Source organism: Cavia porcellus, unplaced genomic scaffold (assembly GCF_034190915.1).
Source record: "Cavia porcellus strain 051 isolate PalLab524CR breed Dunkin Hartley unplaced genomic scaffold, mCavPor4.1 scaffold_1, whole genome shotgun sequence".
Classification (NCBI taxonomy): Eukaryota; Metazoa; Chordata; class Mammalia; order Rodentia; family Caviidae; genus Cavia; species Cavia porcellus.
In genome coordinates this window covers 219,981,252-220,125,430 of record NW_026947484.1, presented here as the reverse complement: position 1 = coordinate 220,125,430, position 144,179 = coordinate 219,981,252, and the positions used below count along the sequence as shown (strand labels likewise).

The 144,179-nt window shown below is 38.4% G+C and overlaps 1 protein-coding gene across 6 annotated transcripts; it reads right to left on the bottom strand.

The window, feature by feature from the left end:
- Positions 1-77,903: 77,903 nt before the first annotated feature.
- On the bottom strand, positions 77,904-140,970 carry Atl2 (atlastin GTPase 2). Of its 6 annotated transcripts, XM_063229618.1 has the most exons (15): positions 140,790-140,929; positions 124,140-124,206; positions 107,860-108,104; positions 95,729-95,863; positions 95,417-95,521; positions 91,653-91,703; positions 91,304-91,360; positions 89,835-89,927; positions 87,699-87,837; positions 85,878-86,005; positions 84,545-84,601; positions 83,188-83,259; positions 81,881-82,312; positions 80,460-80,474; positions 77,904-80,365 (listed from the first exon to the last, which is right to left on the bottom strand). In XM_063229618.1, the coding sequence occupies exons 2-15, from the start codon at positions 124,150-124,152 to the stop codon at positions 80,258-80,260; spliced, it is 1,650 nt and encodes a 549-aa protein (XP_063085688.1). In that variant the 5' UTR covers positions 124,153-124,206; positions 140,790-140,929; the 3' UTR covers positions 77,904-80,257. The 6 variants fall into 6 exon arrangements, with proteins under 6 accessions (XP_063085688.1, XP_063085675.1, XP_063085685.1 ...); XM_063229605.1 differs by lacking the exon at positions 124,140-124,206 and having other exon boundaries at positions 140,790-140,970; XM_063229615.1 differs by lacking the exons at positions 124,140-124,206; positions 140,790-140,929 and adding an exon at positions 140,281-140,445.
- Between the last annotated feature and the right edge of the window lie 3,209 nt (positions 140,971-144,179).

The following is a 144,179-nucleotide window of genomic DNA, read 5'->3' as shown; positions in this document are numbered from 1 at the left end:
GTCAATTTAGGAGAACCATCTTATCATGAAGACATGGTAGGACTGAGACTATAGGAGTAATTCCTGCAGCTGCACATCTCTATCTATTTAATTGATATTTGAGCCAAGTGTCCGCAGCTATGGCCTTATTTTGCCCTTTGAGGTATCTCTGGCCTCACACGCTACTACAGGCCTCAGCCAGGACCAGTGATTCATAGAAACTCACTTACTATGAATCAGCTCCCATTATCAGGCAAGGGGCCAAGGCCTAGGACAGACTCACAGACAAACATAGAAAGTGAATTAGTTAATTTTAAATCCTGCTCAGAGCCACTTCGTAGTAGTCTCCAACAGATCAGTGTGAGTAGGGAGAAAGGCATGCAAATATGTCATGACTGCCCTTCACCTAGTAGTTACTGGTCATAATGGTTGGATTTTTTTTTTTTTTTTTTGCAAATTTCCTTGCTGTACAATTCACCTATTGAAACTGTAGACTTCAATGATTTTAGTATATTCACAGAGTTGTGCAACCACCACCACAATCGATCTTAGGATATTTTTATCCTCCTCAAAAGAAAGCCCGTACTCATTAGCATCACTCTCCATCCCTCTTCAGCCCCCACACAGCCCTAAGCAGCCATCTACTTTACATCGGCATAGATTTGCTTATGCTAGATACTGCATACAAATGGAATCACACAATATATAATCTGACTGACTAGTATTTTTCCTTAAGCATAACATCTCAAATCTTATCACTACTTCATATTTTATTGCAGATGGATATTTCATCTTATGGACATATCACTTCTCCATTCATCAGTTCACACATATTTGGATTGCTTCTATCTTTTGGTTGTGATGAGTAATAAAAAGATTTGTGTTGCTATTTTGTTTTGTTTTGGTTTTTAGTTTTCTATTTTTGTTTTTTGGGTATATTTTAAATTTGGAGTATACAACTACAACTGTTGAGCCATATGGTAACTCTCTGCTTAACTTTTTGAGGAACTGCCAAGCTGCTTTCCAAAGTAACTGCTCCATTTTGCATTCCCACCAGCAGTGTCTGAGTGCCCCATTTTCTCCATATTCTTGCCAACATTTATTACCTGTCTCTGATTACAGTCAGCCTAAGAAGTGTAAATTGGACTCTTGTGACTTTTATTTGTATTGTCCTCATAGCTAGTGATGCTGAGCATCCCTTCCTGTGCTTATAAAAACCCTTTGCTTTATAAGATAATGATAGGAAATTTGACAGTAAACAGTGTCATGAAAAATGGAACTCAGCAAACACCGTAGTTTTCTATGTAAGTCAAGTGCATTTCTCAATTGAAAACTTGAAAATATTGTCACTTAAATCATGATAGCTATTCACTTATTCCAACCTCCCTAACCAAACTCCTTCTGTCCCAAACTATATCCTAAATTGAACCAAACTTTCTTGCAGAAAAAAAAATTTTCCATAAAACTCACTGAAAAATAAACAAGCTCCAAGACTCAGTCAGTAACTCACTTTCTCCACATATGGGCTATCTGAACTCCACAAGCTTGCCACTCCACGTAGTGGCATCCATGGGGGTCTCTATGCCACATTCCAAGCACTGCCTCCAGGAAGTGGCCTTCTGAGCTATTGCTCAGTCAGTCATGGGAGTAGATCTCCCCTAACCCAAGGGCACCTGCAAGTTACCAGGTGGAACGGAAGGAGAGAACTGTGACTGTTGAACTGGGTAGAGCTGTTCTGTTCACCTAGGTGCCAATTCAACAGGCTTGCTTAGAGCACAGTCATGCCTACATGTGTGAAATCTCCCTCACAGAAGATCTGTGCACTAGTTTAGAACCACTGCATACCAATCCCTAACAAGTCTTGATCAAAGCTCATCACCACCTGCAAGCTCCAAGAGCTTAGAGGATTCCTTTATCACCCTGTATCTTCATCTCTTCATCTAGAAAATAAGCTAACCGCCAGCATCTCCTGAGATCTGTGCCATGTTGGCACTTAGGATGCTGGGAAACCAAGCAACCAGCTTGTCTCCCTGGTAAGTGGCTGTGGTGTGGCAGGCTGCAGCCCCTCCAGGAGGAGAACCACCAGTGTCTCCTGAAATCCACACCATGTTGGAACTTAGGGTGCTGGGAAACCAAGCAACAAGCCCGCCCCCTGCTAAGCAATAGTGAGCCTACTGGTGCACAGGCTGAGAGTCAAACATCTCACTTCCTCTGCCCCCTTTAGCAAATGGGAACCACAGATCTGAACATTTCTTGGGAGGTTGACCATATGCACTATAGCAAATAAGAGGGATTTCCTTCTACCATCTCTTTGAAGGCAAATATTTTTACTACTGTTTTGCTTTATTCTGATTAATGGTACTGCTCTATTCAATATTCTGTTTTGATAAGTTCTATAGTGTTTTTTGTATTTCATTTTATTTTGCTATATGTGATTGAAAGAACAAATATTATGAAGATAATGAGATATACTGTGACACCTATTACTGTTATTCCAGTAACCTGCTGTGAAGTTCTGTACCAATTTCACTACACTGTCTATGCTGGCTTTATTCTGTCTTGTTCTGTTGTATTTTACTACCTTCAAAATAAAAATTAAAAAATAGAAAATAAGCTAATTAATAATATGCAGTTCAAAAAGTCATGAGAATTAATGAAATAATGTATATAAAGCACTGAGTAGAGCACTCACTAACAGTAGGTCCACAGTCAAAGTTGTTACTATGGTTCTTTGAATTACCAGTAGTCCATGTACACAGGGTTTCTTGTGTCCAATGTGTTTACATTTACTATTTTTCTGTCCTGAGTGCTGTCCGATGCACTTTTCCTAGGTAATTTCTGTTAATCCTCAGACCTAGGATCATAGAGTCCTCCCTTCCCAGACCTCCACTGTAGGTTCCCCTCCCATGAGCTCACATGCCCCCAACCCCATTCTTACTATGGTCCTGTTACCATATCTCTAGTTGCCGTGTGCTCATCTGTATCTTCTACCAGACACTGGGCTCTCACAGTTGGTGGGAAGTCTTAAATATTTTTCCTCATTTCTCCTCCTCCCTCCTTGTCCCTCAAAAGAGAATTTGATGTTCTCTTTGCCATTCTCAAAACCTCCTTGGAAGGAAAAGAAACCAGTATGTACTGAGTACTTACTATGTGCCAGGAATGTCCATATATTGGTTCATATAATCTTAACAAATATTGGATGAGGCAAGTATTTCCTTGAACTGATCTGAGGATGAGGAACTGGATCAAGAAGTTGGTGAACTTCATTAACTATAACCTTACTTGGCTCCCGTAGGCATGGGGCTGAGGTTGGTGCTGAGAGTCAATGTATCGACATCACCTCCGTAGAGCTTCCCCTGCCTTCCTTAAGATCCAGCCTCAAACTATTCACAGCCTCAAACTATTCAGCTCAATCCTTGTTTGGTGAAATGGAGAGCAGCAGCTAGGAAGTATCTTCTCAGCTGGCTGGAAGAATACACTTTCATCTTTTATTACAAAACCACTCAGAACTTAGTCTGTTCCATTTGTTCAGCTGATCTGGGATGTTTAGAAAGAGATGAGCAAATCCTCTCCAGGTGGCTTCCTCCAAAAAAGAGTCAGCCCAGATTAGTATGGGCCTCCGGGACTGAGGTCTGGCTCTGAAGGACAGGTTTGTGGGAAGCCAAATACAGGGGGTGACAGGGCAGAGGAAGGTGAGGGCTTAATGAGACACTGAAGACAGAAGTTCAGACTACACCTCTGGCTGATCCTGAAAGCCCCACATGTGTTTCCTAACAGGCTTTGTAGCTGAACTGATTCTCATCTGATGCAGGCCTGTGTTCCACAGCATCCCCAAAGATTCTCAGCAGGAATCTTCATAAGCAGTCTCACTAGGATGGTAAAATCTTGGGGTCCAGGGGTACCTCTCATCTTTGTCTGGATGTTCTTGCACAGATCTTTTCCTTCCGGAGAAAGCTGGATGTAAATGAAGGCTCATTTTTCTGTCACAGTGAAGAATCCCTAACATGGCACAGGTATTTGGGCAGCACATCTGCTGCTTGCCTACATCAACTTTGTAAAACACAATTGTTAATGAACTGGAAAGAATCCTGCTGCTTTTCTTATTTGAGGATGCAGGAAGCAAAATGCAAAATCCATTTGCTACTCGGTACATTTCCCCAACACAGCTGTTTCAGAGACCTCCTTTGTGCAAAGTGAAGAAAAGAAGAAATAAAATTATAGTCTGTGTCCCCTGGACAAGTGTGGGAAGAAGGTTGCCTTTGTAAACAACTTCTACTCTGAGGCTTCTCACGCACATTGAGTACTCAGCAAGGAAAGGAGCCTTCAGGAAATGTTTCATGGAGTTGATGGCATTTGAGGGACAGGTGACATCTTCACCAACCACATGAATGAAAAAACCCAGGTGAAGGGAAAAGCACTAATCAAGGGAGAGAGGAAAGCAGAACATGGGAGGAGGATGCTAATTGGAGATAAGACTATATGTATAAGGAAAAAAGTTCTGTCATCACAATTTGGAACTGTGAATGCATTACTAAGAAATTTTCTCCACTTGGTAGAGACAGCAAGTCAACAAATATCTTAAGTGATAGAGTGTCCCAATTGGGACTTTATTTCAAAAAGGTAAGTTTGCCAGCAGAATACAAAATGGACAGTGATGAGGGTGCAAGAGAATAGAGCCAATTCAGTCATGTTTGCTATTGACAAGGATGTGTCCCGAGGAATGGGTCATTGGGCAGTTTCATCACTGTGCAACCACCATAGAGTGTCCTTAAACCTAGATAGTGTCTTAGTTACTTTTTACTCATCACTGAGACAAAAATACCTGATGACCAAAGTTGAGAAAGGAAAGGTTTATTTCTTACAGTTTTTGGAAGTTTCAGTCCATACTCAGTTGGCTCCAAGGCAGGGTGGCATGGCAGGGCCGCAGTTTATGGTGGCTGCAAACAGCAAGCCAGAAACCGGCACAAGACAGCAAGACATATTTTCTTCCTGCATTACATTACATCCTGGCTCCACCCCTAGGCCAGTGAAGCCCTCACAACCCCAATCCAAGCACTAGACAATGAACCAATCACAAATGTACAGTGTAAATGCATGAGGCCTGGGGGCCACCAACATAAACCATGACAGATAGCTATGATGTCACCAGGCTAAATGTATAGTCTTTGGGGACCAGCACTATATGAGTGATCTTTTAATGACTAATATATCACTACATGGGGATTGGTGTCCAGATGCTGGAGTATAGCAATGTCAAGGAGAAAAGGAGAGAAGAGAATCCCTGGACCTAGCAAGGGTCTGAAACAACAACTGAAGCTCACTGGAGAGTGAAGAGAGAGATCTCAGTGGAGAAGAAGGAGGTGTAAAGTGGTGTTTTCTCCTTGAGCTCTGACTCACTGTGTAGGAGGGGTGGCTCAACCCTGCAGATGCACAGTGACTATGGGCAACCCTAAAGCCCTCCACAAAGAAATTTGCCAGTGGAACACAGCAGTGGACACAGTGGACTGCAGTGGCTGGTGAGTTATTTGGGTTCAGACATCCCTCAGGAGAGAATGACTGGCAGGGAGTCATCATGGAGAGAGGTCAACTGAGCTCAGAGCACAGAGCAGCTGTGTGCTGGCTCCATTTAGCAGCTTCCCCAGTGTCAGAGTGAGGCAGAGCCATGTTCAAACTGGCAGGAGATTGAGGAGCTGAGATCAAGCCTACAGGAAGCACGTGGAGTATTGCAGGCTGAACAAAATGGATTCTAGCCTCACAGCCAGAAGCCAGCCTGAATTTCAGGGAAAGTAAAGGTGCAGGCTTCCTGGGATTAACCACCTCCCAGTAAGTGAGTCAATGGCTGGCTTGCAGGATTAATCAACATGGATAACCCAGGCTCTGTCTGATCACACAGTCTACCAGTGACAGCAGAGACATGCTCTGAAGTGGATAGGTTGCTTCTTCTGTTCTTCTTTTTGTTTTTCTTTCCTTGATTTACTTTTTTGTTTTTGCATTGTTTTGTTTGTTTTCTTTAGTCTTGATTGTTCTTGTTTTTATATCAGCATGAACATGGTCTCCAGGTTTTGTCATTGTTATTGTTGTTCTGTTCTGCTCTCATTTTTATTTCTTCCTTCTCTCTTTGCCTCTTGTCTTCTTCACTTCAGTTCAGATAACCTTCTTTTGTCCTCCAGCCTTGCTTCCAATTCCTTCTTCTTCTATTTCTCTATTGTTTTCTCTTATTTTCTTTTAAATTTTCTGCCGAAGGATAAAATTTTCATATTAAGGGCATATTTACTGCATACAATTTTCTGTTCTGTTTTAGACTTTATTATATAACCACAAATATAGTTCCCACAGTTAAAGGAGGCAAATTAATAGTTACCACAGCTTATCATTTTCTAGGCTGTTTGATGAGATTGTTATTGTTGATTGTACTACTTTACTCAATGTGACAAAATTATTCTAATCAGTTGTTCTTCCTAGTGTGCCAAGACAGACTGCCGAAAGGTCATAAGTAATACTATAGACTAGTCCCAAAGAACCAGGGGCTAGGCAAAATAGCCAGCGACTTCTCATCCCCAATACGCTGAAGGAGTAAGATCTTGCAACAAACTCAATATCCAAAATCCAGCTACACCTGGAAGACATCTCTGAAAAGCACTATTTCCCAAGAGTTCTAACACTAGTGATAAAGCTGCCTGCTATGAGCATTTACAAGTATCAGCACATGAATTAAACTAAAAAAAATAGAAAATGAGAAGACCAAGAAGCAAGATGCAGCTCCGGACTTCAAGATCACCAAAGGTAAACCTGGGGGCAATGAGATGCAACTTGAAAGTCATCCCCCAGACTCTCTGAGGTGGTAACAGAGAAGTATCAAAGTAGATGAATGAAGTTCTAGAAAAAAATCAAATCAGAAATAATTTCTCAGATAACTACAGAGATGGTGACCATAATGAAAGACATGCTTAGTGACTCTAGAGCAGATACAGGTTTTTTAAAAATAGAAGATCTTAGGAAAATGATGAAAATCGTGAACATTCAACAACGAAAAAAATGGAATTCATGAAACAGATTCAAACAGATATCTAGGAGATTAGAAATTCCATTGAAAGTATATGCAGCAGCTTGCCTCCCTGGTAAGTGGTGGCAGTGTGACAGACTGCGGCCCTTCCAGGGGGAGAACCACCAGTATCTTCTGAGATCCACATCATGTTGGAACTTAGGACGCTGGGAAACCAAGCAACCAGCCTGCCTCCCTGCTTAGCAATAGTGAACCTACTGGTGCATGGCCAGAGTCAAACATCCCACTTTCCCTAGCCCCCTTCTCCTGTCCCCTCATTAGCAAATGGGAACCAGAAATCTGAGCATCTCCTGGGAAGTTGACCATAGCAAATAAGGGGGATTTCCTTCTACCATCTCTTTGAAGGCAAATATTTTTATTACTGTTTTGTTTTATTCTGATTAATGGTACTGCTCTATTCAATATCCTGTTTTGATAAGTTCTATAATGTTCTGTATTTCATCTTATTTTGATATACGTGATTGAAAGAACAACTATTGTAAAGATAAGGAAATATACTGTGATACCTATTACTGTTAAAAAAAAAAAAAGAAAGTATATGCAGCAGAATGACCCAATGTGAAGACAGATTATCAGATATAGAAAATAAGATTGTGGTTAGCAATCATGAAAAGATTTCTTAAAAACAGCAAGGGACCATGAAAAATCAATCCAGCAGCTGCTAGATGATGCAAAGAAGAATAACATAAGATAGATCAGAGTCAGAGAAAAATCAGGAGATAGATAGCACAAATGACATAAAATACCTGATCATAGATGTCATGGAAGAAAGATTTCCTGTGATGTGGGTTTGTTAACCATATAGGAATCCAAACAGCCAAACTGATAAATTTGGAATTTTATTAGCTGAGCTCAGCAATCACCCATAAACCCCTGATTCAGAGTCAAAACAAGTGACACTGAACAAAGTTACAGAGCTTTTAAAACACAAAACCACAAAAAGACATCCTGTTGGAAACAATTTAGCTGGACTCTTACATTAATTTTTGATTGATACCTGTATCATGCTTCTTTGTTGAGCAGGTTAATTTTTCTCTTATGAGTGTGGCTCATTCTGCTTTTCTCATAAGACTTGTACCCTGAGTAATTTTTCACTATTCTGTGTCAAATCCAGGGCACAAGATGGCATTAGTTATGCCAAGCTACGACATCTGACAGGGGAAAAATTTTTTGACATGCAGATAGTTGAGGCATATAAAATTCCAATTAATCATGATCAAAAAAATCTATAGCAGAACGTATAATAGTCAAGATTCCAGAAATTCAACACAAGAATAGAATATTAGAAGCTGTTAAAGAAAAAAATCATCTACAAAGGAAAGCCCATTAGAATCACAGCTGACTAAGGAAGTCACCTGGAAACCAGCCCCATGAGCAGGCCACAGCCTCACCCAAACCTCTCTTCATGAGTCAGCACCATTCTTAGACTGTGTGGGGAGAGAATCAGGCCTCACAAGGAAGTGATCCCCACCTGGAAACCAGCACCATGTGCCAGGTACTGCTAGAGTGGGGACAGCCACACAAGCCTCTCCCCATGAGTCAGTGCCATTCATGGACCGCAGGTGGAGAGTACAAAGCCTCACAAGGAGGTGATCCCCACCTGGAAACCATATCATTTTCATTGTTTTCTTGGTTTAGGTTTTATTCTCTTTTGTTTTATTTGGTATGTTAAATATGATAGAATGAGCAGCTATTTAAAAGATAGCAAGACATATTATGGTAGCAATTTTGGATTTACTATTAGTTTATTTTGAAGTCCTTTATTGTATCCATTATTTTGTTTTTACTATTTCTACTCTATTATCTTCTGTTTGATTTTTATTATGTGTGAAGGTATCTGTAGCTATTTTGAAGACAAAAGGCATTATGGTAACTATTGCTGATTACATAGGGTTTTGAAGTCCTGTATCACTTATACTAGTTTAAGTTTGTCTTTTTCTGTTTTAGTTTCCTTTGTTTTATCCTCTCTAAAGTAAAAAAAGATGTAAAACATTTAAAAAACACACACACAAAAGAATCACAGCTGACTTCGCAACACAACACCTCAAGTTAAGGAGAACTTAGAATGAAGTATTTCAAATCCCAACAGAAAACAAACTCCAATTCATACTCATGTACCCCACAAAATTATCTTTCAAATTTCATGGAGAAATAAGATACTCCAATCTTGGTTACTTTTTTCTCATTGTTGAGACAAAATGACTGACACCCAAAATTGGAGAAGGAAAGGTTCATGTAGCTTACAGGTGTTGTTGTTGTTAAGGTTTTAGTCCATACTTAGCTGGCTCCAAGGCAGGATGGTATGGCTAAGGGGCAATTGTTCATGGTGGCTTCACATAGCAAGAGTGAACTGGCTAAAAAGGGAAAAGCATGCCTCCTTCCCTCCCCTATATTGTATGCCTGCTACCACCCCTGGTGGATGCAGCACTCACACCATCAATCCCAACAGTAGACAACCAATCACAAATGCTACACTCAGAAGCTTCCATGACTGCTTGAGGCTTTGGGGAGACACCTAACCCAAACCATAACATTCCACCCCTGACCCCAAAGACTCACGGACATCTTTTATGCAAAAGACATCCAGGCCATATCCAAGAGTCGCTAAAATCCTAACAGTTTCAGCACTGCTGAAAAGTTCAAGTCCCAAGTCTCTTCCAAGATCTAAGGCAAACTGTAAGTTGTAACTCCCTTGTACAAATGAAAAAGAAAGTTAAACACTTCCAACGTACAATGAGACAAGATAAGCATTACTATTTAAAAAGGCACAAATGGGAATATGAAGGAATGGAACCAAAGAAGGTTCAAAATCCAGAAGGGCAAACATTAAGTCCTGGAGTTCCACATAAAGCATCTGAAACAATCTGGTTGTGAGCTCCAAAAGGCTTGAGTGACTCCACCCCCACAGCATTTCCAGGAGTTTTAGCTGCTAGGGCTTCTCTCTTAGGCCTATTCTACTCAATTCTTGCAGCTTTTCTTAGACAATCCACACTCCTGGCTTTTTTTAAACTCCTGGGTTCTCCACTGCACCTTTGGCTTCACATTCACAACTTCACACACTGCCCTCTTAGAGGCACATTTCCTGACCTCTAAGGCATTCTGAAATCTGGATTGAAACTGCCTTAACCTCAGCACTCATGCATTCTCTATGTGCCTAAACCAGCTCGATGTGGATTCTGTTACTAGCTGGAGTAGTAGCCAGGGTTTCCTCTCTCTTAACTGGGATTGAGTGCCTAGATAGCTGAGCACTCCGAACTTGATTGCAAGGAACCTGGTGCAGCCACTGCCATTTTGGAACTTCATGTGGCCTCTGCCACCATTCTGGAACTGGTGCTCTGTGGCTTTCTCTTCCAAGAAGAAACTTTCATTTTTGCAGTTTTGAGGCTTTAAAGCATGGGAACCTGCTGCTTCCTCCCATGATGCCCCAAGGCCATCTTTTTTATTTTTTTGTTCCCTTTCAGCAATGAAGATCTCAGCTCTATCCTTTTTTTTTTTTTTTTTTTGGTCTTTTTTGTTTTTTATCGATACCCGGGATCGAACTCACGACTGCATGCTTGCAAGGCAGGCGCTTATGCTGCTGAGCTAAATCCCCAGCCCCTCTCAGCTCTATCTTTATAGTCCACAGTTTTCTGGCCAAACTCACAATGTTTTAAATCACCCTGGTGGGCCCTCTGCTCTTGATTCACAGCATAAATTTGGCTAAAATCCCCAGTTTCATGGTTTATGTTGGTGGCCCCCAGGCCTCATGCATTTGCATTGTGCATTTGTGATTGGCTCATTGTCTAAGACAGCATTTGGATTGGGGGTGTGAGTGCTACATGACCTAGGGGTGGAGCCAGGATGTGATGTAATGGCAGGAAGAAGGTGTGTCTTACTCTCTTGTTGGTTTCTGCCTTGCTGTTTGCAGCTGCCATGAACTGCAGGAAAGCCATGCCACCCTGCCTTGGAGCCAACTGAATATGGACTGAAACCTCCAAAAACTGTAAGAAATAAACCTTTCCTTTCCCAACTTTGGGCTTCAGGTATTTTGTCCCAGAAATGAGTAAAAAGTAACTAAGACTGAATTTGGTACCGAGGAGTGGGGTCATTTGCTGTGACTATACCTGAACACGTTTTTGAGAGGTTCTGGAAATGGCTTGTGGGCAGAGTTTGGAAAGGTTTGGACATGTCACCTGGATGAATAGAACTGGAGCAGCTTAGGCTGTTCTGTAGAGGAGATTCTGGTCAGAGCTCAGGAGACCAGAAGGCTAATAGAAAGCCTGATGGTAAAGACCAGGCTTGGGAGGTTTTGGCTGGGAAGAAAGACTGCATTGGTTGTGGGACTCCCCACTGAAAGAGTTTTCAATGCGGTTAGAAGACAGAATATAAAGTAAAGGTCCTTTATTTTAAAGATGTGGAGAGAAGCTCCATAACTGCAGGGGCCTGGGTTTCTCTGCCAGACACGTGGTGTGGGGGGCATACGTATAGCTTTGGTTTGGGGTGGTGCCTAAAGGGCATTACTGATGCACAAGTAGCCCATTGGAATTTATTTCATGCCACAGGTAAATTGCCGAGGGGCAGGGAAGATGACCTCAAGATAGAGCCCCTTGATTCCACTTCCCAGCCTCCCACTCCTACAGCATCAAGGGCAAATCCTTCTACCCACCATGTGTGTTAAGGCTTGGCAGAAAGTTTGTCTGCATTTTGCTCATGCCCAGAGGCTTTGCCTGAGACTAAGACAAGGGGCAATGGACTGATTAATCTGGGAAAGGAAGTTTCAAAGCAATTGAATGTTGAGGCTGTGACATGGCTAATGTTGGGGGCTTTTAGCCAACTTTATGTTGCAAATCAAGAGCAAAGAGCCCAACAGGATAATTTGCCATACTGTGAATTTGGCCAGAAGGAAAATTCTAGGAATGCTGTGGATTATAAAGACAGAGTTGAGACTTTGATTGCTGAGAAGAAACAGAAGATAAAAGAATTTGCTCAGAGGAGAAAGCTGTAGAGCACCGTTCTCCAGAATGACGATGGAGGCCACATGAGGTTCCAGAATGGTGGCAAAATAGAGAAGCTTTTCTTCACAATCAGGTTCACAGAGCCCAACGATCCAGGCAATCGACCCCTACAGCCAAGAGAGAGAAAAGCCTGCCTACTGCTCCAGCTAGCAGCAAACCTTGGTGGCATCTACATGGTGCTGATTTTAAGTGCAAGGAAAATGCACAAATTCTGAGGGCAAGATGGCTTCTACCTCGGTTGCAAAAAGTCTGGAGGCCAAGCAGTGTGCCCCTGAGAGGGCAATTTGTGAAGATGTAAGAGTGAAGCCAAAGGTGCAGTGGAAACCCCAGAAGTTTGGAAAAGCTAGGATCGTGGATCATCCAAGGAAAGCTGCAAAAAGTGAACAGAGAGGATTTAAGAGAAAAGCTGCAAGAGCTGAAATCCCTGAAAGTGCCGTGGGGGTGGAATCACCCAAGCCTTTTGGAGCTTGCAACCAGATTGCTTCAGATGCTGAGCTTGGAACTCTAGGACTTAATGTTCATCCTGCTGGATGTTGGACTTGCTTTGTTTCCAATGCTTTATATCCCCCCCCCATTTGTAACTTTTGGAATGGTAATGTTTATCTTGTGCCTTTGCATTTCAGAATGTTTAAACTTGTTTCACTTGTACAAGGGGTTACAGGTAAGAGTTTACCATAAATCTTGGAGGACACTTGGGACTTGGACTGTTTAGCAATGCTGAAATTATTAAGACTTTGGCAACTCTTGGAGATGGACTAAATGTCTTTTGTATAAAGGATGTACATGAGTCCTGGTGGCCAGAGGTGGAATGTCATAGTTTATGTTGGTGGCCCCCAGGCCTCATGCATTTGCATTGTAATTGGTTCATTGTCTAGCACTTGGATTGGGGATGTGAGTGCTACACTGGCCTAGGGGTGGAGCCAGGATGTAATGTAAAGGCAGGAAGAAGGTATGCCTTGTTGTCTTGTGCTGGTTTCTGGCTTGCAGTTGGCAGCCACCATAAACTGCAGCCCCGCCATGCCAGCCTGCCTGGGAGCCAACTGAGTATGGACTGAAACCTCCAAAAACTGTAAAAAATAAACCTTTCCTTTCTCAACTTTGGGATTTAGGTATTTTGTCTCAGCAATGAGTAAAAAGTAACTAAGACATCCAGCAATAGCCATGCCACTGCCATAACATTTGACTGCCTTGAAATCTCTTCTGCTGGATTAAAAGTCCACTGCCCTTAATCTCAGTCTCAGGCAAAGTCACTGGATAGGAACACAAGGCAGGCAAACTTTTTGTCAAGCCATAACCCACATTGTCTGGAGTCCAACAACCAATGCAGTCCTTCATCCTAGCAAAAATCTCCTGACCCTGGTCTCTATCAGTTTACTGGTCTTTTGGGCTCTGACCAGAGTATCAATTCAGAACAGCCTAAGCTGTTCCAGCTCTGATTCTTCAGGTGACATCTGTGAACTTTTCCAAACTCTTTCCACAAGCCATTCCTAGTGGTTCTTGAACTACATGATCAGGTACAGTCACAGAAATGACCCCACTCCACTGGTACAAAGTTCTGTCTTGATTACTTCTTTCTCATTGTTGAGACAAAATACCTAATGCACAAAATTAGGGAAGAAAAGGTTTATTTAGCTTATAGTTTTTTGAAGGTTTCAATCCATACTCAGCTGACTTCAAGGCAGGGTGGCATGGCTGAGGGGCATCTATTCATGGTGGCCACACACAGCAAGAGTGAACTGGACAAAAAGGGGGGAAAACATGCCTTCTTCCTTCCCCTATATTGTATGTCAGCTACCCACCCCTGGGCAAGTGTGGCACTCATACTTCCAATCCCAGCACTAGACAATGAACCAATCACAAATGCTAGACTCAGCAGCTTCCATGACCACATGAGGCTTTGGGGGGACACCTAACATAACCATAACATTTCTGCCACAAAAATTTATGACCACCAAACCAGCACTCCAAAATGTACTGAAGAACGTTCTAGAAAGAGATAACAAGGACTACAACTCCATGAAACCCAACAGAATGAATCCACCATGCAAGGCAAATAACTAAACCAAGGGACAAAAAAGAGAAAACAATAAGCGGAAAACAACGTGACATATAAATTAATAATATCATTAATAATCATCAATGTAAATGCTCACAATTCACCAATAAAAAGCAACAGACTGGCAGAATGAATTGAGAAGCAAAATCCAACACTATGCTGCATACCAAAAATACATTTCATTCAAAAAGAAATTCAGGGGGCTGGGGATTTAGCTCAGTGGCATGAGCGCCTGCCTTGCAAGCAGGCAGTCGTGAGTTCGATCCCTGGTACCGATAAAAAATGAAAAAGACAAAAAAAAAAAAAAAAAGACATTCATAGACTGAAATCAAAGTTTGGAGAACAATACTCCATGAGATAGGAACCCGGGAAAACAGCAGAGGTAGCTTTTCTTTTTGCAGACAAAGTGGATTTCAAATCAAGACTGATTAAGAGAGACAAAGAAGGTCACTACATCTTTTATTCAAAAGGAAAGAAATTCAAAAGGAAAGAAAATAATTATAAATACATGTGTGCCCAATATCAGCACATACAACTATATAAAACAAATATTAATGGACATGAAAAATAAACACTAATACAATAGTAATAGGGGATCACAACACACAACGTCACAAATAGACAGATCAACTAGATTAAAAATTCAACAAAGAAATATCAGAACTGAACCAAATTTTTGAACAAATGAACTTAGTGGATGTATACAGAGTCTTACACCTCACATCAGAATACACATATTTCTCAATTGCACATGGGACATCCTCCAAGATAGGCCACATGCTAGCTTATAGAAAATGCAAAGGAATTGAAATTATTTCATGCATATTATGAGACCATAGTGCAATGAAATTGGAAATCAATGGTAAAAGAAACCACAAGAACTTCATAAACATATGGAAATTAAATAGCATCCTCCTGGATAATCAATGAGTCACAGACAGTTAAACTAGACAGTTTCTGTGGAGGACCACTTGGCTGACTCCTTGAAAGAAGATCAATTGTGTCCATTTTTAACTAAACCTGATCCTATTTCCATGAGTTGATATGCACAGAGCTGGCTTGGACATTTCCTTATTATCTCAATTGACTTTAAGCAATGCAAATGGGTCTAGCTGAAATGCTGATGTCTAGTCATTAAAGCAATCTGATAAGTCAGTGAAGCCCCACCTACAGCTCCCAAATAGTATGTGTGAACTAGCCTTGTGTAGCCACGCTGTTGTCTGAGACTGCTTCTCAAACTCTTTAATGAAATTGAAAGGGAAGAGTCAGGAAACAAAAAGCAGAGATCAGGTGAAGCCCTCTCTCTGGTTGGGAGAAAAGAACTGCTTGAGAATTGCAGCATGTTTATTTATACACTCAGTGGGTTGATATCATGTGACACCCCTCTGCCTAGCAACTTGTTTGCTCAGATTGCCTCAGGCTGTCCATGTTCTCGAGCTGAAACAGCTTATTCACATGGCTCACCTCTTGTGATCAATCTCTACCTTCAGCTGCTTCCCACAGAGTTTCAAAGTAGTATAAATCACTTCTGTTCAGTTCTCATTATGGTCAGTACTAGTCATGTGACCTCATCCAGCTATAAAAGTGTCAACACCCACTGTCCAAACCTGTGTCTGGAAGGGCTACTGCGCCATATAGTAATGGTTAGGAAGGAGGTGAAAAAGCCAGCACTCTGGTACTGGCAAGAGAAGTAAAAAAATAAGGGATGCAGTAAAAAGGAACTACCAGAGTCAGATAAAACCTTAAATAATAGGATGGCAGACTTGAAGGGCAAACAAGCATGAAAGGATTCCCTGATTTCCCTAGTGGGGAATGGGAGGAAAACAAAGCAAAGTAGGTTGAAAAGAAACAGAGAAGCATATGCAGTGCCCAAGGTCACACCCCCATAACCTACTTTCCTCCTCAAGGACTTCACCTTTCAATAGCCCATTCAGCTGTGAGTACATCAGAGGGTAGCCAATCCAAACACCTATCTAGGAGCCTCTTAATCTTGTAAGAGTAACTACCACACTCAAAGAGGGAATATAGCCAGCTGAAATTCTACATTCCTATTATGGATTAAAAACTAGCGGTCAACATAACACCAGCTGAATTAAATCAGTATCCAGCTGAGTCTGGATGGCCCACCTGAGTAAAGTTGCCAGCATAAAAAAGAGACATGGAGAGGAAGAGCAGAGGTGTTGTGAGTTCTCCTAAGTGTTGTTGTTTGGAGCCATTTGTTTCCCTGGAGGAACTTGTCATGGCTAGCTTCCTCGAAATGAACTCAGCTATTCTCATCAGGGGAGCTCAGGACCTTGTCTCTGAGAATGGCTGTGGTTCACATTAGAGGAGCTCTGGTCCTTACTTTGAGCATTGCTTCCTGGATCTGGAGAAGAAGATGTGTGCTGTTTAATCTCCAGGAGGTTTGGCACACTGGATTCCTGTTATGTACCTGACTATTATCATTATTGGAGGCGCCCAGGACCTCATGGCCACTGAGGATGGCTGTGGCACTTTTTCAGAGGAGCCCTGGTCCTTATTTTGAACTTTGCTCTTTGGCTCCACTGCAGAACCCTCAACCTACTGGCACAGATTCTTCACCCCACTAGCATAAAGTTTCTAGCTTCCGTGGCTGATCTTTGGGCCTTCCCAGCACAGATCCATAAAACAGATTTTCATGAGTCACTGTCATGGACTTAGACCTCCAGCTAAACTTGTGAGAGGCATTGTCATGGTCTCTAGGTCTTTAGATGGACTCATGCAGGACATTACTGTGGGATCCAGGTCCTAGGCTGGATTTTCTAGGTCTTTAGTGTTGACAGATTTCCTGTACTTTTTTGTATTTAACTCTGGGTGACCATCATAAAATAATATTATAAATTCTGTGTCCTGAATGTAATTTTTCTCCTTGTAACCCCTGACTACAACAATTCCCAGCCTCCTTTTCTTTTTTATAAAGAAAATAAAGCAAACAAAATAATAAAACAAGCAAGACAACACAATCAGAATGACCTTGAATTTCAAAAATAAGACAATAGGAAATCAGTAATAGCTACTAGACTGCACGTTGTTATCCTCCAAATAGTTTGCTCAGACTACTAGATACAAGCATGCAAAGCTAATCAAACAATATAAGCCCTTAGTTATTTCTTTACTTCAGTTGTTACCATGTCAGAAATTTCAGTTGTGTGATTTCTAATTCCTTCCATGTCTCCCAGACTTGTTTTGGGTGAGATATAGGCTTGCAAAATTAATCAAACAATGTAAATACCAAGTTGTTTCCCCAACTCAGTTACCACCACTCCAGAAACCTCAGTTGTATAACTTCTAACTTCTTTTGTGTCTATGTCTCCTAACATTACAACAATGTGTCTATGTCTGACTGTCCTGTAAAACATCAGCTATATAAGAAGCATGGCATAATCTTTGGAAAATAGTCATATAAATATCACTTGTTCCCAAACTGATCTAAATATTGGATATCTTTCCAAGAAGAAGACACATAGAATCATTGAGAAGTTTGACCACTAAATCTCAAATATATATGAAAGGCTAAAAGCTAAGAATAAAAAAGGCATTTGTAGAGAAAAATAAAGGCCGTATTGGTTACTTTTCTCTTATTGCTGAGACAAAATACCCAATGCACAAATTTAAAAAGTAATTATTATTTAGCTCACAGTTTGTGGAGGTTTCAGTCCATAATCCGCTGGCCCAAAGGCAGGGTGGCATAGCAAAGGAGCAACCATTTGTTGTGGCAGAAGACAGAAAAAGCAACAAGAGCAAAAGGAGAGAAGCACAAGAGAAGACTCTGTCCTTTGTATTGTATGTAAGCTACACACCCTAGGGCGGTGTAGCTCTCACACTCTCACACTCTCGTCACAAACTCTAGAAGCCTGCCCCCATGACCACATGAGGCTTTAGGGGGACATCCAGACACAAACCATAATAAAGGCATACTACAAAGCTGAAATAACTATGACAGTATTGTGTGGGTGCAGAGACAGATAAATTGCCCAGTAGGTCACACTAAGGGGCCAGAAACAGATACAGAAGAAAAGAATGAAGCTAGATGCCTGAGAATGGCAGAAAAACACTGGCCAGTAACTAAGGAAACAAGAAAGTTATCAACACCACCGCAGGCACTTTGGTTACCTACACAGAAAACAACTATGACTACACTTGTTACATGCCATACAAAAATCAAATCGTCTAGACTTAATGTAATGTCAAATGCAAAACTTTAACACATTTGAAGACCCTAGAGTAGAGCATTTGTACAGTTTCAAAGTGGTAAGGGTTTCTTAAGCAACACACAAAGGTACTAACTACAAAAGAAAATTGGCTAACTTCAAATTAAGAACTTCTTTATTTTCTTTTAGTTTGATAATTTTTTTATTTTAAAGAAAATAAAACAGAACAAAACAAAACAGAACAAAGCAGATCAGAACAAAACAATGCAAGCAACACAGGATTTCAAAACAAGACAATAGGAAATCAACAGTGGCTACCATAATGTCTCTTGTTTTCTTCAAACTAATTGTCCATATCTTCACACACAATGAATTCAAACAAAACAAAATAGTATAAAACCAATCAAAACAAAAGAATGAAAGCATTATAGGCCTTCCAAACCACACAATAGGAAATCAACAATGGCTACCATAATGTCTCTTGTACTTTTCAAAATAGCTGTACATACCTTCACACATATTGAAATCAAGTAATAGGAAACAGACTAAAACCAATTAAAACAAATAATAAAAGCAAATAAATAATAAAGCAAAAAAAAAATCAAAACAAGATGACAGAAAATCATCAATGAGTACTATAATGTCTCATTTTCTTCAGTGTAGTTGTTCATGACATCACACATAATAAAATCAATTCTTGTAAATTCTTTAGGAGTTCTAGGCATGTATAAGCTTATACATGTACATCTGTCCTTCTGTATTAGAGGGAAAAACAAAACAACCTGCAAGAAAAACAAGAAACAAAAGAGACAAAGAACACAAAACAATATCAATATAGGCTTTTGAAACAAGGTGGTAGGAATATACCTAAGGTTGTCATTTTGCAGAGTGATCTTCAAAACAGTTACTCAGATTATCAGATATAGAGATGCAAAATTGATCTATGAATGTTAACTGTTTTATTCCAAGAACTAATAGAATTAGTAGTGCAATCATCTTAGAAGTGCATATATACAAATTTTTACCTCTTTTCCTTTCATTCTTTTCTCCTTTTCTCTATCTGAGTTGTTGGTTGTTGTTTCCCCTTTGACAGTTTCTTATCCTTTCACAATATTTATTGAAGACTTTTTATCTTATTTACTCTTTCAGTTTCTTATACTGAGACAATACAGTACTTACACATGTGGGTTTGACTTATTTCACTTAAGAGTATGGTCTCAAGTTGCATCCATTTACCTATAAAAGCCTCAATGTGGTCCTTCTTTATAGCTGAGTAATACCCCATTATATAAAAATACCACATCTTTTTTATCCATCCCTCAGTTGATGGGCATTTGGATTGTTTTCAAGATTTAGCTACTACAAATTGTACTGCTATAAACATAGGTGCACATATATCACTGTGTTATGATGTTTTCAGCTCTTCTGGGAATAGGCTCAGCTGGGTAAAATAGGACCTCCAATCTCAGCCTTTTGAGGAACTGCCACACTGACCTCCACAGTGGTTGCACCAGTCTACACTCCCACCAACCATGCAGAAGAGTTCCTTTTTCCCAACATCCTCTCCAACATTTGTTATTGGTGTTTTTCTTGATCCTGCCTATTCTTTCTGGGGTGAGATGGAATCTCAGTGTGGTTTTAATTTGCATTTCTCTAATGACCAATGATGTTGAATATTTTTTCATGTATTTATTTCACATCAGTATTGTTTCATCTGAGAACCATGTATTCATTGCATGCCCATTTTTGGATTGGGTCTTTGAATTTCAGGGGCCTGATTTTTTTTTAATTCTTTATGTGCTCTAGATAGAAGTACATTGTCTGAATGACAGTTGACTAAGATTTTTTTCCCAATTCATGGGGTTTTTTTTTCATTCTGTGGGAGATTTCTCTTGACATGCAAAACTTTTTAATAAGACTAGATCCCAGTTGTTGATTCCGGGAAGTATTTCCTGTGCAGTTTGATTTTTGCTCATGAATTCTCTGCTGACCCCTATGTCTTCAAGATTTTTACCTAATTTGTCTTCCAGAAGATTTAGTGTTTCTGTTTTAATATTTAAATCTTTGATTCATTTTGACTTTAGTTTAGTGCATGGTGGCAGACAAGGGTCTAGTTTTAGTTTTCAGCATATGGAGAGCCAGGTTTTCCAGCCTCTTACTAAAAAGGCCATCTGTCTTCCAGTGAATGTGTTTGGTCCATTTGTGAAAGATGAGGTGGCGGAGTGTATTTGTATCTTCCAATCTATTCCATTGATCTTCAGGTCTGTTTTTATTTCAGTACCATGCTGATTTTATCACAGTAGCTTTGTAGTATAACTTCACATTAGGGATTGTGATGCCTCTTGCCTTGCCTTCATTGCCCAGAATTACCTTTGCTATTCTAGGGCTCTACTGGTTCCAGGTGAATTTTAGGAATGATTTCTCTAGATCTGTGCAGTATGCAGATGATATTTTGATCGGAATTGCATTAAATCTGTATAACAATTTTGGGAAAATGACCAAAGATAAGAGCTTCTGTTTAACAATAGAATGATATAAAGAAAGCAATAAGAAAAATCACAAACCAGAAGATATCTGTGATATATGTAACCAAAGAAATCTTCATAAAAGAGTTTTTAAGATCTCTTCAAATCTAATAAATAAAGTAATAAGTATAAGGCCAAACAATCCAGAATGAAAAATGGACCAAAAATAGGAACAGGTTGTTGAGAGCAGAAAACATGAATGTCCTGTAAATACATGGAAGAATATTCTACCTCATTAGCAATTGGAGAGACATTAATTAAGACTCCAATAGAGCTCTAGTTTTCACCAAATGGATTGGTAAAAATTAAAAAGTCTGACACTGTGGAAGACTTACTCAGTGGAATTTTTATATGTGATTGGTAGGAGTCTAAACTGCTACAATCATTTTGGAAGAAAGCTGAGCATTCATATTCATATTCTACCCTAGAAAAATTCTTGCACATATGCACAAGATTTATATGATTCTATTTCTAAGTGCAGTGATACCTCGGTTCACAAACACTTCTCTTCACAATTTGTTTCGTAAACAGAAATGGTACACAAAATTTCTCTTCCACTCATAAACTCCATATGCATGATGAACTGGACCGTGATCATCTGCCCCAGAAGAACATAAACAAAGCTATCTTCCCCAGAACTGTGGATCAAATTAAGTTCATGAACTGAGGTATCACTCTACAAGCTCTGGAGAAAGTCTTGCATAGTAATTATGTATAGGAATGTTCATGGCAACATTGTCATAACAACTGAAAACAACCTAATGTGCCTAGAGAAAGAATATTATAGTTACAATATCAGTATTACAGTTATTTATATCTACTCAGACAATGAAGTGATATATGTATGTGATAATAATAAATTAGATGCTATGTGGATAAATCTCAAAAACAAAATAGCAAGTGAAAAAATGTAAGTGAAGCCAGAGATTTAGCTCAGTGGCATAGGCACCTGTCTGGCAAGTACAAGGTCTTGAGTTCGATATATACATATATACACATATATGTATATATGATTGTGTATAGTGTAACACCATTTAGATAAAGTGAGCACAATTGAATAATACATTACCTGATGTCATATTTATGATTGCTAAATTATTTCTTAAAGCAAGGATTTACAAATGCAAAATTCAGAGTACTGGCAACTCCTAAGGGCACTGAAAGTGACAGGATTAAACAGTGTGTTGACCCTGTGCCTGGAAGAACTCCCAAGTGCCCTTCTTGTAAGCAGGCTTCGTCATTCACCTGTGTGCTTCTCACATCATTTTGTACAAGCACTGCACAGAATTTGTAAAAGGGAAAAGCAGGTACCCAGGTTTTTCTGAGAACCCAAATTTCTTCCAGCTATTCATGAATCTGCCTGCTCTCACAGACTTACCAACACAAAACATCAGAGGTAAGCCAAGCAGGAGGGTCATCTACACCCTCCAGTAGTTACAGCAAGTGAATGAGGAAACTGAGGCTCGGAGATGACTGTGCCACGATCCCTGGCAGAGCCAGGAGCCAAACCCAGTCTTCTTTTTTATGTGACCTGGCACAGGGCCTATCGCTTTCTTAGTCCTTAAAATATGTTTGCTACCGTTTATGGAATTCTTATCGGCTTGGTCATAAAGCGTGTTAGTCATTTTTTTTTTTTGTCCCTATGAGATAAACAACTTAAAGGAGGAAAGTTTTATTTGATTCCTGGCGTCAGCCCATTGTGAATGGATATTTGGTGATAAAGAATATCATGACTGGGAACATGTGATGGAACAAAGGGCCTCCTTTCACAGGAGAGAGAAAAAGATTGGATTATGGGTCCCCCTCTTTTCAAGGGGTGCTCCTAGCGGGCCACTTCCTCCAATTAGACCCCACTTCTAGTTTCCACCACCACCTCCAAAGCACTAAATCTTCAACCTGTGAGCCTTTGGAGGACATTTCAAATCCAAACTATAACACAAAGCATCTCCAAAGTGGTAAGAAGTATTTCTGTTTCCGGGACCTGTGGCTTCAGATAAACAGTTTCCTGGAGACAACACGGAAGACACTACCAGCCATATCATTAGCAGGCAGTGCCAGAACTCGTATGTCTGGGCACATGGGAGGAGACATCTGTGAGAACAGTAGGGAGCCCGGTAGCAGCCAGCTTGTGCTTTCCAGCTGCTCGAGGCAGGGCAGCCTCGCGTGACTGGCTTCTGGAAAGGTGCAGAATACAGGGGCAAGGAGCCAAACCCTGTGACTGTGTCTCTGTTGCCTTCAAGGCAAGGAGTGGTGAGAATCTGTGGTTCGTGACAGAACAAGCAATGCACACCTTTCTCTTCTCTTAGATCTGCATGGTAGGCAGGTGGGATTTGCACCGGGTTAGGAAGTTCCCAGCAAAGCAGTGGTTTCTATCTCACTTCGCTGGCAGCTTCCCTTTACCTCAGGCTTCCCAAGGCCATAATTCTAGCCTTCAGCTATCATTAATCTTCATCCCTCAGTGCTTCTAGATCCTGCCTATCACTGGGAAGTTGAGCCGGAGGCCAGAGTTATGGGGAATTTGCAGCACCCTCTTTCTGCAGCTCTTGTCTGAGGAAATGCACAGTGGTGAACACGGGGCTGTGGGACGGCCCCTGCCCTGTGCTGCAGAGATCAAATTTTCCACTGTGGCCTGCTTTTCCTGCCTGCAGCAGGCAGCAGCCAAGATTTCTGATTCCTTCAACCTCACTGAGACGACAGACTAAGAATTTGAAATCTCTCTATCCAAGGACATGATGTACCTCTTCATTTATACACATCTTCCTTTATGCTCCTCAGTAAAGTTTTTGTTTCTTTCATCAGTGCCTAGATGTGTTCTACTTTGGGTGACTTCAGGCATTAGTGAGGCAAGATAATGAGCTGGTTCTACACTAAGACACCTGCTGGTTGGGAGCTCCAAAGTTGGTGCCCACCAAGATGGCACCATTTGTTTACTGAAAATGGACCACATCTCTTCCATAAGCGGCACTACTCTCCTTCCGTTTGTGTCATGAGGCAGAATTTTATTTGTAATTCCTGGTTTCTACTGATCTTCCTCAAGGGCCCACAGCAAGGTCTGCTCACTGCAGTGGAGGCCTTGGTATGTTCCTCTACAACCCTGTAGCACTATGGGCAGGAGAGAGGCCAGCTGGGCTGGTCACCGCACCTTAGTTACCTTCCTACTTCATGGATAGAAGGGGCTGTGGGAATGTTGGAGGAAACGCCCTCTGAGCAAGGGCTTCTAGGATGCTTGCTCTAGGGAGGCATCAGTTGCAAGCAGCTCTCAGCTGATGTCCTTGTCCCTCCACGTCACACCCCTTTCAAACTTTTTCTCCCTCATCTGGTCCTTTGCATGTACAGGCTCCATGGCCATGAAGCCAGTTAGGCTCGAATGTATAAAGCCCAGTCAAGCTTTGCATATGCTTGTAGTTTTTATTAAATTGAGTTTTTAATTCCCAGAACATGAGGGCTGAAAGTTCTGTGCCTGATCTTCCACATTGCTGATCCTGACAACCCACTTTTAAGACCTGATCTCACAGGAAAGTCTACTCTGACATTCACAGGACACCAGTATGCCCTAACGGAAGTAAGTTGGCGGACCTGGAGGCAACCATGGCAAACTGACGGGTATGTTTTCTAAGGCTGGGGTGCTAACCTCAAGAAACTCATCCAGGGCTTCATCTTGCTCAGATCTTTTTGGCTCCTTCAGGCATCCATATTTTAAAGACCAGGAAACTGCTCCTCCTAAGTGCCTTCATCTATTTCATTTACAGTTCTACAGGGAAATTCCCTCACAGCTTACAAACTATATAACACGGTCTTTGCAGGATTTTATTTTTCAAAAGCACCATATGTCACAGTGGAAAGTAAAAGATCATTGAACATGATGAATTCCAAAGAGCTGCATCCCATTAGACCTACTAAGACCACCTCCAGGAAGTCCACCCTCTCTGCACTCCATCCTACCTAAGATGTGCTAAGGCACAAACGACTACCAAAAGTTCTGCAAAGCTTAAACATTATACTCTAACACTAAAACTACTTGCAAATGAACTAGAAGTGTCTTGTTTCAAGAACAGCTATCTATGTGGTGTTTACCAGCAGAAAGAATGTGAAAGATTCTTATATAACCAGAAAATGAGGGATAAAAAATACAGTATTTAATATTTACAGAGCACTTTCTACATCTCAGCCACCATGGTGTTAAGGCTGTCATGTAAAGTATCTCACTTAATCTTCAAGCAAGTCATATTATTCACTTATTTTTTAACAGGGAAAAGAAATAGCTAAATTTAACCAATTTTAGTCGCCTGCAAGTTAACTTCCGAGTGGCAGAGCTAGGAACTCAAAACATTACACATCTTAAGCCTTGCGCCAAGAAATTGCAAACTGACATGAAAAACTAAAAAAGAAAAAATTAACTGAAAAAGAATACAGTTCACATATTTACAAGTAAAGAACATCACAGAAGGTGTCCCGTGGATAATAGCATTCATCAGTCCAAAGTAAACTAACAGCCAGAGGGAGAGGGAAAAAAATAGGGCTGATGGATAAGTTGGGAGGATGTCATGGAGAAAATGGCATGTTACCTATACCTTGAAGGATGAAGAGTATGTTGCCAAGTGGACGGAAGACAAGGTATCTCAGAGGAAGCTAAGTAAACAGACGCAGAACCGGGGAGTGAGGCACATGCTGGGCAACATATTTTTTGTGATTGAATGTAAGAAAAGCAAGAACTGTCAATTGCCCCCTAGTATGTCCCTCCTCTTCCTTTTAGGAAGAAAATCTCCAATCTGATCTTGGCACACAGGAGCACAGCTAAATATAGTTTTCTGTCTTGGAGCAAGGCCTGTCATGTGGCAGTTCTCAAGGTGCTGGACTCTACCACAGGTCTGGGTTCACAGTACCTGAGCAGAAGTCGTGTGCTACTAATGCCCTAATCCAAAGTTCTAGAGACTAAGCCTTCTGCCCAGGACTTCGCTTCCTCTTTTTAGCCTGGATGGAAGTGGTGATAACTAAAGCAACTGCCTTAGTCTTAGAGGCTGAGTCCACAAGCAGTGGATGACATTTGTGACCTAGCCATCACTCACTCACCACTGGGCACTTGAGAAAGGAGTGTCTATCTTACATAAGGTGTGGTACTTTGGATTCTTGTACAGAACTCTCAACTATAATAGTGCTGCCTCTACCCTAATTAATACAGAGCCCAATTTTATAGGGCCTTGAGTTCCACATTAAATGTTTAGAAAATAGTTTTCAGACTGAGATAGTTAACTGATGGTGTCAATTTGAGTAAGAAATGACCAACTAAATTGGATCTGTATACATCTGATTGTGGCTCAGGGGTTTTACTGAGGAAAGGAGACCCACCCTGGAAAGGCTCATCACCTGAACAATACAAAGAGAAAACAAGAAGCTTCCTTGTGTTTCTTAGGGAAGAGCTGCAGTCTTCACCTTTACCTTAGGCATCGTCTCTTGGCTTCCATCGCAGATTCTTCAGCTTCCAGCAGACTCTGCAGCCTTCCTGCAAAGACCCATCAGCCTCCTGATACTGACTCGCACAGGACACTAGTGATCTCCAGGCCTTCGCGTGCATCTTTCAGATGTCCAGCACCCAGACAGACCTTTTGCATTCCTCCACATTTGACTCTGTGGGCAGCCATTGTAAGCGAATCTTGTAAATTCTTATATATTTGTGTATCTTGTGTTAAATCTGCTTCTCTTCTAAGATCTGATTGCTACATAGGCAATAAGGATTCTTGTTTTAGCTCAAAGAATCTGTTTTCACACAGTGAGCTGGTATCCTGGTTTGCCTTTCTTGAAGAGCATTACTTGTAGGTATTAACAACAGATCTTTTATCCGTTGAAGTCAAATTACTTTAGGTAATCTTGAGATCAGGAAAACATATTTGTCAGGGCCTCATAGTAGAGTATGGTATTGACTTTATTGAGAGCTTTGCTTTCAAAACCATAGAAAGGGAAGAAAAAATATATGGAAAGGTACATGAATGATCAGATGGTAATCCCCCCACCCCCACCCAAGGAACTGTTTTCCCTTAGGATCCAATAAAAAAGTGCTACTTCCAGTTACCTTGGAGTAAGGTTCTTCTAACATGAGCAAAGTTTAAAACCAGTGGTTCTTAAGGACCATCCACTGTCTTCCTCTTCTACATAGAGCAAAGCAAACAATTACACTGAGAACTACACGTAAGATTTATTTTGCCAGTAAGGTGTTTTTATAGAAATGGGATGTTCCAGATAAATTATTTTTCAAATATCTGAAGTCTAAGTTCCCTTCTGTTATTTCATCATTAGCTAATTACAAACCAGTGCTATTGTTCCCAAGTTGATCATAAACAAATCTGTGTACACAACCACTATATTGTGTACTCATAATAACCAGACATCTTACCCTGAATAATCTAGAAAAGTCTTGTTGAAATTCTCCTCCATTGCAGTTATAACAAAAACACAAAATTTCAACATTTTTTAGACATTTGGTATCAATTTTAGATGTCATACTTGAGAAATTTAAGCAGCAAGCATTTTGAGGCATGGGATCTATTAACTAATCATTGGTCTTTCATAAACTTTCCTATGAACATACTCAGGAGATGTTATTCAACATATGCTGTATATCAAGTACTTCCATGTCACAGAGTTGTTCCCTTATGGATCTGTGCTGGGGATAATGGATTTAAATGAAAAAAGCAAGAATTTATAGTTCTCAAATTGCACCTAAATCAAATACGCAAAAAATCAGGATACTATTACTTGAAGATAAAGCCATTGATTTACAAGGTACTTTGTATTTTTGGAAAGCTCTGTGTATTTTATTAGTTTGTTTTTAAAAATGATGTGTTTATACATAAAGTGGAGCTCGCATTTAGACTCATTGAGCAGTGGGAGTTTTACCCACGTGACTTTATGGAGGGACATTGGGAAGGTGTGTGGGATGCAGAATAGCCTTGTGACATGCGGACTGTGTGTGCTGTGCATGGCAGAGTGGCCAGCATCTCCCCATCCCCAGAAGCACCCCTAGTTGTTGAGAAAATACAAATACCCCCCACCCTACTTCTCCATATGCTCCCCCAGGGGCAGCAGCACTGGAGATGAACACCAGTGACAGTGTCTCTCCTGAGGGCCTTCATTTGCTTCCTAGGGCGTGTCCCAAGGACCTGAGCACCCCCATGGGTGCGGGCCTTACCAAGCTGGCACAGGGAGTACATTCAGACAAATGGTGGGGCATGCTGCTGGCTTCAGATCAGACAAGGTGCTGAGCCTGTATCTCTCCCCCTGGCAAGGAAAAGGAGTTTTTGCATCACTAGAGGAACATAAGATAAGAAGGGATTCGTTCCCACGGTTGGGTCCTCTGCAGGAAAGCTTTCGTGCTCAAAGCCCCACAGCTCCAGGTGGAAGAGCCCACAACTGTGAATTTTAGCAGCATTGGTTGTGAAGTGGGAAACACTGGCCCTCAACCCTGGAAGGTCTTTTTTTCACTGTTTAAAAGAGATCACAGCATGTAGTAGGGTGTCGCTGTGGGCAGGTGGAGCTGGGGAAACAGAACCATAAATTCTGACAAGAGTGCACAATTCAGAGTCCCAAAGACAAGAAGGCTAGATGGCCAGGTTTAAGAAAGGTTGACTTGGGCTGGGGATTTAGCTCAGTGGCTTAAGCGCCTGCCTAGCACATGTGAGGTCACAAGTTCAATCCCCAGTACCAAAAAAAAAGAGAGAGAGAGATTGACTGCCATCTTCAGGGGGAAGACATGGGGTGTTTGCTTTGCCCTCCTAGTTTAGTGGCAAATATGAGTGGGCTAGATAGAGGGAGGATCTGTGGACAGGAAGTCAAAGGAAAGCAGGAGACTCCTGCAATTTGAGATCGTCACAAAGAAAGAACTTTCAAGCTAACTGGAAATTCCAGAAAGTCTACATTGACTGAAACCACAGCACACCAAAAGTTGAGATGATCTTCTAAGTTATGAATACAGATCTCCATTATCCTCAGGAAGGTAGGGATAGAGCACTGGAGTCTCGAGGGGCAAAACAGCTGTGCAGTGCCTCTGACTTTAACGTTTTTGCTTCTGGAGTCCACCTAGCAAGGCTCTTTTACCTGGACACAGTGCCCAGCCCAAGTATAGCTTGGTTTGGCTTTCCAAAATTCTCATGTTCCCTCCCTCCTTCCTCCCTCTCCTCCTTCTCCTCCTCCTGCTTCTCCTCCTTCTCCTTCTCTTTCTCTGTCTCTGTCTCTGTCTCTCTCTCTCTCTGTCTCTGCAGTTTTTCAAGCCATGCTTTTGCGATACTAGAGGCATAAAAGCTGCATGATGTCCTGATGTTCTTTCCCCAGTGCATTTCCAAAGATCTGTACATAAATTGGAAACTACAAATTAATGGCTCTAAACTCTCACCTGTAATGAAGTGAGTATTGTGGGACCCCAATGAGCTGTAATTTTCCAATCCTTGCTTTAACCCAGCTGTTGAAAAGCCATAAGAACTTACGTAACTTTTCACCTTCCTTTGCCTTTACTTTTGTTATGCATGGTTTATATCACTGGACAAAATAAAACTTGCATTTTGTTACGACCCTCTAATTCCCATATTTGTGTAGGTCTGGGCCCTATAGCTTCCCTGAATACTTCAGTGTTCACCACTAATATCACAGTGTGCCGGCCATCCTGCACTTGGATTAATTATTTTATATCTAATAGATTTCTTAGCAAGGGTTTATGGTAACTATATTCTCTGAATTTTTATGCTCAAGATGGTAAGTTTCCTTTGTAAATGAATAAAATATCAGTGACTGAATATAAAATCTGTAGATTCCACTTTCTTGAATGTCTCAAAGTTCTTTGCAGCTTTCTAGTGCTGAATGCTGCTGTGGAGAAACCTAAGATCATGTGCTTGGTTCTTTACAAGTGACTCCAGGGCTGGGGATTTAGCTCAGCTGCATAAGTGCCTGCCTTGCAAGCAGGCAGTCCTGAGTTCGATTCCCGATACTGATAAAAAAAAAAAAAAGGAAAAAAGACCAAAAAAAAGTATTTTTATAAGTGACTCCATCTTATTGCCTAAATGATCAAACAGGAAAGAATCCACACTGTGAAATAGCTTTTAGATTGCATCAGAAAATAAAATCTATTTCTGCATATATATTATACAGCAGTGCCTCGGTTCATAAACTGAATTCTCTCCGTGATTCTGGTCACAAACTGAACTGGACAAGAACCAGATCAAACTTCCTCATAAGGTCACCACTGAACCTCATCAGTGAATTTGATTCAGTTCTCACCCAACTAGATTTGCAACCAAAATCATGGAAACAATCAAGTTCACAAACCAAGGTACCACTTATATTCATGTATAAAACCACAACTAATTTATAATTAAGGATGACTGAATGTAAAAGACCAGTAAAATGTTAACAGGACAAATGCAGAAGTAACAGTTATGAACCTCAGATGATGCTCAAAAAGTCTTTCATTATATTTGAAGTGCAACATATTTTTACTAAGACCTATCTCCATGTGGACTCTTCTTCGTCAGTGTTCCCTGGGATTCTTCTTATTTTTTCATTAAATATGTTCAAACCACTTATTTCTGGGAAGTTTGGTTGAATTATGTCAATAAATTTGCATTCTGCTTCATTACTTTCATGATTCTCTCTTAGCTCCTCAATGATTTATTTGCTGGGTGTCCCCTCACTGTCTTTCAATCCCATCATTTTTCTCAACCTTTGCTTTAATTCTCAAACTTAAACATTATCTTTTTGTTTCAAAATCATTTTATTTTTTTACTTTTCAGGAGTATAATCTTTTTCAAATAAGCGTGCTTTATCTTCTGCACTTCATTTGCTTAAGATGAACTATAAATGAGTTATTTTTTTAAATCTGTACATTGATCTGTGAGAGGACAAAACTCACTTTATAGAAAGTAAGAGGGAAGTTTGCTCTAAGGTCAACAGGTTGATCAGGTCTCCAAACCTTGAAATCCTTTATTTCCTTCTTCATTTGCTCAGGTTTTTCATTTATATCTTCCATATTCTGCATGATTTCCTCTGCAATCCTTCCAATATACCTGTAAGTAGCCACGTGAGGTGGCTACTTGGCAGGTTGAGGTAGGAGGATCACTACAAGTTCAAGACGAGCCTGGGCTACAAAGTGAGTTAAAGACCAGCTTGAACTGCCTTGTGTAACCCGGCCTTAAAAAAAAAAATTTTTTTTCTAGGTTCGGTGATAGCACTTTTGTTTATTTGGTTAGTTGATTTTGTTTTGGTTTTATGTGTGTGTGAGCTTCTTGTTGTTGCTGTTGTTTTGTTTTGTGTTTTATTTCTGGTTTTTTGAGCGTCTTGCTCTACAGTTCAGCCTGGCCTTAAACTCACTTTTAGTCCAGGCTGGCCCCAAACCCTCAGTGATCTTCCTGACTCAGCCTCCCACATGCTGGAATTATATTGTTTTAAATAAACTTTTTAAAAATAGATGTTTAATATCCACAGCAAAACTGGACAGAGAGACAGAGGGTTCTCATACACACACAGCACAGTCCTCCCAGTCCAGGCAGCCCACATTAGTGGAACATTTATTGCAACTGATGGAACGATATTACTACCCAAAATCCATCGTGTACATTAGGCTTCCCCTGTGGTGTGATATATTCTGTACATTTGTCCAGATCCACAGTAACGATACATATTCACCATTACAGGACAGTTTTACTTCCCTAAAAATTCTCTTTGCTTTCCCAACTCACCTGCCCTTCTGCACCCTAAGCCAAGCCCTGGCCAACCAGTGACCATGTCACCATCTCCAGTTTTGCCCTTCAGACTGTCATGTAGTCGACATCATACAGTGCACAGCTTCCTCGGATTGGACGTCATACAGTGCACAGCTTCCTCGGATTGGACGTCATACGGTGCACAGCTTCCTCGGATTGGACGTCACACGGTGCACAGCTTCCTCGGATTGGCTTGTTTCACCCAGCAAAACACGCAGAGGATTGCTCCACGCCTTCCCGTGCCTTCACAGTTTGTTTCTTTTTAGCTCGTTTATCCATTCATGTACTGAGAGACACCTTGGTTGCTTCTAAGTTTGGGCAACTATAAAGGCACTGTGAACATCTGTGTGCAGTTTTTGTTTGAGCATAAGGTTCCAGTTATTTGGAGTAAATACCAAGGAGCAGGATGCTGGATCCTCGGGTGGGCTTAGCTGTCTAAGAAGCTACCGAACTCCTCCAAAGTGGCTGCATCGGTCTGCATTCCACCAGCAAGGAACGAGCATTCCTGCTGCTCCACCACCCGCCAGCACTAGCTGTTGTCACTTTGGATTTGGGTCATTCTGTTGGGTATACGATGGTTTACCCCTGTCTTTTTAATGCCATGGTTTTTATCCCGGAGTAGAACATTTCTCTGGGGTCTGCACTTCACATATTTGTTTCTCATGAGTGCTTTTTTTTTTTTTTTTTTTTTTTTTGTTACTGGGAATCGAACTCAGGACCTTGTGTTTGCCAGGCAGGTACTGTGCCGCTAAGCTCCATGCCCAGCCCTTCCTTCCTTCTTATGACTTCTTTGTATAAAGTTTTATTGTTGTTCCTTTTTTACATAAACAGGTGATATTTTCGTAAATAACTTTCTTACTCTTGAAACTTCCCTGTGTTAGTCAATCAATTATGTCGAAAAGGGCAGTCTGGAAGGAAAGTGGGAAACAGCAGTGCATTGCTCCTTTTCCTGCAGTCCTCCGTACTCCTCGGGGAGCCCACGGCAGTGTGGGGGGGGGGGTGTGCCTGTCAAGAACCGAAACAGCTATTAGTTGTGTGTGATTTTTCCTTATTCCACTAAAAGCAAAATACTATATAAATGCACATACAAGGTAAGAAACACAAATTGTAAGCCAGACATTGTGATGCATGCCAGTAATCTCAACCCTCAGGAGGACCCCAAATTTAAGACCAGCCTGGACTACTTTTTCAAGAGCCTGTCTTAAAAAACAAAAGAAAGATTATATAATTTCAGTGATTCTATGTCTAACTTAATGCTTCTATATTTACACTTGACATTGACATTACATAATTATGAATGGCAAAGTTGATTCTAATGTTAAATTTTAATTTTTCTTAGAACATCATTGTGTAACAGAAAAGAGGAAAAAGCCTTATATTTTAGTTTTGTGTATGTATGTTTTGGTTTGGTTTGGGGGAGTGGTCTTTTTGTGTTGGGGGGACTGGGGATTGAACTCAGGCCCTTGTACATGGTAAGCAAGCACTCTACCACTGAGTTATATCCCCAGCCTTTATATAAATCCCTCTGATTTTAGAAAAAAGCCTGTAAGTTACATAGCCAACCTTGCAGAAGCTAGTGAGGAAAAAACACAAACCTTGGAGATTACCTAGTTCATTCCTTTCATCAGACAGGGAGGATAAAACTAGAGCGATGAGAGGACATCTCTGAAAAGAAAGAATTAGAAGGGGGTGGGCATGGTGGCTCACTCCTGTAATCTCAGCACTCAGGAGACTGAGGCAGGAGGATCACTGTGAGTTTGAGGCCCGCCTGGAGCACATAATGAACTGAAGGCCAACCTAAACTACACAGCTAGACCCTGTCAAAAAAAAAAAAAAAGAATGGAAGGACTTCAACTTAATCTTCAATCTTCAGGCTTGTGGAGTGAGCTGCTATTTCATGTAATACACTAAGCCCCACATCTCAGATCTGACCCTATCTAGGGTCTCCAATGCTCACCAATGTCACCCCCATAATGATCGGCGGTTCCCAGAGCCAACCTCCTCCCCAGCATCTGAGGGCCACAGAGACAAGCACCCAGCATCCTTTGCAGTTGATGCACATTTGGGGCCGGTGTCCACCCTGGATTCCACAGTAGCCATCCCTCCCACAGATGCCACGGTCAATTAGGATGCAAAGCCTGACCAACCCTGGTAGCCTAGTGCCTATGGGGACCTTCACAGACACATGTCTTATTCTTGGGAACATTCTGCTTCTAAAAGAGTCCACAAAGTCTTCAAAAATTTGGAAAAGGAATTGTTAGAGGTGGGATTTGGGGAAGAACAGGGAGGTGAGCTACAGTGTACAGAATCTCCCTCCCCCGGCAGCTGTCTTCCAGGGGAAGAAGAGAGAGCGTACTAGAATCAATTAGGAAAGATGTTATTCCTGTGGTTCTGGGAAAAATCTTTGCTGGGAAGCTGAGAAACATTTATATTTTGAAGGATTTTAAGAATATCTCATCAAGGCAGCTGATTTAATAACATGTATAACAGTCTTTTGTTGGATATCATATTATCTGACAGCTCAACCAGCAACACACACACACACACACACACCGAAACACACCGAAACACACCATAATTCATTTGCACTTCTAAGAGACATGCAAAGAAATTAGCTCTCTTTCTCAAGTTACAGTCAGAGAATTTTATCTTCCTCTGTAGCCCAGGGCATTCCCAAAGCACACAAAGCAGCATTTGAAAGGACACCGTGTACCCAAACACGACTTTGAACCCCACCCTGTCTTCCTTCTACCTACCTGAAATTTCTGGAGGACAGCTTCAGCATGGGGAGTTTTCAGAGACTCCTTCATGCGGCCTAGAAAGTATTTCTTTCTAAATCAAAGTGTGCTCGGCACAGGCCATGGCAAATGCAGACTGGGACTGGGTCTGACGGCAAGGGAGAAGACTCTCCTGCCCCAGGGACTGCCACACCCTCCCCAGCAGTCAGGCTGCCCATGGTTTCTTGGGAAACTCCTTTCCACACCAACAGCCGCAGAGGTTTTGCACAAAAAGACCCACCCTCTAGCTTCCGCATGTGGATTCCCTAACACTGGCCCTGCACAGATCCACCCTCCTGTATAGCCCTCCACAAAGACGGTTGGTTTAGTGAGATTCTTCCTTCCCCCTGGCTCTTGTGTGCTGAACTTGGAGTCCTCATCTGCTTCCTGAATCTTCTCCCCAGAACTCAGAATTTGGTCGTCTCATCTAGTTCTCTCCTTGCTTTTGCAAGAACCAGCTCAAAGGCAGCCCCCTTGAGGCCTCCTCTCTCCTTGGCGACCCATTCTAGAACATTCGAACAGTGCCTGGATTCTAGAGTCTCCTTTGATTATTTTTAGTTTTATGTTTTTTTCCAATACTAGGACTAAACTCAGGACCTTCACACTGAGCTACATCCCCCACCCTTTTTTATTCTTTATTTTGAGACAAAGTCTTGCTAAATTGCCTAATTGGGCTGAGTTTACACCTGCTTCCCTTCTGTCTCAGCCTTCTGGAGCGTTGGTCATCGGACTCCTGTGTTTGCCTCCAGCTCAACTGGAACATGAAAAGGATGACATATAATCTAGGCCTCCTTCTCACTCACATGTCTAGAGCAGGACTGGTACACAGCCACACATTAGGTGTTCAGTAAATATTTTCTCTATAAATGGAAAGTTCTCCACTGCCAGTATAGCACATCTCATTCACACACCTGCACAAAAAGCCAGGGAGTAAACTTGGTGGAACTTTGATTTCAGTTGCATGAATATTCTTCAGCTGTGTTTGCAGAACCTTCCTTCAGTACCAGGAAAGACTGAGGAGGTCACCACCAGATCTGAAATGTCACGTGGGCTGCCCTTCCCAGCTCCAAGCCGTGAGAGGATATTTCTGAGCTTTGAACAAATTCTGGGATTATTCATATTTGAAATTCAGTCTCTGAGAGCCTTTAGAGCCATAAAGGAGTTTATTATTCTCCATCCCCATGTGCTTCTGCCCAGGCCAGACACCCTGTCACACTCTCAGCAGCCCTCCAAGTCCCCAGCCCCAGAGCACCTCTGCCCAGCAGGCAGCCATCTTCCTGCTGAACCAGAGCCTTGGATCACCTGCACACCCAGCAACCCAGCTCACTGCAGAGAGCACAGAGTGATCAGGCAAGTTTCCACCATGACTGACTTACTCTCTGAAGGCTTATCTCAGCAGGAGCCTGCAGAAGAAAGAGACAACCCACAGGATGCTTCCTTCCCTGCCCTCTCTTGGCTGAGTGCTACTCCTACAAACATAGCCAGGTAGGAGGCCTCTTGCATCACACATGCCAAGGCCAGGTGACCAAGAAAGTGGAACTGAAAAGATTTGAGCTAGACAGGCCAGCAATGGTGATTAGGGAAACCTATAGCAGACAGGCATACGGACGAGTGTGTTAATCAGAATATTCTTTGTTGCTAGTGATGGAAGCCCAGTACAAACAAGCTTTATGGAAGGGTACTGGAGTAACCATACATGTCTTATCTATCTATTAGGACTGAGAATTGGGTCTTGATGCCATAAGGATTCCTCTTTCTCCTTCTCTCCTCTCTCATTCTCATTAGCAGAAAAAGGTTTTCTCTGTGTGACTGAAAACAGTCTCTGCAAACCTAGATCCCCATCCCTCCAGCCCCACTGAATCAAGATACCCTCACCACTGGATAGGCTTAGAACAATCCTAGGAAATGCCAGACTCTGCCATGTGAGTATCCCTGCACCAATCACCGTAGCAGGGGGGTGTGTACATGTCCATCCCATAGCCATGGGTGCAGAGCTCTGGGGCTGCAGGCCCTAAGAACACAAGAAAGGTCCTAGAAGGAAGCAGTTTCTCAAAGAACCACTTCCGTTGAATTAATGAAGGTGAACACCACAGATTCTTTTTTTTTTTTTTTTTTTTTTTTGTCTTTTTCATTTTTATCAGTACCAGGGATCGAACTCATGACTGCCTGCTTGCAAAGCAGGAACACCACAGATTCTTAACATTTTCACTGAACATTATCTTGGAAACTGTGCCTTGACCAAAGGAATGTTAGAAGTTAAACTTCAAGCATTAAAAATGGGTCAAGGAAAGTCTTAGAGTCCTTGGGCCACCCACAAAGGGGCCCATCTACCCTCCCTCCTTGTACAACCAGAGCAGACAACCAAGCATCAGGTAGGAACATGTATGATGTTTTTCCTTAGACTTAATTCCACTTGAAAGGACTCTTCATCTTATCTTGTACAAGTGACCAAGGGAGAGTATGTTGGTTCAGTCCTGTTGCTCATATCCTCTCATTATGAGTCGTGGGACACCTCACTTCATTGAGCCATTTGATAACCACAATCTGACATTACAGGAGCTTTTTTGTGAAACCAGAGATATTCAAACCACTTCCCTTTTCAAACAACTTCAGCATGGAAATAGCTTTCCATGCTATTAGTGGAACAGGTCCAAACTATCTTTGATTTGTGGTCACTTGATTGAAGAGACACTCTGCCTTGTAAGGAGGAATAATTGCCTGGGAACCTCGCAGAGCGGTAAGATTCCTGTGGCACTGAAAAGAACACAAATTTGGAGAAATCTAACTCTCCCGGAGAGATGAAAATAGATACAAGGCATCCTTGTTTGCATGCTGATCCCTTGTCTTCTGACAGCCCTCTTCAGCCTGCCATGTCTCAGTGGTTTTCCAAGCACTGGGAATGTTTTCTTGAGAAGAAGGGGGTCTTCTTGGATCCAGAGACACAAAGCCACTTGGAAAAGGCTCTAGCCCACGGGCTGGTGGTCAAACCACTGTACTTTTAGGCAAAATATCAATCCTTGGCCTGGATCTAGATGCTGCACATGAATTTCAAAGTCAGTCCTGCCACTGTATGGCACGGAGTGGGCTGCGTTCACTAAGAGGAAGACACCACTTTTCAAGGAGAGTGGCATGACCACCTGCATGCATTGGATTAACCCTCAGACCCACTTTAGGAGTCTTTGGAACCATTTCATCCAAAGAAAATGACCACAGAACTCAACCATATGTACGGATACTTCATAGGTTAGAAGAAAGACAGAGAGACAGCATTTCTTTTGACACTGAAAACTTGTCTTGATTTTCAGACCACAGAAACCAAAGGTTATCTCAGCCTGTGAAAAGGGATTTTTCTTCCTAATAAGCTATTTTACTTTGGAATAATTTGAGTTACAGAAAAGTTGCAAATACAGCACAGAGAGTTCCCACGTGGCCCTAACCCAGTCCCCACGGATGACGCTAACATCCTTTGTTGTGATGCTAACAGTTGTCAAAATGAAGAAATAGACGCCCGCACAGAACCATCAGCCAAACTCCAGACACTCCTCAGACTTCACCTTGTTTTCCACAGATGTTCAAGAATCCATCCTGGATGCCATGCTGCATTTAAACATCACACATCCTTAGCCTCCCCGGATCTATGATGTCTAGTCAGTCTGTCCTCATTCACCATGACCTTCTCAATCATGAATCTGGTTAGATATTTTGCAGGATGTCTTAGAATTGCTGATGCTGTCTTACAGTTCAGCCAAGGCTATGAGTTTCCGGGAAGAAAACGTAGTGGTGAAGGGTCTGGGAGAGATTTTTTTTAAAGAACAGGTAACTCCAAAATTACCAACCAACATGCCTTCAAGCTAAGTTCTGGTTGTTGTTTTGTTTTGTTTTGTTTTTTTCTCATCTTGTTTTTAAGAAAATCTGTGCTAATTCTGTGCTGAGTTTTTCCAATTCAGATTTCTCTCTTATAAGCAGAGCATTCAGAACGCTGGCATTCAGAACTGAGCACTGGGAAGTGCCTGGCAGCCTCAGAGGCAGCACATGCCCCATGGGCCCCGCCTGTGGCCTCCCCAGCACCCAGACCCAGCACCAGCCATCTAGACCATGTCATGGTAGTCTATAAAGAAATCTTTTCTGTATTTCTCCTTTCATAACAGAGGCAGATGACCTCATGATTCAAGAAAACGGAGATGAGAGCAAGAAATGTGATGACTCAAGTCCCCAGACAACTGCATTTTTCCTAATGACAGGAAACGGTGTAAATGTGCCATCTGAACATTGCGTGTGACTGTCTGTGCCTGTGAGCCTCGCCTTTCACTTGGCAATGGAAGGGAAGCCTGTGACTTAAGAAGGAAGCTGCTTGTGAGGGAAGTAGGTGGATGAAGTGAAAAGACCGTGAAAGTCTCCTTTGCCCTGAGTTCCTCCTCCCAGACCCTTCCTAGGTCAAATGCATGCTGTCACCAACTGCAACACAGCCATCCAGGGAAACCTGAACAGCTGGGTTAACTTGGACAGGGACCTCCAGTTCTGCACCTCAGAAGCCTATTAGAGGCACAGATTGTATGATTCTCCTCTTCCTGCACCCATCTGTATCATCTGTCTTTTATTTCATGTGTGTATGTGTGTACATATGTACTTTATTTTTTGGTACCGGGATCCAACTCATGACCACACGCTTGCCAGGCAGGCACTTATGGCACTGAGCTAACTTCCCGGCTTACGTACGTATTTTTGAGATGGTTTCACTACTAACTTGAGCTCCCCAGCTAACTTGAGCCTCTGGGTTTAAGCAGTGCTCCCACTTTGGCCTCCAAAGACTACAGCATGCATCACCATCCCCAGCTACCTCTGCTCCTGTGACTCAGACATCCTCTGTCACAGAACCCAGAATTCTCAGGCCCGACCTCTCCCTCTCAGAAAAAAGAATGCTAGGCTCTTCGATTCTTGCCTCTTGTCCTTGTTCTCCTCCTCTCCCCTTTCCCATTCTGCCCGGACACCTAGCCTTGAAAACTGAATAGGATCAAGGGAACTCTCCACGTGGCCCATGAATGTGATGCTTCCCACCAGCGCCTGACCAGGACAGGCCCTGGGCATTCAGGAAGAAGTGAGCATCGGTCCTGGAGGCAGGAATCTGGCTCTCCAACCTGGTAGCAGGACTGTGTGGACCAGGCAAATCACCTAATCCCTGAGCCTGAATTATCTCACTGATCAAAGCAGGTGTTCTTTTTACCTGCCTCGCCAATTTCCTCCTCTCGGTGTTGTGTAAACTTAACCGGCCACAGAATAAGCAGTCTGACTTTTTCCCATTAGCCACAGTCCTGAGTTACATCCTTTCCTATCTGTCTGTGGCAGCCCAACTTCCTGTTACAGGGCCTACTTTGCATATTTGTTAAACCTGCAGCTCTACTCCTGATAGAGCTGCCGTGAGAACAACACGCTCCAATCTGAACAGGGGCCAAATGCCGTGATTGTGGCTCCAGTACTTGGCACAGGGCATGCTCAGGAGTTCAGTCAACAAAGGAACCCAGCAAGCACGCGAACAAAATAATGTGTGTGAAATGCTTTGTAAACTATCAGGCCAGACTTCTCAGAAATCCGATCTGGCTCACAGCCAGGGCCCACAACCTGACCCTGCCAGCATTAATTGTACCAGACCTTGACATCTGACTCAAATCTGTCAATCAATTGGCTGACAACCTACCAATCAGACTCTTCAGTATTTGAACTGCTCCAAAAACAATGAATCATGACATGCGCGACTGAATAGAAACATTATCCATAGCCACAGCTGGGGCGCTACCATCTTGGCCCATTCCAAGCATCAAAAGCTTGGAACAGCAGGCGGAGAGACAGAACTGAGACCATTCAGCCTTAGAATTGGAGAGGGCAATCTCAGTACCCAGCATCCGAACGGCACTTCCAGGAGGCTAATCGCTGTTAGGTCCTTGGATGTCTGAGGCATGTTACCCTGGACGCTGTGTAATAAATTTTTCTTTGCTTAAAACGGGGGTGGAGTGGGGGTTGGAATGTCTGTTCTTCACACACAAATGATCCTTTCATGGAGACAATGGGAATCAAGACGGGCTTGCCAGGTGTAGAGGTGCATGCCTGTGATCCCAGCACTCTGGGAGGCTGGGACAGGAAGATGGCCAACTCAAGCCCTGCCTTGGCAACGTAGTGATTTACCCTATCTCAGATTAAAAAATGGAAAAACAGCCTGGGGTTGTGACTCAGTATGAAGGCTCTGGGCTAAATCTCCAATCCAAAATAAAAATGAGCTTTTATTCACAAGTACAAACTTACAGGGAGACAGAAAAGCTACCATAGTGAGACCAAGCAGACCACTAGGGTAGGAATTGGAGCCAGGGTGTGCCTCTGGCCAGGGCAGACTCTGACCCCCGGACTCCTGAGGTTATACACATACCTCTCTAGCCAGCACAGAGAAGGCAGAGCCAGGGACCAGAACAAGGTTCCCAGGAAATGAGCCTCGGCCAGGTCCATTGCTGCTGGAGCTGAGGGCCAGCAGCGGCCAGTCCAGGCAGCCTCCGAAGGCCTCCCAGGAGACTGGCTGGCTCTGGGCAGCTGGGAGGCCCACCAAGCCAGGAGAGGGCCAAGCTCACAACCCACCGAAATACAGTGAGAAAGCTAGAAGGGACATGGCCACCTCCAGACCTGGGTAAGGGGATCCTGGTAAGAAAGTCCAGGAACTGTAAGTAACTTGGGAGTGTTTGTCATGAGATTATGAAACACTGGTGAACTTGCGGTTCCTGTAATTTGTCTGTCTCAGAGAACTCTTCTTATTGAGTTCCTTCCATAAGAGGCAGACTCGCCAATTTGGCTTGCCAGTACTGAAAGCTCTTTGGTTTCTGGAAGGAGCTGGAATCCAAAGAATTAAAATAGGCGTCTGTGTTGGTTTTCTTCTTAAGCACAGAGATTGCCTCATGCTATGACCATGGCTTTCACAAACATCTGAAATGTAGTTCTTTTTCAAATCTTCAGAAATTTAAAATGACGGAAGGAAATGAGTATCTACTGAGTATGGAGCATGTGCCAAGCACTAAGCCAGTGCTTTGAGAAGGCAGAATAAGCTGCCTTTAGAGAAACTAACTTGCCAGGGGTCTCACAGTTAATACGAAGTCATGCTGAGATTCTGGTCCATGTCTGCCTGTCTCAGGTCCCTGATTTGGTCATTATTCTGCCTGTCTGTGACTGGTTTCCCCAGGGCCTTAGAAAGTTAAGTCTGTGGAGAGTACTTGGTGTGGTGGCACATACCTGTAATCCCAGCACTTGGGAGGCTAAGGCAGGAGGATCACCTTGAGTTCAAAACCAGACTGAACTACTAAAGAAAAAAAAAGGCTTTGAAGATAAATACTTTGACTAGTTGTGAATGCCCCCTCCTGATGCTGTAGTTTTATGCAAAGGTATTGAGGCAAGAGAAAGGAGAAACATGCAAATGTCAGGCTTTTGTGTATATGATTCTCTTATCTTTACATTCACATTTCTATTCCACCGAGAATTTATTTTTAATAAGGTATGAGTTACAATCCTAGTTTTGTTTTTATATTAATGAGTACCTGTGTATGCTGCTACAACTTATTTTTTATTTAATTTTAAAGGGAATAAAACAGCAATAAAATGAATTGAAACAGTGATAAGACATAGAAATCTACAATAGTTGCTAAATTGCATATTTTTGTCCTCTAAATAGTTGCTTGGCCTTAGGCTTGCAAAGTCAATCAAACAGTACGGTTCCCCCAAATCAGCTGGTCGTTCTCCTCTCCCCAGCCCATGTGCCAGTGCTTAGCTTTCTTTCTGGTTCTCCACGATCCGCACTCCAGCTGGCTCACAGGCAGGGGCTGAGCTGCCTTCCTGGGCCACCCAATCCATGTTCCAACATACGATTAATTTTTTTAAGCAGCCTTTTCCCCCAATATAAGATGTCATTCTACTCCTAGATTCTCTTCTTTCAAATGATTTTTTCTAACACTAATTCCCACCATCTACATCCTATAGCTTTGTTTTAAATTTTAAATGAAGTCACCACTCATAACTCTTTTCAGAGATTTATTCTTCCATATCAGTTTTAATATCGTTTTGTCTATCTCCCTCCTCCCACCAAAAATAATATTTTTTTCCAATAAAATTTACTTTTTTATATTAATAAAGTTTATTAATAAGGATTGACACTGTAAATTAAATGTTATGTTGCAGACTTATAGCATATAGTCCCATTTATTCAGTCTTGTTTATGTCCATTATCACAATTTTATAGTTTTTTATGGTCATCTTTTACCTATCTCATTAGACTCATTGCTAAGCATTTGTGGATTTTGTTTTTATCAAGAAAAGGGTTTACTTTTATTTTTTTTATTTAAGGAGAAAAAGAAAAAAACAGAAAAAGGGAGCCAGTAATACAAAATGTAAAAAATAAACAGTAAGAAATCACTAGTTAATAGATTACATATTCTCATCTTAGAAATAGTTGTTCAAGTTACAAAATTGAAGCATATAAAGTAGACTTTCAAACAGTGAGAGTGCAAATAGTTTTGTTCAGTGATCCAAAAAAACTCAGTAATATGGTTTTGTATCTTATACACTTAAACATATATGCAGTTATAACCTTTAGAGCACTTTCTTTTCTTTTCTTTTGTACAATGACAATTACACATTTTGGGTTTTATTACTCGCACAGTTCTTATTACTTTTTTTGAAGAGAGTAAAACCAAATGTGACATAACAGAACAGAGTCAGTCAAATCAAAAGGATGGACATAATAGATAATGTAAAAACAAAATACAAGGTGATCAACCATGGTTATCATACTACCTCTTGCTATTTTAAGAAGAACTGCCAGTTATAATAAAATTGAACAAAACAGTAAAGAATAAAACCAAAGCATTGGAGACATTACAGGACTTTAAAAGAAGATAATAGTCAACTGGAATGGGTGTCATAATGAATTTTATTGTCTTCACAGTTTTGCCTGTACTTTCAAACTTGGTACTATCAAGCAAAGCAGAATAGGAGAAAATCAGTCCAAACAAGATGGTGAGGGCAATACAGGATTTCAAATCAAGTTAATAGGAAATCAAAATAGGTTACTATAATGTATCATGCTATTTTTTATTTATTTTTCCCTTAATAAAAAAGTAAATAATTTCTTTTAAAAAAGTGAAAGAAGAAAGAAGGCATAACAACAGAACAGCGCAGGTCAAAACATAACCATTTAAGCAAAATGGTGTTTCCCCACAAGATATCCTGACATAAAAATAGTTACCATAGTGTCTCTTTTCTTGAAATCTTTGAGTATAACTTTGTATACTGTAGCACCAAACATATCAAGACACTATAAAACCGCTCAAGAGAATGACATTATTACTGGATATTTAGAACCAATTAACAGAAAATGAACAATGGTTTCTGTATAATCTCCTTGTCCATAAAAGTTTTTACTTATATTATCATATATAATAAAATCCAGTAAGATGCAACGTTTTAAGACTGATGGGGACAGAAGAATACAAGTTTGATGGGACTTCAAAACAAGATGATACTAAATAAGCACTAGCCATTATGATGTCTTGTTTTCTCCAAAATAGCTGATCCAACCATCGATCTTCTCTGCCTCATTTCTGTTGAGCTCTTTTTCTGTTGTTTGTTGTCAGTTTGTCTTCTTCATTTCGCTTTCTGCTCCATTCATTGTGGCCTCTCTGCCACTGTTTCTGGAATCTTGGCATTTTCCTTTTTTAGACTATCCTGCAGTATTCTCTGTAGAGTTGAATTGGTAGTTGCAAATTCCCCTAGTTCCTCTTTATCCTGGAAGCACCTTGTTTTTCCATCAATTTCTAGGGACAGTTGTGCAGGATATATCAATCTTGGCTGGAGGTTATTATCTTTCAAAGCTTGAATTATTTCCCCCTAACACTCTTCGTGATTTGATGGTTTGTGCCGAGAAGTCTGCTGTAATTCTGATGGGTGTTCCCTTGTTTGTGATCTGTTTCTTGTCTCTGCTGGCTTTTAATATTCTGTTCTTATAATGGATTTTTGGAATTTTGATTATTATATGCCTGGGTGTTGCTCTGTTTGGGTTGTAGGTGGCTGGGGTCCTGTATGCCTCATATATCTGAGTATCTTTACCATTTGGGAATTAGGGAAATTCTCTTGGATTATTTCTGTGAATAGCTTTTGTAGTCCATTTGTTTGTGTCCCTACTTCTTCTTTTATGTTCTTAATTCTTAAGTTACAGATCCTCTTATCATCTTCTAGCCTTTGTATTGTTGCTGTTTGGTTTTTTTTTTTTTTTTTTTTCGTTATTTTTAAGAAGTTTTTCATTTCATGCTTCCATATTACAAATCTGCCCTCCAGTTCAGATAATCTATCCTTAGTTTCTTTCAAGCTGTTATGCCAGTTTTCAATAGCGTTTTTAGTTTCCTGGTAATCTCTTTGAACCTGCTTCACGTATTCTATGTTTTCTCTATTTTCTCCATCAAACAATTCTCCCCTTTTTTTCCTGTTCTTCCATTCCACCATCTGTTTTTTCTTGGGCAGTGCTTAGCATTTCTCTAACTATTCTACTTATATCTTGCTTCAGGTCATTAATAACTTCATTCCTGAACCCGTCTATGAGGCTCTGAAGATGGTGCTTTATGTCTATTGGTGCCGTGTCTGATGTTTCTCAGGATTGGGGGCTGAGGACCCTTTCTTGTTGCTCTCTCTTCCCATATTTTTTGTTCCTTTTATACAAGCGTATATAGGAGGCCCAGTTTCTGTCTTCGTTGGTTACAGTTTGAATTGCACTGGCTAGGTGTTCCCACCCACTGCAGTGCACTAGGGAGACACAGACCTGGGCAGCCTATGCTGGGCCCGCCCCTCCAGGTCAACCTACCGAAGGCTTCACTGCTAGGGTGCACCTCTGGGCGCTGGGACCTGGGTTGGGCTAGCCTACTGGGTCTTAGTCAGTGGTGTCATGCAGGCCAGGCACTCCCCACGAATCCCGCTTGAGAGGGGAATATATGACTGAAGTCACTGCAGCATCCTGTCCTGGCCAGCCCGCCTGGTCCCAGTATGTCCTTTGCTGAAGCCTCCTACTCTATGGAAGGGTCCCCGATCCGCTCACTCACCGCATGTCGATGCAGGGCTCCCAGCCAGTCCCGCTCTCAACTCCATTCACCGCTTCCCACTCTCAGAGCTTTCACACCTCTCTCCTTGCCATGCCGATTGGGACACAACAGCGCCTGCAGGAAATTCAAATCGCAGCTTCCAGTGGTGCAGGGTCCAGCTTCCGTGCTGAGACCTTATCTGTTTCTGTTATGTCACCAGGATTGCATTTCCAGTTGGTTTCTCTTAGTTTAGTTCATTCCTGGGTCAGCAAATTAAATCTCCCCTTGCTTAGGATTTCTCGCCTGGCACCGTTCCTGGATTTTAAGTGCGGTTTCTCAGAGAGCCTCCGAAGCTGCTGCTATCTATCTGCCATGTTCTCCCGGCTACTTATATTTTTAACTTTCTCTTGTTTAGAGAAATGTTTCTCATATTCAACCATCTTACCTAATTCTCCTCTTCATCCTAGTTGTTGACTTAAGTCACAAAATTCTAAATAAGCAGTTCTACTTTCTGTAAAAGAACTAATTTACTTCTTGTTTTTCTTCAATATTTTACACATTGTCCTATTATATAGTTTTAAAATTCTAATATAATACTAAATAATGTTAATTTCAAATAATTTTTATTTTGTTCTTAATTTTAAAACTTAATATTCCATAGTTTGATGTAGTCTTTATTATGTTTCATAAATTTTACATGGAATTTGTATGGGTAATTGTTTTGTTTTGTTTGGGGAGTTGGTGGTGATGGGGGTTTTGTTTGATTTTGGAGGGTATGGGTAACTGTTGCTGAATTTTATGGAATTCTTTTTATCACCTACTATTATAGTAATTTTTTTCTTTTAATCCATTAAGATTATAAATTATGTTGACAAGTAACTTCATTTTAAATTTTATGTACACACCTTAAATAAATTAGTTTTCATTCATTTAATAATTTTCTGTCATTTTACCTTCTATCTTTTGTTGAGAATTTTGACTTCTATATCCTTAAATGAAATTGTGTGGTTTTCTTTTTTCCCTCTCCCTTTCTCACATTTTAGTATTAACTTTATTTCTAATAATATTAGGATGAAATGGAAGCTGGTTCCAAGCCTGCTATAATTTAAATAATCACCTCATACAGTTTCATGGATGCTGTTACAAAACTCTTGGATGAGAGATAAAAACTTTTGCTGTGGTTGTTTATTACACACAGCCATCATCGTCCAATGTCAGCATTTTGCCATGGTTTCCTACGCCCTAGCTGCCATGAGCCAATGTGAAAAGGGCCTGCCAGCCCCTGCACATCCAGTAGACTAGTTCTCGGGACTAGAACCTGAGTTTACAAATCTACTTATTCTATACCAGGCATTAGCCATGCCTGCTCTTTTTTTCAATATTGTGAGTAAACCTACCCTTTACTCTGAAGGGTAATCACTACCTACAAAATTATTTACTTTACAAACATTCTTGAAAAGCTAGCCTAGAACAAAAGGGAAGTCAGTATTTCATTTGCAGAAGCACAGAAATGTAAGAAGCCCAGTGAGAATTATTGCCTAACAATGAGTTAGCAAAAAGGACAGAACATTAGTAATCCTTCATTCGTAGGCAGTGGATATACTTTCATTATTTTCTGACTTGCTCTGAGTTGTTAAAATATCTCCATCACTCCCACCAAAAGTAAAAAGGTCCATCTACTAAAGTAGTTGCCTCAAGATTTAAGTATTCCAACAAATTATGGGTAACTTCCTTTTAGAGAAATTCCAAGACTCTTCAGTTGGATAGGAGCAGCAGGGTAGGGCCATTCTACTTCAAAGCATCTATGATACAAGATGGTCAAATATGAAGACATTTCAAGAATTCCTTAGCTATTCCTAAAACCTTCCCTTTTCAACATATTTGTGGAGGATGGTTGGTGCACACACACATATAATTGCCAAATGCACACAACTGCCAAATAAGTCATGCTTGGGACTATCTCCATTTCTTAACCTCTTTAGACTTTTTTTTTAAATGAAGGCAATGGGAAAACTGTTGTTTTTGTTCTTAAAACATCAGAATGTGAAAAACGTGTTGGGCATTAGAAAGCCAATGGTGGGCAACCATTGATGTGATCCTTCCCCACAGAACTTACGCTGGTAAGAATGATAACAGAATCATAAGATATAATTGGCTCTCAGATTTATTAGAAATTGATTTAGTCCCTTCCAGTTCCATACCTACTCATCAGTACCTTCCTAGGGAGCAATGGCCAGAATCTGGTATAATATTCGTATGACTGTCCCAAAGAGAGTAACAGGATATCAAGTCCTGGAAACTCTGAGATTAGCAAAATCCCAACAGGCAACTGCTTGAGAAAAGACATCTGGTTAGGTCCCTTATCTCTCTTTAGCTCAGATTTTGCCTTTTCCAGGATGTTTCGGTTTACGTCTGGATGTCTTTCCCAAAGCCTCATTCTCTTATCATACATAGGAAGAGCTTTTGGGAGGTGCCTGGATCATGGGGATGTGATACTAGATTAGCACACTGATGAGTTTATAGCTTGCTATGATGTTGGAAGGTGAAGCCTGATTGGAAAAGAGGATCGCTGTGGGCGTGGCCTAGAAGGGTCTGTCTTCCTCCTGCTCCCTTGATCACTCTCTGCTTCCTGCCTCCTCCATGCCCCTCTGCCCTGCACTCCTGCCTGAGAGCCAGCTGACTATGGACTGAAGCCTCTCCAAACTGGGAGCCAAAATAAACCCCTCTTCCTTTAACTTGTGGGCGTCGGGTATTTTGTCCCAGCAACTAGAAAGTAAATAAGACAAAGGGAAATACTACTACTTAGTGACTGTTTAGCACCCAGTTACTCTAAAATAGTGTTTAGAAGCCCCAAATGAGAATATTCTATAATGTGTCTGTTCAAATGCACAATTCACGTTCCTAGGATTTTTCCTTTCCTGCCTCTTATGCTGATGCCATACTGATGACCACAATGATATCAAAGCACATACACATACATAGGCATTAGATTTCTCTATGTTTCTAAAAACCTCTTCATACCTACAAAAGCTAAGAAACTGGCTGTGGTGGCACATGCCTGTAATTCTAGCGCTTAAATGACTGAGGCAGAAGAATAACCATTAGTTTGAGGCTATATATAGTTTGGGCTATATAGTGAGTTAAAGTCGAGCGTAAAGTATATAGCAAGAGTCTGTCTCCAACAAAAACAAAACAAAAAAAAGTAGGTATAGCATTAGCTAATGAAATTGATCATTTCTTTTTTTTTTTTTTAATTTAAGAGGAAAAAGAGAAAAACACAAAACAAAACAAAGCAGTGTAAGGTTACACATAATACAGAACTACAAAAAAAAAACATAACAGTAAGAAATCACCTGTTAATAGATTACATAATATCATCTTGGAAATAGTTGCTCAAATCACAGTATCAAAGAATACAAAGTAGACATTCAAACGGAGAGACTGCAAACAGCTGTGTTCAATGATCCAAAAACATTAATATAGTCAGCTATTTAACATCCCTAAACACACTTGTTGTTATATCCGTTAGAGCTCTTTTTTTTTTCCCCTCCCTCTCTTTTTTATAACAAAATTTACACATTTTGGATTTTATTACTCCTCAGTTCTCATTACTCTCTTGGGGGGGAGAGAATAAAGTCAAATATGGCAAAACAAAGCTGTAAGTCCAAACCAAGGATAGACATAGCACATGATGTAGAACAGAGTACAAGGTCATCAACAATGGTTATCAACATTGTCTCTTGTTTCCTTAAAAGGAATTGTCCATCTCATTAGATATTATAAAGCCGGACAAAACAGTGGAGAACAAGACCAATAAAACTTAGGCATTGTGAACATTACAGGACTTCCAAAGGAGACAATAGTCAAACCAGAATGGGCATCTTTGTGAATCTTATTGCCTTCAAATTAGTTGCCTATACCTTCAAACTTGCTTTATCTGTTCTTTCAGCAACAATAAAAATGCAGCTGAAGTGCAATTTAAGTAAATGCCTGAATAAAATCTCAGATTTATAGAAAACACTAAATTAACATTGAAGCCACTTAATAGTCTTTGGTTTTTACAGGAATCAGAGTAGAAAGCCTTCATGCAGCAAGCTCCTCCAGCAATTATTACAGAAAAGTATTTACTATGAAAGACGAAATGCACCTGTAGCTATTTCTCTCTTCTTCCAGATTTGACACCAACAATACCTGAAGTCAAATAAACAACCAGTGTAGAGGCAAAGCCACATTCTGGTTTCCTTCAGAATCTGAACTAAGTAATGATTACAATCTGCTACGTGGGAAATGCTGTACTAGGCTGACGTTTAAAGACAGACTTCATCTGCCCCCTGCTGTACTCTAGGTAAACGACAGGACTTCCAAATTTAGGACCAGGCCATCCATGTTTCGGCATGTGGTACCCTTCCTAGCGAGGGTGTGAAGGCTGAGGCAGAACAAACCAGGATGTGCTTCTCCACCGCTCTGTCCAGCGCATAGCATGGTACTACAGTACCTTGAATACCCAGTAGTAGGTACTCAATAAATGTGTTGAACAAATGAATGACTATACAGGTAAGAAGATGGACTTTCTGACTCTGTATAGATAGGAAACCAAGATTTTACAGATGCAAAAAAAATAGAAACATATTGCAATACTGTGCTCATAAGTGTTTGAAAATAACTTAGTTCCAACTACGCATGCCCTGTCAACAGTCCAAAACCTATTAATTCCATTAGTCTAAACAAATGGATTAAATTATAATATTCAAGCTTAAAAGATATATTTAGATTTTCTAGATGTGGCTTCCAAGAAATAATTCTTTGAGAGTCTGGGATCTAAAAAGCCATGAGGTAAAAATGGAACCATCGAATTTTCTCCAAGATGGCAGAACTTGAGAGATCATACAAAGTTCTCTGTGCCATGTTCACCTCTTGCTGTCAGTTTTCTTCCTGTTACTTGTACACTCACACCTACTTAACTCCTGGGGCCAACTACAAAGTCAAACCCTGGAGGAAATTTCTCAATTTTTGCTAATTTATCCATACAATATTCACGAGAGGACACAGTTACTCTAAATCTAGGGTTACCTCATCCACACACTATGCTTTGTGAATGTATTAAATGCCTCAATCACAACCATGAGATTCCATTCATAGTGGGATGAAAACATTTTACAGCAAAAGCAGTGAAGCAATAAACTGGTCCTCACAGGATATATAATAAGACTGCAGAAGCTTGCTCTGTGCAGCAGATGACCTTGCAGGATGGAGAGATGGCCTTCCAAAACCTCCCATACCGACCAAGAAATGCTTTGTGGGATTGGATATTGTCTAACCAGATTTGGGACCTGCTTTTCACCAATAATAAAATAGTGTTTCTCCAGGAGCCAGAAAGTTGGTCTAGGAATCCATAAATAAAAATGGGTGTGATGATTTTCATTTCAAACCTTTGGGTCCACTTGAAAATATTTCACTTCCATTCCTATGATTTTACACTCTCCCGGTTTAGAGAGAAACATTCCCACCAGGAGAATATTTTTGCCACTTGAGAATGGCCCTTGTCACTTTACACCACAGCCACAAACAAGCACATAAAAGGGGAGAGAGGCGCTTAGCGTTTCAGCTGCTGTCATTGATTCTGGGTATCCAGGGAAAATACTGAGGGCTATCTGGAAACTGGAGGGTGAGGTAGAGTACCTCCTTACAGTGCTTTGGTGACTGGGGAAAGTTAACAGAACTAGAGCAACCAGAAAGACAGAGGACCATCAAGGGCTCAAATCCCGCAGGAGTGAAGGAGGTTTGGGTCATTCCCACAGCTGAAGCCAGATCTGTGATGGAGGACAAATGGACATCAAGTGGGTAAATATCACTCAATGGTGGTCTTGTTTTTCTCTCTCCTTGCTGAGTTACATATATGAATATAAATTTTAATTCTTTTTTGCTACTTTGTTCCCTTCCCAACCAATCTACTTAGTCTTACAAGTCATCCTAGTTCACAGAATATAATAATGGGATTGTGCTTGGAGGAATAAACACCAACCAAAGTCCTTAGAGCTGACTGCAATAACTTGAGATCGGGGCTTCCCTATTTTAGGAGGGAACTGCACTCTTGTAGAAGGGGAGTTGCATGGCGTGGTGCATGTGGGAGGCGGGAGGTGGAAGGCGAGTGCCTGTCAGTGCTGTGAGCCAGAGGACGAGCTCACTGCACTTTGTCACTTGAGCCCACCCTGAATCTTTCAAACTTAGTCTCCTTACTTTGCTAATTCCCCAAGTACCTTCCTCACATCCAACAACTTTTTAGTGGACAATTAAGTGAGGACACCAACATGCGTGTTCATATGTATCAACAAGATCTACAGATGCCAGACTGCTTCAGAGGTGAGTTTCCTATGGAAACAGATGAGACCCATGCAGCACAAGCAGCACGGTGACAGCAGCGGTGACAAAGGGCTCCACAGCAGAGACTATGTTGTGAAGCAGCCCCTGCTCCTCGGGTCTGAGGGACAGTTTGGAGCTGTCCCCAAAATATCTGCGCTTTTCTACAGCCTTTGTGATTCCCTTCCTACTTAAACTGGCTAGAGTGGATTCTGTCAGAATCAAAAGCCTGATTTACACGGGAGAATTTGTAGCTGTGTGCTGACGGGCAATGGGTCTTGCTTCCCTGGGCCTCGGTGCCATCACTGAAAACATCCAAGCACTGTTGCCCAATCTATTCTCAACACAACAGCCAAATGATGGGCAAAATGTGAGTCTGCTGTTATATTCTCCTGCTCAGAATGCCCTAATTTCTCCCAGTTTTCCTCCTAAAAATTCTTTGTAACAGTCAGCAAGGCCTCTATGCCTTGGCCTCCTAAGTAACGCGCTCACCTCCTCTCCTGCTGTTCCCTCCAGGTCCGCTCCATTCCCAGTCATACTGTCCCGTTACAATGACACCCAGAGTCGTTGCTCAGCCCTTAGCGAACCCTGTTCCTTTTCTCTCCGCTGCTTCTCCCCAAGACACCCACAGGGCTCATTCCTCACCCTCACGTCATTGCTCTGACACCACGTTCCTGCTGCAGCTTGGCCTTTCTGCCCCATCTCTCATAGTGAGCCCCCCTCGTTCTATATCCTGCCCTCTTCTATTTCTTTTCTACAGCACTTATGACATTCTAACAACCCACCCAGTTTACTCTGTCACATTTGTTATTACCTAACTTTCCTACTAAGGCTGTGACGCTTTTGTCTTTTGCTTATTGACTTTCCCTCATGTCTTTAACTAGCATCCAATCAATAAGAGTGGGGTGAAAACAAACAACTTTCCTCCTACAATTGCTATCCTCCTCCCCTGCCTCTTCCTCCTCTTCAACAGCTCTCTTCCTTGGCCCTTCCAAACTGGTACCATATAACATAGATAACATAAAAATACTTGATATTTATATATGATATATAACACCTAAATTTTTAGAATGAATAAACTGGCTGAATGAATTAGTGAATAAATACTGCTTCTACAACTGCTTTATTACTACTATTACAGTGGTCTCCGTCCTTGGCCCTTCCAAATTCACTTTAGGTACTCACCTTGAAAACTTCTGCCTGGGTAGCCAGACATGGTGACACACTCCTGTAATCCCAGCACTCAGTAGATCGAAGCAAGAGGATCGCCACAAGTTCAAGGCTAGTCCAGGCTATGTAGTGAGATCCTGTCTCAAAAAAACCAAACAACAAAACAGAGCAAAACAAAACCAAAAACTTCTGCCTGGATGGGAAGTAAGATTCAAAGCAGGAAGTGTCTGAGTCAATAATGTGACGCTTCCTTGGATTTCTGTATCTATAACTTCAACTATCTAAAGAATGAAAAGCTATTAATTTTGAAATGTAATTTTATTTGTTAGGTATGGGGGAAAGTACGGGTAAATTAGGTACTGTTTTTTCATTTAGTCATATTAAAACATATCCTGATCAATGAAACTGAGAATGACTCATTCTAGGTTTCAACTCTTAAAGGATTAAGATAAGGCAAATGGAACTTCCCTAATGTTTTAGGCCGTCAGTGATGTTTAGAGCTTGTGACACACAACAGCAGTGCTCATGAAGAGTCAGCTTGATCTCTTGGAGCAGATGGCCAGAATTTTGGGCTATCTAAACACATTTATGAGACAATCGGGGAAATCTGAATGCTGGCTAGATATCTGATGAAGAAGTGTTTTATTCTTTCAGGAGCACTAAGATTTGTGGTTGTTGAAATGAAAGTTGTGTCAGGCACACCTACTGAAGGATTCCTGTCAAAATGCTGAGATTTCCTTCAGCATCTAAGGTGGGAACACTAGCAGTGCACAGGTGGAACCAGATTGGCTACTGATGATGTTCAGTTGAGCTATGTGAAGGGCACATGAATGTGCAATATACTACTTTCATGTTTGGACGTCTTCACAGCAATATTTTCCGTGATACCTTTGTGGAATTTTTCATTTGACCTTCTACACCTGAAACCACACCTCTTTGCTCAGGAAAAACACAGCTCACAGGCACACAAATATTGACTCCACAGACAACTAGAGATAAAAGCCAGACACTCTCCATAGTATGGCTATGTTGGCAGACACCTTAAAGTTAACTTCTTGGGCAGTACTGTTGCAATTAGCCTAGGGTTCTTTTGCTCGATTCAGAGGGAAAGCTTGAAATGCCAACCTGCAGCTTTGCTAGAAGTCAAAGCTTTGCTACGTAATGCTGGGTACCAACAGTTGACACACCAGCTGTTGGCTTCTGTCACAGCCAGCTGCTGCCTGCCAGTACCAGCTTATGTTGGACACGATAGGTCAACTCTGCTGTGTGCTGGTCTTGGGTGCTGTCAGCCACTGCCTTCCAGTGCCAGCCTGTGTGTAACACTGCAGGTCAGTGCTACCAGATGCTGATTTCTGCCCCTGATCTTCACTGACTGCTGATCTCTGGACCTGTTTGCTGCTAACAACTCTGAGTGTTTATTGCTTTCTTTTGAAATGACTTTTCTGTTCACACTACTCAAGATAAAAATCCAAAGTAGATTTACAGGACTTTTGGAGCCCACTTTACCTGAGAATTAAATCACAAGCAGGTTTACAGGAACACCAAAGCAAGTCTCTGTTTTAACAGGACCTGAGTGGCCACACAGGGTGGGCAGTGCTCAGGAGGAAGCTCTCCTAGTACAAACCCAGATGTGGCTTATAAAACAGCAGCTGCAAAGCAGTGTCAGTGAGGGGTGGCAATCCTGCTGTGAAGGTTGGACATGTACACAAGAGGCCCGGAACTCTCCTTTCCTGATCTTAGCCCTTCCAGGGGAAGGAGCCGTGTCCAGGTGAGTTCATGCTGGAGTGGAGAATGGCCGTTTGATGGACCACTAGACAGCCAGGAAGAACACTGAAGCAAGTTGTCCCACTCCATTTGGGGGAGCAAAGGGAGCAAGAGCTGAGGGGTCACTGGCCACTGCCCATAAGGAAAAATGAGTCTATCTCAATACCACTGGACACAAACCAATGTGAAACTAGCCGGAGTTCTTCCTCCTCCATCTTTTGCTTCTCCTCCATGCCTCTGTTCACTCGTTCTTTGGTACTCTACTGATACTGTCCTTGAAAAACTGGGAAGAGCTTCACTTAACATGTGGATAGTGTCTTTTTAAGCGCTGGAGGGTAACCTACCAGTATTGTATTAGCTTTCCCATATTGGGACAAATACCTAACACACAGAGTTTAAAGAAAGTTTACTCTGGGTTGACAGTTTCAGAGCCATGGCTGTTGGGTCCAAGGCAGAAACATTACGGAACAGTGCTACCGGGTAGCTCTTTCTAAAACTGGCTCACCAATTAAATGTTACCAGGTTCTGGGTGACTAGGCTCTCCCTCTGGAGTTAGATTCCAGGTTTTTCTCATTCCAAAGAATTGAAGAAAACAAGCAAAAAGGAGTGGCCAAGTGCATTTGAAAAATTAAAAGGGAAGAGCGAGGGAGAAACTGGCTCTGCAGAGTGAACTTGGGCCAAGTGAAAGGTGAGGGGCAATGGAAGTCCACTCTGGAGGCAGCAGGGTGGGCGACTGTGTGGAAAACCAGGTGCAAACTCTTCTTGGCATCTGTGTCCTCAAGGAAGTCTGCGAAAACTTGTACATATGGGTCCTGAGTGACAGATGATGCTGGGATCCCCGATGTCAGGTCCGGGCTGTCCTACTGAAAAACCTGCTTGAGTTCTGCAAGAAGACCACAGTCAGGGCTTCAGGAACTGTTCTGCCCATGTGTCCAGGATCTTGTAATTAACAGACCATGTCTTCTTTCCCAGCCAGCTGTACTATGCCCTAATCTCTTATCACAAAATGGTGTGGTGGAAACTGGAAGCTGGATGTGATCCCCACACTTGGGAGACTGAGACAGGAAGATCCCTGAGTTCAAGGCCAGCATGAACCACATAGCGAGACAAAAAAAAAAAGTGTGGTGAAAAAAACCTGTTCAGTTTACAGCATCAGGGAACTAAAATGTAGAAAAAGATCCAGAGAAGGGAAGGGGTTAGGGATGGGCTATAGCCTTCAAAAGCACACCTCCAGTGTCCTACTTCTTCCAACCAGGCCCCACCTCATAACAGCATATTCAGCTATGAGTTAATTCATAGTGAGTGTTAGGGCTTGTGTCTAGATGTCCCCCTCAAACCTTATGCAGTCAAGGTGGTGCGTTGCAGAAGTGGCTGGATCTAAGGTGCATGAAGCTAGGGTTAAGTGATACTAAATTAGTCAACTGTTGGTTTGGTGTAGTTCTGGGTATGGATTCATAGGAGGCACCCTGGGTGTGGTTGGCTCTACCCAAAGGGCAGTCAGCCTGGAAGAGAGGAAAGTGAGAGGCAGGCAGCAGCTGCTGCTGCTTTAATACTTTGCTCCAAGAACCACCTTCTGACTGGAGACCAACAAGGATGAAAGAAACAAAGGTCCAGAATTAATTTGGAAAGCAGGTGCTGGGGGCTCTTTGCCTGAAGTGAACAAAAGAGCCCTAAGTATTTGGTCCAGTTTGCTTTTATTTAGACACAGGAACAAGCAATTAGAATAGCAGAAGATTACTCTGCCTTCTGTTATCTGTAGTATATGCCCAGATAAATAACCATATCTCAGCTGTGTTGACTTTTCCCTAGAATTTGCAATGTGCCAACATGCCTGCATGTTGCCAGAGGAGCACAGCTTGCAGTTTTTCTCCTGTGCTCACAGAGAAGGTCAATTAGGCCTTCATCCTCATCATCTGATCTCCTATACCCACTGCCTTCTACCCAGCATGAACTATTTCTCCCTGGCTGTGCTCTTCTGCCATACCACCCTGCCTTGGAGCCAGCTATGAACTGAAGCCTCTACAAACTGTGAGCTACCATAAATCTTTCCTTCTTTAACTTTGGGTGTCAGGTAGTTTGTCACAGCAATAAGAAAAATAACTAAGACAATGAGTTTATGATTTCATAAACTTTCAAAAACCCTATCTCCAAACACAGGTCTTTTGGAGTATATTTTAGATCAAGCCAAAGCCATAAAAAGTAGAATAGTTATAAAATTCTCATTTTCAATGCTAAGGTTACTCATTTCCTTCCCAAGCTCCCTCCAAGTTTGTGACATTAAGTATTACATAACCATTTGCTGTGACCAAGAGAAAGATGATTATTTATAGCCTAAATCTGTGGTTAGAGGCAGGATTACAAATCCAGGCATGGTGGCATAACCTATATTACAGTGGTTCCAGCAGGAAGATCATAAGCTCAAGGCTAACTGGTGCAACTCTGCAAGACCCTATCTCAAAATAAAAAATAAAAAGGGCCGAGGAGGTACCTCAGTGGTAGAGCACCTCGACCCCCAAGTTACTGGGGTTAGAGTGAGAGAATACATGTCGGAAAACTCGGGTAGTTAACATTTTGTTTTATGTTCTCACCATGCCAGACATTGTTCTAAGAGCTCAAATATGACAGTAATCAACAGAACTCCTTCTTTTTAGAAGCATACTAATACAGGAATACATATAATATGTACATAAACAGCACATGTAAGGCAATATCAGGTACTGAAGCTAATGTGGGATAGTACAGTAGAGCTAGGGGTCAGTGACACAACACCTGCCTGGCATGAGGTGATGAATTTGATTCCCAGTATAAAAAAAAAAAAACCCAGCACTGCTATTGGGTAAGGAGAAGGGAGGATTTAACGAGGGTGTTTAGGAAAGGTTTCTTAGTAGTTAACATCTGGAGAAAGAATGACAGTGAACAGAAAAGTCCCAAGGTAGGTTTGATGTGTTTAAGGGAAGGGTCAGGGGGCGGGGAAATGTAGCTCAGTGGTGACCCGGCCTGCGGGTAAGTCCATGGAGACCCTAGAGGGGGAGTGAGGATGAAGAGGCGACAAGAGACACAAAGAGCGGAGACAAGACGAAGTCCAATCAAGTCTCGTTTATTCATAGAAGGAGTAACAAATATATAGGGTACTGAGGAGGAGGGATTTGGGTTCTGAGACGGCATCAGGTAACTTAGCAACAGTGGCAAGACTGAGGGTTATAGGTCAATTCAAATGTCCCTGTCACAGGCTCATAAGGTGGGCTGATTAACATAATTCCTCAACAGGCCCAACAAGCTAGGTAGGCAAGGTGCTGCTTAACTACCAAACTTAACTCCTAAAGGGAGTTAAGGTGGTGTGGCCTACAGATGTCAAGGTGGTACGGCCTGCAGATATAAGGTGGCAGCCAATTACAGGGCTTCCCACAAGTGGTACAGCACCTGCATGGCAAGCACAAGGCTCTGAGTTCAATTCCAAATATGGTTTGATCACCTTTTTAAGGATGATCTTTGGGAGAACAGACTGGAGGGAGGCAAACATCAATGAAATCTAGTGAGAGAAGATCATGTATGACTAGAGTTATAGCTGTGGAACTTATGAAAAGTCAGATTCTCTTCAGCAGATTCTGTGATTTTCTCCAACAATATGCAGCTGTTAGGATATCAATAGAGATTTTGGTTTATAAATAGAAGTTTTGTAAGGTAGGGGGTGAAGGTTTCATAAGAACATAGTTGTCATGGTAACTGGAGCACTGTAAGCAGAGAAGGGAAGTGAGATAAGATGACATAAAAAATACTAGTAAGGTTTAAGGATAAATTTTTAATCAGATTAAATGAATCAATAGGACCATTGTCAAAATGTACATTTGGGAGGCAGCAGAGTTACACGGTGAGAGGGTATAACTAATGAGTAGAGATGGAGTGGAAGGAGAAATCCTTAAGACTTAAGAAATGAAGGCATGGATTGGGCCATTCTATGTGGAATCATACAAAAAAACAAGAAAGCCATTGGCCAGGTGCTAGTTATTAATGAGAGAGGGTGAGTGGCACTCAAAGTGATGGCGGTATGCTGGGTGGGATCTGGGGAAAGTCTAACACTAAAATAGGTGTAACAAACTTAAGACTTGAAATGGAGAGGTGAAGCACAGGAACAGCTCAGGTTTCATTACAGCTTGGTGCCCCTAGAGTAGTGACTGTCAACCCTTAGAGCTTTCAATGATGGCAAACAGCCTGCAGTAGCACTGGGCTAAGGTTCAGCCACCACTGCCCTAGGGTGTGGGAAAAAGCAGCCTCATGCTATCCAGGGCTGGGGAGAGAAAGTCAGGGTTCAGTTAAGGCAAGAAGAGAAGCACAGAGGGAGACAGCAGCTTACTACAGAGAAGATTGTCGAGGGCACAGAGCAAGGGAAAGGAGGACAGGGAAATGCTGGAGAGAGATGAGCACAGTCCTAGATGCACAAACAGAACCACCTGGGAACTTTTACACCTTCAGTTGCCTGTGCCTCACCGACACATTGGGAATCACCAGGGGGAGGCCAGGGAATGTACAGAAAGGTAACCAAACTTAAATACATGCTTACTTTCACACACTAACACAAAAAACAGACTACGAGGGTAGGAATTGGCATCAGTTTTTATCTCTGACAAATTCAAAATATTACAGGTTAATGTTATACAGGTCACACTTATAAATTTCCTGGCACACATTCTTATGTTAAGGGAAAAAGTTTTTGTTTGCTTGAGGGGGATTTTAAATGAAGGTTCTTGTATAATTCCCATTCCCTCTGTTTACAAATGGAATATTATCTGTCTGATCCAATTTGTCTCTGGCAACAAGAGCATGACACGAGCTTTAAAGTAACAAGAAAACTAGCCAAAATTTGGAAACAAAGCAAAAGACAGGTCAGGATGGCCTTCCAAAGTCATATTGGGATGTTATTTAACACGCCTGCCAAGGATACTTCTTAGTAAAGGGCGATGATTCCCAAGTATAGTTCAAGGACCACTGGAAGTCCCCAAGACTCTTTTGGGATTCTCTAAGGTCTTCCTTTGCCAACTACAGTATCTGTGAGTACATATTTTCTTCATATGCTTCAACCAAAACAACATATTGCAAAAAAATGAATGCAGAAGCTGATATGAGAATCCAGCTGTTTTCTGATAAGCCTATTAAATGCTCTATTTTCAAAACAATGTGTTGGGAAATGTACTATAAAAATGCTATTTTCCCAAAATATTTGAAATTGTCATAGAAATATTAACATGGAATAAAGACAGCTTACACATTGGAAACAATATCTGCAAAACATGTATCTAAAAAGGGATTAATATCCAAAATATATGAGGAAATCATACAACTGAACAGCAAAAAGCAAATAACCCAATGTAAAAACAGCTAAAAGTCCCAAACAGACATCATAAAATAGTGAACAGGTAGGTATATGTAATGGTACTAAACATCACAGATTATCAATGAAATGCAGATCAAAATCACAACTGATAGATCACCTCACATGTATTGTGATTCATTTTATTTTTTTAAAAAAAGAGATAACATGTTGGCTAGAATTCAGAGAAAAGGAAATTATTGTATATTATTAAGGGAATGCATAGTGATACAACCACTGAGGGAGACGGTACATAAATTCCTAAAGAAATTAAAAGGCATTAACCTAGCAGTCCCTCAAGGGAAATGAAATTACCATCTCATAAAAAATCTGCTCTCTCATATTTACTGCAACTATCAGTGGATGAATGAAAAATTTGTGAGGCACACACACACTGGAAAGAGATCTTGCCATTGTGTGACAAGGATGAAACTTGAAGATATTATGCTAAGTGAAATAAATAAAATGGAAAAATACTACACGGTTGCATTCACATATAAAATCTTGCAAATATAAAAAGTGAAAGAGCCTGGCAAGCGTGAGGTCGTGAGTTCAATCCCCAGTACCAAACAAACAAACAAAAAAAAGTGAAGGGAGTCGGAGGGGTCGTGGTTGGGAATGACGGGAAGGTACAGGTTAAAGTATAAATTCACAGTTAAGTAAAATGAGTTAGTCATAGAATACACAGCGGGAGGAATATAGTAATACAGAATTGTATACTGAAAATCTGCTGAGAGTAAATTTTAGGCACTCTTACAACAAAAAAGGGACATGCTAAATTGATTACAATAATCATGTATCAAAACAATGTGCTACATATGTCATACATAAATTAGTTAACATATGTGCTTATTTCAAATAACAACTTTTTTATTTTAAAAAGAATAAAACAAAACAAAGCAAAGTAGAATAAAACAGAGCAGAATAAAACAATGCAAATAACAGGACTTCAAGACAAGACAACAGGAAATCAACAGTAGCTACCATAATGTCTCTTGTTTTCTTTGAAATAGTTGTGCATACCTTCACACACAAAAGTTAATACAAAACAAAATAGTAATAGTAAAATAGTAAGAGCAATCAAAAGAATAAAAGCCTTATGGGTCTTCAAAACCAGACAATAGGCAGTCAATAATGGCTACCATATTGTCTCTTGTTTTCTTCAAAATAGCTGTCCATACCTTCATATACATTGATATTAAATAATTAAAAACAGACTAAAACCAATCAAAACCAAGAATAAAAGCATTATCAGACTTCAGAACAAAATGATAGGAAATCAGCAATGGTTACCTTGATGTCTTGTTTTCATCAATGTAGCTGTTCATATCATCACACATACTAAAATCAATTCTTGTAAATTTTTCAGGTGAGGTTCTACACATATATAAGCCTATACATGTACATCTATCCTTTCTGTATTAGAGGGGAAAACAAAAAAAAACAAACAAACAATAAGAAAAATAAGAAGCAAGAGTCAAACAAATAACTATAACAAAGAGCCCAGAACAATAACAATGTGGGATTTCAAAACAAGGTGGTAGGAATATAACTATTTATGTTGTTTTGCATAGTTATCTTCGAAAGGCTTACTTGAATTATCAGATACAGTCATGCCAAATTGATCTAATCCTATGTATGTTAACTGTTTTGTTCCAAGAAGTGATCAAATTAGTATTACAATCATTTTAGTAATCTAAGTGTACATATACAAATTTATAACTTTTTCCTTTTCTCTTCCTTCTTTTTTTTCTGAGTTATTTTCTCCTCTAAGCAGTTTCTTACCCTTTCACAATATTTTTAGAAAATTTTGTATCTTTATTTACTCTTTCAGTTTCTTATACTAGGGAGACAATACAAAATTTATAAATGTGAGTTTGACTTATTTCACTTATAAGTATGGTCTCAAGTTGCATCCATTTATGTATAAAAGCCTCAATGTAGTCCTTCTTTGTTCCACTGTATAAAAATACCACATGTTTTTTATCCATTCCTTAGTTGATGGGCATTTGGATTGTTTCCAAGATTTAGCTATTACAAATTGTACTGCTATAAACATAGGTACACATATATCACTGATATGATGTTTTCAGTTCTTCTGAGAATATGCCCAGAAGTGGAATAGCTGGGTAAAATGGGACCTCCAATCCCAGCCTTTTGAGGAACCTCCAGACTGATTTCCACAGTGGTTGCACCAGTCTACACTCCCACCAACAGTGCAGAAGAGCTCCTTTTCCCCACAACCTCTCCAGCATTTGTTATTGGTGTTTTTCTTGATCCTGTCTGTTCTTCCTGGGGTGAGATGGAATCTCAGTGTGGTTTTAATTTGCATGTCTCTAACGACCAATGATGTTGAACATTTTTTCATTATTTATTTCGCATTTGTATTGTGTCATCTGAGAACCATGCCTTCATCTCATGCTCATTTTTGAATTGGGTCTTTGAATTTCAGGAGCCTGATTTTTTAAAATTCTTTACATGTTCTAGATAGATGTCCTTCATCTGAATGATAGTTGACTACAATTTTCCCAATTCATGAGGGTTTTTCATTTTGTTGGAGATTTCTTTTGACATGCAAAACTTTTTAATAAGATGAGATCCCAGTAGTTGATACTGGGAAGTATTCCCTGTGCTGTTTGAGTCTTTTTTTCATGAATTCTCTGCCAATCCCCATGTCTTCAAGATTTCTACCTACTTTGTCTTCCAGCAGATTTAGTGTTTCTGTTTTAATATTTAGATCTTTGATTCATTTTGACTTTAATGCATGGCGATGGTCATGGGTCTAGTTTTAGTTTTTGGCATATTAAAGCCAGTTTTTCCAGCACCACTTGTTAAAGAGACTGACTTTCTTCCAGTGAATGTGTTTGGTCCTTTTGTCAAAGATGAAGTGGCTGAATGTGTTTGTAGTTGTGGTTGTATCTTCCAATCTATTCCATTGATCTTCAGGTCTGTTTTTATTCCAGTACCATACTGATTTTATCACAGTAACTTTGTAATATAACTTCAAATCAGCGATTGTGATGCCTCCTGTCTTGTCTTTGTTGCCCAGAATTGCCTTTGCTATTCTAGGTCTCTTGTAGTTGCAGATGAATTTTACAAATGATTTCTCTAGATCTGTGAAGTATGCTAATGACACTTTGGAATTATTCTAAATCTGTATAACAATTTTCAGAGAATAACCCTTTTCACAATATTTGTTCTTCCTATTCATGAATAAGGAATGTCTTTCCATTTTCTGAGATCCTTTTCAATTTCTTTTTTCAGAATACTGTAATTTTCACTGAGTAGATCTTTTACTTCCTTTGTGACATTGATTCCTAAGTATTTCTTTCTTTTTTTATTTATTTTTTTATCTTTTTGTATGCTATTGTGAAGGGGTGATTTCTCTTATTTTTATTTTTCTCTTAGTGAGTTGGTTGTTTCTGTACAGGAATGCTATTGATTTTTGAGTGTTGACTTTGTATCCAGCTACATTACTAGATTTGGTTATTACATCTAGAAGTCTTTCAATGGAGTTTTGGGGGTATTCTATGTAAAGTATCATGTCATCTACAAATAATGATAGTTTAATCTTTTCCTTTCCTATCTTTAGTCCTTTTATTTCTCTATCTTGTATAATTGCTCCAGCTAATATTTCCAGTACTATATTGAATAGGAGTTGTGATAGTGGACAACATTGCCTAGTACCTAATTTTAGAGTGAAAGCTTTCAGTTTTTGATCATTTAATATAATGCTGGCTTTTTTTATTTAAGGAGAAAAAGGAAAAAATAGAAAAAGGGTACAAGTAATATAAAATTTAAAAAGTAAACAGTAAGAAATCACTAATTAATAGATTACATATTCTCATCTTAGAAATAGTTGTTCAAGTTACAAAATTGAAGCATATAAAGTGGACTTTCAAACAGTGAGAGTGCAAACAGTTTTGTTCAATGATCAAAAAAACACTCAGTAATATGGTTATCTATCTTATACACTGAGACATATATGCAGTTATAACCTTTAGAGCACTTTCTTTTCTTTTCTTTTGTACAATGACAATTACACATTTTGGACTTCCGGGAGAACATGGCGGACAGATAGTAGCAGCTATGGAGGCTCTCTGAAAGAACCAGCTTGGAATTCAGGAATGGTGAGGAGTAAGGAGTCATGAGCAGGTGGAGATATGCCCTGCTGACCCAAGAATGAACTGGGCTGAGAGAAACCAACTTGGAGTGCAACCTGGTGCTATAACAGGAACAGAAAAGCCTCAGTGTGGAAGCTGGAGCCCGCACCATTGGAAGCCGTGATTTGGGTTTCCCGCCACGCGGCGGCTGCGTCTACATCAGCTCGGAAAGGAGAGAGACGCGCAGAAGCTCTGAGAATGGGAATCAGCGAACGGAGTTGAAAACAGGACAGGCGGGGAGCTGTGCATTGACTTGCGGTGAGGTGAGTGAGAGAAACTGACACTCTTCCCATGGTTTGGGAGACTCCAACAGAGGACATTCTGGGACTGGGCAGACTTGCGGGAGCAGGGCACTGCGGCAACTTCAGCCACGTATCCCCCTCTCAAGCGGGATTGGTGAGAAGTGCCTAGCCTATGTGACACTGCTGGCTGAGACCCAGTGGGCTAGCACAACCCAGATCCCAGAGCCTGAGGGTGACCTGGAGGGGCGGGCCCCGCATACGCTGCCTGGTCTGCAACTTCCTGGTGTGCCGCGGTGGGCGGGAACACCTAGCCGGCGCAATTCAATCAGACTGTGGCTGACAGGAAAGGAAGCTGGGTCTCCTATATACGCTTGCATATATAAGGAACAAAGAATATGGAAAGAGGGAGCAACAAGAAAGGCCCTTCGGCCCCCAATCCTGAGAAACAGGCAATAGCGGACACCGCACCAATAGACATAAAGCGCCATCTAGAGAGCCTCATAGATCAGTTCAAGAATGAAGTTATTAATGACCTGAAGCTAGAAATAAGCAGAATAGTTAGAGAAATGCTAAGCACCACCCAAGAAAAAACAGATGGTGGAATGGAAGATCAGAAAAAGAGGGGAGAATTGTTTGATGGAGAAAATAGAGAAAACATAGAATACGTGAAGCAGGTTCAAAGGGACTACCAGGAAACTAAAAACTCTATCAAAAACTGGCATAACAGCTTGGAAGAAACTAAGCACAGACTATCTGAACTGGAGGGCAGATTTGTAATATGGGAGAATGAAATGAAAAACTTCTTAAAAGTAACAAAGAAACAAACAGCAATAATACAAAGACTAGAAGATGATAAGAGGATCCATAACTTAAGAATTAAGAACATAAAAGAAGTAGGGACACAAACAAATGAGCTACAAAAGCTACTCACAGAAATAATCCAGGAGAATTTTCCTAATTTAGCAAAAGGTAAAGATACTCAGTTGTATGAAGCATAGAGGATCCCAGCCACCTACAACCCAAACCGAGCAACACCCAGACATATAATAATTAAAATTCCAGAAATTCAATACAAGAACAGAATATTAAAAGCTGTCAGAGACAAGAAACAGACCACTTACAAGGGAACACCCATCAGAATTACAGCAGATTTCTCTGCACAAACCATCAAATCACGAAGAGCGTGGGGGGGAAATAATTCAAGCTTTGAAAGATAATAATCTCCAGCCAAGATTGATATATCCTGCACAACTATCCCTGGAAATTGATGGAAAAACAAGGTGCTTCCAGGATAAAGAGGAACTAGGGGAATATGCAACCACCAATTCAACTCTACAGAGAATACTACAGGATATTCTAAAAAAGAAAAATACCAAGATTCCAGAAATAGTGGCAGAGAGGCCACAATGACTGGAGCAGAAAACAAAATGAAGATAAACTGACAACTAATGACAGAAAAAGAGCTCAACAGAAATGAGGCAGAGAAGATTAGATGATAGGAACAGCTATTTTGGAGAAAATGACATCTTAATAGGTAATACTGATTTAGTATCATCTTGTTTTGAAGTCTCATCAAGCTTTTGTTCTTCTGTCTCCACTGGTCTAAACAGGTTGTATCTTATTGGATTTTATTATGTATGATAGTATAAGCAAAAACTTTTAAAGACAAGATTATACAGAAACCATTGTTCATTTTCTGTTGGTTGATTCTAAATACCCTGTAATGCTGTCATTCTCTTAAATGGTTTTACATTGTTTTGATATATTTGATGCTACAGTATATGAAGTTATACTCAAAGATTTCAAGGAAAGAGACAATATGGTAACTACTTTTATGTCAGGATTATCTTGTGGTGAAACACTATTCTGCTTAAATGGTTATGTTTTGATCTGCGCTGTTTGCTGTTATGCCCTCTTTTATCTCAATCTCCACTTCATTATTTACTTTTTTATTTTTATCCTTTTAATTAAGGGAAAAATAAATAAAAAATAGCAGGATATTTTATAGTAACCCACTTTGACTTTCCATTATCTTGATTTAAAGCCCTGTATTAATCTCACCATCTTGTTTTTGACTGATGTCCCCCTATTCTGTTTTGCTTGATAGTACCACATTCGAAAGTTTAAGCAACAGCTGTAAAGATAGTGAGATTCATTATAACGCCCATTCTCGTTGACTATTATCTACTTTTGAAGACCTATAATGTCTCCAATGTTTTGGTTTTGTCGGTTTTGTTCTTTACTGTTTTGTTCAATTTTATTATAACTGATGATATAGGCAATTCTATTAGAGATAGCGGGAGGCATTATGGTAACCATTGTTGATCACCTTGTATTATGCTTTTACATTATCTATTATGTCCACCCTTTTGATTTAATTGACTCTGTTCTGTTATGTCACATTTGGTTCTACTCCCTTCAAAAAAGTAATAAGAACTGTGGGAGCAACAAAACCCAAAATGGGTAATTGTCATTGTACAAAAGAGAGGAAAACAAAGTGCTCTAAATGATATAACTGCATGTATATATAAATGTATAAGATAGATAATGGTATCACTGAGTTTTGTTGGATCATTGAACAGAACTGTTTGCAGTCTCACTGTTGGAATGTCCACTTTACAAGCTTTAATTTTGTGACTTGAACAATTATTTCTAAGATGACAATATGTAATCCATTAACTAGTGATTTCCTACTGTTTATTTTTTTCTGTAATTCTGTATAACTTGTACCCTTTCTCTGCTTTTTTTTTCCTCCTTAAATAAAATTTTTTTAAAAAATTATACATTTTGGGTTTTATTACTCCCACAGTTCTTATTACTTTTTTTGAAGAGAGTAAAACCAAATGCAACATATCAGAACAGAGTCAGTCAAATCAAAAGGATGGACATAATAGATAATGTAAAAACAAAATATAAGGTGATCAACAATGGTTACCATACTGTCTCTTGCTATTTTAAGAAGAATTTCCAGTTACAATAAATTAAACTAAACAATAAAGGATAAAACCAAAGCATTGGAGACATTACAGGATTTTAAAAGAAAATAATAGTCAACTGGAATGGGCATCCTAATGATTCTTACTGTCTTCACAGTTTTGCCTATACTTTCGAACTTGGTACTATCAAGCAAAGCAGAATAGAGGAAAATCAGTCCAAACAAGATGGTGAGGGCAATACAGGATTTCAAATCAAGTTAATAGGAAATCAAAATAGGTTACTATAATTTATCCTGCTATTTTTTATTTATTTTTCCCTTAATTAAAAAAGTAAAAAGAAAAAAGTAAATAATTTTTAAAAGGGGGGATTGAGATAAAAGAGGGCATAACAACAGAACAGCATAGGTCAAAACATAACCATTTAAGCAAAATAGTGTTTCACCACAAGATATCCTGACATAAAAATAGTTACCATAGTGTCTCTTTCCTTGAAATCATTGAGTATAACTTCATATACTATAGCACCAAACATATCAAGACACTATAAAACCATTCAAGAGAATGACATTATTACTGGGTATTTAGAACCAATTAACAGAAAATGAACAATGGTTTCTGTATAAACTCCTTGTGTATAAAAGTTTTTGCTTATATTATCATATATAATAAAATCCAATAAGATACAACATTTTAAGACCAATGGAGACAGAAGAATACAAGTTTGATGGGACTTCAAGACAAGATGATACTAAATCAGCACTAGCTATTATGATGTCTTGTTTTCTCCAAAATTGCTGTTCTTACCATCGACCTTCTCTGCCTCATTTCTGTTGAGCTCTTTTTCTGTCGTTTGTTGTCAGTTTGTCTTCTTCATTTTGTTTTCTGCTCCATTCATTGTGGCCTCTCTGCCACTATTTCTGGAATCTTAGTATTTTCCTTTTTTAGAATATCCTGCAGTATTCTCTGTAGAGTTGAATTGGTGGTTGCAAATTCCCCTAGTTCCTCTTTATCCTGGAAGCACCTTGTTTTACCATCAATTTCCAGGGACAGTTGTGCAGGATATAGCAATCTTGGCTGGAGGTTATTATCTTTCAAAGCTTGAATTATTCCCCCTCCCTCCCACACTCTTTGTGATTTGATGGTTTGTGCCGAGAAGTCTGCTGTAATTCTGACAGGTGTTCCCTTGTAAGTGATCTGTTTCTTGTCTCTGATGGCTTTTAATATTTTGTTCTTATATTGGATTTCTGGAATTTTGATTATTATATGCCTGGGTGTAGCTCTGTTTGGGTTGTAGGTGGTTGGGGTCCTGTATGCCTCATATATCTGAGTATCTTTACCATTTGCTAAATTAGGGAAATTCTCTTGGATTATTTCTGTGAATAGCTTTTGTAATCCATTTGTTTGTGTCTCCACTTCTTCTTTTATGTTCTTAATTCTTAAGTCATAGATCCTCTTATAATCTTCTAGCTTTTGTGTTGTTGCTGTTTGTTATTTTTAAGAAGTTTTTCATTTCATGCTCCCACCTTACAAATCTGCCTTCCAGTTCAGATAATCTATTCTTAGTTTCTTTCAAGCTGTTATGCCAGTTTTTGATAGAGTTTTTAGTTTCCTGGTAATCTCTTTGAACCTGCTTCACATATTCTATGTTTTCTCTATTTTCTCCATCAAACAATTCTACCCTTTTTCTCTGTTCTTCCATTCCACCATATGTCACAGATGGCTTTTATCAGATTGAGGCAGAGATCATCTATTCTGATTTTCTGTAGGATTTTATTATGAATGAGTGTTGAACTTTATCAAAAGCTTTTTCTGCATCTATTGAAATGATCATGTGATTCTTATCTTTGGCTCTCTTGATATGATGTATTATGCTTTTTGATTTCTGTATATTGAATCATCCCCACATTGCTGGGATGAATCCCACTTGGTTATGGTGTACAATCTTATTGATGATTTGTTGCATTCTATTTACCAGTATTTTATTGAGGATTTTTGTATCTATGTTCATTAGGGAGATTGGCCTGTAGTTATATTTATTGGTTGGGTCTTTCTCTCTAGTTTTGGTATTAGAGTAATTGTTGCTTCCAGGAATGAGTTAGGAAGGACTGCTTCCCTTTCAATTTCACTGAAGAGTTTGAGAAGGGTTGGCATTAAGTCTGCTTGAATTTCTTGTAGAATTCATCTGTGAATCCATCAGGACCTGGGCTTTTCTTTATTGGTAAAGTTTTAATTACATTTCCAATTTCATTAACTGAAATTGGATTATTTAGCAGTTTTACATCTTCTTGATTCAGCTTTGGTAATTCACATGTTTCCAGGAATCTGCCCATTTCTTCTGTGTTATACCTATGAGAGTAAACGTTTTTGAAGTATGTATTGATGATCTTGTGTATTTCCACAGGGCCTGTAGTGATTTCACCTTTTTTGGTCCTTATTGTATGCATTTGAGTTTTTCTCTCCTTTTTAAAATAAGATTGGCTAGTGGCTCATCAATTTTTATTTATTCTTTCAAAAACCAACTCTTTGATTCATTAATTCTTTGCATTATTTTCTTAGTCTCTAGTATATTGATTTCTCCTCTGATCTTTATGATTTCCTTCCTTCTTTTGGCTTTGGGCTTGACTTGTTCTTTTTCTAGATGTTTGAGGCATAGCATCAGGGTGTTTATTTGTGTTTGTTCTGTTTTCCTGGTGTGGGAATTTATCACAATCAATTTTCCTCTAAGGATCACTTTCATTGTATCCCACAGGTTCCAGTAAGTTATATTTGTGTTTTCATTTACTTGTAGATATTGTTTTAATTTCTTCTTTAATTTCTTCTGTGACCCATTGATTGTTCAGGAGTGTATTAGTTAATTTCCATGTGTTTATGGAGTTTTTGCAGTTTCTTTTGTCCTTAATTTCCAGTTTTATAGCACTACAGGCAGATAATATGCATAGGATAATTCCAATTGTTTTGCATTTACTTAAGCACTATGGGCTTAGAACACTACGGACTAGTGTACAGTTAACTTAGGGCTAGAACACTATCGGCTAGTATATAGTCTACTTAGAACATTATGGGATTCTATATAGTCTATTTTAGAGAATGTCCCATGTGAAGCTGAGAAGAATGTATATTCTCTTGTTGTTGAGTGGAACACTCTGTAGACATCTATTAAGTTCACAAGATTGCTCAGAAGTTTGATTCAGTTCCTTTATTTGTTTGCTGATTTTCTCCCTCGTTGATCTCGTCAATGGGCTATAAGATATCCCATTATAATTGTATTGTTGCTTATTTGATTTTTCATTTCTATTAATATTTGTTTTTTATATCTGAGTATATGTGGGTTTTTTATATCTGGGCATGATATTTGGTGCATATATTTTTAAGATTGTTATCTCTTGAAGTTTTCCCCTAACCAGTATGTACTGACCTTCTTTATCTCATTTGATCATTCTTGGTTTGAAGTTCACATTGTCTGCAAACAGCATATCTATCTCTGCTTTCTGGGGGTTGCTGTTGCATGAAGTATTGTTTTCCATCCTTTGACTTTCAGTCTATGAATTTCCTTTTGGATTAGATGGGTTTCTTGTATACAGCCCATGGATGGATGTTGTTGATGTTGTTTCTTGATCCATTCTGCAGTCTGTTTCTTTTAGTGAATTGAGGTCATTTACATTAATGTTTATAAAAGATATATATTGGCTTATTTTTGTCACATTATCTTTCTGCTATTGGTTCTTTACCTTTCTCCTCTGTTTAATTCTTTGTGCTGCTTGGTGGTTTCTTTCTGTTGGCATTCTTGAAGACGTAGTTATTTTTATGTCTTTCTACAATATCTTTCAGTATTGTTTGCAGGGTTGTTAGCAGTCATGAAGTTCTTCAGCTGTTCTTTGTCATGGAAATATCTTATTTCTCCATCGATTTTGTAGATAGTTTTGCAGAGTACATCAATCTGGGTTGGAAGTCCTTTTCTTTTAGGATTTGAAATACTTCACTCCATGCTCTTCTTGACTTCATTGTTTGTGTTGAAAACTCTGCTGTGATTCTGATAGGCTTTCCTTTATAGGTGACTTGTTTCTTTTTCCTAGTAGCTTTTACTATCCTGTTCTTATGTTGAATTTCTGAGAGGTTGATTATTATAGGTCTGGATGTAGATTTATTTTGCTTATGGCTAATTGAAGTTCAATATGATTTACTTATCTATATGTCAGTTTCCTATGTTTGGAAAAATTTCAGCTATTATTTATGTAAATAGTCTTTTGATATCATTTGCATGTCACCTTTTCCCTTTACATCTATTAATTTATATTATTTTTCTTTGCATCATCTTGCAACTGTTGAGTTGCCATTTCCTGATTCTTTATTATTTTTAAAGATGTTTCCTTTCCTGTGCACTAGCTGCAATCTTGTCTTCCAAGTCTGAAAGTCTATCTTCACATTCATTGAGCCAGTTTTGCCAGCTTTCAATGGAATTTTTGATTTCCTGGATTTCTCTTTGAATGTTTCATGCATTCTAGTTCTTTCTTATATTGTTCATTCAAGGTTTCAATCATTTTGCAGTGTTCCTTTATTTTTTAACTCATGGTGAATAACAGAACTCCTATTTCACTAAGGCCCTGAATCAGATTTTCTTATTATTGGTTTGCTAAGGAGTTAAATAAATTTTCATACATGTTCATTATATATGTGTGAGATAGTCATGTTTAATGTTGAAGGTGTACTCTGCTAGGTTTAATCTCTGCTGATCTATGTAATTTAGCTCTGAGGCTTTTTTTGTATTCAAGTGCCAAAGAGAAGACTTAGAAAGTCTTACCTTCTTAAACACATTCCTAATCAATGAAGGCTGCAGCAATCATCTGTGCCTAAAACTAATTTGTTCCCCAACTATTAAAAGGGAAGAACTCGTCCAAATCTTGTGAAGCCAAGGGGCATACTTATGACAACTAAACTTAAGAATTGGTCTGTAATTTGGCAGACAATATTTACTTTAAACCAAGACTGGTGGTGCATGCCTATAATCCTAACACTTGGGAAACTGAGGCAGGAGGATCATCAAGAGTAAGACAGCTTGGGCTACATAGTGAGTTCAAGGCCAGCCTGAACTGCAGTGAGACACTCTCTGAAAAAAAAAAAAGCAAAAAAACAGAAACAAAAAACAAAGAAACAAAAATTTAATACAGATGAGTATCCTTTCAATCTATTATTAACATCTGTCCATCACAGCACAGGTTCTACCTCTTCCAGAGAAATAACATGTTTTTAATCATTGTAAAGCTTTAAACACAGATAGTAATATACCTAACTCAAGATATAAGCTTTGTCTTGGCTACATTCTGAAAAGCACTAAGATCCATCTCCTTTCCCTTGAACTGAAACTTAAGTACTCCTCCAGTTCTAAGTTATCCCAGCCTTAGGTAATCTTCATATTTTATAACTGGCAAATTTAAACTATCCCATTTTAGATCATCTTTCTTGTTCCACAAGTGACCACAGATTCCAGAGAAATAACTTTAGAATAACTATGCTAGCTATTTAAAAATTCTTAAAGAGTTACAGATTTAGCTCACTGCTAAGTTGTTTACCTAGCATCAAAAAGGCCCTTGGTTCAATACTCAGCACTGGGAAAGAAAACAAAACACAAAACAAACCTCAATAGCTCTTAATAATGAATCTTAATAATGATAGAAAGTAAGGTAAGGACAAGCTTGAGGAAATACAGTGAGAAAGAAATACAAAGACCAGTGTTCTGTAGTCAAAATCATGTTCACCAGCTGGGCATGGTGGAATGCAATTGTATTCTGTTACTCAGGAGACTGAAGCAGAGATTCACTTAAGCCCAGGAGTTCAAGACCAGGCTGGGCAACACAGTGAGACCCACAACTCAAATAACCAACCAACCAACCAACCAACTCAACAAAAAGCCCTATTTAAGGAGTTTTAGCTCAGTGGCATAAGCTCCTGGCAAGCACAAGGTCATGAGTTCAATCCCCAGTACAAAAAAAAAAAAAAAAAAAAAGCCCTATTTACCCTAAAAAGAATCAAATCTATGCCACTATATGAGGATTAGTTACTCAATAACCCAGGAAAACATGCAAGTTATATAGAAATTATACAAAATGATTTATTTTTGTGTAAAAATCAAGAATACATCTTATGTACATACAGACAGGTCAATATGCACAGGAAAGATTTCAGCAGACATATCAAAGTAAATAATGGTTACCTCTAAAGTATACAACCAAATGAATAGGGAAATTTTCAGTTCTTGATCATATGATTCATTTTAAAATGGTAATATTATGGGAAATCTGACATTATTTCATTCAATTTTAGCAAAATTTTTCCACTCCACTTTGTAGTGCTTTTCAGAATGTAGCCAAAACAAAGCTTACATTTTGAGGTGCGGACATTGTTTATCTGGTTAAAGCTTCATGATTTTAGAAAAACCTAGGTTTGCAAGCCCGAGACACAGGAGACTTCTTTTTTGATGAAGTGATCTCCTATATAACCTCACAGGACTATAAGAAATACAAATACATGTGTGAAAGTGTTTTACTGAGCTATCCAACAGCTGTGACACCTCCCCTAGACCTTTTTTACACATATCTTTGGGTACTTCTGACCTGGTCAGCTGTTATCTTTGGCTTTGAAAAGCCCCAAAGTCACAAAGTTAAAAAGAACATAAAAGGTATATTTCACGGCAGTCTATGAAAGTAGCTCAATTCCTTGGGCTGAATTCCAGCAAAATGCAAATCTGAAGGTCAAGAGGTCTTAGAATTTAATCTAGGACTTAAAAGAAGAGATGGCAACTCTATACTGCTTGGAAAAGATTTTTCCCCCTCCCCGAAGTCAAGTCCTCTGTTTGGCAGAGGCTCAAGGGAGAGGACAGCTGCCAGCTGTTCAAGCTGATCTTCATCATTGCCCCACAACAGTGACACAAATGGAAAACTATTAGCAAACATACATCAACTCTGATCAGATTCACATGCCATGAACCTTTAGGTTGAAACCTACGCACATGCAAAAAGGACATAAGCAACCCACACTAACACATAAGCATCCAGTTTAAAAAGTCTATGCTTTTTCAAGGATGACTAGCTATCCATTGTCATGAAAAATATATAACACAACTCAGTAGCAGGGTCACAGATGATTGCCTCTTCCCAACAAGTAACTGAACCTGAAATAGGATAAATCATTTGTCATTGAGGAATTTTTTTTAAAGTAGGAAATTAATACTAGCTACTATATTGCTTATTTGTTATCTTAGAATTAGTTGTGCAGGTTACAAGATTTAGGCATGAAAAAATGATCAAACAATGAAAGCACAAACTGTTCTCTTTGATGAATTTACAGAGATTATATATACATACACACATAAATATATGTATACCTATATACAATCTTTTCCCTTCTTTCTTTTCTCCTTTCCCCTATTCCAGTTGTTCTTTCCTTTTGACCACTTTCTCTTTCATTTTCACAGTATTTATTGTAAATTTTGGATCTTTCAGGTTTTTTTTTTACACTAGGGAAACTGACATTTATACATGTGAATTTGATTTCACTTATGAGTATGGTCTCAAGTTGCACCCATTTACCTATAAAAGCCTCATTTATCCTTCTTTATAGCTAATACTCCATTATATAAAAATATCAATCTTTTTCATCCATTTTTCAGTTGATGGGCATTAGGGTTGTTTCCAAGATCAGGCTATTACAAATTGTTCAGTTATACCCATAGGTACACATATAATGCTGTGGCATGATGTTTTCAATTCTTCTGGAAAAATACCCAGAAGGGGAATAGGCTGGCTTAAACGAGACCTCCAATTCTAGTTTTTTGATGAATCTCTGCACTGATTTCCATAGTAGTTGTAGCAGTCTACACACCCACCAACAGAAACATTCTTTTCTCACAGCCCCATCAACATTTGTTATTCGTTGATTTCTTGATGGCAGCCATTCTTTCTAGAGTGGAATCTCAATGTTGTTTTTTAATTTGCATTTCTCAAATGACTAGTGATGTTGAACATTTCTTCATGTATCTGCCATTTATATCTCTTCATCTGAAAAGTGTGTACCCATTTTTGGATTGGGTCTTTGAATTTGGAGGGGCCTAATATTTTCCAATTCTTTGTATGCTCTAGATATGTCTTTTGTCTAAGAGTCAATTGGCTACAATTTTTTGCCATTCTGTGGCTTTTCTTTTCATTCTGTTGATTTCTTTTGAAGTGCAAAAATTTTAATAAGATCGCAGTTGTTTCTTTGAAGTACTTCTCATGCAGTTTCCATTTTGTTCATAAACTCTTTACCTACCTCTATCTACCTTGTCTTCTAGTAGATTTAGTATTTGTTTTTTAATATTTAGATTCTTGATCCACTTTGACTTTAGTGCATGGTGATAAGACATGGGTCTAGTTTTAGTCTTCAGCATGTGGAAAGCCAATTTTTCCTGCATCATTTATTGAATAGGCTATCTTTCTTCCAGTGAACATGCTTGGCCCTTTTGTCAAACACAAGGTGGCTGTGTCTTTGTGTCTGCCTCTTCTGATCTGTTCCACTGATTCTCAGGTCTGTTTGTTATTTTGTTTTTTCCCAGTACCATGCTGAATTTATCACAGTAGCTTTGAACTAGGGATTGCAATGCCTCCTGCATTGCCATTGTTACCCAGGATTGCCTTTGCTATTCTAGGTCTCCTGTTTCTGAATTTTAGGAATGTTTTCTCTAAATTTATGATGTTAATGGTATTTTGATCAGAACTGCATTAAATCTGTGTAAATTTTGGGAGTACAGTCATTTTCACTGTTTGTTCTTCCTATTCAAGAACAAGGGAGATCTTTTCATTTTCTGATATTCTCTTTAATCTTCTTTTTAAAGAGTATTATAGTTTTTAATGTATAAACTTTTACATCCTTTGTTAGACTGATTTGTAAGTATTTCATTTTTTTGGATGCTGTTGTGAAAGGTGTCATTTTCATAATTATACTTGTAAGTTTGTTATGTATAAGAATGCTAGATTTTTGAGTGTTGACTTTGAACCCAGCTACACTGCTGAATTTACTTATGCAGTCTAGACTTTTCAGGGGGTCTTTTATGTACAATATCATGTCATCTACAAGTAACTTTTTCCTCTCCTCTCCTTATTCCTTCTCTCTCTCGTCTAATTGTTTTAACATTTCCAGAACTACACTGAACAGGAGTGGTGATGGTGGACATCTTTATCTTGCTCCTGATTTTAGAGTACAAGCTTTCAGTTTTTGTCCATTTAGTATGATATTGATTTGGTTTGTCATAGATGGCTTTTATCAGATTGAAGTAGAGACCATCTATTCCAATTTTCTGTGGGGCTTTTATCATGAACCACTGTTTATCAGAATCTTTTTCTGCATCTATTGAAATAATCATGTGGTTTTTGGCTTTGGCTCTGTTGATGTGGTGCATTACATTTATTGATTTGCATATGTTGAACCATCCCTGCACTCCAAGAGGGATGAATCCCACTTGGTCATGGTGTATAGTTTTCTTGATAATTTGCTGCATTGTTTGGTAGTACTTTATTGAATCTTTTTGCATGTGTTCATTAGGAAGATTGGCCTATAGTTTTTTTGTTTGTTTGTTTGTTTTAGATCCTTCTCTGGTTTTGGAATCAGAGTAACACTTGCCTCGGGAATGAGTTAGGGAGAACTGCTTCCCTTTCAATTTTTTTTAAAAAAGTTTGGGGAGCCTTGACATTAAATCTCAAAATTTCTTGTAGAATTCAGCCATGCATCCATCAGGACCTAGGCTTTTCTTCATTGGTAAGTTTTTCCTTACATTTCCAATTACAGAAACAGGTATTAGGTTATTGAACATTTTTTATCTTCTTGATTCAGCTATGGTAATTCATGTGTTTCTAGGAATCTGTCCATTTCCTCTGCTTTCCACCCTAAGCAAGGTTTTCAAAGTAGATGTTGATCTTTTGAATTTCCACAGAATTTGTAGTAATTTCACCCTTTTTATTCATTTGCTTGAATGTGAGGGTTTTTTTTTCTTTTCTTGATAAAGTTGATTAGGGGCTTATCAACTTGATTCTTTCAACAAATCAACTCAATCCTTTGCATTGTCTTCTTGGCCTCAATTGTGTAAACTTCTGCTCTGATCTTTGTAATTTCCTCCTATGAGCTTCAGTCTTGACTTGCTCTTTTTCCAGAAGCCTGAGGTGCAGCATTAGATTGTTTATTTGTGCTCATTCTGTTTTTCTGATGTGAGAACTCATTGCTATATGTTTTCCCCTTAGGACCACTTTCATTGCACCCTACGGTTCCAGTATGTTGTATCCGCATTTTCATTGACTTGCAAATAGTTTAATTTCTTCTTTAATTTCATCTGTAACCCTCTGGTTGTTCAGGAGAGTGTTATTTACTTTCCATGTGTTTAATGTAAGTTTTGAAGTTTCTTCTGCCATTGAGGAAATCTCTTTTTAAAAACTTAATTTGTAACACATCACTAAAAAAGGCACCACACAGAAAATATAATGACACTAAGGTTGTTATTTAAGACGTTTTTAATTTGTCTTTAATCCTTTTTATTGTCTGTTGCTTAACAATGTCCAGAGCCTTCTGAGAGTAAAATGCTTTCTTGGAATCATATAGAAAATGATACTTCTTTGGGAAAAACACTCTCACAAGAAATATTTTAAAAAACTAATGATCTTCATAATTTTTAAAAGGTAAGCTATGTAAATCTTTCATTTCAGAACAATTTCTATTATACAACAAACTTTTTATTTTTCATTCATATACAGTCCACAGCATTCATAAAATGGAGATTGTGAAGAGACTTTTTTAGGATTCTTTAAAAAGAACAGATGAGTAGGAACAACTTAACACAAATGGAAACAAATACAATTCATGTAAAATGGGGTTTGATTGGGAGAAAAGATACATCAACCAAAGTAAATGAAAAACTTTCATGCATACAAGACCTGAATTTTCTTCACTTAAGAAACCAAACCAGATGTTTTAATAGATGCTCATAAAGGTTACAAAAATATTGAAAAATGTCAGCCTTACACATAGCTTGCACGCGCGTGCGTGCACACACATACACACACACACCAGTGGGAAAGAAATAACTGCTTAGCTTCTCACAAGTTTTCCCTTTCAGACACAGAAAATAGCTTTCTACACACTCAGCTTCAAAGTACAACACCTTACACTCTCAACTTGAGTGTTTCTTGCTCATGCTCTTTTCAGTATAGACAAATACGACTTATGCAGAATATGAACTTGAATTCCTTTTTAAAAAAATCACAAGTTTCATTTTATATGTACAACAAATTTTTAATTATGTACTGAAAATAAATTACAGGAAATAACTTTAAAATGCAACAGAGAACGAGTCACAATAAACATTCCCATTGAATTCCCTTGGGGAGGTGAGATTGCAGTGCTCAAGGAAGATAAATATCACAAATATATCAAAAACTTCAAATTGTCTATGCATTCACACACTGACATGAGCCACAAACATTCCTTTCACAGGAACTGTACTTATTAGCCTACCACAGAACCAGATTTTGCCATAAACTACAAAACTTTTAATACAAAATCGTATTTATATATTTATAATTCATATACATGCCCTATCTGTGATTTTAGAAAATAAAAGCTACACACTGTACAGACACTCTTAACTCATAGCTGTAGGCAACATTTTTGGATGGAGCTTCTCCCCCAATAAAATTAATGGCATATTTTATGTACAGAAGGCTAAACTGCAAAAAGACAGTTCAGATTTTCCCAGATATGTATCTCCTTTTAGGGCAGGTTTATAAATTTAAAAAGGCAAGACAAATGTACACCTCGGAATTACTTTCTCAGCTATATGAGTTGTCATGTAATTTTTGTGAAGTTTCTGACACATGCATTTATGTAATACTGGTATTGAAGGCAGTAAAGCAATATATACTTTTAATGTAGTGGCTCAATAAAGGCTTCATTGTCATTCCGATCTGATTCTTGATACAGTGATTCATAAATTCTCTAAAAATTAAAATTTCAATGGGACATTGTTAAAGAGACTAAATAGATTTCTTAAAATATTTCCCTGAAATATCCTTTTACATAAGACAAATTTCACTAACATTAGATTAAGTAAAAAGAATTAAACATGGCACAAATGTGCATGATAAACTAATGCTCCTCAGCTAATCTCCAGGACCAAGGAGCCATTAAAAGAATGCTTAAAAACCAACAAACAATTTCACACTCTGTGGCAGCCATCTGTGAAGCCAGTTACACTAAACTACTTCTACAGTTGATTGTAAACTTTGGTTTATTTTTGAGTTCTCATTTTACAGCAAGCATGAAAAAGGGAAAGTGGAGTCCATGAGGAGATGAACTGTCAGTCTGTCTTTAATCTGGCATGATGAGACACTTGGTCAGTCAGGCCTGCTTTGATAGAGTTTGTTACAGACTGCCTTATGTTTTCCTCCATCAAATTATCACCCAGTGGCTTCAATACCTGTGGTATGAGAAATGTGCAAAACAAACAAAAACATGAGGTAAAAAAAGGGTTACATATAAAAATAGATATAAAAATTCAATTCAAAGCAATGACAAAAATAACCAGGAATGTGAGAAATAAAGATGCTTTGCCCAAAAGAAAAAAAATTATGTTACAAATTATGCAATTAGACATATGCAACAAAAATTACTCTCCTTTTACTCAAACCATTTACAAATCCTATGAGATGGATGTGCAATTCCATACCCTATATGCAGCATCAAATCTGGTATGTATACAGCATTTATGCAGACCGGCCCAGACGGTCCTGCTTATTGTCCTACATGTATAAGTGTGAACACTTCAGATAGAGAAAAAAGTGAAAAATACTGTCTAATTTTTCTTCTTGTTATTGTTGGATGACAGTCTCTGTCGCTGTGCTGATGAAAGAGCACGATGAACCATTCGACGTCTAGTAACTTCAAACATTTTGGAAAACACCTAAAACACGGAGTGATTTGTTAGGAGAATGATTCAGAGTGCCTTAAAGCTAGAGTTAAGACTACAAGAATTTCAGACTTTGCAGGTTTCTCACCTTCCTGGGACTCCTCTGAAGCAAAAGAAAAGAGAAATGCAAAGAAATTTAGACAAGGTTTGTTGATGCAGTGCAGATCTCTAAGAATCCCCTTTCTTCAAGTACACTATCATGAAAATAATTTACACTCCTCAGAAGTGTTCTGTAATAATGGCATCTCTGTTATAATAATGGCATCTCTAAAAGCTTAGAAATTGATGCTGAACACATTAGTATATTTCAAAAGACACTACAATTGCTGACATTTATGCTCCAAAAAATTAGTAATGATTCACAACTTTAAAGTACATCATATTTTTTCAAAAAGTTAGGTGGTGATAGCTTAATACATCTTCTATTAGAAATTATCAAAGGATCACAAAATGGTGATCTTTTTAAAAGATAAAAATGTAAACTTAATGAATAGCCAAAAACAAAGTTTCAAATCAGATCTGAGTGGAGCATTTCTCTAAAGACAAAACACAAAAAATCCAATATAGTGGGTCCTCTATAAAGTCATGTATTAGTATGAGAAGTCAATATTCAGTCAACTTGCTTCGAAAAATGTCCAACTTTTTCAGTCTTTGAATTTAAAGCCGAAGCAAATATGAACCTATAAATTCTAAACCTTCAAATAAGGTAAATACCTCACTCTTCCAGAAATGGCATGTGAAAATGCCTATTATATCTATCCTTCATCAGTAACCACAACATTCATTATGACATCATCAATTCCACTTAAGTGAAATTATCTGCTTATAGGCAATTCCAAAACACCGTTGGAAGGTACACAAATGGTTTTCCTTAGTAGATGTTTGCTGTGCAACAGTTCATAGCCTGATTCTGAATTCTGATGTAAGGTAAAGATTATGACTGAAGTTGGTGCTTTGCTCAAGATGCTTTGCTTTGATCATTAGTATTTCCATGGTACACACGTGTACCAAAATTTCTTCAAAAAGCAATCTCTGTAGAATTGCTCCTGGTAGTCATCACTAAATCTCCATCGTCATGGAAGGCATTAAAGACCTATCATTCAATTTCTCCTACAGTGTCTCTTCATGATATTAGTAAGAAACAACTTCTTTTCAAAAGCATTGACTGTACTTCCAAATTTTTCTTACCTTTTAAATTGTTCAGTGATTATATTTTATTTTCTTGAAGAAAAAAAAACTACACACTATGGTCCTACTCACGGAATGGCATTATCAGGCCTGAAGACATTACAGATTTAAGTAAACAAAGTATGTTACAATTATGACTTTAAAGAAAAAGAAATCTTCAAGTAAAGATAGTACAGTACAGATTCTATATCCAAACAAAACAAAGTATTCTTTTGTTATTCCTTTTGTAAAGGAAAGAATGCGTGCAAATACTGTAGTGCGGAGGACATAATCATGGGAAAAATGAGATTATCATTCAAAAGCAAAAAGATAGATACCAACCTGTTCCCATAGTGTCTCAGCAATCTGATCAATCATAGTTCCAATTTCTCTGAACTCCCCAGAGTACTTAACATATGCCCAAGTACAAAGGGCAGTGAGTGCTAACCCCATGACAAGGTTACACAAGACGGCTATAGAGTTCAGGCCAATGAAGCCAGTCAGTCCTGAGATTATATACATTGCAAACATAACCGCAAACAGCGTGGCAGGGGTACGAGCAGCATAAAAAATATTTTTGCCATCATTGTGCTTTATAAAATTTGCATAGGTTTCTTCAATTTCAGCTTCAAGCTGGTCCTGATAACGACGGCAGAACTCATCTCCACCCATTTTTTTCACAGAACAAAACTGTCTAATTGCCACTTCCTTGAGATCCAGGTGTTTTCGCTCCAGGTCTGAAGGTGCAATGTAAGGCTTGTCCCCACCACATACCTGTACAGAAACAATTTACAGATGGAGAGATTCTGTTCGAGACATTAACACTTGAAAAAAGTTTTTTATGATTTTTATAAATTAATTTCAAACTTGCTTACCATACTTCACAGGTAATCATAATTTATTATTTCTTACAATGTTTTAAATGACTCAAGCTAATCATTTTCCAAACATGATTAATATCACTAACATTAAATTCTGTGTTCTATACCTGACTTCAACGGACCCACATATACCCTAATAGCACAAAAGACTGCAGATAAGACAGTAGATAAAAGATTACACACTAATACAGTACTTTAATGACAGAGCACACAATGCAAAAACTGCTATTTGTGGGGCCAGACGTGTAGCTCAGCAGTGCAAACACCTGCCTGGCAAGCATGAGGTCATGGGTTTGGTCGCAGGGGCTCGAATGGGGCTGTTGCTATTTGTTAATTCTATCAGAGGGTACTAAAAATAGCAACACTCAGAATAGTGAGCCAGAAAATATTTCAGCAGTTTATGTAATGACTTACCACCTGAATTCTGCACTCTAGCTATGTGATTTTTATACTTTATTTTTAATAGAAATCATAAAAGGAATTACAGAACAATGTTATGTGATGATACGTAAGAAACACCATTACAGCAGTACCTCAGTTTATGAACTTAATTATTTTTTATGATTTTGGGAAAAATGGCTGGCTGTGTTCATGTGAGGAAAATGGCTGTGGTCATGTCTGTTACCCTAGGAAGTTTAAAAATTTTTGTCAAATGATTTTGTTTACAAACCAAATTGTTTGCAAACAGAAGCAATCTTTAACCAAGATATTACTATACTTTAAATCATCTACCCCATACTAGCATCAAATTTAAGTTTGGTTACAAACCTGTTCCATACTTTTGCAATAGATATCTCGTGCTCCTGCTACTGCAGCAAGATTATTAGCTTCAGCTGTTGCCTAAAAGATAAATATACAATTATTGTGCAAAAAATATCTCATAACTCTAAATGTTAATTAACACAATAAATGAAGAAATCCAAACCACAGAAAATATCAATTTTAGTTTTCCTTTGCAAGAGTATCTATTAATAGGATATGACATAGCTTCTAGAAGGACTTCCTGCCTACTTAATTTTGTTCTATTTAGGTTCATGTTAAAATAGGCTTATGGAACAAGTAGGTGGTGCCCTCCTATATAATCCCACCACTCAGGAGGCTGAGGCAGAAAGATCACTACAAATTCAAAGCCAGCCTGGGCTATGTAGTAAATTTAGGGCCAGCATGAGCTAGATGGTGAGACCCTGTCTCAAAAAAACAAACAAAAATTATTAATAAAATACATTTGTAGAAAATAACTCATATGTTCAGACAACAGACAGACATAAATACACACACCCTAAAACCTACTGAGTCTCCAGATGTAAGGAATCATGAATTCCTTACATTCTCTCTCTCATAACTGGATTCACACAACAATCAAACCTATAAAACTGCGTATACATGAGTTTTATTAGCAAATATTGAATAATCAACTATAAAACTGAGCAATTTGTCATGTGTGATGGTGCAACGCCTGTAATTCTAGCACTCAGGAGGCTGAGGTAGGAGGATCACCTTGAGTTCAAATCTAGCCTGAGCTAACTAGTAAGTTTAAGGCCAACCTAAAGTACACAGAGAGACCCAATCTCCAAAGAAAATCTCAAAACACAAAAACTAAGAATTTGCCCAAAGCAGGATCTTAAAAAGAATTAAATGGATTAAAATATTGTTCCAAAAGGTCATCACTGAAAAAAGAAATATTTATTCAGTAGAAACAACTCTAAATAATTAATATGAAAATAAGCCTTATTTAAATACTTTGTCAAAGATTCAGAACACAGAATCTTAGTTCAGAGAGGTCTACATTAAACCATCTTATGTAACAAAATTTCCTATACTTTGAACATGTGAAGAGAATCAAAGACTCTTATTTCTAGTGACCTAGATATGTTCAACATCTATAATCTGCAGTTATTAAAAACTATACATACACACACTTTAGGACCCTTGATATATATTGCTATAGATAAACAAAATGTATTTGCATACAAAAAGAATACACTTCCCCCTACCCTCCATTTCTAGCATCTCTCTAAAGCAAAGATCTTTGTTCTCTCTTAAATAACTATACAAGTAACACCTCTGCCTCTTCCAGCTCCCACAGACAGACAGACAGACAAATGCTCTCTCGCGCTCTTTCTACCTGAAGCATGGACTTTGGATGTGGAAGTTCTTCTCCTTGATAAATTTTAATGTAAGCCTAAAAGACAGAAGATTCCCAAAGAAAAATCATTAATATAAAAATAATTCAATCACTAAAAGAAAATTCTAAGGTTTAAAAATCACACTCATTTCAACGAAGTTAATCCTGTTCTCAATATTATTAAATACAAATGCTGTTAATATCCTAGAGAAATATTTCTAAACAGTTCTAACTTGTATACAGTGCATTTCATGTTTAAAGTTTTTACATATAATATGCTGTACACTTTGTGAAAAAAATTTAAAATTCTCTCCTGTTTTCAATGTCTCAAAATAAGTAAATTAGAAAACATATTAAGGGGCTGGGGATTTAGCTCAGCGGCATAAGCACCTGCCTTGCAAGCAGGCGGTCTGAGTTCAATCCCCAGTACTGATAAAAATGAAAAAGACAAAAAAAAAGAAAACTTATTAGTCCAATATCTTACTCTAGCTGAAATTATATTTCAGCACAAGAAAAATTACCTAATTTGTAGTTTAAGAGCAAGAAAAAGATGAGTTTTTCAAAGTCCATGAGACTTTGATCTTAACTTTCTACTTACTCAAAATTAACTGTTAAGGACAATATAGAAGTTCTCAACTATCCAATAAGTAAACAAAAATACATTCTTTTTTTTTTTTAATTTTATTTTGAAAGTATACAACAGAACAAGTCAGAATAAAGCCAACTAAGATCGTACAGTGAAATTGGTACAGAACTTCACAGCAGGTTACCAGGATAACAGTAATAGGTATCACAGTATATTTTGTTATCTTTAAAAAAAAAAAATACATTCTTAGTTAAAGGTATTTTCCCTTCCACTTACAATGCTCTATAGTCCTCTTTTTCTGATAGGCAAGCTATAAAGGAAAGCTAAAGAAGAATAGGGAAAAAACTGAATAATTCAATTGATCTCAAAGATCAGTATAAGGTATTTTCAGCTGCTCATATCAAGTTCTCAGAACTCTGAAAACAATGCTTTTGTGAGAGCTCAGAATGCAGAATTGTGCTTCTGACTCCCACTGTCACTCATAAATGACAGAGGGACATTATGATACAATGAATGGCTCTTCCTGATATGGCAGATGGAGAAGCAGGATAATTCTGTGAACAAATAAAATACTCTACCAGTCATCACAAGTAGTCTGCTACTTCCTTAAACGTTGGTACACCCAATTTGAAACAGAAAAAAAGGTTGTTTTTAACATAAAAATCAGATTAAAATTTTTTACATATACCAATTAATTTTAAACTAATACTTCTAGTTTAAACAAAGCCATGTTAAGAGTCTACCTACCTTAAAATATTCTACAAGATCTCTACAAGTGACTTTAGATCCACTTATCTCTTTTTCTACCAAATTTTCAGGGGCAAGCAGCAATGGAACTAGATTTCGAAGCTCTCGTTTAAATTCTTCATCAATATCTGGTGGGCATGAAATTGGCCAACATTTTATTAGTCAAAGAATTTTAATTAAGTACCTAATAATGAGGTTTCATGAACTGTTTTATGAAACGAGTACATACTATTACATAAGTAGAATCATTTTTTAAAAAACACTGACACATGCCATATCGCCTAGGAAAAATATGTACTTTCCATTGCTTTATTAGATTGTTTCATTCCATTCCCACATAATTCTTCCAGTGGACTACCAAATTCCGCATTAAGTGTTAATGAAAACAGCCTCTTCAAAAGAGGCAAACAATTCAAGAGATTAAATTTTAATGCCAGATTTTCTAGCCATATTGTAAGTTTTAGCAATACTTGAGTATTCTGCCACCACACTCAAAATAATTCTAAATAAACATAAAAAATTATGCTATCCACTCTGAAACCAAGATTTAAATCTGACTGCCATCAATACAATAAGTGGTAAAGCTTCTTAGCAGGCTGCAATCATATGAAACATTAAAGAATCTTCTCAGCCTTCAAAATTTAAGACCTCAGTTTTTGTTTTATTTTAAACAGAAAAAAAATAACAGTGAAACAGTTTCAAAACAGGCTAGTAGGGAAGTAACAATAATCAACATACTGCCTATTGTTACGGTCACAGTAGTTGTTCAGGGTACAAGATATAGACGTGAAACATTGTCCAGAAAATTACTAGCACAAAACTTCCCCTTTATGAGCCAAGAGAAACCAGCTGCACAACTAGCTTAACTGTCTTGTGTTTATATATATTTTCCTTTTCTCTTCCTTTCTCCTTTCTCCTATCATAGCTTTTCTTTTCTTTTGAACAGTTTCTTCCTATTCACAGTATCTACTGTACATTTTGGATCTTGTTTATTCTTTCAGTTTCTTACACGAGACAGAAAACTGATGGTTACACACGCAAGTATGATTTATTTCACTTATCATATGGTCTCTAGATTCATCCATTTACCCATAAAACTATCAAGTCTATCTTTTATATAGCTCCATTATATTAAAAACTCACATCTTTTTAATCCATTCCTTGGCTGACAAGTATTTGAGTTGCTTTCAAGATTAAACTATTGCATATTGTTGCTGCTATAAACATAGGTGCACGTGTTTTTAATTCTTATGGGAAGATACCCAGAAGGGGAACATCTGGGTCAAATGGAACCCCCACTCCTAGTTTTTTAAGAAATCTCCACACTGACTTCCACAGTGGCCAAACCAGTCTACACTCCCGCCAACAGTGGAGAAGAGTTCATTTTTCCCCACAGGCCCACCAGCATTTGTTGTTGGTTGTTTTTTTGATAGCGGCCATTCTTTCTGGAGTGAGATGGAACTGCAGTGTGGTTTCAATGTGCATCTCTGGAATGACTAAATATGTTCAACATTTTTCATATATTTCTTTGCTGTTTCTATTTCTTCATCTGAGAAGTGTATATTCATCTCAGATGCCCATTTTTGGATTGGGTAGAACATCAGTTCTGAACCTTATAAAATAAGCTAATAAACATGCTTGACAGCTACAAACAAACCAACAGAAAGCTAGAGACAATACTACTATCATTACAATCATATCACTATCAGTGCATCAAGATGTCCACTAGTACAAAACAGAACATTTAGGAATCATGGATTTTCAAAAAACTTTCAGCATCTAAAAATAAGTTCTGATTTTAGCAAGAATGAGAATTCTAACCTTTCAATCGTCCATCAAAGCTAGGATTAGTTGCAACTTTAAGACCAGGATGTGGCAAAAGGAAGCAACCCAGATTTGAGAAACAATTATGAATGTGCTTCCTTACATTCTGTAGCTCTTCATGTTGATTCTGCTTTACCTAAGGGTAGAAAGAGACAGGGCAATGGCATAAAAAAGGAGAAAGAAAATTGTAACTTTTAAAAAGAAAATACACATAGCCACACGCATGTATACTAGTCTCATGTGGTGCTCTAGAAGAGGATTGGAAAGTAAGAAACATTATGAAAGGTCCACTCTGGTAAGACTCCACATTTTCTTAAACCAAAAAAGATTTTTTTTTTTCCCTAAATAAGCTGCCGGAGATATCAAAAACATAAATAGCTAATCATCTAACTCATATGAATAATAAGAAATGGCTATGGCTTATAAAATGGTAAATAATATGCCCTTAATTATGAGGTCAAAATGAAACAAAAAAGTAAACTACTATTTTGCCTATAAATAAAATAAAAAAATTAGCCCCTACTAAAAATAAGAATTAAAATAAAAAGGTTCCCATGCAGTTCAAAGAACCTTAGAAATTTGTCATTACTTCAGGGCTCTAATGTGATTACCTACAACTTATGCTAATTATTACAGCTTTGAGAAGAGAAATACCTATATATTTTCTGAAAGAAAATCTTAAACTTAGAAATACTTTTGAATAACTGCAAACATCTCAATGTAGTTCATACACTCTTTCAAAGATTCTTCTCAAAGTCACTGTAACAATACAAATGTTATTCTTAATTAAAACGGTGGAAACTACCTAAATCTCTGCCAACAGCAAAATAGAAAAACAATTATTCATTCATTAAGTTACTGTATAGCAATGAGAATAAATCAACTAAACTATAGACAAAAACATGGTTTAATCTCAACCCAAATACTGGACAAAAAATCTAGACACAAAAAAATAGAATAATTTCTCTAAGTGATTTTACCCAAAACACAGCCTGTTAAAATTCAGGATACCAAAGGAGGTTTTAGGGGTGAGTAGTACGGAGGCTGGTGCCTCTGGGTACAGGTTACAATAAGGTTAGGCTTTCAAACAACTTTCTGAAAACATGCACCACATCAAAAACTTTTAAACTCCTTTGAGATGCATTATATAGAGTTTAGCTAGTATGCCTGATGTTAATTTCCCCTCAACAAGAGAAAAACTAGTAACTGAAATTATCTCAAGGTTCTGAAATACATTTCAAACAACAATAAGAAGTTGGTCTTAATCACATTTTACAATTAAAAGAAAACCACACTGTATCTCAAATCTTTGAATACGGTTGAGAAACTAAATGCATCATTGCACAGAAAAAGAAAATCTTATATACAGTGATCTCTGTGTATCTTTTGCATATGTGAACAGATGTCAACCTACAAGTGTCCCAAGTATTTCCACAGGACAATACCTTTAGGATAAAGGATCATGACCTTGTTGTGCTCACTTTCCAGGAATATCTTAGTGTGACATACTGTACAGGAGTGAAGCTATTTGAGGTCTAGTACTAGTTATGAAATAGTTAAGTGACCACAGGCAAATCACTTTTCTGGGTCCTGGTTTCACTGTGTATATTTATTTAATATTTATTTATATATATATATAATTTTTTTTTAAAAAAAGAAGGTTGAAATAGATATTTAAGATCCCTTTTCTAACGCTATATGCAATGCATTCCTTTCAGCAAGGGTATCATGTTGCTTATGTTCAATGCATAGTGCTCAAAGGCTCCGCTGGCTCAGAAAGAAGACATGTGAACAACTGAAGTAAACAGATCAAAAAGTTAGGTGTCCTTCAAAAATGTTGATCCTTTGAACGTCTATTTACTGAGGGCAGTTTGTCCTAGAGAAATATTTTTTCCTACTTTTGATTCAAAGGCATTGTTTTCCTTGTTTTTGGTCCTTGTTTTGTTTTGTTTTCTCGAACTGCAACTAACTTATTTTTTAGCCAATTATGTACCAAGTCACCTCGGCTTATCTGGAATAACTTAATTTATTCCAATGACACTTAGTGATCGGTACTTTAAGCAAAGGCCAGGAAGCCCACCCCCTTGCCCAGCTTGATGTTTATTCTCTCCCTCTCCAGGAAATGGAGCTTACCTGCAACCTCTTTTCAAGAAATTGTTTTCCACCTTCCAAGCCATATGAATGTTCATAAGGATAACTCCAATCTCTAATCAAAAACATTAATGTCTAAAGAAAAAAAAATCATTACTTAGAAAAAAACCTTAAGAAAAATCACAACTATTACTACTACTGAAACTTCTTTCTCTCCCAAACAATGCTTATCAAAAGCCACAGTAACCAAATGGTTAATACTACCTGTGGTTATATCAAGGGCCTATCTAAATCAATACAATTCCCAGTCCCCATGCTAAGTAATCACGTCCATTAGAGAACTTTCACTGCATATAAAGTCACCCATGCATTAATACAGGATTTTTTAAAAGAACAAAAAATATATCAGGGCATTTAGATCACAATTTTAATCAAGTCTGTATAGCTGAAAGATCAATGAATCACAGGTACAATTACAGCTCAGATCACAGGTACTTGTCACCACATCCAGTTAGGCCACACAATCCTACATTATGCATAACTGTGCACAGCAGGAACTAAAGAGAAACTCTGGCCTCTGGGCACTATATGCCAGCAGTATTAACCTTCCCACAAACTATGACAATTTAAAATATCTCCTGCATGGGAAAATTAGTCTAGTTCAAAAAACTTTTTTAAAAAAGCATAACCCAAATACAGTAAATTTCACTCATATACATAATAAAATGAAGACATGACCTGTTCAATTATTTCACAAAGTGATCACTTGAACCCCAGCAGCCACGCAAGGTAGAAGCAAGATCAGTGTACATCCCTTAACAGTAATAATCACTAGCAACGTTGATTTGTAGGAAGGACTTTACACACTCATAAGCAAACATGGTAGTGTCATTCTCCCCCATTCTAACTACAGATAACCTTGTATTAACAATAGCAACCTGCAAATTATACTTGCTCCAAAAACTAAACTACCTGGAACTTTTTCTTGTGAAACTAGATCTTTTCAAATGAGAAGGAGATCAAGAGATAGAGGAAAGGTAAAAGAAGGGGAAGGGGGTGAAAAATGGAATTAAAATGTGTTGTCTATACACACAAATTTACTTCAAAAATGCATACATAAGTAAGGTGTAACTTCAACTTGTAATGTATCACAAAAAATAAATCTTAAAACATTTTGTTATAATTTATCACATATTTTAAAAATGACATGACCATCTTAAAATCCCCACTGACTTAAGTTTTGAAATTAAACAGTAATTAAGAGAAGCATTACCTTCTTAACGTAAGTGAAAGTATTAAAAATACATCTAAATTTGTTTGTTCTGGTCCCAATTCTTTTGACCTCCTACTGGTAGTAAACTGGTGATGGTGTTACCTGTAATTCAACTCTACTGAATTTGTCACTAGAACTGAGTTTGTTGTATTATCCTTGTTTCTCCAAAGTTATAAACTGAGGTGGCTCGACAGCCTCTCATAGGAAAGTGTTTTAAAATGACAAAACACTTACTTACCTGAAATGGTTTCTGATAGATTTCTTCCATGGCAAGTCTTCCATATTCTGTAAATAACTATTAAATTGTATTATTTAAAATAAGCCCCCATGCAGACTCAAAGACATTTGTAAAGCTATTCTATATCAGAGCACCAGATGCCAGAGCCCTTGATATCATTTGAAAGCCGAACATTTAATTTTCTAGCACATTAAGAATATATGAAATTTCCTCTAGTTTAGAAATCATGTATCAACTTGAAATCATATAACATTCACTTTTGCTAAAATTTTATAAGCTTCCAAGTATAAATTAACACTAAAGCAAGAATTAGATTTTATTACTTAGGTATATAATGAGACATTCATACTTGTAAGTGTTGAAGATCATCTTCTTGAATATTCTGAGACAAATTATATACCTGTTAAAACAAAATTTGTTTTGTTTTTATCAGTATTTGTTCTGAATACCCAGCTTACATGTAACTTTATTGTGGAAATGAAGGTTTTTGATAACTCAGCACAAATGTACCATTTAGCCACTATGTTAACCAGTGGCACAGAAAAGTGTTTCTCTTTTTTCCTAACAGTCAAGATAAAACATTAAGGTGGAAGATAAAATGGTGATAAAATATGCAAAAACCATAAATACAGGCACACTGGTGACTTTAAAGGGGTAGAGATAAAAGTATACTATGTAGCTCCTTTTCTTCCTGCTCAAAATGTTCTTTAGTTGGATGTGGTAGCATACAGGAGGATCACTGTGAGTTCAAGGCCAGCCTGGGTTCACACAGCAAGTTCCAAGCCAGCCTGAGCTACATAGAGAGACCCTATTTCCAAAAAGAAGGAAAAAAAGAAAAAAAGTCTCTTTAATGCTATGTCATTTAAAAAGAAAAAAAAAAGTTGTTTCCACAGTCATCTTTCTAAGTTGGTGAATCTGAGAGGCAAAATTTCTACAAAAACAAATTCCTGGGACAGTAAGTATTGCTGACACAGTGGTAAAGTGGTTGCCTAACACAGGAGGCCCTGGGTTCAATTTCCAGCACAAACAAAATGAAACAAAATAAATCCCTGCCCAGTACAAAGTATATAATTATTCAGTGGGTGTCTCAAATACCACTGACTCAAAAAAAAAAAAAAATACCACTGACTCTAATGTGGTTCTCTTTTTCACTTAACTCATCAGCCTAAATAACATGTAAATTTTGCCAACCTGTAGAAATTAATTTTAAAAACAGTAGATGGCACTCTTGCCCTTTCCAGAAAATTTTTTTTTTTTCTTTCTAAGGCACACAGACCAAAGGTGTTAATGGAGGGCCTCTCAGGGAAAAGAAATTAGAAAAAAAAAGATTCTTTAGGTCTATTCCTTAATACAAAGACCTTTATAAAAGACCTTAAACTGCTACAGGAGAAAAGTGGGCACCTACTAGTATCACTTGTGCTGAATGTTTTGTGTTCTAACAGTTACCCCAAATAGAAAACAAGCAAGTGACAAAACGTGGATATCAGAATATAAGTACTTAATATTCACCAGAAAACCTAAAGATGCTATTCTCAGGTACTGATCAATTCCAAAAAAGTAATCAACGACTAGATGGTTAAGCTACGTATTTAATTAAACCTCACACCATAACCAACCTATTTTTATTCATAGACTCTAGCTTTTAGAAAGTAGGTCCAGATTTTTTTACTGTCAGAACCTGTTTGCAAAGTAGTAAAGAAAGACTTCTTTTAGATCATTAGTACTTAGCATACTACCATGTACTTAATAGATACTCAATTTGTCTATGATCTACCAACCAGATCTTGTTTAAGAAAAGAAAATTACCCTCAAAGACAAGGGAAAAAGCAATAACAAATATTTTCATCTTCTTGGCTATGAAGAGTCTACAAAGCACTTTCATATGTATTATCTCATGTATGCCTCATCTCTAACCACACACAACAACCACTTGAGATAAGCAAGATAGATAAAATCCTCATTCTATAGATAAGAACATGGCCGAGTGGTTTAAAGTTACTGTCAAACCAGCATCCAAAAGTTGAATAAACAAGAAAACTCCAAATGACAAGTTTTAGAAAGCTCCCCAGTTACACTTGAAGGCGAGTTTTTAAAAGCTGGCTAACACGAAGGGTTAAAATGTGATGGGTAAATAGAGATGGCTTGTGTGTACCTCAAGGGAATTATGAATACCATTTTGTTCTGTGGCCTTGTGGCCTCCAGACTTACACATCTACTCAAGACAAAACAAGGGCCTGCAGTGGGACCCTCTGCAGCGAATCTGACTGCTGATCACAACTAGGACCCTCTTCAGCTGATAGTAGTCAGGTGGGTCTTCGACCTTTGCACCCTCACAGCAGTCAGGGGTGCTTCTTTATAGGGGAATACTGTAGATAGCTATGTTAGATACAAACAGTGTGGGCAGTCAGAGATCAAGGCAGAAGACAACTGTGGCTGTCAGTATTACCCTAACAACTATGCTTGTTGTATACTTATGGGTTGACCAGTTTTGTCCCACATCACAGATTTGCCACTGAATCCAATTACCTAAGCGATTATACTTGTAATCTTAATGATTAATTTCCGCCATAGCCCATCTTACCTCTTGGCTTTGCTCAATAAGCACCCTTGAGAAGTGTGTTTGACCAGCCAACACACTTTCCGGGCCCCCTTCTCTCCCTTCTCAGTCAGAAGCTTTCCTTCTCTCAATAAATACTTCCTACTCTTCATGTTTTACAAAAATTTTTTTTTGTATGATCAAAGAAAAAAGGTAGGAAATGGCAAGAGTCTAAGGGCCTCTGATAGTATCCCTTAGTAAGCAGTGACAGATACCCCAGCCCTGTGATAAACAGAAGCTAGTCCAAAAAGTACCCCTCTTTTAGCTTAAAATAGTATCCAAATTTCTTTCCACCCTGACACCCAGGTACTTCAAACTGCAGAAGGAAGGAAACGGTTATATGTTCCAGACATTACGGGAAAGCATTACGAAAGCTGCAAGACATTTTGACAGCATTACCTAAGAACTACTACCAAGCCAGGCATGATAGCATGTGCCTATAATCTCAGCACTCTGGAAGACTAAAGTAGAGGGATTGCAAATTTAAGCCCAGCCTGGGCAACTCAGACTTGCTGGGAGGGGCTGGGAATATAGCTAAATGTGAAGATGCCAGCTTCAATCCTCAGTTCTATGGGGAAAGAAAGAACTGGTTTTTTGATTTTAACTTTTTTTTTTTTTTAATCGGTACCGGGGATCGAACTCACGACCGCCTGCTTGCAAGGCAGGTGCTTATGCCACTGAGCTAAATCTCCAGCCCCGAAAGAACTGATGATAAGGAAAATTTTTTATCTTGGGAGAATACAAATAGACTTCAATAATTAATTTTTCAGCTAGAGATGTATCAATCACAGATTATCTCAGGAAAGAAAATACAAAATGACATATATAGGTTTAATTCAGTACAATTAGACTAAAACATACAGAAAAGATACTGCCTTGTTTGAATAAACTAGAACTTGACAGAACACTAAACACAAAGTGAGAAACAAGGAACTTTATCTCTTTTAAAATCAAATAGTTTACATATCACCTAAGTTTCCTAAATCAAATATGAATTAATCCTTATGCGTCCACCTCCTTTATTTTACTAGCTGTCACAGATATCAATGAGAAAACTAGAAACTTGACTTGGTTTGCCAAGAACCAAAACACTGTATCTGGCAGCAACGGGGTCAATTTCAATTTCACAAAGCACTTAACAACGTAACATCTTTTCCTTTAAAACAAAAAACAGGGGCTGTGGATTTAGCTCAGCGGCATAAGCACCTGCCTTGCAAGTATGTGGTCGTGAGATCGATTCCTGGTACTGATAAAAAAGAAAAAGACAAAAAAAAAAAAACCTCACAGATGCTACAATGAAAACTCGAAAACAAATGGCTGTTAAGTTTACTCCTTTGGAACTAATCAAAGTACTGTATGAAATTTCAGAGTAGGAGCTAGAACAGCAAGCATAGAAATGTAAATAACTAATAAGAAACAATAGCTGTCTTAAGTTGTTTTTTCTTCTATTAAAAGACATTTTGAGGAAGGGTAAACAGACTATATGAAGTGATCACACCACGCATCTCAAGTCTCACCTGGACAGAACTAGTCATAGTGCTCAGAGCAAAAACTGTGGCACAGTCTTTGATAGTTGACTGGCTATCAAAGGCACCCTGGGTATCCATTAGCAGCACAGCCACCTAGAAATTCAAAAATTTAAAATACTTAGTAAAAAGTCACCAAAAATGATTATAACAATCAGATATTAAATAATAAATGCAGAAATTAAGTCAACAAACTACTCTTAGCCTACACAGTCTAATATGTTAGTTATCAGATAGCCTGTGTTTTGATTTTCAATACTGCAAAACAGTTCAAAAAATAGAAAAGTATAAATAGGATTTTACTTTTGTTCCATTAGGTCTGTCAATCACAAATACTTCATTCCAAACTTGTATGCCCGTTGTTTCTCTTTCACAACCACCTCTCCACGTAAAGCCAGTCAATGGCTCATTGTTTCCACCAATCCAACTTTGAGAATCCTGTTAAAGTCAAGAATAAAAACACAAAAATTAAAAACTTTTTTTTAAAAAAAATCACTCATTCCGGATCTAGCTGATGAGGAAGCTAATTCCAGGGGGAAAAAATATGCTATATATGATAAGTCCCCAAACCAGTCCCAAGTCCTGTATGGGATTCTATAGAGGTGTCCTCCTGCAAACCTAAACCTTCCCAAAATCACCTCAAACTTCCATTCTCTAGGCTTCGAGATAAAGGGAGTTGAACCCACCCCCAGCTTTTAGAAAGACTTCCTCTAATGGTTTTTAAATCATTTAAAAAAAAAAAAAACAGGTAAAAGTTCTTTTAATAGTTTCTTGTCCAGAAAAGTAATCTAAATTCCAGAAATGACTGTCAAAACAGAAGCTCTCTCCTAGAATAGCTTTTATTAAAATGTTTTCAAACTGCCTTAACTGTCTTTAAAAAATAACCAACTTTAAAAATAATCAAAACTTGTTTGGAACCTGAATGAAACAATCCAACTGTAAAAACACCTTTTGTAAAATGAACAAAAATTCTGAATCCAGACTGTGTATCAGATTGCTAAATTGGAGTAAATATGACTGATTTCAATGATACTGTGCTGTTTTAAGAAAAAACAGTCCTTGTGTATCAAATAGTTGTACTGAAAACATATGCTTCATTTTTGCTTTAAAATATTCAGCACACTGCCAGGCATGCTGGGGTACACCTGTAACCCCAGCACTTAGAGGCTGAGGCAAGAGGATCACTATGAGTTCAGCCTGAACTACATAGCAGAACCCTGTTTTAAAAAAAACTCCACACAGACAGAAGGAAGATAAAACAAGCCCAACAAAGTACTGATAGATACACTGGGGTTGATAATATTGTCTATTTAGGGGTATGTTTCAAATTTTCCATAATAAAATGCTTGAGGCTGGGGATGTAGCTCAGAGGCAGAGCACCTGCCTGGCAAGTACAAGGTCCTAAGTTTGACACCTAGTACCAGGGAAACAAAAGAGAAACAGAAGTTATTTATTTCCCAATTCCTAGATGATTAGCAGACCTGCTGCGTAACATAGTTCGTAACGTAGTTCATCTATTACTTAGTTTTCCTATCTCTGTTTCTAATGCTCCCTGCAGATCCATATACATATACCTTCTACTTTCTACTGCACTGAAAAGATCACCACTCCCCTAAAACATAAGTGGGTTAGCTCCTCTATGCCATTCTCCATTTAAATTCAGGGTTGTTTTTTTTTTTTTTTTTTTTTAACATTGTGAGAGAATGGGATGCCACATGAGGGCCTACTCATTCCCAGAAATGTCAGAGAAATCTGGTACTGAGGCATGCACAGAAGCTCATTACCTGTAATCCAGATTACACAGGGAACTCAGGCAGGTGACTCACAAACTCAAGGCCAGTCTGGCCAATTCAGCAAGACCCTGTCTCAAAATTAAAGTGTTGAAGGGCTGGTACTGTAGCTCAGTGGCATAGTGCTAACCCAGAATGTGTAGACCCCAAGTTCAGTTCCTAGCACAGTAAAAAAAGAAAATGAAAATCTGGTACTCAATTTATTTTTTGAGTTGAGACATAATCTTGCTATACAGTTTAGGCTATCCTTGAACTCACTGTGCAGCCAAGGCTGGCTTCAAACCAGAGGCAATTCTCCTGCCTTAGGCTCCTGTGTGCTAATATTACAGACATGAACTAATTATTTTTAAAAGATTCAACCTATAAAAAAGTAAAAGAATCTATCCTCTTAAGGGTATTTGGCTTTTATTCTACATTTTCGACATCCAGTTTCTCCATTTTTGTGAAAATAGCATGTAAGTTTCATGAAAATAGATGTTTTGCTTCACTCACATGAATATAGTACCTGGCTTACAAGCATGCAGTCCAAATAGTAAATGAATAAAAATTTACCCTAAAAACAAATGTGCTGCATTTTTGAGTATGGCTAATAGGTATGAAACCTGATCTTTTAAAATATTCCTAACAATACAATTACATGGACAAGTAAATAAAAATAATTTTTAAATGTATAGATGACTAAAATCATAGCTAAAAAAATCAAATAAAATTACAGGCTAACATACTGGTCTTCAAAAGAAATCCCAGCACTCAGTCTGGACTACAAAGTGAGCTCAAGGCCAGCCTCAAGTACATAGCAAAACCTTGCCTCAAAAAAGACAAAGTAAAATAAAACAGATCTCAATTGTAAAAAGCAATCTTAAGTAGTCAAATAGTAAATATAGCCCTTATCAAAAAGACTAACTTTGTATTTAAATACAATTGTATTAAATTGTATTTAATTATAAATTGTAATTGACTAAACTGTATTTAATACAATTATCAGCAATAAAGAAACTCTACCTACTCTAAATAGTAAGAAACAAATTTACATTTCACCAAAACATAGGTAATACTTCCCATCACAAAGTGAAACTGCTAGGTAAACTCCTGGCAGTTTAGTAGTCCTGCTGGGCTTACAAATATCTCAGCACACCAGCTTCCAGTTTGTAGGCAAGCTGACTCCTTGCACAATACTGCAAGAATCAAGGGTCACCCAGAAGCTCATAAAAACCCATAAAAGTTCATAAAAACTCATCATGGCTAAAAGTAAAACAGACCAAAAAAAAAAAAAAAGCTGAAATCAGAACTCTAGTAGTAATAAAAAAGATCTTCCTACTTACAAAGCATTTCTCATAAAAATAACCACAAATGAAAAGTATAATCTGTAGTCTTTTCAGCTGACTATGACAAAACATTTTAAGTCCTAGAACAAATTATGAAACATTTCACTCTAGAGTTAAAAATTGTCTAATATCCACATCCAACCCTATCCCATGCCTAAACTCTTCCATTCTAAGACTCAAAAATACGGTGTCATGACTGACCTAAGTCACAGGAGCCTCCAGAGTTTATTGAGACCCGCACCATGCAGGGACGTGAAGCGCCTCGGGAAACCAAGCAACCCCTCCCCGCTGCCAGTTTTGTTTTTAACTTCAATATACAGAGTGTGGACAGCCATTTGAAGAGAATGAGAGACTCTAAGACAGCCATTAGTGCCTTCCCCATTTGTCTGGTTTTGAAGACCTAAAACGCCTACTTCATTCTGTTTAGATCAGTTTTGTACTATGTTGTTTTGTATGTTGTTATGTCTCTGTGTGTGAAGACATGGACAACTATTTGGAAGAAAACAAGAGACAATATGATACATAGTGAAGATCTCAGGTCTAGCTTTGAAATCTGTATCTCTTACACTGCTTTCTTATGTCCTATTTTGTTCAGTTTTGTTGTGTTCAATTTTACCCCCTTTAACATAAAATTTAAAAAAAATGATTGACCTAAGTCACAAACTCAAGACAAAAGACAATTCTTAACAATGTAGTTACATACAAAAGAGGAATTTAGCAATAATTTTCTGAAAAAATTCTACTGAAGTATTTTCTACCTTAAGGACACTATGTTAAGTGAAATAAAGCAATACAAAAAGAAAACATTGTACAATTCCCTCCTATGAGGTACTTAGTCAAAACCATAAACAGAAAGTGGAGTGGTGATTGCCACCACCGGCAGGGAGGGAGAAACAGACTTAGGAACATGGCGCTTCAGTTAGGAAAGATGAAAAAGTTCTGGAGATGAAAAGTGATAAATGCACAAACTGTAAATTAATGCCACTGAACTGTACATTAAAAAATGGTTAATATGGTTAATTTTACTATACATATCTTATAGCAACTGGCGGGGGGGGGTCATCTAATCAAAATAAGAGGAAACACCCCTGGTTATTAAACTGATGTCTGCCATACAGGATTTGACTTGAGTCTGGGCTTCCAAGTTTCAGCTCACATGAAGCCAACAAACCGGTCCTTAGAAAAAAGCTTGAAAAAAAAAAATCAGTGATTTTTCCTTCTAAGATAAAACAAATGAGATCACAGGACAAATCAGTACTCCAAAATGTGGAGAGACAAAGAACCACAAGTGAGGTCCACTTACTAAGAACAAAGATGCAGGAATGACTGGTAGTAACATTTAAATGGCAATTTGAGGAACTGCTGAGCACCCACCAGGCTGGGCAGATCCCACACTTCCCTAGACTTCACCTCAAAGAGCTCCAAAGGGTTCTCAAGCTGAGAATTTCCCTCATGATTCTGGAAGAATGAAAGGAAAAGTAACTATTTTGAAATGCAGCCAGGGGAAGGTAATCACTGTGAATTACACACAGCCAGAAGAGCCGGCCCATGGAAACCTTACCATAGACAGAGTTAACCCTGGGGAGGAGCGCCTGAGAGGAGCGATCAGCCAATTCTAGCCCCACGTTAGCTTTCCAGTTTAGCATAAGAAAAAAAAAGGTCATAGACAAGAGACTCGAGCTAACTAAAATTTGAAATGTAACTTTGATATATGATACATTTTACTATCACATTGAAAGGGCTTAATATGACAGCAAATGATGACTGAGAATAAAACTGTAACACAGAGATTCTGTTTAAGAAGGAATTCTTCAGAAAACCCAAACCTATGAAGCAAAAGGCAGAACACTGAACCTGGGACCAACAGATTAACATTAAAGCTTCACATTAGCCAGGCGTGGTGGCATAAGCCTATAATCCCAATTTGAGAATCTACAAATGACAACATTTTCAGGCAAGACTCAAGATTTGCACCCAAAAAAGTCCATCCTAACACTACAATAAGAACCTGAAACAATGATTTTGTAGACTCTTCTCTTTCATCCATTTCTAACTCCTCCAGCTTTAACAACTTAATAAAAAGTTTTTCTAAATGACATCATTCATAGTAATTTCAACCTTGCACATGGAAATATGTGGAAAAAAAATTAGTTTCAATTTTAATGTCAAAATCTCAGAAGCAGACAGGAACAGACTGACCTCAGAGTACTAAAAGGAAAGAAAGTAGTCCACTGTTCACTTAGCCTCCATGGTGAGCTCCTTAGCTTCATATGCAGGGAGAAAAAAATAAGCCTACTATTTTAATTTCCCTTAGTGATCTGTCAAATTGTAATTCTGCTTGCTTCTAACATTACTAAACATAGAAATTTTAATTTTAATAGCTTGTCATATAAAAAAGTTCAAAAGTAAATTCAATTAAAATAAATGAATAAGCTATATAATTGGCCAACAGTTAGTAAGTAAATAAATATAATCAAGTAAAATGACAGTTTCCTATCAATGAAATGTGTACCTATCAGAATGGCTAAAATTAAGAAGACTGAAATCACTCAGAAAAAAAGTCTGACAGTTCCTTGTACAGCTACAAAGATGTTTTTACCCTATCCCCACCGCTTCCCACATCTGGATATAAATTTAACAGAATTGTCTATACCACCAAAACTGGTACAAGGAACTCCACTACTGAGACACAAAAACTGAAAACAACTCATATATCTATCAATAAAAGACTGGGTAAATAAATTGTGACATATTCATCTCATAAAATATTCAGCAATAAAATGTTGTAAGTTTTGGATACATACAACAACATGGGTAAATCTCTTAGGCTTAAATGAAAGAAACCAGAAAGAAAGTATCTGTTTATAATAACATTTATGTGAAATTTCACAATAGGCAAAATTAACATATCTGACAGAATAGCAAACCTTTAGAGCTAAAAACAGTAATAGCTGAAGGGGGAATGAATGAGTCTTCTAAAATTCAGGATGTGTGAGCCGGGCGTGGTGGCTCACGCCTGTACCAGCTCTCGGGAGGCTGAGGCAGGAGGACCACTGTGAGTTCGAAACCAGCCTGAACTGCATAGAGACCCTGCCTCAAAAACAGAAAAAATAAAATAAAATAAAATTCAGAATGTTTCATCTTTATCAGAGGCAAGGATTACAAAAATACAAGGATATAAAAATTCACTGGCTATACTAAGGTTTATGCAGCAACTGCATGAATGTCAGATTAAAATAATAAATAAAATGGCCCTAAGAAGAGCATTTCTTTCTTGAAAAAGAACATGAAAATACTGATTTCTCTGAGTTTGCTGAAGAGAAAGATTTGTACTGGTATCGTTCAGACAACTAAAGGCAGATATCTTGGGTTCTGGCTAAATAAATGATTTGGGGATGACGATGCGCAACGTATGTACCATTGATACCTCCTGATTGATGTGCTTTGAAATTTTATTGTAGTTTCTTTCTTTTCTTCCTGTTTGAATAAAATGAATTTGAAAAAAATAAAATTAAATAGAAAAAAACGGGGTTTGTTTTGTTTTGTTTTGAGACAGGGACTCACTATGCAGTTCAGGCTGGACACACTTACTTTGTAAGCCCATGTTGGCTTTAAACTCGCAGTGATCCTCCTGTCTCAGCCTTCTGAGTGCTAGGATTACAGGTATGCACCACCACATCCAGCTCTAAATTTTTCTTTGTATATGCACATATTTCCTCTGAGTCATGCACTGTTGGCTTTGGAGAGAAAAGTGAAATCAAGTGCAAAATCCAGAGCTAATTCATGTTTTTTGGGAAGTTACGATCCTTAGGCACATATGATCCTTAGACTAGATTCTTCTGGCAGGAGTTCTAGAAGTAGTTCTAAACTATATAAGAAGTTTCTTTTAAAATGCCTTTAGAAAATGTTATAGAACAGTCAAAACCTGTGTATCAAACAAAGACCCTTTAAGACACTAGTACGCAGCAAGTAAGTTACCATGTTTGCATTTGCACATGTTCTGTCAGTCTATTTCAACTTCTGAATAGTGGAAAACAAATACTGACAAAGAAAAAAATCCAGTATAGCAAAGAACACAAATTTACATACTAGAAATACCGTATATAGAAATATGACTGTTATCTAAAATATCCCCCAAAGCCTCTGAATCATAGGTGTATGATAATGAAAGAAGGGAGGAACAAACAACTTTATTAGTCCACTGGCTGATTTAGCATAGCTCTGGGAGTGAATAACGGCTCACTCTGATTGTAGGTGGGCGCATCCAATAGGCCGGCAGCCTGGGTGTGTTAAAAGGGAAAGGAAGTCTCACTGCTCACTGCCTTCCACCTGCCATGCCATGAACTGTTTCTCCTCTGCCATGTTGCCTTGCCTTGGAGCCACCTGATTATGAGTGGAACTCTCTACAAATTATAAACTAAAATAAACCTGTAACTTGCGATTGTTGGGTATTTTGTCCCAGCAACGAGAAAGGAAACTAAGACAATGATAAAACACAAGTTTATATAATTTTTATACTAATGTCTTTTTGTATCAAGTTGCCCCATCTCAGTCTTGCCAATTATTCTGGGCCTCATTTCTTAAACTGCAAAGTTAATATACTAATATTATTGCAGAGGATTATTGTGAATTCTGAGTAAAAACCAAATCGAAGTATTTAAAACTCAATACAGATTCAAAATCTATTATAAATATGTGAATGACAAAACATTATCATCTATGAAGTACTGTTGCCAAAAACAGTAATGAATTACTGCCTATAAGTAACTGCCTGACCAAGTCTCTAGATTCCACTATGTCACTTTTTGGAAAATTCACAAGAAATAAGTAAAACTATGCCAGTGGGATAAACTAATTCACAGAGGGAAACTCTGTAAACTCATCAATCAATCTCTTCAACAAATAAATTGCCAGTGGAATACTAACAAAGACAGAGATGGAGGATTTTTTTAAAAATATTTTAAAGATAGCCAACCTTAATGTAGATGTTATCTGATTGGTTTCAAACTATTGAAAAAAAAGAATTTACAGCAATCAGAACACTGAAGAGCGTAACACACTCCATAATAGGAATTATTTCTTTATGTAAGTCAATATTATTGTAATGTCCAAAAAAATCCAGATAATTAAGAGACACCAAAATATTTACAAATGAAACCACACAACGTTTGAGATTTACTTCAAAACAAAACAGAAGGTACAGAATGAATTGGCACACAGATGAAACAAGACTGTTAAGAAGAGTTCAAGATTATTAAAAATACATGGCCGCCCAGTATACTGCCACCTCTTTTACCTGTTTGAAATTCTTCATAATAAACTTAAAAAGAACGAAGGATAATATAAAATAAAGACAACTCTACAGAATTAAGTATTATCTCTGAGAGTCTATCACTTTACTTACAGCCAATATCTTGAGCACTGAGTTACCTTTTTTATAAATTATGTAATTTAATTCTAATTTTTGAACTTTGAAAACCGATTCCTATAATTGAAACTATTTTTATAGTAGCCAGATACGAAAGATTGATAAGTATCTTACAACTCCTTTTGATACTATATTAATCTACTTCAAGAGAATGTGATTAACAAAAATCAGACTAAATGTACGCTAAAAACTGTATGATCAAAGTAAATATTCATTAATTGACTAATAAGTTAATAAAATGTGGAATACTAACAAAAACAATCACTTATCACTCTGTGAAAATATAGGTATGTCTCACAGTTATAATGTTAATATGAATATTTGCAATACAATTTCTTTCACGTGAAATTCAAAACTGGGAAACACGTTTGTGATGAAAGGTTCAGAATAGTTCCCTCTAGGGGATGGATACTGAGAGAGGAGAACAAAGCAGACGTTCTACAGTCATCTGACTGGTGAATTCATGTTGAATACATGTAGAATTTCAGCAAACCACATATGAAGATACAAAGATTTGTGTATCTTTCAGTATGTAAAATTGTGTGTATACATATCAACACCCCACAATGAATATATTCATTCTGTATCACAAACATACTTACAGATTACAATTAAAAATGTTTTTTTTTGTCATTGTCATTTTTAACGGTACCAGGGATCGAACTCACGACCACCTGCTTACAAGGCAGGTGCTTATGCCGCTGAGCTAAATCCCCAGCCCCCTAAAAATGTTTTTAAGGAAATAAGAAAATAGTTCATTTTGAACCATCTAAGAGTGACCATAGCTTAAGAACATGCAAGTTACACTGAATTACATACTCCTTCTTTAAAATAATTCTTTTGCACATGAAATAAAATGTTTTAAAATAGACATAATGGACCTAATCATTCCCAAATTTTTATAATTATGTAATTTGAAAACTTTTCAAGAATGACTTTTACAACCAACAAATGTCTGCTTCCAAACTACTAAGTATGTCAACAATACTTTCATTTTGTGGTGTATTTCAAATATGGCATTCATGATAAGGTCAGAAGACCTTCCTAAGTTCAATGCATCTCCTGAGATACGAATAGACTAGCAATTCTACTTACACTCTCATGTCTTATATTTCACAGTAAAACCTTACTCTAAGTAATAATTTCACATGATATGAGGGAATTTTATTCTAGACAAACCTTTAGTTCCTATCATGTGTTTACTTTAAAAAAACAACTTTCTTCTCACATCAAGTGAAAAACAGCCTATCTGTTAAATACGGTAGCAATTCAAAAAACAATCTGTACAAGAAGCTACTTACTTCACAAAATAAGACTTTAAAAATAAGAATTTCCCCTATAATTTAGAGATTTAAGGTAGAAAAAAATCAGAATATTCTTAAGAGTTTAAAACTTTGCTATTGAAGTTTTTAATTCTTACTGAACAGAAAAAGCTTCACATTCAGCTTTACATTATTATTCCTTTACCAACAACTCAAAATGAAAATACATTTTCTAAACAGTAAAGTGAAACATTCATGTTTGATTCCTTGAGTGCACTGTACACGTACATATATTAGCTCAGGTGAATTCAATAGAGAAGATACACAAAAACAGTATAAGCCATTGCTCTTCTAATTTTTCACCTACCAGATCACCTTGGCAGGTATATGGAGTTAATGAAATGAATTCACAACTATTTCATTGTTATTTTCCTTCTTTCATTACATCCTATAGGAAAAGAATGATCGACACCACTAAATCAGGACACTCCACCCAAAGCAAACAGTGTTCCATGCAATTTTTGATGAATAGAGTAAGGGCCTTATAAAAGGAATTTTATATGGCAACTGTCATGGTTTATGTCTGTGTCCTCCAGGCCTCATGAGTTTGCATTGTGCATTTGTGATCGTTCATTGTCTAGTGCTTGGATTGATGGTGTCAGTGCTCCACCCACATAGGGGTGGAGCCAGGATGTGATGTAATGACAGGAAGAAGGTGTGTCTTGCTCTTTGCTGGTTCCTGCTTGCTGTTGGCGGCCTCCATGAACTGCGGCACAGCCGTGCCCGCCTGCCTTGGAGCCAACTGAGTGTGGACTGAAACCTCCAAAAACTGTAAGAAATAAACCTTTCCTTTCCCAACTTTGGGCTTCAGGTATTTTGTCTCAGTGACGAGTAAAAAGTAACTAACACAGCAACCCTATAAAAAAATTAATAAAGATATTTCAAAAGTGTATGACCGTACTCAGGCCACTATAACCTTTCTGTGGCTTCTGTACCTCCTTTGGAAAAGGTGGAGTTCTATGATTAACAAGATTATGAATACATGACAAAGGTGAGCTACTACTTCCCCTTCAAAACAATCCCTATTGACCAGAACTAGAATCTAAAATGGCATCTAAGGTGAAATTTATCTGCCTTTTCTCGACAACTGATCTAAGTTTCATTCCCCTTCTAACATTCTATCATTTACTATCTGTGACCTAGTTGGAATCAAATACATATGCAGTGGACAGTTCAGATACAAAGATATACAATATATACAAGTTAATTTAGAGTAAAAAGATCTCAAAATACAGAAATTCTTTTATAATCTTTAAATGTACAGAGTTTTAAAAGAGAATGTGCCATTATTTACACATTTATCTATTTCAGATATAAACTCAGAAATATTTCTAAATGGAAAAACTTTAAAACAACCTATGTTTAATTTCCAAACACTGTTATTAATGTGAGCTACATTCTTGATACTCAGGCATACTTGCAAATGCCTAAAGACATGCTGATTATCCTGTCATCAGAGTTCAGTATTCAGAATTTACTTAAAAAGCTTCCTGGAAAAACAATTGGGAAAGTTTCCTTCATTTCTTATTGTGAGATAGATGAATGCTCAGATTTATGCAGGTGTTTAGCAAATCACAGAATTCTGTTCAAGTGTTATTTTTAGTGTCTTCATAATGTCAAAAGTCCCTCTAACACTACTCCTGCTAATTGCTCCACTCCAAAGTTTCCAATTCCTCCTTTATCCATCAAACTTCCACTCTATAAGCCTAACTTCTGAATGTTCAAAATACATTTTAATTCAAGTAAATTTTGTTTGGCTTTTCTTCAGGACAGAAGTGGGGAAATAACAACTATCCGGTACCATATAAGTCAAAGGGTATAAAGGAGGAAGATCTATTCATCAAAAGAGACATAAGTGATAAGCACTGGCGATAGGATAATCAAAATAATGCCTACCAATAACAGTAAACTAGCCAGAAAAAATAAGGAAATAGAGTAGTATCTCTAAAATATATAATCCATGCCGTAAGATGGAAAGAGGATATAACCAACTCAGAAGTAAGAGAATGCCTCCTAAGAAAAGATTAGCCAAGATTACCACAGGATTTGAGAAATAACATGACAGTGCTCTATGAAAAGCAAAAACTGTAACATACTTAATATATGCGGCTCAGATATCTTACAAGGCCATTCTCTAAGGAACTGAACTTTATCTCCTTAAAAAAAAGTAACTTAAAAAGAAGTAACTTATTGAAAATTCTTTTACAAAGCTCTCTATCAGCCTACTTCTCTCACTGTGAAGGTAGCTATTATCAAGGGGGAAATGTATGGAAACAACAAAAAAAAGGAAAGATAAACAGTACTTCAGGGACTTTCAGGGTAATTCAGACATCTTACATCTACAATGCATTGCACAAAGAGCTCAATCACATACATCAATATATCTCAAAAGAAATTACAGATTTAAAAAATCAAATGCTCAAACAAACTTACATTACTGTTCCAAGGGAAGAATTCTAATAAAGAACTACTTTTGTATCTGTAAAATTAAAGGCACTTTGTTTTTGTCTTTTAAAAAAGCTGGTAGATAGTTTTTGTTTAACTGCACTCAATTTAAAACACTATTCACCTTGTTATACATATATCTAAGCATGAAGTCCAGTAGAAAGGATTTTCCTTTACGAAAAGCTCCTGCCACGGACACCACAACTATGTTAAGGTCTCGTATGTGCTCCTGTAGCAAAATCTGCTCCAAGGCTTCTTCATCAAGCTCAAAGTTATGATCATCTTCATGAGCAAGAACAATTTGTACTGGACATGGTTTCTTCATAACCTCATCAGAATTTACCAGGTCATCATCTTCATAATCCTCACCTAGAATTTAAAAGAGAAACAAGTTACTTTAATAACTGCATTATAAACTTTTCCTTTAGAAGCATGACTCAAACAAATTTCTAATATTCATAGATCATTTGAGAATACTTAATAAAGAATGATGTTCAATACCTTTGAATTTCTAACCCCCTCAGCAACAGGACAAAGAATACTCAGATCTTACACTATATGTCAGAGGAACAATACTAAGGATGGCCTCTACCTCTGCTAAATCCTACCAGCTAAACATGAGTAACAGCTATTCTTAAGCACTACATTTTTCTGTAATCACATTTTGCTACTGTCTGCACATAGAATCTAGATGCAGAAGGGGAAAAACATCAACTTCACCTGAGAGTTGAGATTTCAAATTTCTCTGCAGGTACCGCCTGGAATATCTCGTATCTCTACATTACACAGCTGAAAACATGTATGTGAGTTTTAAATATTCTTCAATCTCAAATTTAAAGGGGAAAGTCAGAGTCCTAAGTACTTTCCAAAAGACATGCTAAAGCTAATGAATCGCTTATTTTATACAAGTAACCTAGAATTTGCTTTCTTATCAAAGCAAAGCACAGAACCAATGTTTTAGTGGAGAATAGTCTGTGAGTTGCTAGAGCTTTATCTACTGGGGCTCCTTCTTACCTAACAATATAACCACTACTTCACTATCATACAGTTTGTAAAAACCACCACATAAATCCTTCCTTCGTTTACCATAACACACAAAAATAAAAGGACCTTTGCAGAAAGATCTTTACTAAACAGTGATGGAAGAAATAATCGTAGAAAGTGTAAACAACACAGACACACATCCAAAGTTTAGGCTTCTGTTCTTTTAACACACACACACACACACACACACACAGTTTCCTAGGATATGTATCTGATTCTGCTTTCTCTTTACCAATCATTTGGTCCCATGGAGCAACAAAGTACGACTAGGGGGTCCTATTCCCTCACATCAAGATTTCTAAGAGACTCTCTCATTCAACCAGTCTATTAAATGTCATTAAGGACACTTATAGGCATGGTGGCCCATACATGCAATCCTGGCACTTCAGAAGGCTAACACAGGCAAGTTTAAGGCCAGCCTACACTACACTGGAAAACTCCTTCTCAAAAAGGTAACAACAAAAACAATCTAAGTAGAACTAGTATATCCACTGTGGTCAGTGCAGTGACTCTCCCTTCACTCTCAGGACAGAAGCAGTCTACCGAATTAGTAAGTAGGTCAACAGTAGAACAATACATTACTCACATAACTTGTTCACACAGCAAAAATTATATACCTACATGAATAGATTTTTAATCCTTTTATATGTGAAGAAACTTCTAGCTTATCTGATTTGCAAAGCTATTAGAACCTTTTCCACCACATTACAAAGGCACCTTTATACGCATGTAACAAAGTCAACACTGTTTTCCAAATGCACTACAGTGACCAAGAAACTGTAAAGGTGAATTTTGAGTAAAAAGCAATCAATATTTAATTAAAGAAGATATTATCATTGTCTACTCTAATGGCATACAGTCATAGCCAGGTGTTTTAGTTACTTTTCTCTCATTGCTGAGACAAAATACCCAACATCCAAAGTCAAAGGAGGAAAGGTGTATTTAGCTCACACTTTATAGAAGTTTCAAACCATAATCAGGTGGCATGGCAGAGGGTCATTACAGAGGATAAGGGTTCATGGTGCCCACAAGATAGCAAAAGCAATGAGGGGGCAAGCCTCTTTCTGTCCCTTACAGCATATGCAGGCCCTGGAGCAGGTGTAGCACTCACACCCTTAATCCCCGCCACAGCTATGTCAAATCAATCACTGAACTAATTTACTAACCACACACCTTGATTCCAGCACCGCACAACACTAGATATAGTCACCTTTGAAGACCTTGCCCCACAACTGCAAGAGGTTTGGGGGGCACATCTAGACACAGACCATAACACCAGGTACAAAAAGTAAACTCTCCAGGAAAAGTACAACACAGGTAAGATCCAAGTAAACATGCCATTAGGGAAGGCAAGATAAATGGTTACAAATTATGTGACTAAAAGTTTTGAAGTCTAATGGTTAAGACCATAAGTTGGAAGGCAAAATTGCCTAGATGATGTCACAAGTTCCTAGCACCTGTTTTCTCATTCAAAAAACTGTGATCAAATAGCATCTACCTGTTTTCAGGATTAAGTGAGTGAAATATGCATGGTACATAGTAAGCATGAAAGGTGTTTGTTATTAAAGTAACAGTAAAGTGGTCCAATGGGAGGTTTTTATACCTTGAAATGCCAAACTACCATAGTACACAATTTACTACAGTAGCTCTAACATTACCACATATCCCATGCTTAGGCACAAAACTAGAAATGACTGTTTCAGCAGACAAATGTTTTATAAGATCCTGTATTCACTGCCAATTTCTCTGGCTGTATTTGATGCTACTCTTCTTCCTTTAAACCAACCTAGCTTTCCTTCAGGTTTTTATGCTATTCTTTCTAGACTCAGACTTTACTCATGATACTCTTCTGTCTAGAACATACATTCCCATTCTGTAGCTCTAATTCATTTTCTTTAAATTTCATCTTAAACATCAATGCCCAAGAACAACGACCTTCCCTAAGGTTTCTAACCAAGTTCAGTTCTCAGATACTCCCTTAATTTTATCACTTGAAAATTATTTATTATATGGCTTCCCTCCTAGAGTACAAAACCACTACTTAAAACTCTCCATTAGCTTCCCACTGTAACCACAGAACAAACAAAACAAACAGTAAAAAATGTAAGTTTCTTGCCATGATCTGACCCCTACATCCCCTCTAGTTTCATTTATAAAACGTTTCAGTTCAATTCTAAAACCCCAAACCATCTGGTCATTTTGCTGTTCCCTCAACAGTTTAAATTTATTTCCCCTTAGAATGCCAAAACCAGTGTTCTTCCCTCTGCCTAGGATGCTCTGATCTCTGGAAATTCACATGCCATCACATCTCCATCATTCGGGTCCAAACTCAAACGCTCTCCTCTTGGTGTAGTCTTCCCTGACCACTCAATCTAACTCACCTATCATTTTAAAACTTTTTTTCAGTCTCTTTCATTTATTTACACGTGTACCACCTATCTTTCTCTATAAAATGTGTGCAAAACTAACCATCCAGTTGACAGTTCTATCTCCCAGAGCTAAACACCTACCCTACTAGGTACTTAATAAATACTTCTTGAATGTATAAAATCAAAACAAATTACCCAAAAGTTTTACATCAACCCTTTAAAAATCTTATGTAATCTCACCTATTTCATAATCCATTAGTTTGGGGAAACATCTCTCACAAATCAAGCGTAGTTAAGTATATTTATCTCGGGGCTGGAGATTTAGCTTAGCGGCATAAGCGCCTGCCTTGCAAGCAGGCAATCGTGAGTTCGATCCCCAGTACCAATAAAAATGAAAAAGACAAAAAAATAGTACAATAGCCACATTTGCAGATTGGTTAAAAAAAAAAAATACTGAGGAAGACACTATGCAGAGATTTTTTTTTTTTTTTTTTTTTTTTTTTTTAAAGATTGAGTCTCACTGTGCAGTTCATGTGAGCCTTGAACTATGTAGCCTAGGCTGGCCTCAGTCCTCTTGCCTCGACCTCTCAAGTCCTGGGATTACAGGCTTATGCCAGCACACCCATAGGAAATCTTTAATTTGAAATGTCAGTTATGATTATTTGATGGCAGAAGCATGGATAAAGATAGAAAGATAAACAGGAACAACCTGTAAATATACTCTATAGACTTTTCTTTTTGAGACAGGGTTTCACTGCACAGTTCAGGCTGACCTTGAACTCACTTGGTAAGCCAGGCAGCACAGCAATGTTTCTGAGTGCTGGGATTACAGGCATGTGCCACCATGCCTAGCATCTACAGACTCCTAAAGGCATATGTGATTCACAATTATAACAAACGCTATGATCTGGGTCACCAACCTTAACTCCTCATGCCAATTTCTCTATCAAACTTAGACTAAATACAGATAAAATACTTCATCAAGACAGCTAAATAAGAGAATTTGATATAAATTTTATTAGAAAGCCTGTGAATATTAGCATTTGGTGAATACTGACAGTTGGAAGTCTTTTTCAATTTAGCATTATCCTAAGATTTTAAGCAGAAATTAAAGCCTGTATATGAAATAATAAGTATATTCCCATTCTTCTGTGCACAAATACTGGAGTAAGTAGATTTCCTTCAATGTCTTCCTGCTTTAAAAGTTCCAAGTCAGTCAGTTTTCCCTACTCCAGCCCACAACTGAGTATGAGAACTGTACTTTCTGCTCAATTTTGCTATGAACCTAAAATTACTTTAAGAAATAAAATCTTTTTTTTTAAGAAGACACCTGTCTCTTTTTACTGTTTAATCATACTTTATCTTAAAACTGTGAAAGTCAAGCATCCAGCATGGATTTCAACAGCAAAATTTACACTTCAGAGCTGACCTAGAACTGTTGGCAAACTTCAAGCTTAATTATAAAAGACAATAAAAAGGTGCTACAAATCTGCATTATAATAAAATGTTACTAATGTTAGTAAGATTACAAGAATCCCAAACTAATAGAGAACAAAGAGTAATTCAGTTTTCAGAGGCTATGAAGGTATATTTTAGATTGCTATTCTCAATTCAAATACAAACTTGAGGGCCAGGGATTTGGCTCAGCAGTGTAAGTCACTGCATGGCACACACGAGGTCGTGAGTTTGATCCTCGGTACAAAAAAAAAAAAAGAAATACTAACTTGAGACAAGTTTTAGGAAAGTCATCTTGATTTAGTCTACTCACTCCATTTATAATAATCAGTTATCCCACAAAAGCAAAGTAAGTTTTAGACTAGAGCTGACACTTGGACTGCACCCCTTATAGTCTACATCTAAATGAACATAGTATCTAAGTATTGAAAAGTTTATATCCTAAGCACATATTTTTAAAAGCCTTTCACAGCTTTCCTAGGGGAAACTTATTTCTAGGAATTTATAATAAAAGAACAAAAAAGATGCCAACAAAGATATACAAATTTATTTACCAGTGTTATTTGTGATAATAAAAATTAATGTTGAGCATCTCAAAACTAAAAAGTGACCCAATTTTTAGCCACATATTTACATGCAGCTTAAGAAACACATGTACACTCTTTAAGAAATTAAGAATACTTTTTAAAATCAGCATAATATTAAATGGGGAAAAAGGCAGATTATGTATAGTACTACAAATCATCCCAAACTGTTTGCTTTGCTTTTAAAACATAGGTACTTGAGGGACAGGGGAGAGTGGAGACTTAAGATTCCAATTAAAAAGCTGGTACCAGTAGCCAGAAATTTAGCTCAGTGGCATAAGTGCCTACCTGGCAAGCACAACGTCATGAGTTTGATTCCTGGAACAACAACAAAAAAAAACTAGTACCAGACTGGCCCTCTAACACTTACCAGCAATAAAAATTTAGACAAGATATCTTTTTCAAGCAATAGCCAGGCATGGTGGCATATGCCTGTAATCCCAATACTTAGGAGGCTGACGCAGGAGGACTGCTTTGAGTTCAAGGGAAGCCAGGGCACACAGATTAAGTTCGAAGTCAGCCTCAACTTCATAGTAAAACCCTGTCTCAAAAAGACAAACAAAACAAAAAAATCAAGCACTGGACTACAGACAGCACAAGACAGAAATTCTTGAATGGGAAACTCAGAAGGCCACCCCACTGACCATCTCCAGTTCTTTGGAAGGGAACAAATGTATAACCACAGCAAGAAGAACTAAACTAGAACACAAAGATCTGAGTTCAGGATCCCTAAGACATTAAGCAATCTGTGAGGCAGGACACCAGAGCAAACGGACCTTTAGAGAAAGTGGCACCAGAAGAGCAACAAGCTTCACAGATACAAGGAAAAATAATACGATACAATGTTCACTAAAGGATCAGGAGACAAAGAGCCAACACCAGTCAAACAGTTGAGACATTAAGAGTTCCAGCCTTACCAGCAAGATCTCAGACATCAGGGATCCATCCAGCTGAGACACTGGGAAGGTCGCGGTCTTAGAATTAAGGACCATGGCTGGGTGTGGTGGCGCCTGCCTGTAATCCCAGCACTCAAGAAGGAGGCTGAAGCAGAAGGATCACTGCAAATTCAAGACAAAGCCTGGGCTACAAAGTGAGCTCAAGGCCAGCCCGGACTGCACAGTGAGACCTGGTCTCAAAATCATAAAAAAAAGAATTAAGGACCACACACAATATGGCCCACTGAAGATACACTCAACAAAGCCTACAATCAAAACTTGAAAAGACAGATCCATAGGCAGTTCAGAAAGTTAGTGCAGACAAGCAGTACATAAGGGGTGGCAGTGGGCTTTCCACACAGATCCACAATAAAGAAGGTCAAGATCTACCAGTAACTGAACTTGTCACAACAAAATTAGGTGACAGAATCCAGAATACCTACAATGGACAACATATTCTATACAGTACACCATCAGAAGTGATTAGGCATACAAAGAAACAAGAAAATGTACATCATGATGAAAAAGGAAAAGCCGGGGCTGGGGATTTAGCTCAGCGGCATAAGCACCTGCCTTGCAAGCAGGCAGTCCTGAGTTCGACCCCGGTACCGATAAAAATGAAAAAGACAAAAAAAAAAAAAAAAAAAGGAAAAAGCAGTAAATAAAATCTAATCCTACAATGACCCAGATGAGGAATTTAGCAGAGAAAAGCTTTTAAGCAGATAAACTTAAATATGTTCAAGGATTTGCAGAAAAATAGTATCTTAATAAATGATTAAATGGAGACTCTCAACCAATAAATAACACTATTAACAACTAAACTGAAAATTCTAGACTTCAGAATTATAATAATTAAAATGAAAGTCACTAGATAAATTTAACAGTTAGACTGAGGATGGCAAAAGAAAGGGTCACAGTGTACTTGAACACAAAAGAAACTCTCTTATGTGAACAAGAGAGAAAAATGAAGAAAACTAAGAAAATGTCAGCGAACTCTGAAGCATCATCCAACATTCAGTTAAGAGTCCCAAAAGAAGAGCAAAAACAAAACAGCTGGAAAAGCATTTTAAGAAATAATACTCAAAATAGTCACCAAAATGTGATGACAAAGACTTAAGAGTTCCAAAAAACTCTGCAAACCTCGGGCAGAGTAAACACAAAGAAAATAACTTTGGTTTTTGCTAAAAATCAAAGATAAAGGAAAAACAATTTTTTTTATTTGTTTTGTTTTTTGTCTTTTTGAGACAGGGTCTCTGTGTGCAGTTCAGGCTGGCCTTGAGCTCACTTTGTAGGCCAGGCTGGTCTCAAACTCACAACGATCCTCCTGCCTCAGCCTCCCAAGTGCTGGGATTACAGGCGTGAGCCACCACGTCCGGCTGAGGAAAAACAATTTTAAAGGCGGGGAGTGGTGTACAAGGGTAATACATACTACACAGAGGAAAATAACTTAAAATGAGTGCTTCTTATCAAGAAGTAAAGGTCAAAGACAATAGAAGATTATCTTTAGATTGCTTTAAAAAATTTCAAGTCCAGACCAAGGAAAGCAAGGGGCTGCTAGTAACTCAGTAGAAGAGAGCTACACCTAGCATGACTGAGGAGTTAGGTTTTAAGAAGGGAGGGAGACAAAGAGGAAAGAGAAGTAAAAGACAAAGGAGAGGAGAATGAGCGTGCAAAATAAAGACAATAAGGAAAAGCTAACCTTATCTGTTATCTGTAAATGTAGGCTTAAATGTTATTCAGGCTAAAATACAGTAGTACCACCAACTGCAAAGTTTACCACTTTCTACAGATTTGAATTTAAAGTAGTAAACAGATTCAAGTATAAAAGGCTATTTCCTTTCTCAACATAATTTCCTTAACAAATAACTGAAAAATTAGAGTAAACATAATAAAGATAATGCACACTTTAATAATGTATGCAAAAATAAAAACTAAGACAAAAGTTGTGAGGACAAGTAAATAAAATGATACTCTTAGGTGGCCTACAGGAATGACTTTATAAAAAATAAAAAAGATACAGCTAAAAAAAAAAAAACAGTAAGGAACAAAAATGGAACGCTAAAAAACAATTCATCCAAAAGAAAATGTAAGAACAAAACATATGAATACTAATATACCAAACCTATATTCAACTGAATCAATAATCACATCAAATGTAAAAATGTTAAATATACCAACTCGCTCTAAATAATTTAATAAGACGAAAATAGTAAACAGAATAAACAGTCTTACGCAGATAAAATATTAGCTAATTAATTTGCAGTTTTCTGGTATTCACATTAAAGAAGCAAAAATAATTTAATAATATTTTGTATTTGTTAACTCAATATATCCCAAACATTATTATTTCAAGAGAGTAACTATTTTACAAATGAAATGTTTCTTTTTCAGGTCTTCAAAATTGACTATGTGTTTTATTTTATATGTATAGTATAATATCTCAACTTACTCATTAAATGCTTACAAAAAACATATGATCAGATTTCAAAAAATTTACAACTAAAAAGTCACATACACAAACTACACTAAATATACTTAAAAATTTTCTAAAAACAGAATACCATTTTCTATTCATATTTGGTTCTTTAATGGCAAAACTACCTGTTCTTAAAAGGTAAACTAAAATAAAATTCTGTTCTTCAGTCACATTATCCATATTGCTTTAATGTATAAGCAGGTTGATCACTGTTCTCCATATATTCATTTCTTCTTGTAAGGATGTCCACAATCTAGATAGCTTTAAGAAAGCGAAGTAGGGGCTGGGGATTTAGCTCAGTGGCATAAGCACCCGTCTGGCAAGCGTGAGGTCATGGGTTCAATCCCCAATACCAAAAAAAAGCAAAGTAGTTTAACACTTAGAAGTTCCTTTAATTCTACAGTAGCAAATTATTAAATGCTTAAGTAGTATTTTACAGATAGTTCTATAAATTCAAAAGCATTTATGTGCCACCTGCATGTTTAAGACTATACTGGAGTGATCCCCAGCAAGTACATAGCTTACTGCTAAAAATTAAGCTTTACTGTTGTTACATATTTGCTTATATAATCCAATTTCCTTCCTACAGTCAGCAATGCAACTTTCATCTTAATCTTACAGATGAACTGCTTTGCCCACAGGAAAATGTGGTTCTTTCCACTGAATAAGGGGATTTTCTATAAAAAGAACTGGGTGATTGGTGGCACACATCTATAGGAGAATCACCGAGTTCAAGGCTAGCCTGAACTACACAGCAAAGTCTGTCTCAAAAAACAAAACAGAAACAACAACAACAAAAAAAGACATAACACAGAAATGGGAGCTTCAAGAAAGCAGCAAAGGACAATCACCTGGAATACTGGGTAACAAGCCGATAGAGTAGATTAAGAACAGAACCAAGACCTAACTCTTCTGAATCAATCCTATGAAAAAGAGATAATCAGACATTGTGAGGTTTCATGTGATGCATCAAAAAGCATACCATACAACCCATGATGTATTGGGAGTGACAATTATAAAAAACTAAATCTGAGCAAACCCCTAGATTTAACTGCATGGAAGGAGACCTGGAATATAGATTAGAGGTAGTCAGTTGTCCAGCATCGGGAAGGCCCTAAGTTCAATCCCCAGCACGGGGGGGGGGGGTATGCACAGAAGGAAATCTAGAAGGCATAGAAAAATGCTAAAATGCAGAACATAAGAAATTCCAATGGGGGGCTGGGGATTTAGCTCAGTGGCATAAGCGCCTGCCTTGCAAGCAGGCAGTCGTGAGGTGAGTTTGATCCCTCGTACTGATAAAAACGAAAAAGACACAAAAAAAAAAAAAAAAAAAGAAAGAAATTTCAATGGACAAATACAGGCGACCACGAATTCACAATGGCTAATTCTGCATACTTCTCCAAGGGATAAATGGAGGCTTGGGATTATGGTATCACCCTCTCTTGGGATGGGCCATCCACTCCTATCTACTAAGACTACTAAAATGAAAAGGAACACTCCAGAGCAGGCTCCTTCTTAGCATAGGATCCTCTCTACCCTCTAGAGTCACCCAGGATTGTCCACTGCCTGCAGTGTCATGACCCTCTGAATCTTCTGCAATCTGCAATCTTCCACTAGCCCCTGCTATCACTGTATACACCCACTGCATTGTACACAGCCAACAATTAAAGGCTGGTTTGGAGTATCTCGGTCTGTGCCCAGCCTGAGACATCGACCTCCCGGCCCCTCATCATGCATTACTAAATTTGTCTTTTCTTATTTTATCTTTCACTGGGTCCCTCACATAGGTGGTTGGAGATCTTGGCCAAGTCCCCTGATAGACAAACAAACCTGGACAGATCACTGGAAGAGCAGAGAGGGGAAAAAGAAAAATGTACATAAGAGACACTTAAAAATTAACAAAATACAATGTTTGATCTTTGTTTAAACAAATTAACTATTACACATAAAAGAAACTTAGAGAAATTTAAACTCTAAATATTTGATGCTATTTTTCTAGTGTGATGATATTGTGCCTATGGTTTTTAGTCTTTAATCTTTTAAAGATACAAGTAAAACATTCATGCAAATTGCTAAGCATGTGAAAAATATTCAAAAACCATTACATGTTAAAGAAATAATACCAATTAACAACACAGTAACGTGCCACTATATATTCACCCAAATGGCTAAAATTCACAAAACCAAGTGCAGGATTGGTGGGGAGTAACTGGTCCTCATAAATATTTGAGATGAAAGTCTAAAATGATACAGTCCCTTTGATACACTTTTTGGTCATATGTTACATAACGTTAAACACTTACATACAACCAGGAGTTTATACTCTCAGGTACCTAAGAAAAATTAGAACATAGGATAACGAAATGCCTGAGCACAAATGTTCATGGCAGATTTAACTATAATAGCCAAAAACTGAAAACAACCCAAATGCTTTTTCATTTACTAGAAAATAATGTGTCAAATACATATAACAGATTACTCAGCAATGAAATATATATTTAAATCACAAATAAATGATTTATATACACACATACACAAGAGGTAAACCTAATCAGCATTATGCTAAGCAAAGAAGCCACACATAGTATTTCACTCGATGAATTCATTTACATGTGATTCTAGAGAAAGCAAAAAACTACAATGAGAGAAAGCAGATCAGTGGTTGCCAGGAATCAATGGTGAAGAAAGAGAACCACAAAGGAAGTTTTCGTGGTACTGGAAATATTCTACATCATGACTGTAGTGGTGACTGCAAACTATACATTTGTTTGTTTCTGGTTTGGTTTGGTTTTTGAGACAGAGTTCACGAGCCTTGTACTCACTATGTAAACCAGGCTGGCCTCAAACTCACAGCAATCCTCCTGCTTCAGCTTCCCAAAAGTTGGGATTCTAGGGTCTGTGCCATCACCCCCAGCACTATACATTTGATAAACTAAACTTGAACCAGTAAATTTCATATAAAATATCTCAATAGATCAGATGTTTAAAAATCAGATCTAGCCTTTTAGCACTTTCACTTATCACATAAAGTGAAACAGCTAATCTAATAATCACCTTCTTAACCAACACATTCCAATTAACACTGTACTGTATTCTTCTAGAATTACTGCCCATAGGGGTTATACTAATATGCTAAAAAAGAAAAAACTAGAGTTGCCTAATTCTCACACTCCTCAAATTCAACCAAATATATACAGTATTCTCATGGTTTAAATATAGGGCCTTGAAAACATAATTCTGAGTGTCTCCAATGCTGACATTATTTACTCCTTTGTGGATGAATTCTTGTGAATACAGTACCTGATTATGTGGGGGGCGAGGGGGTTGGGGTGTTTTGTTTAGTTTTGTTTTGTTTGGGTTTTGTTTTTTGTTTTGGGGGGGGGTTGGTACCAGGGGTTAAACTCCCAACCTTAGGGTTGCCAGGCAGGCACTCAGGCTGCTGAGCTAAACCTCTGGCACAGTACCTGATTATGCCTTAATGTTTTACAGTTAAAAAGCATAACATTAAAAAGCAAAAGGTAAGCCAGGCATGGTGGTACACTCCTGTAATCCCAATACTCTCGGAGGCTGATACAAAAGGATCATATTAAGTCATTTAATGTCGCAGTTACTTTTCTCTTGCTGCTGAAACAAAATACTTGACGCCCAAAATGAAGGCAGGAAAAGCTTACAAAAGGAAGGAAGGAAAAGCTTACAGCTTTTGGCGGTTTTAGTCCATACTCAGCTGGTTCCAAGGCAGGGTGGCACAGTTAAGAGGCAGCATTCATGGTGGCCACAAGCACAAGCAACAAGAGCAAAAAAGCAAAAAGGAAAAACCATACCTCTTTCCTCCCTTATACTGTATGTTGGCTACCTGCCCTTGGGCAGGTGTAGCACTCACATCACCAGTCCCAGCACCAGACAATGAACCAATCACAAACAGACTCAGCACCCTTTGCTTCAAAAGCCTCCTCCATGACCACAGGAGGCTTTAGAGGGACATTTACATTTAAACACAAATCATAACATTTAAAAGACTCTGCCTCAAAAGTTTAAAAAAAGGACTGAGTATAGCTCTGTGCCAAGGTCCTAGGATCAACTCCCATTATTATTTTAATAACAATAGGTAATAATTACAATAAAAGTTACAAAGTTACTGTTAATTTCTTAAAGAACAATGAGGATTATTTTTCATATTGGAGAAGGAGCTGGCATTGTCTAAGTCCTACAAGTTTTTTAAGAAACTACACATACATTCCTCAGAATACTGTATATATGAGAACATACCTTCTAGTTCTAATACAGATGTTTAAAAATCAGACTCAATACTTTTTGGTCAAATATACCACTCACAAGGGCTTTACAGATATGCACCTGAATTCATTCATTTCATTCACTTTATTTCCTTTGGAAGTAAGAAAAACACAACCAAAACACGGGATGGAGAACAGGAGGGAACTAAGCTAAATCTTAATCACTCGTTACTTCTACAACAGTGGGTCTCAAACCTTTAATATGAATAGGAATCACCTGATGATCTTGTTAAAATGCATATTCTGATGCCTTAAATTTCTCGGGTAAAGCTTGAAATGTACAGCTTGAAACGTAAAGCTTGAAATGTAAAGCTTGAAAGTGCATTTTTAATTCCAAGATGATACCAATACTCCAGATCCTCAAAAGTCACAGTTTTTGGTGTTTAGTATATAAATGCCAATCATTTAATTTTATTTCATGTAGTCTCTAATGATATTAAAGCAAAGTATTCATGGAAAGAGAAAGTGTCAAGCCAAACTCTAAGGCTCCAGTCTCTAATGATATTAAGGCAAAGTATTCATGGAAAGAGAAAGTGTCAAGCCAAACTCTAAGGCTCCGCTCTTCCTGGACAAGTACTGACACTCTGATGCAACTAAAACCTCAGCCTAGCTATTGTAGATTCTGCATAATGCACAAAAGAGACAAAATACATAACACAATCACCACATTAAAGAAACAACAACAAAAACAGAACAAGAAGGTATCTTAAAATGCTAATATGATATACAAATAGAGTTGAAAACTATTGATCACAAATGATCACCATCATCAGGGTAAGCTTTCATTACACAGCTGGGTCTACCTGCCAGACTGATGCATCCTGGCATAGGAATACTAGAAAAGACCAGAAACCTAGACTTTAATTTTAAAATGTTTTTGAAGAAGAGAGGGGGCTAGGGATATAGTTCAGCAGCACAAACAACTGCCTGGTGAGTACAAGATCCCAAGTTCGATTGCTGGTACAAAAAAAAAAAAAAAAAAACAGATGACGACGAGAACCAGCTAGTCAGGCATTATAAGAAAACATTTTTAACTCAAAATCTGCTCTTATAAATTTCTCTCATACAACCATGGAACTATGGCACAAATTACAAGAAAAAAAACTAGGGAGAATCTAGAAAAAACCTACTAACAATGTCAGTTATCAAACACTTTCCCCCCAATTAGCTCTGCCCCTTTGGCCAACAACAGACCATCCTAAGACACAAAGGCTTTAAAAAATACTCATCATCTTCCTTCATTACTACCAAATCAGAAAATAGAGATGCTATTCCTATAAGAGTCACATATTATTTTCCACTTGAAAGCTATCTTGTTTCCATAGTAACCAGCACTGATGTCACAAAATTTTTGTTGTCCCCACTTGAAGAACACTGGCATAAAAATGCTTCTATGCATTTATCTAAATAGATGAAGAAAAATATAAAATAGATTATAAATGTATTTTTCCCACAGCTTGCAATCAAATATTAATCAGTTCTTTAAACATACAATTAAATATGTGTACTTTAAGACAAAGAAAATACTGAAGTTAACTTATATTACATATACACATGAAGTTATAGTTTTATGAAATCACCTTTGTTGAGTTGTTAAGAGATGCTAGAATAAAGGTCAGCTCTAGGGAGCTTGAGTAACAATACAGAAATTCAGCAACTTTTCTGCAAGTCCTCACACTAAGGTTTCCTCCCATGTCTTTCTACTTTTTTTTTCTCCCATTTTCTTCTAAGAAGTCTTGCAGAAAACTCACCTCAAATCAAGACAAAAAGGGCCCTATCTTTTCCTACGTATTTTGTGTAATGGTAGGAATATACTTTTGTTCTGTGGTCAAATATTTTACTACCCATATATACAGGAGACGTATGGTCCCTTACTCACTGAAGTTTTGTTTATAACTGTTAAAACAAAAACCTAATAAGCATGGATAAAAAAACCATAAACCTGGGGCTGGGGATTTAGCTCAGTGGCATAAGGGCCTGCCTTGCAAGCCTGTTGTCGAGAGTTCAATCCCTGGTACCGGTAAAAATACAAAAAATAAATAAATACATAAATAAACCAGGGAATTAAAAATTAATTTTAAAAAATCTAAATATTTACACATAGACAAGGCACAAATGTTGAATGAAAATGTAAATCAGGCCTTCGCATGAAGCAGGCTCCCTACACTGACTGTTAAGTCTCAGCCAGAAGAGAAACCGTATCTTCCCACGAAGCCAGTTCCATCATGCAGATCAGAAAGAGCCTTAGCCAGAAGAGAAACCACACCTTTCTGTGACTCAGCCCTTGCACAGGCTGAAAAACCAGAAGAGCATCCTGTTCCCCACCACTTCAGAGGACTCAGGGTGAGATGATTGCAACTGAGGAGAAGGTAATAACTTGATGCTGGTATTGCAGGCCGGGGGCAGGTGGTCTGGGCATCCGTTTGGAGGATGACAGAATGCATTATGGCCACTGTGGGGGATTTCCTCTTGTCTTGTTTTTGAAATCCAATATTTTGTTCCATTTTACGATTCTGTTTTATCCCTGTGTCTGGTAACCTAAGCAACAACTTTAAAGATAACAATGTGCAGTATTGTTCTTACTGTTATATTTTGTTTCAGTTTACTGTTTTGCTTTATTCAATGTTATATTTTGATTGGTTTCTATTCTGTTTTGTTTTGTTTGATTTTGCTATGTCTGATGGTATGGACAACTATTGTGAAAATAGTAAGATACAATATGGTAGCCATTGTTGATTTCCTATTACCCTGTTTTCACTTATTATTCTGTATCCACTTTCACTGCTTTGTTTTGATTGGCTTTATTCTGTTTTGTTGGGTTTTATTCTCTTTAAAATAAAGTTAAAATTTAAATTTTAAAAAACGTAAATCAACAAAATAACATATAGTTTCACTCATTAAAACTTTTCAAACAGCAAAATATTATACATTAAGAAATATATGTACACACTATAGATGTATAGGTGTATAGAGAAAACCTCAGCTGTACACTAACATTTTAAAAGAATTCAAAACCAGTATTGCACATTTTATGTATCAAACCTTCGCAAGAGGAACTTGAACATCTACCATATCTGTCATTTTGTTAAAAATGAAATACAGTTTTTTATGAAGCACTTTAAATTGTCTCAGAATTTACTTCCAATGGGAATAAAATTTATATATAAATTCATATATATACATATATATATATGACTCAATGACTTTAGGCCATGCACTGTGAAACTAATCCATTCAACTGTGACTTACCTATTACCCCCATTTCAGAGAGACGAAATGTGGATATTCAAAAGTTTTTTAACTGCATAGCGAGACCCTGTCTCAAAAAGACAAAAAAAAAAGTTTTTAAAAAGTTCTTCAAAGTTCCACAGCTAAAAATGTAGCATATGCACACATCAAGATCTTTATCCACGCTGTCTCCTTACACTATACAAAATTGTCTTTGTGTTATAATTCTTAAAAAGATTGTTCATTGTCCTCTAGTGGTATAATCATGAAAATTAAGGAGATGCAAATCAATCCATATTTCTGAATGATGCTCAACATTTCAAATACATGATAGAGCTTATCTAGTTTTCTGAGTCAAAAATAACAAGAACTGATTATGAGTGGAATTAAAGCATTTGCTTTGGTTTGGGGGAGGTGGATTAACTAACATCTGATATTTGAAATTTCTAGATTCCTAATGTTCCAGATAAAACTAGATTTCTGAACAAAAACTAGAGTATGTTACAGCTACGCACATAACCCTTCATTTACAAACTGGAGGAAAAAACTGCTTGCTCCAGGATAGTCAATTTATCTAGAATTTAATCATAGTAGGTCTACAACTCCATTATAGTACCAACATTAATTAACCTCAGCCACTCAGTAAAAGTTAGTCTCATCTCATGAGCATCCACATGGCTTGCTAAATAGGCAGATCCCTGCACTTTAATCTTCCAGAGCTTGATCACCTCATCACACATGTGGCCCAGTCGACATTCTTAACAAGCACCCCGCTAACCACCACCAAGGTTATTCTGACACACAGGATGAAAGAGCTGGAATTAGAAGTGCATGAACCCGTATTTCTTGCATAAATACTGACTGAACAACTAACATGGCTCTAGGAACTGAAGATTCAATGGTAAACAATAAAAAAAATCTTGTCCTTAGGAGCTTATATGCTAAAGACAGAAAAACAGAAAACATATACCTGACATTCACTAATGTTAAGTGGTTTGAAGAAATATAAACAAGTTAAACAAAGAGAATGAAACTTGGAGCTTCCATTTACAAAGCAACGGTCAGAGAAAATTTCTCCCACAGGAAAATATTTGAGCCAAACACTGAAGAGCAAGGAAAACACGAGTAACTTTCTCATTCTTCAAAATAATCTACCATTTGAAATAATTTTAAATATTTTACTTTATAATACAGAAAACAGGAAAGTATGTAGAGTGCCTATGTATGCTAGTATTATATACTGTCTCATTAATACTTACAATCACTTTGGGAGAATATTACTAGTTTTTCCTTGTTTTCATAAAAAGGGGCTCAGACTAAGTAATTTGCAAGGATACATACTTTTTGTTTGTTTTTTGAGGCAGGGTCTCCACTATGCAGTTCAGGCTGGCATTGAGCTCACTTTGTAGCTACCAACTCACAAGGATCCTCCTGCCTCAGTCTCCCAAGCACTGGGATTACAAATGTTAGCCACCACACCCAGCTAAGGACTCATACTTTTTAAGTAATTAAGTGAGGATGCAGAGCCAGGCCTCTGTAATTATCAAAGTTATCATCTTCTAAATGCCTTCAAAGTAGCATCTCTATAGAATAAACTCAGGCCTGAATCCTTATGTGTTCAAAGTATCTAGAAGCCTGAAAAAAGTTACCAAAAAATGTGAATTTTTATACAAAAAGGATAATTATTTCTGATCTTTATTAAAAATTTTGGTATACGGCTAATTAAAAATAAATAAAACTAATCTCCCTGTCAAAACTTAATCATGTACACAAATGTACACAATCAGCAAATCATTTATGTTCCCCAAGACTGTTTTTTTCATAAATTTTCTAGAAGGGTAAGTTTTAAATTGCAGACCTTTGAAATACAAAATTCACAGCTGGATGTGGCGACACACACCTGTAATCCCAGCACTCAGGAGGTTGAGGTAGGAGGAACGCTGCAAATTCGAGATCAGCCTGGTCTACAAAGTGAGCTCAAGGCCAGCCTGAACTACAGAATGAGACCGTGTCTCAAAATGACAAAAACGAAAAGAAAAGATTCAATCAAAATACTTTCACCATCACTGGCATAACCTGCATATATATAACTCACTGTTCCATATTTATTGACTTCAACAATGCTCAGTACAATTATCCAGTATGTCATGAATAATTGTGAAGAGCCTCCTACCCATCTACTTCAAACTAATAGCTGGAGAACACCGCACCATGCCAGATCCTAGACAACAATTTGCTAGTAACACCTTTATTCTCAAGGCATAACAACCATGTAAAGGAAATACTACTTGGGAAAACAAAACAGCACCATATTACATTATTTAAGCTATGGTTATCAACAAAAACATCCTGAAGATGCCTGTATTTCTCTGGCCCTGGAGGTTAGATTAAGGTAACCTTAAAAATGTAGGCAAAGAATGTAAAGTATTATGCCTGAGGACAGTCACTGGGAATTCTGGAGCAGAAGAGTAATAAGATCAAAACTACAGAAACTCAAAAGTGATGAGTAAGAAATGTAGTAAGAGTCTAAAATAGATCAGACTTACGGTAAAGTAACTGCAAGAGCCTGGATATAAACTGAGAAACCCAAACCCATGCGAGAGTAAAACTGGGAAACACGCACAGAAGAACCAGGTCTTACACATTCTTCTTTAGCCTAGAAAACAAGTAACACTAAATGATACCATATATAACCCATTTTAATGTGACAAGATACTCCATTTTCATTTCCAAAAGTTTTTTGTCACAGTGACTCTAAGGTTTTGCAACATAGGGATCAGAAACACACCAAAATCAGATTTCTTTAAATCAGGCAGTTTAATCATTCCCTTTTTGGTCCAAAAATTAACTTTGTAGAAGGCAAAGATATAAAACCCAGGGGCTGGGGATTTAGCTCAGTGGCATAAGCGCCTGGCATTGGTCATGAGTTCGATCCCTGGTACCAATAAAAAAAAAAAAAAAAAAACCTGACACAACAGGATATAAAACCCATGAAAGAATTAGAAATTTTAGGTAACCAGTTACTAACAAAATCATATGCACACACAGAACCAACTTAGAATAGACAAATATGAAAAACTATTTGTCAAAAACATGGATACAAAAAAAAGGGGGGGGATACAAGATACTAAATTCTATTTCTGCCATATCTCTCTGCCCAAGATGACTATTACAGCAGCAGTTTTAAAAAAAGGAAAGCATTCAAATTCCAGACTTGTCTCAATACAGGTAAAATTTCTATTTACAAGAGCATTTGTAAAAAGAAGGGCATGATGCCAAAAACAAACACCCTTCCAACTCAACAAAATGTGACTAATTGGGGGGGGGGGGGGGCGGGGACGACAAAGTCAAGAGTTTTTTGTTCTTTTGTTTTGTGGTTTGGTTTGGTTTGGTCTGGTCTGGTCTGGTCTGGTCTGGCCTGGTCTGGTCTGGCCTGGCCTGGCCTGGTCTGGTCTGGTCTGGTTTGGTTTGGTTTGGTTTTTTGAGACAGGGTACCACTATGCAGCCCAGGCTGGCCTCGAACTCAAAATGTAACTCAGGTTGGCCTCAGCTGGTCCCGATTGCTGGGATGTACTACCATGCATGCACTACCCCGCCTGGCTACATCTCCACAGTTTTTGGGCTGCTCAGTTTTTCCAGAAATTATCCAATCACTTAAATCTAAATATGCAAATGTATGGAAACTAAACAATACACTTAAATCAACAATGAACTGCAGAAGAAATAGTTTCTAGAACTAAATAATGCCAGTATAACATTCCGGAACTTATGGTATACAATGAAAGCAGTCCTCAGACGGAAGGTTGTAGCTGTGAATGCCCACATCAGAAAAATAGAACAAGCTCAAACAATTAAACAGTACACCTCAATGTTCTAGAACAGTACAGACAAACTATTACACACATACAATAGCAGACTGTATCATTTGGTTCACCTTCGCCGTCCTAGAAAAACAAGAACAATCCAAGGCCCAAGCTAGTATAAGGAAGAAAATTATAAAGATCAGAGCAGAAATTAATGAAACTGAGGCCAAAAAAGAAAATACAAAGAGTTAATGAATCAGAGCTGGTTCTTTGAACAAATATACAAACTAGAGAAACCCTTACCCAATCAAACAAAAAAAAGGAGGCAAAAGATTTATCAATTCAACTAGAGATGAAAAAGGCAAAAATCACAAAAAACAATATCAAAAAAAATTTTTTTTAATTTTTGCGGGTGATGTTCAAGACACAGTTTAACTATGTAGGTTCAGGCTGGCCTCTAACCCATGGCAATCCTACCTCAGCATCCCAAAGTGATGGAATTACAGGCAAGAGCCACCACACCCAGCTCAAAAACAGGTTATTAACAACTACTTCACAAACCTTGGTGCCAAGAAATTGATCAGCTCAAAAAAGAGGATAGATTTTTAGGTAAGTGTGAAATACCAACAGTAAACAAAAATTTAAAAGCCCCAAAAATACAGTAACAGTCAATGAAATTGAAGCAGTACCTACCAACTAAGAAAAGCCTACCAAGTAAGCAAAGGTTCAGATGGATTCCCTGCTGAATTCTAAAAAAAAATTTAAAAAACTTTAGGAAAGCTCTAACACCAATACTGCTAAAACCGCTTAATGAAATTAAGAGAAGAAACACTCCCAAACTCACTCCTAGAAATTTACTACCTGATTCCAAAACCCCACTAAAAAAGAGAACTATAAATTCTTCTGCAGGATACTGGTGAACAAAATATAATGAATCATCAAAAAGATCATACATCAGGACCAAGCAGCAGGTTTCATCCCAAGGCCACAAGTTTAGTTCAACATATAAAATCAATAAATACATTACGATCACATAAATAAAGGACAACAAAAATCACATATCATCTCCAGGAAAAGCCGTTGGAAAACTTTAACATCCTTTCACAATAAAAACACTGAATAAAAATAGATATAGAAGGAGCTTATCTCAAACTGATTGTTATGGCTTATATCTAAACCATAAAATGTCCCCCAGGGCTTCATGGCCTCCCAGGTGGGGCTTTTGGGGGTGACTGTGTCATGGGTGTGCAGTTTCTGGAGTATTCATTCTGCTTAATGGATCAGCATGGTTCTGTGTGTGGCTAAATGGACTTACCGAAGGTAGAAGACACACCTGTGATGCCACCAACCAATAGGTTTGTAGTTTGGACAGGATACAAGGACAGGGAAGGCTCACTGCTGCTTCCTGCCTGTCATGCCTCTCTGCCGTGCCACCCCACCTTGCAGCAGAGCGATATGGACTGAAACATCTGAAGACTGCAAGCCAAAATACACCTGTCCTCCTTTAACTTGTGGGTGTCAGATACTTTGTCTCAGCAATGAGAAAGTAACTAAGACACTGATAAAAGACACTTTTACAGATCTACTGCCAACATCATATTACATGTGGAAAAACTGAAAGCTTTCCCACTAAAATCAGGAACAAGACAGGATATCCACTATTACCACTCAGCATAGTACTCAAAATACGAGCAAGAGCAGTTAAGCAAGAAAAAAAAAAGTTAACAACAACAAAAATACCATTCACAATAGCACCAAAGGTAAATACTTAGGAATTAAAATAACCTAGGAATAAAAGACCTCTACATCAAAGACTATAGTACTAGTCTGAAAAAAAGAAACTGAAGAGGACATTAGAAAATGGAAAGATATCCTGTTACTGGAGAGGCAGAACCATTATAGTCAAAATGACCATACTTGAAAAACTCATGTATGGATTTAATGCAATCCAGTCAAAATACTAACATTATTCTTCACAAAACAATCCTAAAACTGGAGAAAACAACCCCAAACTTCATATAGAACCATAAGAGACTCAAAATAGCAAAAACAATCCCGCATAACCAGAGCAAAGCGGGAAGCATCACAGAACTAGACTTAAAGTTATATTACAAAGCTACAGTAATAAGAACAGCATGGTACTAGCCCTAAATATGAGTGTCAATGGAATACAAGTGGATGCAGATAAGAGAGAAAGGAACAAAAAACAAGAAAGAACCCCACCCACGTTCATCTATTGTATCTGATCCACAACAAAGGATCAAAAACATAGAGTACACTGGAGGGAAGATGGCCTACTTAATACATAGCATTAGAAAAACTGACTATTCATATCCAGAATTTGAATGTGCTAAACTAAAATTAAAAACATTTCAAAGAACTAAATACTAAAACAAGAACAATCTGCTGGAAGATAAACTAGGTAAAACTCTTAACGTCAGGAGCGTAGGCAAGAATTTTCTGAACAGAATCCTAATTGCACTGGAAACAATACAGAGAATCAACAAATAGGATCATATCAAATTACAAAGCTTCTACATAGCAAAACAAGCAACAGAGTAAAAAGACAACCTACAGAATGGGAAAAACTTTTGACAGCTATTTCACAGAAAAAAGACTAATATCTAGAATATATGAAGAATTCAAAAACAAATGAGAACCCTCAAAATAAAACATTCAATTAAAAAATGGGCGTATAAAGAGTACAAATGACCAATAAATATATGAGGAAATTCTCAACATCGCTGGCCATTAGAGAAGAGCAAATTAAAATAACACTGATATTCCATCATACTCTAAAAATAATAGCCATAATCAAGAAATAAAATCATAACAAATACTGGGGTACAAGGGGTGGCTCTTACATTATTGGCAGGAATGTAGATTAGTATCATATAACCTGGAAATCAGCACAGAGATTCCTCAAAAAACTAAAGCTAGAAATCTCAGTAGACCCAGTTATTCCCCTGCTAGGTATCATCCCAAAAAAGTTAAAAGACATCATATTACAGTGATACATATATACCCATGTTTACAGCAGCACAATTTTTTTTGTTTTTTGTTTTGTTTTGTTTTGTTTTTTGTCTTTTTCTTTTTTATCGGTACCGGGGATCGAACTCACGACTGTCTGCTTGCAAGGCAGGCGCTTATGCCGCTGAGCTAAATCCCCAGCCCTAGCAGCACAATTCTTAATAGCTAAATCTTGGAAGCAAGCCTATATGTCTATCAACAGATGAACGGATAAAGAAAACGTGGTATTTACACAGTGGAGTTCTACTCTGTCATAAAGAAAGATAAACTTGAGTCATTTAAAATGGAGTACCTTGAGGCCATAATGTTAAGTGAAATAAATTATACAAAAGCTTAAATATCATATGGTTTCTCTTGAAACCCAAGTTATAAATGAAGACCAAAATACAAAAGAATAGGAAGTAGGAGAATTTTTCTCAAATGAGGAGGGAAGGGAAAGAGGATGAAAAAAGGAATTAAGAGGAGTTACATACATGTACTGCCTCCACACAAGGAATGTACACATTATGCACTACCACGTGTACTAAGGAATTGTTTTAATTCTCTGCTCTACTTGGAACTACAGCCCATATTCCTTTTTCATTAAACATGTGCTAACACCATTCATCTTCCAGTTGCCTGCTTTATATTACTTTCTAAGCACCCTTTTAAATGGCCTTGATTTTGAAATTTAGAAATGGGGCTGGGGATTTACTCAGCAGCATAAGCGTCTGCCTTACAAGCAGGCAGTGATGAGTTCGATCCCTGGTACCAGAAAAAAAAAAAAAGAAAAGAAATTTAGTAATCAAGTATGAGTGTTCAAATTACTTTATAAAAAAGGTTACCAACATACCACCTGCCTATGTTTTTATCTTCAAGCAAGTGGTATACCCTCCTCTTTTGCAAAGTTCCATTCAATCCTCAAAGATTAACAAAATATCCTCCTCCACAAATTTTCCTCAGCAACACTAACTCTACTTTGAACTATAAAACTCAAAGATAAAAACTTGTAATTATGCATAAGGTCTCCCTGATCTCTCATCTACATACATGAAAGCTTGGAACAGTGATTTCCCTACACTTTTCTAGGTAAGTATTTACTACAAGAAACCAAAAAGCCTTGTTTTAAGGTAGATACACAACAACATTAAAGGGAAAAAAAAATGACATTAAAGGAGAGTTCTATATTAACTCTCTATTTGTCTTCTTGCCCCCTTCACTTCCAAAAGAAAACTAATTCCAATTTTGTCATGAATTTTCTTTGTACATTTCGTACACCTAAGCACCTGCCTGGTCATGAGTTCGATCCCCAGTACCAAAACAACACACAAACAAATTATGGTTTAACCTTAAATGTCCATAAATTTTTGCTGTTCTTAGTTAAAACTGTAAATCTGATGGTTACAAACAGTTAAAGCTAGCTCCTACGCCTGCTATTCTTTACCAGCATCAAAACTGATACTCATACTCTGGCAATAAAAACAGACAGAATGAATATTTCACGAAGAAATTAGAAAAGTAAAATTATTGCAGCAGCACAACATAAGACTAAGAAAAGACTAGCACTAAGTTAATAATTTCAAAAATTATCAATTTTAAGAAAAAATTCAGAAAGAAAAGTTTTTAAAGTTTTCTGGGGGGAAGTTCTTTGAGATAGGGTTTTGCTGCATAGTTTAGGCTGGCCTTGAATTCATAGCAATTGTCCTGCCTCAGCCTCTGAGGGCTGGGATTACAAATGTGTGGCACCACACCCATCTCTTACATTTTTTAAAGCGCATTATTCTTACCCAAAACGTGTGAAATTAAAAGCTATATATGAATAATTTCTTGCATAAAAAAGGCTTTTACAAAGTAAGAGAACCTGAGAGACAGTCAAAAAAGGGCCAGTAAGAATTCATTTTGGGGGCTGGGGATTTAGCTCAGAGGCATAAGCACCTGCCTGGCAAGTGCAAGGTTGTGAGTTCAATCCCAGGTACCACCAAAAAAACACAAGACTTTAATGATGAAGATGTGTTATGTACATGTACCAACTCTCTGTAATGAATGTGATCATGAGCCAGGCCTGGTGGCTCACACCAGTAATCCCAGCACTCAGAAGGCTAAGGCAGGAGGATTCTTTTGAGTTCTAGACCAGCCTAGGCTACAAAGTAAACTCAAGGTCAGCCTAAATTGCATAACGAGACTGTCTCAAAAAAAAAACCAAAAAAAAAAAAAAAAAAATTTCATGGGGAAGGGGGGATTCGTATTTCTGGAACCAGGGATTTAGCTCACCAGCCTAACCTAAGTGCCTGCCTGCCAAGTGCAAGGTTTTAAGTTTGATCCTCAATACCAAAAAAAAAAAAAAAAAAAAAAAAAAAAGAATTCACATTTTCAATTAATATTTCAACTATAATCAAAGAAATACAAATTAAAAGTTACATATTTATTTCTATTTATATCTTGACATGTTTTTAATCAACAAGACCTATTGTGTTTGCAAACAAATATAAAGCCTAATCTTAATGGTGAACAGGCATGACCTTTACAAATGGATCTGATGACTTCAATCTTAAAAATGTAGAGAACTTCCCATTTGACCCAATAATCTATTTTTGAGAAGCTATCCTCCAGACCAAGATTTATCTACACAGATGTTTGGCTGACATTATTCACAAGAAATAATCCATCTCCAAAAGAGAAGTAGTTAAGCGGCGCCACACTGCCATTTTAAAACACTCATTACTGTAGAGCCCATTTCATCACATGAAGAAGTACAACATAAAATAAAACAGATTACAATTATGATGAGGGCAAGGCATGGTGGCACACAGCTATGACCCCAGCACTCAGGAAGCTGAGGCTGGAGGACTGACTTGAGTTTGAGCCCAGCTGCAGCTACATAGTGAGGTCAAGGCCAGCTGCTGTCTCAACATACCAAAAATAAGAAAACAAATCAATTTAGGAAAAAAAGTAAAACTATCCATAAAAAGAAAATATGTTCAACATTTTTATACAATGAGATAAGTTCAACATTTTTATACAATGCTAGCAATGGTTACCCCACTAGATGGGTTTTTATTTATTTATATTTTACTAAGTATCTTCCCAGATTTATTGCTTTTACAAAAAGTTAAAAACTTTCAGGACAAAATGCAAAATATCTTATGTTTTAGTGAAAAGCCCGCCTTGGGCTGGAGATTCAGCTCAGCGGAATAAGCGCCTGCTTTGCAAGCAGGCAGTCCCCCGGTACAGATAAAAAAGGAGAAAGACCAAAAAAAAAAAAAAAATGCCCGGCTCAACAAGTTTAGCAGTAACTGAAAAGTAGCACATTTCTGTCTTAATATTCATTTGTTAAAAGATAACTGGTGGGCTGAGGATTTAGCTCAGCAACATAAGCACATGCCTGGCAAGCTCAAGGTTTCGGGTTCGACCCCCACCCCCGGTACCACAAAAAAGTTTAAGAGGAGCTGGAGATTAGCCCAGCAGCATACCCGCCTGCCTTATAAGTACTCGGTCAAGAGTTCAATCCCCAGTACCAAAAAAAAAGAAACTGGCATCAGCTTTATGGTTCAACCTTTCCAAGAACTTCTCTTCAAAATTTAGCTATTTTTTGGTTTACTTTGATTTGATTTTTTTTTTTTTTTATTTTTGGTCTTTTTGAGAAAGGGTCTCACTATGCAGTTCAGGCTGGCCTTGAGCTCACTTTTATAGCAGGCTGGTCTCGAACTTGCAGTGATCCTCCTGCCACAGTGGTTTCACTTTTTGATACAGAATCTGGCTATGTAGTTAGGGTTGGCCTTAAACTCACTAGGTACCCAGGCAGACCTTGAACTCCCAGAGATCTCCTGTGTCAACTTTCCAAAAAGCTGGGATTACAGGCGTTCACCTCCATGTTTGGCTATGTTTTAAGAAACATTATCCAACTATACTATCACTTTCTTGCAGAAAAAGCCTCGACTTTATACAAAAACTACACAGTCAATTCATGTTATCATATGTATTCTCAAATTTAAAAGGGCTGATGAAAACAGGAATCTCTAAAGTTAAGTCTTCCAAAAACTGTAAGAAGGCTGTTTTCCTGTAAAGATTTCTGATTTTTTTCCTTGAAAATCAAGGCTTCATTCTACTAAAACTGAGTTTAATCCAATTTCATTTATTTTAAATCCACTTATATGAAAAAAAGCAACTTGTTTAGTGTGCCAATTTCCCCCCTTTTGAGTATTTTTTCAAAGGCTTTAGAGTTTCTAATGATTCTGTACAGATAGTAGCTCTTTAATTTGAAAAGAAAAAAAGATTTGTAGGGGTGGGTATGGTAGCACACACCTGCAATCGCAGCACTTGGGAAGCTAAAGCTAGAGGATTCCTGGAGTTGAGACCAGCCTGGACTACAAAGTGTTCAAAAGGCTGGGAGTATAGCTCAGGGGTCCGGCATCTACCTGGCAAACTCGAGGTCCTAAGTTTGATTCCTGGTACCAGGGAAAAAAAACTAAAGTGAATTCAACTCCAGCCTTAACAGCATAGCGAAATGCTGTCTCAAAAAAATAAATAAATTTTAAAAAATAAGACCTGTAAGCTTGGTAGATATTAAACATTATCAAGGAAAAAAATTACAAACATTACAATACTAATATTCAAGTTTAAGTCTCCATTCTAAAAAGTCTTCAGTTAAAATGTTAAGGATGCAAATCACTATGACTCTGTTATAAAGGATTACATACTGGGGGGGGGGGGGGGGAGCGGGCCTAATGGGCGTCACTATTAATAGAGTTCCAAGCCCATCATTTTTTAGGTATTCCTGTGCATAACAGACTCAAGTCAAATTATGCAGATTTACTATTTGAAAAGTCAATACTTAGAAATTGCCATGACCTTAAGCTAAGATATTAACTCTCAGTGACTCTTGTAACTTAACTCCAAAACAAGTGACTTTATAATTAAGTGATTCTAAAAAATACATGTTTATAGAAATACAAAGCTAAGAATTATGAATACATTTTTTTTATTTTAAAACTGAACAAAGGTTTTCCAAGTCATCTATTTTAAACATTAACTTTTAGGTCAATCTCATCTTGAATAAGAATAAGAGTGTTGGGCACAATGCCTGCCTGGCAAGCGAGAGGTGGTGAGTTCGATTCTTGGTATCAAAAAAAAAAAAAAAAAAAAAAGAAAGGGGTTGACTAGAGATGGAGCATTTGCCTAAGTATGCAGGAGGCCCTGATTTAGATCCCCAGCACTTTTGGAGGGCAGGAAACACAAGCCAGAAACAAAAAAGCCTTATCTTAAATAGCCAAATAGTATAGTAATAACTACCTCCAAGAGAATATTTGACACTGCATTAACCATTTTGGTCACATTCAATACAGTAAGTGGCTAAGCATGGTGGTGCATGCCTGTTACTCCAGCATTTAGGAGGCAGAGGCAGGATCACTGGAGTTTTCAGATCAGCCTAGAACTACATAGTGAATTCAGGGCCAATCTCAACCACCCTGTCTCCAAAAAAAAAAAAACTCACAATATCTATGGTAAGCATGCTGTCAACATTTTACAGACAAATCTACCTTCACAGAAACTAAACATATCCATCCTTGCCCTAATTAAACCTCTGTTCACATTACAGGAGTGAAAAAATTATTTAAAACTTTTTCTGTGATGCAAATATACATTATATATGTAACAGTACCAGCAGTCAAACTGGCACATTCTTACATATGTAACTGTCTAACACACCGCTCCAAAAACTGTTACAAACACTTGAACCCTATCATCTGCTTTCACACAGCACCTTTGTTATGAGATTATCATTATAGTATATGAGGATTTCAAAGCTCAAAGCTTAAGCAGAGTCACTGAGCTTAGGACTCCTTCCACTGCACTAGCTTCCTTCTCTTCCACAATTGGGCATTTTGTAGTAAAAGATAAAATGCACTACAGAGCCTAGACATACATCTTTCACCCATTACTTATTTCTCTAACTAACTATTAGAGTTACTGGTTAGCAAGGTATCTAGCTAGTTATTAAATGGTTATTTTGGTGTCCATCATAGAAATACAGGTTGTTTGAGTAATTGTTATTAAGCTAGTAGATCAGTAAAGGAATCCCAAGGTTTCTACTTATACTGGCCAGAAGCCCAAAGCCCAGTCAGCCAAAATGCATATTATCTCCTTAGGAAAATAAATGGTACATAAATTAGCCTTTCATAACTTACGCCACTTCTGGTAACTATCATCTGCCCTTAAAACCAATTACTATATAGCCAGTTGTCTCAGAGCAGTGAAGGTGGCTACACATTTTTACAAAACTCTGCTCACAACATGTGCATACAACAAGCACAACACCTTGAGGAATAATTTGTAAAAGTTATTCGGGCTTTCTGTCTCTGAACTTCATGTTTCTCGGTGTCTGTAACCAGCAGATCTGTTCTACTTCACTACTTTCTACAGTGTCCACCTTTTCACCGACTGAAGTTTCTCAGTCCACTTACTGATTTCCTTCTCTTTCCTTTCCCCACTGCCCTATCTTCTCCCTTCCTCATTAGGAGGATTTCAAAGTTATTCAACAAAGTCGTACCCCTGTCATCTCTAATTACTTGATAGCACCCTGCAAGTCTAATGAGAGAATAGTAAGAGGCCTCAGTAATTTCTGTGACCGGAGAAATCAGTTCTTCTCTCCAATGGGAGTAACAGGAAGACTTTTAGGAAACATAAAAATTCAAGGCAAGGCATTTAAAGTGCTTTATAAAGTACCCAATAGCACCCTATTGCCATTGTGTTTTCAAGCTGGTGTTTTTTTCTGGCTAAACACTTGTAAAGCTATTGAGAAAATTCTCAGCTGTTCTATATCCTGGGTGGCAAGCAAGAGTAAAGGATGGCAAGCAAACTATTTGAATTCATTGTGGGCTCCAGTTCAGTTATTCTGTTTTTATCTTCCTTCCTTAAGGTTAAAAAACAAATTTTCTAGAAAGTAGAAATACATCTGGACTTTAAAACCTCACAATGGCTAAAAGTCAGAATGCCACCCTCACTTAAAAAAGATAAAGACAAAGAGGAAAAAAGAAAAAAGGTTTTTTTGGCATCCACCCCACAGAAAATCCTTCTTGCAAGACTGTAAATCGCTATCAAAAAAAAAAAAAAAAAACTAACTTCTACTCTTCCCACTTACATTTGTGGCTATTAATTTTGAAAGCCTGTCAAGCAGCTGTGCTTACAACTGTGTGTCAAATAGGTCTTCCAAGTGAGTGTAAACAATTTTTATAGACATCTTGTTACTAAGTTCCACAGTTTTAAAAGATATCTTGAACTCCTGTATCATTACACTGGTTGATAATTAGCCTTCCAAATACTAAGTGTAGCTGCCTAATATCAATTATGCAGCACAATTTTGGAAAAGTTCTAACAACTTATTAGTGACTATCTAAACACTTCATTCTAAGTTTATATTACAGCCACACACAGAGGAATCCTAAAATATGTACATGTAAGTACACATCACATAAAGGTAGAGTTTTCACTTATGGTTCATTTTCCCAAAAAAAAAAGCATTTCTATAAGGTAGATCTTTCTCCCCAAAAGAATTTCACAGATTTTCAAAAAAATTTACCAATTAGAGTTAATCACATGTACAAAATCCTAACAATATACATAATCAAGGGCCGGAGAGTTAGCTCAGGGGTGTAAGCACCTGCCTGGCAAGCACAAGGTCGTAAGTTCAATCCTCGGTACCAAAGAGAAAAAAATATATATATACATAATCAATAATGTGGGTTTTTTTCCCACTTTCTAACGATCCTACATTCCACCAGGTATGGTGGTGCACACCTGTAATCCCAGTATTCAGGAGGTTGAGACAGGAGGATCAGTGTAAGTTCAAGACCAGCCTGGGCTACAAAGTGAGGGCAAGGCCAGCATGAACTGCACGGTGAGACCCCTGCCAAAAAGACAAGAAGAAAGATTCTACATTCCTTAAGAGTACTCATCTTGCAGGCCTTTACTAAGTGACACCAGAGTCACTGTAGCTCAGCTCAAGTTCTCCAAACAGCAAAGACAAAGACTGTATACAATCGAAAACAGATGAGTCCCTAACTCACAGCCTATTTGATCTTACCTTCAACACAAACTCTTAACAATTTCTTTCTTAATGCTGAAATGGGTGACTCAAGAGCAAAATGGCAATTACAGAAGTTTTAGGGCAATCATTCGAAAGCAGCAGTCATCAAGTGAAGAATTTCCACATGCCTCCCATTAAAAAATACGACACAATCTACATTTAACGAATGGTGAGCCCTATTTATTTTAACAGTCTCAAAAATCTCATCACTTCTCAATGTACCAGATCACACCAACGAAGTTCATAACCATCACCAAGTCAAAATGTGTACCTCTCTCCTAATGAGGCAAGTACATAAACATTTTAAAACTACATCTGAACCGATAAACTTACACACACAGCCACCCCAACCGTGACCTCCAAGAACTAAGTAATCCAGAGGCATTCAAAGGAACTTGAGAAATCTAACCAGCTGACCTCTAAGGTAAAGCCTCTCTTTTTTGGCAGTATTTTTTCTACAGAGTGCTAGCTAGCACTGTAAATAGTTCTGTCAAGTGCTGTGGTTGGCAGGCAATAATAAAACAGGCCTTATTTCCTTTTCTTTTTCCCTTAGGAAAATTTTAGTTTGTTATCATCTCCGACATATGTCCAAGACCTACCATGAATGATGAAGTGTATTCTAAGTAAACTTTTTCATTAAAGTGAACTCTTGTGGTTAATATTTAATCAAAGTGTTTTAAATTTCACCCAGTAAAACCTTTATCAGATTGTGAAAAGAGAAATCTAAAACACAAGCTCATATTTGGTATACTTAATATACCGATCTTGGCCACACGTACATAGTAACTATAGGCTTTTACTAATTATAAGCCTTTGCTAAATTCTGTCACGAAGTACCATCAAAATTCTCAATCAAGATTTCATGCGTTCAATTCACATCACAGTGAAAGATCAAATGCTAAACTCCTAAAAATAGGGGTGCGATGAGTGAGTGAAACACAACACTATGGTGCCAACGCAACTGCGTCTTCGAGGGGGCAGGAGCGCCCGGTACACGTACAGTAGCAGCTCACATTCAGCAAAAAAGGAGCAGCAAAGATCAGGTGACTTCACACCAGACACTGTCGGTCTAACCCCAGTGACAAGTAACCTCTGAGCTCACAACCCCAGTTTGACACCTAAACCCATACTTGCAACCCCAGCCACGCGCAACTCGCGCGAATGGGTTACGGAGCCGAAGAGCCCTAGGACTGGAGCCCAGGACACAGCCCCGGCCTGCGGACTGCGGCTAGCTCCTGCAGGGGTGTCGTCCGGAGCGCTTTCCGACCTGGCAGAGAGGTGCCCTCCGTCCGCGCGCCCACCTCCTCCGCGGAGCCCATGCCGCCCCGGCCGCTCCTCCTTCCCAGTCCGCGCGAGAAAGCGAGGGCAGTGAGTGCCTGCCAGACAGCCGACTGTCCTGCCACGCCAGAGCTCGCCCGGATCCAGCGGCACCGCAGCCGCCGCCGCCGCAGACCTCCCGCGCCCCGGCTCTCGGCCGCCCCCTCCGGTCGGGGCGAACACGGCGGCGGGGCGCGGGCAGGGGGCCGGGCCCGGCGCAGATGCGCGCCGCTCGCCAGCCCGACAGGCGCGGGGCGGCCGACCGCCCTCTCAGGCCGCGCGCGGTGGGGCTCGGGGCGCGGCCCAGGCTAGGCCCGGCCGGCGGGCAGGCGCGGCGGCGGGAGGACAGCAGAGCCACCGAGGACTCGGACCCTGCCGCTCGCGCCCGGTGTCCGCGAGCCCGAGCCGCCGCGGCCTCTCCCGCCCGGGCCCTGAGGCCTCTGCCCCTGCGGCCCCTACCTAGGGAGGTCGTGGACGAGACGTGGTTAACCTCGGCGCCGGAGTCGCTGGTCCGCCGCCGGTGCCTCAGCCCCTGGTGCGGCTGCTGCCTTCGCGCTGCCTCGTCCCCCTCCGCCATCTTGTACCGATTTAAAATTAACTCCCCACTGACGTCAAACGCCGCCGCCGCTTTATCAACCTCCCGGGAGCCGGCGGGACCCGCGGCGGGTCCTAGCGCCGCCCTCAGGACGCCTCCGTCGCCCGCCCCTCCCTCGCCCCGCCCACCCGCCCCCTCGTCCCGCCTCTCCCCTGCCCGCCCACCACGTCCACTATCAGCAGCTGGGTTTTCGGGCCTCACGCTGATGGAGGAAAGGAGTAAGAGGTGTGCAGCCACCGCTTCTGCTCGGATACCACACCCCCTTGACCTGAGCTGGTTTGTATAAACCAGGTTTCTCCAGAGAGCTGACCCCTCCTTCCCAATTCATTTACCCAGTTCTCTTTACATCCATGGTGTTGATTAGGCCCTGGATGTGAGGTAGCATTAGCAGGCTTTTCTCTCTTGCCTTCATATGTCTACGTCTTCCTCCTTTGTACCTGTTCCCCTGCCCACCCTGCACACTGGAGCTGGGGGCCCTGCTTTTTCTGATCTTTTATTTTACCTTGCACAAGTCCCGCGTGTTGTGCCTTTGCCACCGCCATCCTACAGCTTGTATGCATTTGGTTCGGCTCTCCATGTACTTAGGAGACCTTTCCCTCTCTTTTAAACTGTGCATAGCCTCCCTGTGCAACATCTATTTAATATGGTCCACGGTGTGCTTTGTGCAAGATGTCATTTGGGACATAAGAGAAGATGCAAAGATGAACAGTTTCGCCTTCAAAGGTCTCCTTGAGACACCTCGGAAGAGTCAAGGCGACATTGCATACTATTAGTACATGCTGTACTATTTGTTACTGCTGATCTTGTAAGCTGCTACTATAGCGCCTGAGACGGCTCCACCGCTCCTGCAGCAAACAGAGAAAACAAATGTGCAAGCGATCGAATGAGCGTGGCCCAACAGTCACCTCAAATCTGGGTTTTAAAGATCCTCCTCCCCCTTCAGCTATCTCCAGTTTCTTGTCACAGTGAAACGTACTCTCTTCCAGACTTCTCTCTCTTTGACCGTCGAAGCCCGTGTGGACTCTGACTTCTGATTCGCTCCCAGGTCACCTCTTCTCCTCCACCGCACCAGGCTCCTCCTTGATGGAGGTCTCCATCATCTACCATTAGACTCGCTGTAACAAAGATTCACCCTTCTGTGGGCCCTCAAAGAAGCTTCCAATTCAAGTTTTCATAGAATGATGCCCAGGGTAGTCGAAAAAAGCCTTTTATGATCTGGCTTCTACCACATATTGAACACTTTCACCACTCAGTCATTCATGCCTTCATTCTATCACTTAGCAAATGAGCCTTGACTTTTCGGTGTGCTTCAGTCAAGTAATGAACCAGAAGACAAAATAGATTTGCTTGGTTTTTGTCTCTTTCTGCACCCCACGTGTCACGGTGCCTCCACCCACCCACCTCGATCCACCCCCTACTGCAAGAGAGCAGCTTCCGCAGCTTAAAAGTCAGTCTTGCTCGGGTTCTTTCTCCAGCACCTAGACCAACGCCTGGTACACAGCACAGCCTCCATAAATACCCGTGGGGTGAGCAAATGAATAAACGAACGCGTTCTGATCCTACTACTGATTTGTTTAATGCTTCTAAATTTCCCCATCATGTTTTCCAGCTAACAGCTTTCTTGTGAAATCAAAAAAAAAAATAAGGAGATGAGAACGTTTTCTTGACTGTAAGCAGCTAACATCTGTGGAATGTCGAACTGTTCACATACCAAGATAGCGTTCAAGGTCCTTTAGATATGTTGTCCCTTAGTGCTTACAACAGTCCTTAGATATCAGGGCTATTGTATGTGTCAGCTTACACAAACAGAGGCACCACAAGAAAATAAACTGTCTCACAGCAAGAGTAGTATTCACGGCAAGATGATGTGAGCCCTGGGGAAATCCAGGTACAGAGCTTGTGCAGAGTCTCACTCTTGTGGTGGTCAGTCAGACTGTAAATGTCAGGAGAGTAGAATGCAGCAGGGATTTGGAGGTTCTATCTACAGCTAATGTAAATGCTAAATAAGCAACATTAAAATTTTTCAAATCTATAGGGGAAAAATGGGTAAAGGATATCCACATGCGGTACAAACAGTTCTAAAAATGAACCTTAAACACATTTTTTAAAAGTTGTTTCACTCATAGTAAGATAAATGAAGATTAAAACCGTTCCCATCCATCAGTTTGGCAAAAATTCAAAAGTGCCAGATAACAGAGTTGGCCACAATGCAGAAGGAAGTTACTCTCATATGGTGCTGGGTCGGAAAGCAAATTGATGGAACCCTGACAAAAAGAAATTTGCAATACAAATTTCATATAATCTATTTCCATAGGAACTTGCTATAGATAGGAATTTGCTTTTACTTCAACCCAACAGTCTCGCTTCTAAGCATTTACCCCCAAAGATACCACTCTAGTAATAGCACACACACACACACACACACACACACATTTGTACCAGACTTGGTGGTGCACACCTACAATCCTAAAAAAAAAAAAATTTCTTTATCCATTTATCAGTAATGGGCTCTTGGGTTGTTTCCAAGACTTGGCTATTACAAACTATGCTGCTATAATAAACATGAGTATGCATATATCGCTGTGGTATGATGTTTTTAATTTTTTGACACCTACAATCTTAGCTACTTGGGAGCCTGAGGCAGCAGGATCACAATTTTGAGGGTAACCTGAGCAAGTTAGTGATAACTTTGTCTCTAAAATTAAAGGGGCTGGCTGGGCACAGTGGCCCACACCTGTAATCCCAGCATTTGGGAGGCTGAGGCACGAGGATTGCCAAAAATTCAAGGTCAGCCTGGGCTATGAACTGAGTTCGAGGCCAACCTAGACTATATAATGAAACCCTGTCTCAAAAAGACAAAAAAATAAATAAATAAATAGAGTGAATTAAGGAGTTAAGATAAAAAGAATACAGGATGCAGTGGCCTTTCTCTGTATATTTTCATATAGCATTGATTTGGAAACATGTTCAATGTAATCAAAAATAAATAAATAAATAAGGATGGGAATGAGGAACTAAAACTGAAAACAAATTATGCAAATGATCTCACGAGTATTTAAAATTAAAAACATGATGGCACATGCCTGTAATTACAACACTCAATAGGCTGAGGCAGAAGGATTACCACAAGTTCAAAGCCAGCCTGGGTTATAAAGTGAGTTCCAGGCCAGCCTAAACTATATAGTATTGGGTTTTTGACCCCCTCCCAAAACCAATACTACTCCTAATAATAATAAGTAAAATAATACAAATAA

What these genes read in the sequence shown, in the direction of transcription:
- Atl2 (XM_063229605.1), bottom strand. Translation starts at nt 140,907, where the DNA reads ATGGCGGAGGGGGACGAGGCAGCGCGAAGGCAGCAGCCGCACCAGGGG. An exon ending in TTAGATATATGTATAACAAG is followed by an intron (nt 95,864 to 107,859) that starts GTGAATAGTGTT and finishes TGACTTTAACAG; the next exon opens with GATTCTCAAAGTTGGATTGG. An exon ending in ATTGCAAAAGTATGGAACAG is followed by an intron (nt 82,313 to 83,187) that starts GTTTGTAACCAA and finishes GTTTCTGTACAG; the next exon opens with GTATGTGGTGGGGACAAGCC.